This window comes from Ceratotherium simum, chromosome 3 (assembly GCF_057802395.1).
Source record: "Ceratotherium simum simum isolate JZ-2026a chromosome 3, ASM5780239v1, whole genome shotgun sequence".
Taxonomy (NCBI): domain Eukaryota; kingdom Metazoa; phylum Chordata; class Mammalia; order Perissodactyla; family Rhinocerotidae; genus Ceratotherium; species Ceratotherium simum.
The window spans coordinates 24,652,337-24,779,918 of record NC_141902.1 but is presented as its reverse complement, the minus strand read 5'-3'; the positions used below and the strand labels follow the sequence as shown (position 1 = coordinate 24,779,918).

The window sequence follows — 127,582 nt, the reverse complement described above, 5'->3', positions numbered from 1 at the left end:
TGAAGTTAGTTAAACCACAGGAGTTTGTGGTAAAAAGCGCAACAATTATGAAAGTGCTATACGTCTTGTTTGCTAGCATTAATCGCCACACTACCCACGTTCTCTAACAGTAACCAACTTTTAAGATTCAATATTTTCTTTACTCCCACCCTCTGGTGGAAAATCTTATAAGTAATGAATGGCCCAAAAGGCAGATAGAATAAAGAAGGAAAAGCAAAGGGCCCAGTTAATCCACAAACTAGATTCTCAATTCAGCTCCTGAATAACTGAGTCAATACTCGTTTACCATCTCAGAGCCTGGAGGAGAAAAGGCTCCATAAAGATGTACCAAGAGGTTCTCCAATTTAAGCTTGCTACGACAAGCTCTTTATTCAGGAATGTGCTATATTTTATTGCCTCTCCCTCTCTCCACCCACCTTCGTTTTTCAACTCTTTTGGGAACCATAACAAGCAAGGAAGTGGGCAAATGTATGAAATGTTGCCTCCTGCTTTGAGGCTGTATGAAGTCAGTGTCTGGCCTTCCTTGGTGGATTCCAGCGGCAACATCCATCAATATCTAAATTTCACTTTCCTCTCATGCCCAACTCAGCCCCTCCTTTTCCCCAGCAGACTCTGCATGTGTTGTATTTTTAATGCTGAAATTTGGCAACCCTTTCCAAGACCAACCATCAGAATGGAATGAAGCAGATTTTTATCTGTGTCTCACAGTTAGAGTGTGTGGCAAATGCAGAGTGCCTCTGCTTATTGAGCAGGTATTATTTTGCTGTCACCCCTGCAATGCACCTAGGCCTCCTTCTGACTTCTGTCAGGGTTCTGTCACTCTGCCACTAATGGCATTTGTACCTCTCTTAAGGCCCTTTCACATTTTACCTGGTTGTAAGTGTACATTTTTTTCCTACTGGATTGTGAGCTTTTAAAGACAGGTATATCTCTACTATTCATCTCTGTACCCACTGTGTGCTTAATACATGTTTGCCAAATGAATACATGAAAGAATGACAACAGTGTTCTTCCAGTCACAGAGGCTTGAAGCCCTGGCTCACCTTTAACAACTCGCCTTCCTTTCCTCTACAGCCAGTGAGTTGCCAAGTCCTGTTGATTCTCCCTCTACAATCCTTCTCACATTCTTTTTCATTGCAACTAATACCACCTTTGGCTTCTTATCTCCTCACTCTTGAAATATTCTCCTAATTGATTTTCTGGGCCCAGACTGTACTCTGTAATTCATTCTGCACATCACCAGACTGAGTTTCCTAAAACACCATCTTGATCTTGTCACTCACCTGCTCAAAAATGTTCTGTAAGGTCCAGCTCTTCAGCATGGCATTCAAGGCCTTCCATAATCTGTTTCTGATTTACTTTACAATAGTTCTCTGCTCTAAGGTCCCTACACTTGGAGACCTCAAAAAGGAGAAGTACAAATGACGCTGCTGTTGGTGGGAATGTAAATTGGTGCAGCCACTATGGAAAACGGTATGGAGATTACTCAAAAAATTAAAAACAGAACTATCATGTGATTCAGCAATCCCACAATTGAGTATTTATCTCAAGAAAATGACATCACTATCTTGTAGAGATATGTGCACTCCAATGTTCATTGCAGCGTTATTCACAATAGACAAGACATAGAAACAACCTGTGTCCATCAACGGATGAATGGATAAATAAAATGTTATCTATGTGGTGGAATATTATTCAGCCATAAAAAAGAAGGAAATCCTGCCATTTGCAACAACATGAATGAAACTTGAGGGCATTATGCTAAGTGAAATAAGTTAGACAGAGAAAGAAAAATACTGTATGATCTCACTTACGTGTGGAATCTAATAAAGCCGAACTCTTAGAAACAGAAAGTAGATTGGTGGTTGCCAGGGGCTGGGGGTGGAGGAAACAAGGAGGTGTTGGTCAAAGGGCACAAACTTCCAGTTATAAGAGGAATAAGTTCTGGGAATGTAATGTACAGCATGGTGACGATAGTTAACAATACTGTATTGTATACTTGAGAGGCGAAGAGAGTAGATTTTAAATGTTCTCATCATAACAACAACAAAAATGGTAATTATGTGAGGTAGAGGATGTGTTAACTAACCTTGTTGTGGTAAACATTTTCCAATATATATATGTATCAAACATCACATTGTGAACCTTAAACTTATACAATGTTATATGTCAATTATATCTCAATAAAGCTGGGGTGGGTGGGTAGGAATGATAAGTGCTGTAGTTTAGAGGTGGGAGAGGAGGTCACTATAGGTTGGGATGAGGTTGGGGGTCCAGGAAGGCTTTGCCAAGGAGGTCTGGATTCATTTCTCTAAATGCCTCTTGGGTCCCATTGCTCCTCAAACCCACAGTCTCTCCTCTCTCAGCCCATACCTGGAAAGGATTTTCAGAATAGGTGGTAATTAAGCCAGACTTTGAAGAATAGGATTCAAATAGATGAAGGGGAGGTGGGAAATGTGTTAGGAATAGAGTAAAAAGAGGTTGTAGTGGGTGAATTGGGATTGGACCATAGTGGCCTTAAATGCCAGAGGCCTTAAATGCCTGGGGCAGAGAAGGTGGTTCAGATTTGATTTTCTTAGTAGAAGAGGTTTCTTAGTAGAAGAGACAAAGAATTTGAGTGATTCCTTCGGAAAACACATCAGTGTGGAGGATAAGATTAGAGGGGAGACTGCAGGGCAGATCTCCAGATCTGACTGATAATGGCCTCCAGATTTGTCCAGATCTGACTTGATAATGGCCTGACCTAGGGAGGTGGCAATCCAGCGATGTATGAAGTGTCTAAGACAGTCTTTATTTTTTAAATTTTATTTATTTTTATTTTTTATTTTTTTTGTGAGGGAGATCAGCCCTGAGCTAATATCCGTGCTAATCCTCCTCTTTTTGCTGAGGAAGACCGGCTCTGAGCTAACATCTATTGCCAATCCTCCTCCTTTTTTTTTCTTCCCCAAAGCCCCAGTAGATAGTTGTATGTCATAGTTGCACATCCTTCTAGTTGCTATACGTGGGACGCGGCCTCAGCATGGCCGGAGAAGCAGTGCGTTGGTGCGTGCCTGGGGTTCTGAACCTGGGCCGCCAGTAGTGGAGCGTGCGCACTTAACCGCTAAGCCACCAGGCCGGCCCTAAGACAGTCTTTAGAAAGAGGAGACATTCTTATCTTTTCAGTAAGATCCCCATGTGGTCCTACTCAAAGGAAGGGAGGACTGGTTGAACTTGGCTTGACCTCGGCTTGACCTCCTGCTCTCTCCAGTCTTCCCATGACAGGTTTACACTTGCCATTAGACTGAGACGCCAGGAAACTGCCAGAGCCCCACCACCATGGTGTCTGGAGCATGCAGGCTCTTTCCTTTGTGTCTGGGTCTGTTTCTTTGAATAAACCCATTCCCACAACATCCCTTCGAGCTGCAATATTTAGTAAAATATACTCCATATGGTGCTGGAAATAGTTCCAGCTTGTTACTCTGGCCCAATCTACTTTGTCTTTCTGAAGGGCCAGTTGTCAGGGTCCAGCAACCTTACCCCTTGACCCCCCCTGGTTGGTCTAAGACTTAGACTCAGCATTATGGGGTCAAGGTCAGTTGTTTCTCCTGCCTCGGAACTACAAACCAGTTTCTTGCCATTGTGAACTATTGGGCAGAAGGAGGACCAGGAGAGGGAAGGCCACTAGATCCTTTCAGCTACATCCTCAGAACTGGAACAGAAGTCTGAGAAGCTATACTGCCCGAGAACTCTCAGGAATGCCATCTCTGTATGCAGATGGAAGTTCATATTCACGCCCAAAGTGGAGGAGATAGAGCCTCAGGTTCTAATTTCCCTTCACCTTGCACCTTAGTACCCTGACTTTCTGGAAGGTATTTGAGCCCCCCCACCCCACCTCACAGGCTCTCTTGCTGTTTTCTCTTTTGTCCTTGTCTCAGTCCATTTCTCCTTCCTCACCTTGACCATGAGGTGAAAATGTGAGCTGAGGGCCACAGTTCCCTGGCCCCTACCTCTGAAGGGAGAACCCCACGTCAGGGACTCTTGCCTCAGTGGGTCCCTGGCACTCTATTCTGACTACATCTGAGCACTGACTTGTCCTCACCTCCGCCTAGGCTGGGAGCTCTTTCAGGGCGGGGACAGAGCCTTATCGATCTTTGCATGCCCAATGCCCCCCGCAGGAAGAACAAGAGGAACCCTGCCCTGCTCCTTCCACTCACGCCTCCTTTCCTTTGCGGTTACCCAGCCCTCACTCCACTCCAGGTGCTTGGGGGAAGACAGACAGGAGACTCCCTGGGTGACGCTCAGGTATGTGATGGGCAGCGTCTTCCCAGCACTAGAGACTCTGCTGGCCTCATCCTGTCTCCCCTCTGCAGTCCTCTGGGGAGGAGGGGGCTGCTCCATCAGCTTGTCCCAAAGCCTGATTTGGAGTTAGGGAGAAGTGAAACCACGGGTCACATGCCTTCCTCACCTGTTCTGGCTGCAGCCCAGCTTCTCCGTGGCGTCCCTCTTTGCTCAGCTGACCCCAGCCCACAAATCCCTGCCTTGCTCCTTCCAGCCTTCACTCAGTCCCAGGGATGGCTCTGCAGGATGTGTGCAAGTGGCAGGCCCCCGACACCCAGGGACTGTCACCTCACCTGCTTCAGGCTGGTGGCTGGGCTGTGCCCCGGGGCTGTGACCCTCAAACCTTCTTGCAGATCCACGGCCCCAGGCTGGCCCACGGCACCACCACCCTGGCCTTCCGCTTCCGTCACGGAGTCATTGCTGCGGCTGACACGCGTTCCTCCTGTGGCAACTACGTGGCTTGTCCAGCCTCATGCAAGGTCATCCCTGTGCACCAGCACCTCCTGGGCACCACCTCTGGCACCTCCGCTGACTGTGCCACATGGTACCGGGTGCTACAGCGGGAGCTGCGGCTGCGGGCACTGAGGGAAGGGCAGCTGCCCAGTGTGGCCAGTGCTGCCAAACTCTTGTCAGCCATGATGTCCCACTACCGGGGGCTGGATCTGTGTGTGGCCACTGCCCTGTGTGGCTGGGACCGCTCGGGCCCGGCCCTCTTCTATGTGTACAGTGACGGCACCTGCCTGCAGGGGGACATCTTCTCAGTGGGCTCTGGATCTCTCTATGCCTATGGCGTGCTGGACCGCAGCTACCGCTACGACATGACCACCCAGGAAGCCTACGCCCTGGCTCGCCGCGCCGTGGCCCACGCCACGCACCGTGATGCCTACTCAGGGGGTTCTGTAGACCTTTTTCACGTGCGAGAGAGTGGATGGGAGTACGTGTCACGCAGTGATGCCTGGGTGCTGTACTCGGAGCTGCAGAAGCTACCGGAGCCAGAGAAGGAAGAGGAGGAGGAGGCCAGCCAGGCCCATCCTGAGCCTGCCGCCCCGCAAAGAGCTGGTGAACTCTCTGTGGGGGCTGGAACTGGGAGACTACAGGATGCCTGCAGAGACTGAGACGCTGTGAGAAGCGACAGGACTCGGGGTGCTGGCTCAGGGAGTGGGTGGGAGGATGGGGCAGCAGGGGGAGCAGCCTCACAGCTTCTGGCTCCAGCCCTTGTGAGATGCCGGCTTCATCTGTTCCAAGTCTCCATCCCTTTCTGCCTCCCAGAGCTGTTGATGGCTCTGTCCAACACGTTCCTATTGACGCCCAGTAGATTGGTTCAGCCCCTTCTCGGCACTGAGTCTTTCTTTCAGCAAGTACTTACTGTGTGCCTGCTACACGCCAGACACCGTGCTGGGTGCTAGACCTTTTTCTTGCCATCCTCTTCTCTGCTTTTTTCCATCCTATCCTGGTCTCTCTTCTTCCTCCTGTTTCCGTTCTCATCTCAGCTTCAGGGGGTCTGTCACTTTCTCACCTTGGCAAGGTGGGGTGACCAAGAGAGGAACCAGGTGGGGAGAGTAGCCCTGAGGGCGCAGGCTGGGAGGGGCAGGGCCAGTTCAGCATGGACACCGTGGGTGGTGAGGGGCTTCTCACATCTGCTCTCCTCCTCTGCCACCCCCCACCTGCTTGACTCTAATGACTATAATGATTGTGCCTTTACTGAAGGCAGTTCTCATGATAACTCTTTGAAGTAAAAATTATCCTCACTTTACAGAAGAGAAAACAGGTTCAGAGGGTTATGTGACTTGCCCAGGTCACACAGTAAGTGGCAGAGACGAGGCGTGGATCAGGCCTTCCACTCCAGAGCTGTGCCCCATCAACACAGCCTCTCCTCCCAGTCCTCTTCCCTTTCTTTCCTCTCCCCACCACGCAGAGCCCTGCAGGTATCTAGGGAGTGAGGTAGGGGCGAGAGGAGCTGGGCCAAGTCCCTGCCTGGTGGCCAGGGATGAAGGAGCCCAGGGAAGCTGCCCCACCGAGTCTCATCTGGTCCTACCCGCCGGGGCCTGGAGCCATCCCACAGCCCACTGTGCGCTCTGGGCTTCTGGGCCATCGTTGCTGCTGCCAGACTTCTCCTCCCCCTTTCTCTTTCCCCCCTCCCCCTTTCTTCCCTTTGCCTTCTTTCCAGCCTCTCCTTCCTGTAGCTCCCTCTGGGGAGTAAAGGAAAGAGGGAGGTGGCTGTGCCTGTGGGAGCTGCGGGTTAGCACATCCTCTCCTGCCCCTCCTGGCCCCCCTCCCACTCCGCTGTAAGCCTGGCTTGGAGATGTAGGCTGACAGCTCCAGCAGGGACAGCGCCCGGCCCCTCCCCTCCCCAGGCCAAGTGGAGGAGGAAACACACGGTGGGCCAAGAGATGGGACCTGAGGAAGGCTGCTGAACCTTCTTTCTCTCCTACAGCTTCCAGTTCCAAGATTAACAGCCACTCTTCCTCTCTCCTGGACACCCCTCCTCCCAGCCTCCAGCCCAGCCCTGAGCCCCAACCCTGCACCTCAGGCTAAGAGTTCCCCCAGGCAGGAGCTGGCCAGAAGGAGGAGACCTCTAAGCTCTGGTCTTCTGGGGATGACTAGGGAGGAGGGAGGAAAGGTCTTAGGAAGGAGAGCAGTGGGGGCAGAGGGGAGGAAATATGGTGGGGACGGGGAGCTGCAGAAAGGTGCCCGGTGCGGGAGGACTAGCCTTGGAGCCAGGGTCCAGGAATCTGGCTGGTGGCCTCCACAGCAACCCTTCACCCCTCGTCCACTCCTCAGCCTCAGGGGAGGAGGTGCGGGTCTCTGGGAGTGATAACTGGAGGTCAGGGACCGCTGGCCAGCCTGGTCCTGGAGGAGCACAGCAGGAAGGGCAGTATTTGCCCAGGGTTCCAGTGTGTGATTGACTCAGGCAGAGAGGGTGCATCTCCATGTGCAGCGCTGTGTGTGGGTCTGTGTTGTGGTGTCAGGTGATCCAGCATAGGTGTGTGCACGTGAGTGTGGCAGGTGATGCATGCGTGGTTCCTGTGTGCAGAGACTGGAAAGAGACCGGAAGAGAAAGAGCAACACCTGGATGAGGAGAGCGGTGCCGATGGGGGAGAAAGCCAGACTGTCACTTCTTTTGGGAAAACAGTCCAGAGTGTAGAGGAGGTGGGGGCAGGGTGCACCCCACAAGTTCACTACTCCTGCATCCTCCCACTAGCATCCTGAGAAAAGGCAGGGAGGGAGCGGGGGCCTGGAGCCTGGGGTTGCCGCCTGAGCCCAGCCACAGGCTGGCTGAGACCTGCATGCAGCTCACTCCTCTGGGATGCTCTGCGCCACTTCCCCCGCTTCCCATAAACCATAAACCCAGAAAGGAGGATTGAACCCAGTCAGAGAGGGCGGAACAGGAGGGAACCCCTCTTGCATCTCCTTTTCCCATCGCCTCCCCCCTTCTCTTTTCCTTCAGCGGTCCTGCCCCTCTTCACTCCTTTGACAGCTTCTGTCCTTCCAGGTGATGAAGTATTTGAGAGAAGCCTGTTTCCCTGTGCCCTGCTTTTTCCTGGAAGTTTAATGGGTTGGGGAGGACGGGAGGAGGGTGTTAGGGAGGCTGGGAGAGCAGGCGAGGGCCCGTGTCTCACTAGTCCAGTGCACCCCTCACTGCCGAGGAGTGGCCCACGACTCAGGCCCTCCTTTTCTCCACTTGTTCCTGAAAATTTGATGCAGACGTCAGGGGCAGAGATCTTGCCGTCCTGCCCTGAATGGACGACCTTGTCCCTCTGACACCCTGCTTGGGATGCTGCCTCCTTGTCGTCTCCTTCAGGGCGCAGACAGCCTGCTCTCGCACAGGCCTGTGGGCAGTCAGGAGTCCAGGTCCGACCTTCAGCAGAGTAAATGACAACTCCAGCCCTGGATCCGGGGTCCTTGTTCTCCCACCACCTGGCTGCCCTAACCAAGCAGGCGTGGGAGGTGTGAGAGAAGACATCTTCCCGTGGAAGAGTTGGGAGGGTCACAAGGACCTATCCTGACCCACCTACTCGGGTCTCTAGGAGCCCTGCCTGGAGTTAGGAGGCCTGGGTGCTTATGCTGGTTCCTTGGTGGATCCTTTCCCAGCTCAGGGAGTGGACACTGAGAGATGCTGGCCGTCCGCTCAGCTCCTACCCCGGGTGACTTTGACTCAGCCCGTCCACAGCCTGCCTCCCTGGTCCCTCTCTCCCTCCTTTGTTCTCCATGAAGAGTAAGACCATGGACTGGGGAAAATTCAATGTGACTGTGCCATCTCCCCCTGGCTCACCCTCCCCCCAGTGGCACCGCAGGCCCCAGCAGGGACTGGCTTGGCCCCCTGCTGCCCCCACCCACATTTTTTCCTGCGCTGGAACTCCCTTTCCTCTATTAGTCCTTTATCTCTCCTCCTCTCTTCTCAGCTCTCACCCTCTACTTCTCCTTCCCACCCTCCCTTTGGGCCAATCCCCACATCTTCATTTCCTTGGACAGTTTGAGACCAAGAGGGAACCCAGTGTGTTGGCAGTGGGGGTACAAGTCATTATTTCCTTACTCCCTGAATAGAATCAACCCAAACCCTCCTCTATCCTGAGGGACTTGAAGTGGACGGCCCTCAAGGGAAGAAAGAAAATGAGCGGAGGGGACAGGCTTGGGCCTCTTCTCCTGCCCTTTGGCACAGTGAACTCTGTACAGAAACCTGAGCGCAGTAACGGAAGCAGTGCCCCAGCTTTACAAAATAAAGTGTTTGTTTATTATGAAATTAGAGATGGAGGCCCCTCCCCTTCCTCCCTCTTTCCCCTTCCCCAGCTGCCTCCCCCATTCCTTCCCCTCCCTGCACCCTGAGGCCCCTGGGAAGCATAAAAGACAATGGCCAGAACTGGGAGGCCAGGGGCAGGCAGACAGCTGGGCAGAGCTCCAAGGAGGCGGCCACTGGGGCTGGAGCTCTCGCCCTGGGAGGTGGGCTGGCTCCCTCTCTCTGCTGGAGGCCGTGGAGCCAGGATGAGGCCATGAGTGATGGATGGAACCATGCGGGCGGGTCTGTAAAGACAGGAGAGCCCGGTTAGAGGTGGTGAGTGGGGGCGGGCCCTGGGCCACCCCTGTGCCCCACATGGTCTAGGGGCACTGACCTGGGACAGAATATCCCCTGCAGGAGGGTGGGCAGCAGTGGCTGGAAGTTTCTCTTGCTTTTGGGATGGACAACGAAAAAAACCAAAAAGCCAGTCACAGGGACCCAGAGAGAATGCGGGCAGATGTGGGCAGGAGACAGACACAGAGTGTGTGTGTGGGCAAGGGAGACAGGGAGAGCGTGCATGAGAGATTTAGAATTGAGGAGACAAAGACAGAGCCACGGAGAAAGTGGAATCACAGTGAGAACAGACTGAGAGTCGGAGCCACACAGCCCAGACGCGGACAGGGAGAGTGTTACAGACAGACAGAGATCCCTGGAGAGAGACACACAGACGACTCAGGAGGAGGGAGGTAGGAAGGAGGTCGCCCTGGGGAAGCTGGGAGTAGAGGGACACGGGACCGGAGGAGGCCTGGGGGCCCCTGGGCTGCTGCCGCCTGCCTGGACCCCGGGGGGCTCACTCAGAGGGCCTGTGCGGGCTGCCCCACGGCGGCGCTCAGGGGCCCGGGGGCTCCTTGGCCCCGTACAGCTCGGCCAGGGTGCGGAAGAGCGGCCCCCAGTCGTCCAGCGGCTCAGCCGGGCCCGGGGCGCCGCCGGCCTCGCTCCCGGAGCCCAGGGAGCTGAGGGAGCCGCAGGAGGAGCCGCGGCCCTCGTAGCCGTACACCTGCACCGAGTCGTAGGGCGGCATGCTGAGGTCGTCGTCCGCCTCGCGCAGCCGCAGCGCCAGGAGCTGCGCCACGTCGGCGGGGCCGGGGGGCCGGGGCCGGCGCGGCGCCCGGGCGCGGGGCAGCACGTCGCGGCGCGCGGGCGGGCCGGGGGCCGGCGGGGCCGCGCCGTCGGGGTTCTGCAGGGCGCTGATGTCGAAGGCCTCCGTGTCCTCCTCGCCGCCGCCCTCGTCGTCGTAGGTGATGATGTTCTCGCGGACGTCCTCCTCCTCCAGCACCATCAGTGCTTCCTGCTTCTGCCGCCGCAGGGCCACGAAGAGCACTACCAGGGCTGGGGAGAGGCGCACACGGCCGCTGAGCCCGGAGCACGCAGACGGCTTGGGACAGAGCGGGCAGTGAGGCCTAGGGGTGGCAAGCCTCGTTTGAATCCTGACTTCACCCCTTACTTGCTACGTGACCATGGGAAGTTGCTTAACTTCTCTGAACCTTTTTGGCCCTTAGATTGCTTGTAGGGAAAACATATTTAATATTGATCTCTTAGGGTTGTTGGAAGGATGAAATGAAATACCACAGTGATGTGCCCAGTGCCACACGTGGCCCAGAGTCGGGGTCAATAAACAGTTCTTATGGCCTGTTCCTGTCATTACAGACTGGTATGTAGGGATATGAGGCCAAAGCTTTTCTCTTGGATGAATCAGGCAGTGGGAACAGCCAGGCATGAGGGTTCCTTCAAACCCTAGGGTGGTTTCCCTATGTCCAGGGTCCTGGCTCCTCTACATACCCCCTGCAGGCCTGCACCCCACATCTGTGTCCCACTGAGGCCTGACTCACCAAGCAGGGTGCCCACACAGGTGACGATGGCAAGCAGGGCCCCGGTGCTGAGCCCAGTGGGTGAGAGCTGAGCCTCGGGCCGGCAGGATGCCACGGAGCCATCAGGCCGGCAGCGGCACACGCTGACAGTCAAGGTGGCCGTGCTGCTCAGTGCTGGCTGCCCCCAGTCCCACAGCTCTACGGGAACCAGGTAGGGGGCCTGGCGGGGAGGAGCAGGGCGGGAGGGCAGCAGCAGGCTGGCGGAGCCATCTGTGGGAGAGGGAAGGTGTTGGGGGCATTCCTGGGACACTTGCACAGTAGGGTCGGTGCAGCCCATGGAGACAGCTTTCCATGGGGAAGGTTTGCAAAGAGCTAACATGTGCAAATCCACATCTACCTTCTGTTGGGTGGAGGGCCCAGAAAGGTGGGCAGGGCTCAGGCAGGCTGGGGTAGGGGGTAGTGGAGGAGGACAGGAGGATGAGGCAGGCATGGCCATGGTTGCATGAGGCCACCCACCTCGGTTGTCCCGGACAGTGAAGTTGGCATCAGGGCCCAGAGGACCTTGTAGGGAGACACGGCTACTGTTGCCGACTTCATCTCTGTCCAGGGCCCGGATAACCTGAATCAGCTGCGAGGAAGAAGAGAGGCCTTGTATGGAGTGGGCAGCTGGAGGTCTTGAGGTCCCAACTCCTCTGCCTCAGCAGCTCACCTGGCCAGGGGGTGCAGAATCACACACAAAGGTGTCGTAGGGCTCAGCCAGCTGGGGAGCATTGTCATTCTCATCCAGGGTCTGGATGGCCACTTGCACCCGGGAGGCCTGTGCAGAGCTGTCTGAAGCCAGAACACGAACACATACACCCCACACACGCACACACAACAGTTTATACACAACACACATGATGCATGGGTGTGGATGCCACAGGGAGCACAGAGCACACACATGTAACACATGAAACACGCATGCAATATGCAGGTAGCAATGTTGTGAAATGAATGCAACAACACCAAGTGCATGCAACATTCAGGTAGTACCCAAGATGTGTGCAATACACATTATACATTCAACAGAAATGTAGCCCCCATGATATACATATACAATAACCCACATGCAGGGCACATGCAGCATAAACAAAAGGCAGACAGAAGATGCATACAGGACACACACAGACAATAGCCATGAAATATACAAACACATTCATACCATATATTCGATGTACACTCAGCGTTTAAAACAGATGCAACATACATGAAGTGGATATTTGATATATACAGTGAATGCAGTGTCCCACCCCGCCAGGGCCCAGAGAATGCATTTTCATGCACGGCACCAGTGGGATGGACACACACACACGCACACACACGCACGCCCCATCAGAGGTCTGGGAGCTGTGGTATAGCAATGAGTATCACTTAGAGTTGACTTTGGGGAGGGATGCACAGGGTACAAAGCCAGGCCAGCCTGGGTACCACAGCCAGACACAGGCCCCCACGTCACACATCCCTTCATCAGGTGGCTCCCACCATTACCCTGCCTTGCTCCTCACTTGCCATCCAAGAGAGGATGGAAATCGTGTATCCCTGCTCTCTTCTCCTAGGCTGAATCTCCTGGTTCCTCTAGCCTTTCCCCCGGGCGGGGGGAGAGCTGGCTGGCCCTGGTGAGGGGGCTGAGGTCGCAGCCTGGGCAGAGGAGGCTGAGTGGGCTGCCTGGGTAAAGGGTCTGGGATGCCCCAGAGATGGGGTGGGGCTGGGGTCCATTCCTTCACTTCAGTAAGGGTCCAGGGGCTTCCAGTTGATGTTGGGGTTTGGGTGGGGTTGCGGGATTTGACAGGAGGGTGAGAAGACAGTGAGGGACACGCACACACACACACAGGGCTACATATACACAGGCAGCTACAAACATGCTATGTATACACACATATACACACAGGAACATTCATACAGACAGATGTACATGCACTGCCACGCAACACGAAGCTGCATGGACATGAACGTGAACCTATACACCTACAGTTCCACACCCGAGAAGCAGTGTGGTGGAGCGGTGACAGCTCAGACACTGCAGCCTCACTGGTCTGACGGCTCTGCCACTTCATGTCTGGGTGACTTTGGGAAGTTAGTTAGCTTCTCTTTCCCTGAGTTTTCTCATTTTAAAATGAGGAGATAATCATACCTCCCTCATAAAGTTGTGGTGATGATTAAATGGATTAATCCATACTTGGTACTTAGAACAGTGCCTGATACACAATAAGTAATAAGTTAATATTATCTGTCCACGAACAGTCACATACATAAAACAACATATACAGACAGCTACTTGTACCTATCACCGTACACATCCAATTATACATGTGCACAAATAATAGACATATAACTCTACACGCTTAACTATATACACATATATGTTCAGTTACAGACATATACTTACAGATATATGTGTATGTATATGTATTTTTCACACACATGGAATTATATACACAGGTAAGTACATGCCCAGGTGCACATACACATCTAGCCCTTTACTGACATGTACAAACATCTACGCACTCAGCGACAACTCTCATAGACAGGACACACACAGCAGATGTGGGAAGCCCTGGGCATGAGCAGGGTGATGGGGGAGGTTCATAGAGGGGAGGGAGGTCTCCCTGCCTCCACGGGCCCAGGCTGCCCAGAGGCTGCTGGGGACTGGGGACTGACAGGGGCCCTCCAGTCAGCCCCCAGAGGAGGTGTCCAGCCCTTCCCTGGCCCCCGCCTGCAGCCTGAAGCAGAGAGTGGGCAGGGCAGGATCTGCCAGGGTGCAGGTTTGGGTTCATTAGGGGTTGGGAGCTATTTGAGGTTAGGTTTATTTCCAGGTTGGGGAAAGTCAGGTATGGGAGTGAATTTAAGGTCAGGCAGACCCGCTGTGCCCAGCCCAGCTCAGCCTAGACCAGGAGGCCTGCCTGTTGGTGATGGTCCAGGCTGGGGACCCAGTGGCTGTAACCACCCGTCCCCACCCCCACGCTCAGGGACAGCCCCTCTGCCAGGAGGCTGCTGCTTCTCCCAGGCCTCCTAGTGGGCCCAGGACTCCTCACCGAGCTCTGTGGCCAGCACTGTGATGTTGTGCCAGACATGAGCCTCGCGGTCCAGGGGCACTGCCGTGTGGATGGTGCCGTCTTCGGGCTCGATGGAGAAGCAGAGTTCTGGATCCGAGTGGGGGAGGATGGAGTATCTGGGGAAGGTGGAGCCAAGCTGGGGGCTGATCTGGGGGCAGGGCCAGAGCTTGCTGCCACCCCTCCCTCCTCTCTGTTCCCCTTGCTGGGCCTCATGGCTCATCTGGGCAGAGGGCCGGAGCTTGTTGGGCAGAGCCTGCCCCACCCATGCACCCAGAGCCATAATTCACATGAGGGTCCCCTTAAAAGAGGAATATCCTGAGAAGTCATCAATATGAAGCACCTGTCCTAAGATTCAGGGGAACTGGGTTTCCTGGGTGAGGGGAGAGAGAGAGACAGAGGTGGAAGGGGGTAAACTCTGCCTGTCTTTCAGATGTCTGGGCCTGTTCTGGGGGCCCAGGGACCTGTGTTCTAGCCCTCCCTGCTCTGCCTCAGACCAACTGTGTGACCTTGGGCAAATCATTTAACCTGTTTACTCAACTACCGAATGGGAATGACACCAGCTCCTCCTTCAGTGCTGTGACAGGGATGCTGGCGGGGGTGGAAAGAGCGGCTCCTCTCCAGGCCCACAAGTCCGGATTTGAATCCCAGCTCTGCGACCTACTGACTGTGTGGCCTTGGGCAGGTTACTTAACCTGAGAGGTCAGGGCCTGGCCTCTCAAACAACTGGTGATGACAAAGCCTACCTCATAGGGCAGTTGCGAGAATTAAATGTTACCACGTGGGTAAAATAAACTGTGAAGTGCTGAGGGAGTGATCAATAGTGACAGCCATCAATCGGTCAATCGCACTTATCAGATGAGGTAACATCTGATTGCACTGCCACTGGGAGGTGCCACTCTTATCTGCCCAGAGGGACGGGGTAGAGTGGGGAGTGGTTAGCCAGGTCCTTTAGCACGCCCGTGGCCCCCAGACCCGCAGCCAGGGAGACCACTGCCAGGAGCTGAGTGTGATTTGCGGTAAGAGGGGCACGTCCTTGGATGGAAACAGCCTGTCCTGGGCTCCTTCCCTGAGGCCCGGCCCTGCCCCGGCCCACCCCCGAGCTCACCTGATTGGGCTGGCCGGGGAGTCCAGGTCAGTGGCTGAGACCTGGCCCACCAGCGTCCCGGGAGCCTTGTTCTCGGGCACTGCCAGGTGGTAGGCAGCCTGGGTGAAGGCAGGTGGCTCTGGGGCATCCTGTACAGCCACACGCACCGAGGCCACGTCCTTGAAGGGCCCTCGCCGCAGGTAGGCTGGGTCAATGAGCGTGTTGGTGGCCTCCACCCGGAAGGAGTAGGAGTGACGGGTCTCGAAGTCTAGGGGCTGTAGTAAGCAGAGATGAGTGGCTGAGGCGTGTGGAAACCAGGGCAGGCCCAGGCTCCTGGAAGGTGAGGAGTCCCTTCCCCACATGCATCAAATGCCCAGCCCTCCTGAGAGGAGAGGTGGGCAACAGGGGGGCAGTGCCTGGGTAGTCAGGGTGGGGGCAGATTAGTCAGTAGCTCTAGGTCTGCCCCCAGCTCCATCATAGACTTGCTACAGGAAAGTCTTGAGCCAGTCACTCAGTCCCCCTTTCTGGGCCCCAGGCCCTCATTTGAAAGATGAGGAGATGACCATGATCTCTGAGCTCCAGTATAGGGGTCCTGAGTGAGTGTGTTCTAGACCAGTTAGAAGTGTGTCCCGTGGGGCAGGAGGAAGGTATGAGTCTGCAAGCGTTAGCAGACAGGAGGCTAACCTTGCGGACAGTGAGGAGCCCGTCTCGACCTTGGGAGTCTGTGCTGATGCTGAAGGCCTCGGAGCCCTCCCCATCCAGGATGCTGTATGCCATGAGGGCGTTGTCTCCCAGGTCTGGGTCCTGGGCCCGCAGCCGGCCCACCAGGGTGCCTGGCCCAGCTGTCTCCACCACAGAGAACTGGTACAGGCCTTGAGGGTGGATGGAGGGAGACACTCTTAGAGAGGTCCCCAGCCCTCCTCCCTCTCCCAGCACTTCCTTTTCCCCGGGGCCTGGATAGGGGAGCGGTGGGGAGGAACGGTTTCTCCAGAGGCTGATAGGGTGCGGTGGTCAAAGGATGGCTCAGGCTGAGCCCTGGCCCCTTACTCTGAGGGAACTTGGGGGGGTTGTCGTTGACATCGCTGAGGGTGACCGTCACCGTAGTGCTGCCCGACAGCCCCCCCATGTGGCCGCCCATGTCCTTGGCCTGAATCACCACCAAGAACTCCTCCTGCGTCTCCCGGTCCATGTTGGGGATGGCGGTACGCACCACTCCTAGGGAGAGATGCTGGGTCAGGTGGTGCCGGTTACCATGGCTGCCCCATCAGGCCCCCGACCTCCATCCTCACCAGTCTGGGGGTCCACAGAGAAGAAAGGCAGTCCGTCCAGCACGGTGTACACCAGCTTGGCGCTGTTCCCATAGCTGGGGTCATCGGCGTCGTGAGCAGTCACCTGGATCACTGACGTCCCTGTGGGGGATCCCGGCACCTCGCTCAGCAGGGGCAGGGCCGGGTGGGGAAGACCAGCAGATGAGGGGGACCCAGACATGAGTGAGGCCGAAGGAGGTGGGTTCTGGGGCAGAAAGCACTGGGGGAAGGAGAGGTGAGGGCGCTCCAGGAGACAGGCTCTGGGACATTTGGAGTTGGGGTGCTCACCGACGTTGGACATCTCAGGCACTGTGGCGTGGTAGGGCCCGAGGGGAAAGATGGGTGGATTGTCGTTGATGTCTTGCACCTTGATGATGAACTCTGATGGGGGCTCCAGGGGCCGGTTGGAGGCTCGGTCCACGGCTTGGGCCAGTAGCACATACTGTGCCTTCTCCTCCCGGTCCAGGCTCTTGGTGACATGAATATTGCCTGTGGCCTCGTCAATCACAAATACGGTGCCTGCCCCCTCCCCCGTCAGCAGGTACTTGGTGCGACCCTCGCCCCTGTCCACATCCGAGTGCAGCTGTAGGGGTCAGGGAAAAATGGCACTGGGTTCCAAGCATAGGGACAGAAGGTTAAAGAGTCCAAGTCTAGGACTGGGGGAGTGTTGGGAGTCCTGAGGGACCAAGGTCACTGCAGAGTGATGAAGGTGCAGGGCAGGGCCTAAGGGCCTCGAGAGTCAGGGCAGACATGGAGGGGTTGATCCTTACCTTGCCAATAAGGACAGGCTCTGGACCGGCATATTCCTCAATGACAAAGAACTGGTTCCACACCCAGCTCCTTCGGGTCCGCAGCAGTGTGGGTCCTGGGCCCCCCCGGGACCCTGCCCAGGCCTGGGCTGGGGCTGCCAGGCGCCCCATGCAGCACCAGCCACCCAGCCAGGCCAGCAGGAGCCTCACCAGGCCCCACATGTTTGGGTTCCAGCCAGGGCTCTGTTCACTGCCCCTGGGTGCTGAGGCATGAGCTGGCTGGGCAGAGGAGCAGAGGCGTTGGGGCTACCCCATGGATCCACACCTGTGGGACAGGTAGCTGTTCAGGGTCAAGGAAACCCTTAACCCTCTCCCCCAACCAAAGTTAGATGCTGAAGATGCAGACCTCCAAGGAACCAGACACCCCACTGCCCACCCAGACTAAGACAGAGCAGACAGTCTGGTCCTTCCCTCCACCCAGGCTCGCCTGTATTCACCTCCAGCCCTCCAAGCTGATAAATCTCCAGCCAGTCAACTATGAGTAGAGAAGCTGGGGAAGAAAACAGGAGAGGGGGTGCTGGGAGCGCTGGGAACCCCAAATCTGGCCCCTGTCCTCCCAGGTTGGGCATGCAGCCAGGGGGCTGGAGGAGATGGGGGCTAACAGGGAAAGGACTTAAAATCCAGGGGTTGGGATCCATGGAGGTGTGGCCTCAGGGTGTCTAGGATCAGGCAGAGAGATGACAAGGAGTGCAGCCTAAGACAGGCCTGTGAAAGTCGCTCCTCCACAGGGAACCACACCTCTCCAGAACCTGCCCCCAGCCCACCCTGCCAGCTGAAGACCTTGATGGGGCACCCGGTTCATGAGGCAGATTGGAGGGCCAGAGCTGAAAGAAGAGGGGGTAGAGTTGGGGGCAGGGCCAGGAGACTGGGGTGGGGGAGCAGAGGCAGACCCAGAGGCTAGAGACACAGCGTGATTGAGGGTGAGACCAAGACTCAGGGACTGTCTGGCAGAGACAGAGACAGAATGGCAGCAAGAGACAGAAGGAAAAAGACCAAAGGAGGCAGCTGGGCATCTGAAAGGCAGAGAGGAGTCATAGGTACCAGAGTTGGGAGTGTGTGTGTGTGTGTGTGTGTGTGTGTGGAGCGGTGGAGGGCAGGGGGGCTCTCATCCTGTGTGGTGGGCGGGCAGGGGCAGCCCCCAGCTGCAGGGGTCAGACCAGGCCGCCAGAACTTCATTCTGGGAGAGAGGGCAGCCAGGAGGGGCTGTGAGGGAGAGGACCCTTCCCAGTGTGTCTCCTTCCTCTCTTCCTGGGAGGACCCCTCAGGTAGCTGTGGTTGGGTCCCTCCTCCCCCAGAGAAGACACACACTTGACAGTCATTTCCCTCCCTGGGGAAGAGGGAAGCCGGAGGGAAGCTGGGGGACCAGGGAGGGAGGCGGGATGAGGAGAGAAGGAAAGGGATAGAGGAGTGGGAAACAGGATAGAAGGAAAGGGAAGAGGAGAGAAGAGGAGGGGACAAGGGATGGAAAGGAGAGCGGGAAAAGGAAAGAAAGATAGAGGCAGAAAAAGGCAAAGAGGAAGAGGCGATGGAGAAAGACCGGGCAAGAGAGAGAGAGAAGGGTTGGGGAGACAGAAGGAAGGGGCAGAGAAGACAAACGGGCAGAGAGAAGGCAGGCGAAGAAAAATCGAGGGAGAGGAAAATGGGAAAAAGAGGGAGAGAGGTGCGAGGCAAGAAGGGAAAGAGGTAGAGCGCGGGAGAAGGGAGCCGGCAGTGGCTCCCAGCCGCGGAGCGCACCGCTCGGAAGACACCCGCAGCTGCGGGCCCCCTGCAGCCCCTCCGCGGATTCCCGACCCCGGGCTCCGGGGCAGTCGCCCTTACCTGGCAGCACCGAGGGGCCCAGGCCCGGCAGGGAGCGCCCCCGCCCGCCGCCGTCGCCGGGTCCGGGGGCGCAGCCCCGAGCCGATCGGAGCGGGCGCCGCGGCTCCGCTGCAGGTCTGAGCGGCCCCGGCGAGAACAAGGGAGCGAGACGGAGGGGGCGGGGGAAGGAGGCTCCGCCTGCGGAGGAGCGAGGCGGCTCCGCGCCGCGCGGGAGAGGAGAGCCCAGCCTCCGACCCTCCCCGGCCAGCCCGGGCTGCGCGGCGGGGGCGGGGGCGGTGCCTGGCTCCCGCCCCCTCGGCGCTGCCGGGCCGCCGGGCGCATACAGATGCGACTTCCCTCCAGGGCCGGCCCGCAGCGCCCGGCGGGGCACTCGGGCGGGAGGACGGCCAGGCCGTTTCCGAAGAGCTGGCGGGGAGGGCGCACCCGGAGGCGCGAAGCGGCCCGGACGCCCCCGGCAGCGCGGCCCCCGTGCAGGGCGAGCGCGCGGTGAGGCAGGGAATTAGGGGTCCACTGCGGAGAGGCCCGGCTCCCCGCTCCCGGACCGGCCTTTGGGGCTGGTGTGGACCCTTGCCGCACGGCGGCGGCGTTTTGGGAGCCCGAGCAGGGAGGGCACGGTAGCTGGTCGGTTGGGGTGCGCTTAAGGACGGCAGAAGGGTCCAGAGAGTCCGCGGGCTGGGCCCAGGGAACAGGGACGGAGGCACGACATCGGCGGGAGGGGACGGAGGTGGGGAGTGGAGCGTTTTGGGGAAGCTCCTTTACAGGCGCCCACTGAGCGAGCGGCTGCCGCCCCCTGGCGGCAATTGTGGGAGGCACCTTGAAGGTGGTGAACAGGTGACCAAATGCCTCTAGCACAGGACCTGAACAGGGAACAGGACCCTCCTCTTCCCAGGGGGTCTTCCCCTCTACCCTCCAGTGAGAAAGACAGTTGTGGTGTGGTTAGAGCCAAGGCCGGGATGGAGAAGGGTGGGCAGTCCCTGCTCCAGGAAGCAGCAGCCTAAGTAAGTGTATGGAAAGGAAGTGATGCTGGCTCCATGCTACAGCCATCCTCTTCAATTGGGTTTGGCTCTCACCTGGGCCCTGCCCAAAGAAAGCCACTCACACACTAGTTAAAACTAAGTCAGATTTTTATTATTTTCCATAGACCACATCATTTAATAATAAAAAAAATAAAAATAAAAATTGAACGAAAGGAAAAAGGTGGATATAAAGTGGAACCGGTGGGCAGGAGGCAAAGGCTGCAGGACAGAGACTGGGAACTGCAGGGGCCCTGGGACTCAGGAGGAGATGCTGATTCAGCTCATAGGTGACCCAGTCCTGGCCCCGGCTGTTCCCAAGAGGGGGTTGTGAGTGCCCAAAGGAGGTGGTGAGCAGGATGGAGGAAAAGTGAGAGGTTTGGGGCTCCTAGCTGTTCCCCACCTCTAGGCCATCTCGCTTCCCTAACCTAGCTCTTCCCCCCTCACAGACTTAACAACGGGGAATGAGAGGGAGGAGAGGGCCAAGTCCTAAGAGACAGGCTATGGGGTGGGGGGAGATGGCCACTGCTCCATTTGGTATGTGGGGACAGGTGGCAGCCATACTTCAGCATTGGGCAGATGGTGTGAAAGAGCCCTGGTTCCAGGGTGGTGGAGATTGTACCTATCCCTTGTGGCCTTGAACCCCCGGGGGCAGATGGCTGGTGCCTGCAGCTCTCCCTAGTGTTCTCCCAGCTAGCGGCGCCCACCCCGGTCCCGCACAGGTGTGCTCCGACTCCGGCTCCTGCTGTGGCGCTTGGTGTCTCTGCGGTCCCTCTCCCTGCCTCGCTCCCGGTCCCTTTCCCTATCCCGATCTCGATCCCCCCTGTCCCGCTCCCTGTCCCTCTCTCTCTCCCTGTCCCTCTCTCGGCTGTGCTCTCGCCGCTTCTCCCGCTCCAGCTGTCGGGTCCGCTCCCGCTCCGCTTCCTTCTCCCGCTCCTTCTGCTCCTCTTCTTCTTGCTCCTTTCGCCGCTTCTCACGCTCCTTGGCCCGTTCAGCCCGCTCGGCTTCCTTCTGAACAATCTGTTGCAGGCAGGAAAGGCAGAGAACAGGCACCTGAGCTCTGCGCGCAGCATTCCCGGCTGGTCTATGTGCCCCTGGACCCCACACTCCTAGCTCAGGGTCACTGTCAGCTTTGCTGTTAAGCAGGAAGTGAGGGCCGCCCTTTGCTGGGGGCGGGGGGGTTCAGCAATCACATCTGTCCTTGCCCCAGAGCCCCAGTCGCTCCCTTTTATACCCATGGCAAGTAGTGGCACCATCCATGCCTGGCCTCTGGTATTTCCCTAGCTACTTAGGGACAAATCTCTTCTCTCTTTAGTTGAGTAGCCTAAGCATAAAACTCCCAAAAGGCCCATCACAAAGAAACTTAAATTTAAAAAGCAGAGAAATGGATGAGTTTACCAAATACAGATTGCTCAGCTAACTAAAACCAATTTCCACAAAGCGAAGCTGGCTCAGCCACCTACCTAGGACGCACACAGTTCCTGTCTTGGCATCTCCCTTCACCCTCTGAGGTTTGGCTTCTCTACGACAGACTCATCAGCTGGTTCTTAAAACTGCCTCCTTGATGCTTAGTTCCTTCCCTCATTATCCTAACCTGGGCCCACTAACTCTTGCAGGCTGGTGACTCCCCCCTTGCTCTGCCCCGCTTCCCTGATGCAGCTCTGAGCAGGGCAGGAGGCGGGCACTCACCTGGCTGTCAGTCAGCGGGAGCCAATAGATGCAGGGAGCTGCTTTGGTCTTCCGGAAAAGGTCATCCAGCAGCTTGGCAGGTGGTTCCTCCTGAGCTTTCTCTGAGGTGGAAGAAAGCGAATCAGACTTGATGCCTATGACCCTGTGCCCATCCCACCTACCACTGAGTATGGGTGCCCCAAGGCTAAGCACCTTTCTTCTCACTCTTCTTTTCTTTAGACTTTGCACGTTCCTTGCGGCGGCGGTCACGGGACCGTGATCGGGAACGGGGCCCTTCTCGAACTTTGTCCCGATCCCATTCGCGCTCTGATCGAGTTCGCTCTCGCCGCTCCATTTCCCGTTCCCGCTCTGCCCACTGTTCTCGCACCGCCCGCTCCTGTTCCCGCTGCTCTGCCCGGGGATGCTGTGGTGGCTGGGCTGGGGGTGGGGGCGGAGGGTGCAGAGGCCGTGGAACTCCCTGCTCCTCTGTCTTAGTTTCAGAGGGACGGTCCACCAAGAGGCCCCGATGATAATCCAGCTGTGGGCAGAGGAACAAGGACAGTCAGGAGGGAGATGACATCACTCCCACTGAAGCAGCTCAGGACCCAGGGCACAGAGACTTCAGAGCCCCATGGTTCAACTAAAGGAACCAAAGGGGAGGGAGAAGGAATCCCATTGACTGCAGGTTTGGCCAGGATCTTGGCTGGAATCTAGCAGATACTGGCCTCCCTTGCCCCTCCCCTCCCTCCTTTCCCCAGGTTTCTTACCTCATCTTGCTCAGCATAGTCAGCACAAAGGAATTTGGGATTGGACTGGGGCCATTTGACCCCATGTAGAGCGGTACGGGTAGCAACTGCTTCCTCTACTGTTGAGTACTGGGGGAGGAAGGGAGAGGGCAGAGGGTCACGACAGGCCTTCAATCCCTCTCACTGGCCACAACGCCCTCAAACCTGCCCACACTGGTCACAAAAGGAAGTATATGCCACAACCTGGAGAATCAGCTTCTTGCCCTCACCGTTACAAAGCAGTGGGATTTGATCTTGTCAATCCAGAAGGCCTCTTCCACCAGAGTTCCCGTACGTCCCAGCAATTCCTTCAGTTGGCCTAAAGTGAAGGGACGAACCTGCCAACGAAAATGGAGTTTCAGGGTCTTGAAGAAGGCAAGAACAATGCACATCTCACTGGTCTCAAGATTTCCCAAGCCGCTGTCACAGAAGTACAGCTTCAAAGTCTGGATGAGGGCAGAGGTTAGGAACCCTCTAGTAGGAAGGAGAGAAGAGTGGTAACACTAACTGAGACATTATGTGCCAGGCTCGCTGCAAACCCTCAAGACAACCCTGCAGGCTGATGCTTTTTTCAGATGAGGAGACAGGTGTGAGATGAAGCAACTCGCTCAGAGTCGATGAGTGAGTAAGCTGGCAGGTCTAGGTGCTGAACCTAAGAAGCATGAGTCCAAAGCTCCAACTCTTAACCACTAAACAAGGCTGCACCGTGGAAAACGACTTACCAAATTGGAGATGTGGACGATGTTACTGATCTTGCCCCGGGGCGGGGAGGGCACCTGAGCAGTTCGGACTGGGTCATCAATTGTAATGGAAACTCCAGACTTCTGCTGGCTAATGGAACGGCGAGTTAAAGTATCTCCTAAAGTCACTATCGAATAGAGCACACGAATGGTTTCAGTAGGGAGCACTGATGGCTCTTTCACCTCCAATATGACTTTCTTTTATTCCCTACCAAGCAGTCACTCTTCTGTCTAAATGTGCTGAGCACCTCTAAAGAGCAAGGTACTGTCTAGGCTAATCTCCTGACTATGGAGATTCAAAGATTAAACAGATTCGAACCCAGCCCTCACGTAGTTTAATAACTAGAAGGGGGAGATAAGACAAATATGTAAAACACTAATACAAGGCAGAAAACATGAAATGCTGAGAGAGGTCCAAATAAAGACCTCTGGGAATTCAGGGAGCTGCATTACTTTCCACTCAACGCTTCACCCACCTTTCTTTACTTCGTGCTCCACAGGTGGGGGCAAGGCCACCTCTACTGAAACCTGGGGAGGTATAGGGGGTTCTGCTTCAGGCTCCTTCTCTTCTTCCTCCTCTTCCCTCTGCCCATTCTCCTGGCCCTCTGCAGGCACTACCTGTAAGGTATCAGATAAAGTAGAGGTTCTTAAACTCCAAACTGGCACATTCTTTTCAGCCCCTGGCTTCCTGGTGAGAGAGGGTGGTACACTCAACCTAGCATGTTCCTTCCACTGGGGGAAAGATTTCATTATTAAGTTCACCTCCGCCAGACCCTGGGATTGTTAATGCCTCAACTCTGCCATGAGGAAAACTAAGGCAGGAGTCGGCATTTTTCACATTTTTTCTGTATAGGGCAAGATGGTAAATTATTTTAGGCTTTGTGAGCCATACAGTTTCTGTTGCAACTGTTCAACTCTGACATTATGGCACTCAAGCAGCCACAGACAAGAGTAAATGAACTGGTGTGGCTGTGTTCTAATAAAACTCGATTACAGGCAGCAAGCTGGACGTGGCAGCCTGCTGACCCCGAGAAGGGCCAATCAGCCCCACCCTCTGCACAGACAGGCGACTTCTCTTCTAGGACTCCATCTTAGCTCCTCAGCTCCGCGTCCGCTGCCCCCTCCCCCGACACTAGGGTGCAGGAGCCTTACCTGAGTGACGGTCCGGCATATTTTCAGCCCCTTGTCATGGGTCCCATCGTCACCATTACGCTCTGTTTCATCCTCAGAGATTCGGGAGTCATCAGCATGAAGATCCACAACAGCCTCCTGCCCCGCCAGGGGTTTGATGTCGGGGATGAGGCTCTGGGACACAGATACCCCCCACCCCGTTACACTGGGCCCATGTCTACTCCCATCTCAACATGTCTCGTCCTCCCTTCCCCGGCTCCTCCCACCTCACCTTAAGTGATTCAGTGGTGATACTGATGGAGGGTTTCTTCTGTGTGGTGGCTGTGCTGGCTCCCCAACGCCGCTTCCGACCAGGCTGGCCCCCCTCTGTGTCACTGTTTCCAGCTGGAACCCCCTTGGAAGCTGCTGTCCCCAAGAAATAGGACCCAACAGTTAGATGGTCTCAGGCCCTCTGCTGGTTCACACCACAACACCCACAGATAGCCTTCGACTCAAGTTTTAGTAAAAGGTAAACCTAAGGAAATGATATTTGGGGGCTGGGGAAACCGTGCTTCAGAGTGAACAACAGAAGGACTGGAGCCACTGCCTGACAGACGGAAACTACTGATCTTGAAGGCAATGTGGTCGGGGTAACTAGACTGGTGAGCAGTTGAAACTTTTAGTGGTAGAAATATCTGAAGTGCTGGAGAAGACAGACTCAGAACAAGGGAATGCAGAAAAAACAAGACTACGTGATACTAAAATCTAAGTCAAGTTAATTTAAGATCATGATGTGATCTATAAAGATCTCTTATACTTTTCTCAATTCAGAGTTCCTCATTGGGAAAATGTTAAAAATGTCACTGTTTGAGGGGTAGAACCCTCTCATTTTCTCAGATGCTCTTTTAGAATAAAGCATAGACTCGTAAGCATTATATAGGAGCCCCTCAAAGTCACTCCTGGTTCTGCGGGTTCAGATATCTGAAAGAATAAATGCATGTAGGACTGGACAGGAAACAGTGAGACACCTCAGTTTATCTCACTAGAGTTAAGACAGAAATATGGCTGCGAAAAATGACAGGGATTGTCTGAAGTTTTGAATTTCAAAATGGAACCCTACATATGCCAAGAAGGTTGACTGGCTGGGTGGAGGTGGTGGGGTGGGAGGGGGTGACCCAAGAATCCCACTGAGAGCGAACAGGAATCTATTCCTCTATGAACTCGGATTTTCCTGGTATTCTTGACCTTGATCAGGGATGTGGGGCTGGACTTACAGACAACGGAGATCTTCCTCTTGAATGATTTGGGCAGCGAGCTCTGTATAGAGAAGAGAAAGGGAAAAAAGAGAAAGAGACACACCCCACAGAGAGGGGGGAAAGAGGTTAGATGGGGCAGTCTCAGCATAGGCTCCAAAGACACAGAGAGAGAGAGACACAGAGACAGACAGAGACCAAAACAGAAGCGGCAAACGGCAAAAACGAAGCAGAATCAATGCAAGTTAGAGAAAAAAATAAAACCAAACATCACAGCAGGGAAAAGTCATCTAGTCCATATCACACCTGTGTATTAGCTTAACCAGAAATAAGCTGGAAGAGGAATTCAGCAGTCTCACAGCCCTTTAAAGGCGTTGGTCACGCCCTCTTCCACTGTCTCTACAGGGCGAGAGGATGCCAGCCCAAGAAGCCGTGCCCAGAACTGGGTCATCTAGTCCTCCGAGGTCTTCCTTGCTACCTCGAGGAAAACACGAGGAAACAAGGAAAACCCACTCTGGGATGGCAACTTCAACAAAGTAACCCTCCTCCTTTTCTCAATGTCCAGCCTGACATCCACCGACAGTGGCTGTGAGTCACTCAGACAGCGACTGTCAGGACTGCCCAGACCCCCGGCAGCACCAGACCCAGGGGAGACGAGACTCCTGCGCCCAGTGGCCGCAGAAAGAATTGAAAGGTGTCTGTGCTAAAGGAAGGTTTTTACAAAGGCAGACTGTCCCCAGGGGAAGTCTCAGACTTCCCAACCACTGTATAGAGCTCTACGCGGAGCCTGAATGTGTCCTCTGTGGCCAGGGTTTAAGCCTTAGTGGCTCTGCCAAGGACCAGAAACTTCCAAACTTTCTTTCCAGCAAGTTTCTGCCCCAAACATTCAGTAGGGAAAGACTATGGACAGAGCAAAAAGAGGAAGAGAGAGAGAAAAGGGGAATAGAGCATTTTTAGATTTAAATGCTTATTTCTGGAAAAACTAAGACCTACCACCCTTCTAAAGGGTAGGGCAGGACCCTCTTGATAAAATCCCTTTTCCCCATCCACCCCTCAGCCCCGTTTGTGTCGTCTAACCAAGTCTCCTTGGTCTCCGTTAAGGGCCAGCCTGACCCCTAGCCGGGCCGCTCTCGATGGGTAAGTTAGTGAGAAAAAAAAAGGTCTTAATTAAAACAGGAAAACATGAACCAAATAAATAAATAAATCCAATAAAGAAATCAGAAAAATAAAGATAAAGAAAAAAATTAAAATAAAAGATTTTAAAAAAAGAAGAAGAAGAAAATAAAGAAGAAAATAAACTAGGAATATGACAAATGTTCCAGGTACCATCTCACACCTGGGATCTTCAGTTCAGCCAATCGCACCTCACTGTGTACTGTATCTAGTCAACCGCCGGTCCAATCAGAATGAGCCCTCCCTGCTAGGCGCTGTGCAATTGGTGGGGGGTTGGGTTGGCAAAAAAGGTGGGCGCACGGCGTGGTGGTCAGCACGGCACTGCCAGAGTCCTCCCAGGGGCGCAGGGGGGGCGGGAGGGAAACGTGTAGGGGGACGCTGCCCAGTTTCCATGATGTCAAGACAGTTCACTGGTGGTGGCCAGGCTCAGCGAGGGGTACAGGGGGAAAAGGGGCAGAGACATCAGTCCCAGCCCTGTAGGGGCATCATCTTGCAGTCCCTGATGAGATGGCCTGTGAGTAGCAGGAATGGTCCTGGCCTTTCATCGTGAGAGGCAGGCAGGACCCTATGTCCACCAGTGGCAGGCTGCAGCAACACCACCACCCAATACTTGGAATCCAGGTGATGACTCCAGAGTCCCTTTCTCCTCTGCCTGTAACTGGGGAGGGGGTCCTCTCACCGAGTGGGATCATGGAGCCTCTGATGAAGGCAGCCTGGGGGTAGTAGTGGATAGCCCCAGGACCCGGCACACATTCAGCAGCAAGGTCAGAATACTTTTCTTCTGAGTTGTGTGTGGCATCTCCTCAGGGACTCCAGCTGAGACAGTGGTTCCAGTCAGGTGGATGGATGAGCCCCTGCCTCCAGGGATGGAGGAGAAGTTGGAGCAACCAACATGCTGCCCTTCACCATGGACAACAGGGACCAAAGGGAAGTCCATCTGATGAGCAAGTGGTGATACATGGCTGGGCTGTCATCAGCATTAAATCCCTGGGCTCAGACCCTAGACATCTCTGCAGGGTTCCTAGTCGTCACAGCTTAAGCAGAGAGCCCCACTCGGTATTTTACAGCACGGCACTGTGATCACAAACATTGACTCTTTAGGAGGTCTTGGTGCCCTAGATGGGAATCCCAACAGTCTGTAGCAAACAAGGCAACCCACAGTCCTCAAAAGGGCAAGGGCATGTGGGCAGGCGCCCCAGCAATGATACAAGCTCTTCTTGGGGTGTCCCAAATAGGGAGATGATGCAAGTCCACCCCTTTCCAAATGACTTTTGCTTTCTCAATAGAAGTCTCTCCAGAACAGTGCTCTTCTTGGCCCCCTGATGTAAGCAAGGCAGGGAGGCAAAAGGGGGCCCATCACAGGATCCCATACACATGCCCCCCTCTGGCCAAGACACCTGGATAGCAGACTCGGCTCTGACTGGGCAGCTCAGTAGCAGCGGGTGGGTCCAGAGGAAGAGGCGGCATCAGCGATTGGCCAGTTGGGCAGGGTTATATTTTACGGGCGGATTATCGTACATGAGGTACTTGGACAAAGTTTTACGGGGAAGAAGGACCTTGTAATAAATAATATTCTGCACATCAAATCACTTTCACCGGCCCCCACCCCCGCAACACACACCAAAGAAAGGCTACACACACAACACTCCCTCCCACCCGTTTACCCCACTCCCAAACCCAGCTAATTCTTTCTCCAATACTTTAAGAGCCAAGAAGACTTCGCTGGCTCTGATGGGGGGAGCCCCCTGAATTGGGTGCAGGACATAAGATAATATATATGCCAAAAAAAGAGGTAGAGGGGTCAGAGAAATGGAGACGGGGCCTTCAGGATCATGCCAGGTGCTGGCTTCCAAGTGGCTACATCTCTGCAAAGAGACCACTGGGGGGCAGATGAGGAACAAAAATTCCTCAGCATGGCTGGTCAGCTGAGAAACACCAAAGCCCACTAGGTGGCGTTGAGCTCCAACAGGCTTTTAAAAAGGAGGGAAAGCTAAAGTAGTTAGTTACCTCAGGGAGAAGCTTGAGAAGGTAGCAGGGAAAGCTGAGCTCGAGTCTTAGATAATCTAAGGGCCATTAACTGACTTTCCCGTTAGTTACAAACTTCCAAGAGACTGCACTGCACTACCTCCCCAACCAGGGAAGGGGAACGAATGAGCCCTGTCTCCATCACAAGGGGTCTCCCTTGCTAAACCAGCGAATTCTCCCTTGGCCCTATCCTGATCCAAGTCTCCATCTAGCCCCTTCTTTAATCTATCCCACTGTGTAAGAGGGATCACCAGAGTGTCTACTCTTTCCCCTAGGTCCACTCCTGCCCACCCACCCCAACAGGTGGCTTGGATATTTACCTCTTTCTTCTCCTCATCTTCGGCACTGCCTTCTGGGCGGTCATCATTGCTGACTTGGTCTGCACTAGGCATGGGGGGCTCGGGAACCTCATTTTCAGGTCTGTTTTCACTTGTGTCCATGGTCACTTCCTCCTTCTCCTCACTGACAGTATGGGGGGAGGATGGGAGGGAAGGGCAGGAAAGAACCAAGGGGAAGAGAGAGCAAGACTTTAGGTTTTGGGTCAGGAAACCCCCATGCCTCATCACTTGGGTGGGAAGAGGAGGGCTGCTTTTCAGATCAAACTAGAGAGCTTGCCCCCACAGGAAGAGTGGGAAACCGTTTTTCTTGGGGAAAGAGCATAGATCACAGCAACCACATCCACCCACTGCCCAGATGGGATAAAGCTGTGTCGTGTGGGGTCAGGACTCCAACTGTTTGTTCTTAGGTAATTCACCAGAGTAATTCACCAGAGTACTCCTGTATGAAGAGGAGAAACACCCTCTCTGGAAACAATCCCTCAAAAGTGACTGTGATTTGCGCACAACCCTGTGGCCTCCCTATCCCCTGGCACCTTTATTTAACAAAACTGCATGAGAAACTAAGGGAAGGCTGATTCCTTAAAAAGACGAGACAGAATGGCCATGGTTGTGGCAAATGGTCCCAACCTTGTGTTTAATCAACTGCTTAATAGGTAAAGGCCTACCGACCCAGAGGCTCTGGAGACACCAGGAATGGAGAAATGGTGGGGGTGGGGCTGCAGAGAAAGGAGGGCTGGTGAGGGTTCAAGCTTCAACAAGGACCCTCCCTCTTCCAGAAGGGAAGACTATAACTGCTGGAGGGTATGAAAGCTCAGAGAAGAATCAGGCCACTTTTACCTGCTCAGAGGTGTAGGAATTGTTCTTATATTCAGCTTTCGCCCAGTTTCTCCCACTCCCTCATTCCAACTTCCAAGAGATAAAGAGAGCAGGCCTCCCAGTCAGGACACGCCCTCCCCCACACCATGCATCCCCCCCCAACACTGAACCCACTCCCCCACTGAATCACACAAGTTAGCTCCCATTTCAGGCAATGAATCCCAGAGATTCACTTCAGATAAACTATCTTCCCATTTTCTTTTTCTGCCTTCATCTCTAACGTCTATCTCTAATCTCACCCCCACTACCACCCAAACACTGGGGAAAAAATATCAAATCAAGATGATCAGAGGCCTAAGTTTCATGAGAGGGGAAAGCAAGCCTCCCCAGGCTGATAACCACCACCAAAAAACTCAGCATTCCTGACAGGCTGCCTGACACCCAGAGGTCAGAACAGCCTCCCCAGAGCAGGCAGGGAGGGATGCACGGGAAGGGGGAGGGGAAAATCGGAACTGTGCCCCCAGCTAACAGGCCCCCACAGAAACACGCGCTTCAACTGCTGAAATCTAAAGAAAAAGCTTATCCAAAAAATACCTATTTCCCACATAGAAAGGGCAAGTGGGGCCAATTAGAAATCGGGCAGGAAGGACAAAGGGGGAAAGCAGAATGACTGAAAACAAACCAAAACGAAAGACGGAGTGAAAGCCATGGGGAAGAGAAGGAAGATGAGGTGGGCTAAGCGGTGGGGAAAAGGGATACATGGAAACTTGAAGCTCTCACCCTTCTTTGCTTTCTGATAACATGATTTTTTTTCTCCCCCTGGAAGTGCTGTTTATCCCTTTCTGGAATGGAAGAAATAACAAAAACCAAACAAAAAAAAATCCTAAAAAAATTTTTAAAAAAACAAACACCTTCCTTGTCCCAAGATCCCACCACCTCCTCCCCAGCCACCCGATCCAGAGAGAGAAAATCAAGATGCAGCAACTGGGGATCCAAAAAATGGTAAATGGAAGGGGAGGTGGTGGTGGTGGTGAGGGGAGGCTAAAAGAGATCTGGCTTTTAAGAGATAAGCGTTAGGTCCTCACGGCAAACCCCGAGTTCAGCTGGATTGGTCTCTCTGGAGAAGGAGGAGGAAGCGGGCCAGGCTGCTGGTAGTAGCTGGCTCTATTGTATTGGCGGAGCGGCGGCGATCAGCCGGAGACATGCAGGGGAGCCATCTTGCCACTTACCCAGCAGCCCGTGTGTGCGGATGGGGGAGGGCCCTGCTGCAGCAGGGGAGGGGAAAGAAAAGAGGGAGGGCGCTGAGTGAGCAAGGTTCTTATCCTCTGGCAGGCCACAGGGAGCTCACTGCTGGCTCAATAGGCCTGGCCTTTTTCCTTCTTTTCTCAGGTTACAACAGCTACCGAGGCCTAGCCCCACAGGGAGAGGGTGCTCTCTCCTTGTCTTCCCAGGGGGCGGGGAGGGGGCTGGGTGGAGAGGACACACAAAGTTACAGCTGCTTGCTTGGAAGATTCCAGAGAAGAAGAAAGGAAACAGCAGAGCTGGGAGTGAAACATGATTAAAGGAGGAAGATAACAAAGCCAAAGTTGAAAGAGACACAGAATGGAGGAGTATGAACAATTTTTTATGTGCCCACCTCCCTCTCTCCAAGAAGCCACTCGTGGAACACTGAAACCAACTCAGCCAGTTAGCTGTTCAAGGTGGGGAGGTGGGATGAGAATTGGCACTATCCAATCACTACAGTAAGTGGCTGCTCACCCCAGCAATGACCACATGTTACTACTCCAACCTGCCCTCTCGCCAGGGATGGTGAAAGGAGTGGATAAGCAGAGAGTTCCTTTCTGAATTCCCTGTAGAGGGGGGAGAGGTGTCTCTGAAGAGATGACAGACAACTTTGTTTCACAAAGTCTTTAATAAGGTCACCCTGCCCCAGGGTCCACTGGAGCCAGAAAGGAAAAGGATAAACAGCACAAGGGGACCTTGGTTGGCTGAAGCCTGAAGGCCACTTGAAGCAAGGGCTCCAAGGTGAGGGCTGTGAAGTAGATAAGGGTGGGGGTGATCCGCTGGGCAGAAAGTGACTGGGAACTAAACGGAAATTATTAATCATGGGCATCTTCACCAGACTAAATGTGAAACAGGAAGCTGACTCTTAACCATTCAAAAAAAACACTTGAGTAGATGTTCAAAATGCTCATTTGTTGACTGCAAAGGTGCTCCTTTTGTATCCTAGTGGCAGTAGAGGTTTAGCACTAAGACAAGCTTCTGGGTACTTAACCAGGAATAAAATTTCCTCCCTGCTGCTTAAAATCTTAAACTTACACGCCAACTGCATGCTAAAGCACTCATGCTTATACACTACTCTAAGAGTTCCTTTTCACTGGGTAGTCTCGGTCTGCTCAATGAGATTGAGAGTTCTAGAGTCAAACTGGCTAGGGCCCAATCTTGGCCGTGGCCCCACCCCCATATAAGTGATGTGATACTGGGCAAGTCCCTTATTCTGTGCATCTATTTCTTAACCTGTGAAGTGGAGATAACAACAATACCTATCTCACGGAACAGCATGATAAGGGTTCACTCTTAAGAGTCTGGTTTGGACGACACCCCAGGTCAAGGTAAGGATGTGCATAAACACATATACATTTAATAGACCATTATTTCATTTGATGCCACCTACGGAGTTTTGGAGTTTCCTCAAACAGTAGACTGCTCTTTCTCGGATGCAAAGGCATTCAGTAACTGGCTTGACAGATTTTCGGTAATGCCCTCATCGCTGTATAATAACCGCTGGTTTACTTGCCCCTCACCTCCACTCTGCAGAGTTCCTCAAGGTCGGAGACTGCATCCCTTGGCCCCTAGCCCAGGGCCTAACACAAAGAAATTCTCAGTAAATATTTCTGAATTAGGTTGTCATTGTGGGTACCAAGTGGACACTTTAATAAATGCTTGCTGAACTAAAAGTATTCTTCTTAAAAATTTTTTTCAGATTCAATTTCTACAGAGAACATTATCCTCAAACACCCTCAAATAAATGTTCTCTGTCCATCAATTGTCCTAAAATACCTTCAGCTGCCAATATGCCTCTCCAGAAGTAGCTTCCTTGGAGGAAGAATTTTCTTTTATTGGAAATTCTATCTCGTTTTTTCAAGAATAAGAATGTTACCACGTTATCTTTGGCCTTCTTAAGACACAGCGAGTTTGTGCCGCCTATTTCCCCGTGATCAATTCTGTGGGATCCAAGAATTCCCAAGACTTTATTTTCATAAGAAAAAGAGGAATTCTTGAAATTGCCCCAAAAGGGGACTTGATCTACTTGTAGGACCAGTCCCAAAGCCTTGTCAGCTATGTGTCAGAGCTCCACGCAGCTTTTCTGTGTAGTCTCTTTGAGACAAAAGGCATCTCCCTTCCCACTTATTTAAGTTCTTGCACAAATGTTTCTGATATCTTTGAAAAATATGTGAAATTGCATGGGGGTTGGGGGTGGGGGATATCTATCCACAATTAAATAGCACACAAAGCATTTGTAGCCCCGAAGAAAAGGAGAGAACTACTTGGAGGCTAGTAACATCACATTACAGTTCATATCTGATTATGAATGAGATTCAGAGAAGCTAATGGAAAAGGAAATTTCTGTAAGCATATATGTTTGAATTTTAGTTATTGTACAAAATTCATGAGCAGCTAAGAACCTGATGTGAAATTTAATAAGAAATAGTGGGATTTGACTACCCTCAGGCAGTGAGATTTAAATATAGAATACCCTCAGGAGCATGCTAGTTCCAAGATAATCAAGGACAGTATGATTTTGGTGGTGTGTGTTCTTAGATACCAATTTCTTAGTGATCAAACTCTACCGATGACAATAAATTCTACTTTTTAAAAATATGGGTCATTTGCTATATTGGCATTGTAGGTCCCCTGGGGAGTATCAATTACACTGTCATATTGGCTTAAAGGGCCATTTCCTTCCTCCTGCTCAGGCAAAAAGACAAATAAGCATAGTGCCAAGAACCCAAAGCTGCTATTGCCTGCAAGGTTTGTGTACACAGGAAGTTTGTACTCAGAAAAATTCAGGTTTGAATTAACTACTGCTAGATGATACAGCTGCCCATACAAAGTTCTTTTTTTTCTCTCTTTTTTTTTTTAACGTAAAAAGAGAGTACCATTATTTTCTGCTGTATGAGGACCTTTTGGTTATACGCGTAGCAGGCAAAAGACTGGATTCTGGAACACGGCTCAACTGAAATAGGACTGAGGGCTCATAAATTCCTGCTCCAAGCAATGAAAAAGACACCTTACCTCATAAATCTAGAATTCCTTAGGCCACAATCAGAATCAGAATGTATTTAACCAAGCACAGCAAAAAAGTTAGGCAATGTCTTCCAAGTGGTGAGAGGTCCTTGAAGTAAAGCTTAATTTTTTTTCTTAACATGTTATTGAATCAATAGGCCCTAGCTCTGTTTTTTAAAGTCATGTGACTTCTTGTTGAGACAGACAGGAAAACCAAGGTTAAGCCACAAATGGTCTTTTCCATTTAGTACTGTTGATGCCATTTCTAAAATTGGCCAGGACTCCAGAGGTCACCAGGCTGAACACTAGGACTCTAGAGGGGTGAAAGACCAGGAGGAGTGTTGTGAATCAGTTGTAGGGCCTCCAGAAATGTAGGCAAACTTCTCAAAGATTCATTTACCAAATCCATTGCCAGAATAGCCCATGGGTTTAGGCCTTTGGGCATGTCTTTTGGATAGGCTGCTGAATAGACCATCTGGAAAGCAGGCAGAAGGAAAGCAGGTAAGAGGGATGCATGTGAGATACTCCTGAGCTCACACTGCATTTCTAATCTATAGGCTGCTCCACTGAAGCCTGCCTAGGCAACAATGGACAACCTCTGTATTTGCCCAAGGGGCCACTTGTCTATCACCTTGCCAGGATCAATGTGACTAGATTACCTCAGTCATAAAATGAAGATCAAAGCCACCCTTACCTGGGGAGAAAAACCCTGTATATGACTCCAAACTTCATCTGTCCTGGACTTGCATGCAAAAGTCCAGAAATAAAGATGCTTCAAAACAGCATAAAGTGCCATTCTACTGCCAGGATGTCATAGAACTTTAGGGCAAGAAAAGAGCTTTTCAGAAAATTACTTGTTCTCAAGGTGCATAGGAGGCAGTTGCTCAGGCCCAATTAGTAGCAGGCTGTCAACACCTACTTCGAAACTGCCATTATACAAACGACACGCGGTACCCCCTTGGGATGGAGGAGGGGAGGGCAGCTATTATCTCTGGTTGATGGATATGGAAGGGAAGGTGTCACCCCATCTCCTCATCGATGGTGTAGCTGGGGAATCCTGAACACCTTCCAGAGAATCCGCTGGATTTTCACTTTATGGTCCTAGAAGAAAAACTCTTTTCCAAAGGATAATGTACCCATCCCAAAAGGGAAAAATAAAAACTTTTCAAAGGAAGTAGAGTGAAGTTTTGGCTTTCAAACCAAAAATGTAATGGCCACAAGATGGCAGCAGAGGCAAAAATATTAGAAGGGACAGTAGCAAGGGTATATCCCAAGGCAAAAGATACACAGTAAGGAGCACAAAACTATCATTAAAGTCATAAGGAAATGAGATAATAAATCACGTCACCTGCCCACCACCCTCCAAAATCACAGGCAAAAGACAGTCTGAAGCTCTCAGAAGAATGTAAATCATTAGTCTTTTACATAAGGGGGAAAAATCATACTGATGGTATTAGTGTTAAAATGACATAAAAACAATCATGGAACAACTTTAGGCCAACTGTCTATACAGGACATTCCCCAAAGCAGTACAGGATTCCTAAAGTCTAAAAGCTAAGCCATCTTATTTCCACAATGCTTTTCTTGTTCATTTCCCAGGAGACTTTGAAGTCAGGCATTTTGTTTCAATGGCTTCTTAATTTATAACATCTAGCTCAGAATAACGAAGGACATACCTGTTCAATTTCAAATTTTAAACTGATATAAGAGATTTTTCTAGGACTAAATATAAGGAATAAAAAACCCACATTATTTGTATAAATGATAAAATCAAGGGTCTTAGGGGCCCAGGAATAAGCTTCTGACTTGATATGGACTTTACTTTTTGCTGTACTGTATGCTGTTAAGAGCTAACTAAGATAGACTGTGCTTAATAAATTTAATGACAGATAATAACCAGGGAAAATACAGACACTAAAAACCAGCACCCTCTTGTGCTTTTCTTTGTAGACCCTCAGTATCCTTTATTAAACTGTTCCTAGGCTCAGTTGGAGCTGATAAACGTGAGCTACAGATTGAGTTAAGATGCCCTGAGTCAATTTCCTTACACCATCTTTAGTTTGGGAACAGAAACCTCTGCTGACTGCTCCTTAAAGGAATTATTTTGGTTAGATGATTCCAGATATGGGTTTCCTTACGCTCTCACCGCTACTTTCCAGACTACTTTAAGAGTTCTGGTGGCAGCTGCCAACACAGTAACTGAAGTCTAGCCTTTGTCCAGATAAAGCTCTGCCTACATGTTTTAAAAGGAAACTAGACAGCTTCGTCAAAGAACTCCAGGGAGCAAAGAACTATGACACACTTCTCGGTCCCTGTTACACCCCAGGTGAGATATATCACTTACACTGTGAGATGACTCCTTTCTGATTCCAGTAGGTGAGAAGTCTGAGTCTCTGAGGTTTGGGGCTGTGTGGCAGCTGGTGGCTCTGCCTCTTCAGCTTCACACTTCTTTGGGCTCCCCTGTCAGGACAAACATAGCAAAACAAACATAGCAACGTACTTAAATCTGCTTGGTTTCTTTTCTTTAACGTGGAGCTGGTAAAAGGCAGAGCAGGACACAGTACTAGCTCCACACACAGCCCTATATATCTTCGTTATTTCATTTTAGAAAGTGGAATGGAATACTGCTTAAAGAACTTCTACTCCAGCAATCATTTTATTAGAATTCTTTTTCGAGGGCTGGCCCCATGGCTTAGCAGTTAAGTGCGCGTGCTACACTACTGGCAGCCCGGGTTTGGATCCCAGGCGTGCACCGACGCACCGCTTCTCCGGCCATGCTGAGGCCACGTCCCACATACAGCAACTAGAAGGATGTGCAACTATGACATATAATTATCTACTGTGGCTTTGGGGGAAAAAAAGGAGGAGGATTGACAATAGATGTTAGCTCAGAGCCAGTCTTCCTCAGCAAAAAGAGGAGGATTAGCACGGATGTTAGCTCAGGGCTGATCTTCCTCACAAAAAAAAAAAAAAGAATTCTTTTTCGAGAGAACTGAGAAAAGGCTTCCTTTGGGGCAGAAAAAAGACTTTCTGAGGAAGAACGACCTTGAGAGCCTCGGAGATGAGAACTCTGCTGCTTGGCCTCATGTAGAGCTTCCATGAACCCAGGAGTTAGAAATGAGTTAAGCGGAATCTAACAGGTATCCCAAACTCCTTCATTTCTGTTGAACCCTGTCCATACTGACCTTTCAGTTTTATAGTTAACACAACAAGGAAAATCACGCCTAATCTTCCATCTCCCTCTAGGGAGGGGGCATGATAGCCTACCCGGTCAGGCTGTAACCTCTGGGTCACATGCTTTTCGGCTGGCTCAGGTTGGCTCATACGCCTCACTTGGATAGAGGATGATGTGGAAGTCTCCTTTGGCTCAAGGACCTGCAGTTGTGGCACTGGTGGAGTTACAACCTCCTGACCAGAAGAGGGATCTTTGGTTTCAGTGTAGCTGGTGCTGCTGTCCCTGGAGACTCCAGGGCTCAGAGACTGAAGAAATGAAACACATAAGACAAATTATTTTATATAGTATATATTCAGTAGATCACTGAGTTTTCCAACTTACATTGACCCAATTTAATACTTTGGATCTTTCTGTCCCTATGTTTATTGCTGTTTGAGTTACTGATCTCCCTAACTTCCTAGACTACTCAACAAATTATTTATTAAGTCCCAACTAGGTGCTGGGTACTGGGATACACACATAAAAAGGCATGGCCATACCTTCAAGAAGTTGATAGTCTAATGGAGGAGATGGGTAAGTGGATTCAACATTCTTTGGAATCAAAGGGATTCAAAATGAAAAAGGATCCTATTTAGGGATCAATTAATTGAAAATTTAACTCTGAAATGAGGGGAAAGTAATCACTGAACTGGGACTAAAGGAAGCTTTTCCTATTCCTGCCAGAAATCATGATAGGTTCTCCCGGGGTTGAAAAACACTGGAGTACAGAAAGAACATCAACGCAACCAGGATTTTCCCACACTTACTTTTCTGCTGCTGCTTGATGCTGAACGGGAACGAGAATGGGAACGTGACCTGGACTCTGATGTTGATCTAGAGCCCATCTTGGATCTACCACAAGGGTTGGTGTGAGTACGTGCCCGAGATACACCTCTCTGCTTGGATCTTGGAGGTGAGTGAGACTGAGAGCCTGAGCTGTCAGGAGAGCGAGATCTTGATCTAGAACTGGAGGATGAAGATGAGGAGGACCGGCTAGAGGATGAGCCAGCTGATTGTTTTACTCTGTGGCTTGAGAGAAGGGTATGAGAAGCCCTTCTGTCTTCCTTCTGTTCCAAAGAAGGCTGTTTCAGAGACTGCTCAGTGACCCCTTTGGCCGGTGCTAATTCCTCGATTTTTAGAGAGAGCGGTTGAGCAGATTTTTCTGATTCAGTTTCAAGACTCTTCTGGGTTGAGGATTCAGCTAGTGTGCTTTTCTGAACTGGAGGCAGGACATTTTCCTTGGGCACTTTCTCTGCTGGAGATTCCGCTTTGGTGTCTGCAGGACTTGACAAAGGAGACAGGCCTCCCACCGACTGGACAATATGCTGAGATATTAATAGCTCCCTGGCCTTAGCATCTGTATTAGGAGGAGATAACTGAATGAGGACAGGAGGGGCTGGGCCTTCCATGGGCTCTATTTCTTCTTCACTTTGGAGTTGTGTATTAGGTGGTGAAGATGCTTCCTTGGTAAGTAAAGGTGGGGGAGTCTCCTCCTCACTGGCAGTCTGCTCTGGCTGCAGCACAAGAGGGGCCTTCTCCAGATCTTCAGTCAATCGAGGAGGGGAAGGGGACTTTGATTTTTCCTCCAAGCCTTTTGAAGATTTTATTTCTCTTTCTTCTTCCTCAAGGGGAGAAGTTGTTTTCACCTCTTTTTCCTGCTGATGTCTGGCCAGATGACTTCTTCTAGCCTCTTCCTGGGACCTTGTAACTCTCCCTCCTCTCTCTAACCCCTCCTGTTCCTGGAATCTTATGGTTTGGGGTCTCTCATCCATCACCTCCTCTGGTTTTGCAATGGGTATCTCTTCTCCCTCTTCTTTCTTAAACTGTTTCAGGACTGGTGCATCCCTAGATTTTTGTCCCTCATCTTCTTCTTCCTCCTCTCCCTCCTCTTCTTCCTCTTCCTCTTCCTCCTCTTCTTCCTCTGTTTTCAAATTTCGATCTGCTCTGACCCTCAGGTTTCTGGAAGGTGTTTCTTGATCCTCTTCCTCCTCAACAGCCTGGCTGCACTCAGAGAGTTTAGCTGCTCTTGCCTGAAAGAAAAGATATACAATGGTTCCAAGTGTATTTGCTCACTATCAAGAGAGGAGAAAAAAGTATCTCACGAGACACACACAGGAAGGAGAAACTCAATGATATACACTTTCAGCAACCAGAAATAAGTGTGACAGTAGACAAACATGACTAACATACGCTCTTACAGGACTTAAAATAGAGTGACCAAGAGGAATAGAATAATGAAACTGCTAGTAGTTCATTTTTTAGCTTCAAGCTTTAAAAATAAATATAAACTGAATATCTAGAAAGTGTGTGGGGGGACTGACCTATTATCACTTAATGTGATTATTTTTTATCATTTTGGTATATTTAATTTTCTTCTCATCATTTATTTTCCACAGTCATAATTACAGTACACATATACTTTTGTATTCTGCTCACTTAACATCGTATCATATAGCTTTAAGGTTTTAATTGAATAATTATCTCTTTTCTAATAATGTGCTTTAGGAATATAGACCAAGCCTAACTTTTACAAGTTACTTTTATTTTCTATATATTCACTTAAAAATCTAAAGGCCAGAGCAGATCTAAATTAAAAAAAAAAAAAATGATGGGCCGGCCCCATGGCGTAGCAGTTAAATGCATGTGCTCCGCTGCTGGTGGCCCGGGTTCGGATCCCGGGTGCGCACCACCACACTGCTAGTCAGGCCATGCTGTGGTGGCGTCCCACATAAAGCAGACGAAGCTCGGCACGGATATTAGCTCAGGGCCAGTCTTCCTCAGCAGAAACAGGAGGATTGGCATGGATGTTAGCTCAGGGCTGATCTTCCTCACACACACACAAAAAAGAGAAAAAGATGATAAAGAGGAGAAAGATGACTGTATAGAAATCTAGAGAAACACCCATTCTGTAAGAGTCTGAGGAGGAAGAGGAGGAGGAGCTGTCCAAAGCACTACCCAAAGAGGTGATAGAAGCTTTAGGAGGTGTCTGGTTACCTGTCTGACCCTGGATGATCGTCTTTCTCCTTTCCTTGGTTTCTCATCATCAGATTCACCTTTCTCTTCAGAAACAGAGGAGCTTTTTCCTATCAAATGAAAGAAAATCAAGTCACACTCATAACGTGAATGTTCATTCAAGGCTGCCTTCTAAAATTCAATCATAGCATATGAGCTGGTCTATACATTATCTATATCAATTTTTTGACTTCTATGCAGAAGAAAAGACTACACACAGCCCTAAGGGTCAGGGTCTTATTGATAATTCCTGCTGTGCATGTCTGGAATATTTTTAATATCCCAAAGGCAATTCACATATTACAAATAACTCAAATAAATGTAAAATAATTACCAGTGGCTTCAAATTGTCTAGCAGGGATGTACAAATACAAAGTGCTGTTATTTCTATAAAATGTTTTGTCACTCTGAATCAAAGCTCAAGACTTCACTATGTTTAGTGTCCATTTTTTTGGACTGCCTATCGCTACCACTAGTTTTGACCAAAATATTATGACTAATATACCAGTTGTAAAACAACAATCTCACAAAATAAGTACTTAGATGAATGGTTTTCAGGGCCCTAAAGTTCCTAGAAATTATTTCAAGCCAACTGGACAGGGCCTCAGAAATGGGCCCTCTCAATTATGTTTTATATATGGAGCTCAAGGTGAGATTTTTTTTAAGGAAAAATAAGTTCTATTAAAAGAAAGCTTGAAAACCACTAATCTAGGTCATTCCAAAGAATAACTCCGTGTAAAACTGTAAAAAAATTTCACTCACATTCCATGAAGGAAGGTAACTGTGGGTAAATCAATTAAATAATTTGGGTCTCAATGTCTTGACTGAGAAAGAGGGGATGGACTGGAAGATTTCTAAGTTTCCTACCAGTATTGAACTATTACACAGAGTAGCAATGCAAATATTGATAAGAACCAGTTTAGAAAAGGGCCTAAAGATAATTATCTTCTAGACACTTACTCAGCTAGATTGGGGTCAGTTTTAATACAGTGCAAAGGGTGTAAATGATTCACAAAACCATGTTCTACACGAATAGTATTTAAACTAGTGCAGATAAGGCAGACAGTGTGAGCTCTAACCCAACGTCTTCGCTCATTTCTGTATCCCAACAATCTAAAATGAACTAGATCTTTGCTTTTGTAACTAAAAGAAGAAACTTCACTTGATTAACAGGATCTCTGAATATATACTATCTCATATCTGGGTTAGTGAATAAAAACTTGCATTATGAGTGTGTGTACAGGATCTGTGGTTAAGATATATAGTGACAGGCCAGATTCTTTAGCAAATATCTGAAGAATAATCTGTAAGAGATTAATAAATAATGTAGTGGCTGTAATAATCAATGATTTCATAACTAAATGACCTGAATAGGTTAAATTACAAAATGAGTAAAACCAAAACAAAAGACATTATTATTCATGAATTTTAGGCCAAGCTCCTTTGCAAGTATAAGGAGAAGAAACTTATTATAGTTTAACAAAAAAGGAAAAAAAGGCAGGGGGGTGTGATGAATAGGCAGAGCAGAGGATTTTTAGGGCAGTGCAAATACTCTGGATGATACTATAAGGATAGATACATGTCATTATACATTTGTCCAAACCCACAGAATGTACAACATCAAGAGTGAACTCTAAGGTATCTATGAACTTTGGGTGATTACGATGTGTGAAGGTAGGTTCACCAATTTTACGAAGTGTACCACTCTGGCGAGGGATAATGGGAGATTATAGGAGAGGCTATACACATGTGGGGGCACAGTGCATATGGGAAATCTCCATATCTTCCTCTGAATTTTGCTGTGAACCTAAAACTGCTCTAAAAAGTAACGTCATAAAAAAAAATCATTATTCAGATGCTCAAGAATTAAAAAGAAAAAAAGTAGGGGCCAGCCCGGCGGCATAATGGTTGGGTGTGCGTGCTCTGCTTTGGCAGCCCGGGGTTCACAGGTTCGGATCCGGGGCACAGACCTACGTACCACTTATCAAGCCATGCTGTGGCAGGCATCCCACATGTAAAGGAGAGGGGGATGGGCACGGATGTTAGCCCAGGGCCAATCTTCCTCAGCAACACCAGGAGGATTGGCAAGAGATGTTAGCTCAAGGCTAATCTTCCTCACCAAAAAAAAAAAAAAAAAAAGAAAAGAAAAAGAAAGAAAAAAAAAATATACACCAAAATATCAATTGTGGTTATTTTAGTTTGTAGGACTACTGGATAATCTAAAAATTTGTTTTTTCTAGTTTTGCAAATTTTCTTTAACGAATATACTACTTTTTGTAATAAGAAAACAAACATTTTTAAAAGGTTAAAAGCCTACACTCTGGAGGGAAAACCTATAGAAGAGATTCTCAGATACTTCTCAAATACTATAAACAGCTAAATTCATAGGCCTAGCCATCCCAAGTACTCGCTTTTATCACTGCAAGTTTTATATAAGAAACATTCTCTTGGTTGTTTTCTTTTCAATTTAAATACAAGAGTGATAAGCATATATTTAAAGTCATATGAAAGATGCTTTGTGGTAAATAACAGGCTTTCAATATGCACATATACGCTCTGAATAAATAAATGTGATTTTAGGGAAGGAAAAAAGGCATGTACAAAGTTGGCCACAGATAAATGTGTTAAACAGATCAAATGAGAGCTTTAGAGTTGCGGTTTTAAAATTAGATATGTACAAGCAAATAGCCTCTTTCTCCACCTATTACAAGCTGTACGCTATTCTATTAGATCATAATGTTATTTTGATATTGTAAAATGGCAGCGATAGGATTCTAGATGATTATTCCTCTGGAAGCATCTGAGTAATAAGTCATCGAAGAGGTGGGAAAAATGGACAGGGCTCTTCAGAAAGTTTTGGTCCTCACTGTTTTGCAAAAAAAGTGATAATTGGAGGGGACCCTCAGACATGAAATAAGCACTTGGTAAGCAATACAAAATATAAGGAAGAGATGAGGAATCTCGTTCTAGCTCCTTGTAAGGAGCTGATGTGATGCAGACAAGGTTCTGGGAAAAGTGACATCTATTATGAGCACATGGCCAATGAGTGTCTGAAAGCCAGATGTTAATACGTGTAGAAACTGAGCACCTTTAACAAAGAGTAGAGGTAACACGTTAACAAATGTATTTCAGGAGTTGAAAAGCAAGTCAGGATGAATGTAAGATTTCTAAGATTCCGAAGCCAGAAGCCTTCAGGAGAAAGGAAAAGGTGGCTGCTAGACAGTGTAGAGTGTATTAAAGTGAACAATGTTTAAGGGCCATATAGGAAAATAGTTTCTTCATCCTAGAAAATAAATCTCTAGGCAGAGTTTGCAGGACCCAAATAAGGTAGCTGGAGATCACAGCAAAGCCTGTGGCCAAAAGGTAGCCTTGAATATGAATAAGAAGCAGGAATTAAGAGAATGGAGACCTGGCAATGATGCCCAACCTAAATGTGACTCATGTTAGCTGTATAAGTAACTCATCCAGCATTTCTCGAGAATCTCAGCATCCAGATTTAACGTGAGAAAAAGGAATGAGGGCTACATGCCAAAGATCCTGGCTAAGATCCCACGGGGCTATACCTTTCTTAAAGAATCTGTATTCTGAATATCCATTTTTAAATGTTGTTGTATTTTTCCTCCTAAATTTCCTAGATTGAGCTCTTTTTGAAAAAATTAACTGAAGGCAACAAGGACTTTTGTATACTCAGTCATGGTTTAGAAGGGAATCCAGACAACTTCTGAGTATGGAGGGTGGATACTGACTCCCAACACTTTAGAAAAATCTGAAGAAAATGGTGGAGAGATAAGAAGTCGAGGAGAAGAATCCCACGGAGGACTTTATAAACCAATTCTTCCTTCCTGTTTGGGATTTTGTCTATAGAACATAAATGGGAGGTTGCTGGAATATAAGCCAAGGATCTTGATTAAAAATAATACTGAAAAACTATTCCTTCAGTTAGTCATTCATAAATTGAGTTGATCAACAGAACTACCAGGGGACTTAAAAAATGTAGAGTTCCAGGACTCACATTCTCTGAGATTCTTGGGGTCAGGCCCAGGAATCCACATTCTTAAAAACAGTAATGCTAAAAAAAAAAAAAAAAAAAAAATCCTCAGGTGCTACTACTGATTGGCAAAATATGTTACTAGGAACCTTCCTTTAATCAAAATCTTATTAAAGAGAGAACCCCAAAACATCCAAAGCCACAAATAAGCTGGCATCCCAATAGTTTACTGGCTTATGGTGGACTAAGACGACACACCTGAAAGAATCTAATTTCTGGGTAAACTCCAGGTATTACCACTGATCTAACTAAGCACTGCCACAACTCCAAACTACCACTCCATTTAGGACCTTGACCAAATTCTGTACCACATCTATAACGAAATTCATATTCTAGCCAAGATCAGATGTAGGAAAGTTTATGACAGAGAGTACACTGAAGAGCACATATGGCAATTATCAGCTTACTCTACAATTTACTACATTCTTCTAATTTATTTTTCACCCCTCTCTTTCCTTTTCTTTTACCTGTTATTTTCCCTCCATCAATTATAGCCATAGGCAGAGTCCTGCTGATGGCATAAAGCACTGAAGAGACTGGCTACGCTCACTCTAAACCTTTATTTGCTTTTGAAACTTTATTTCTATTTCAGGATCCATTCCTCAGTTTCATTTCAAGTTACATTTAGAACTGAGAGAGGCTTCCTTTTCTAAGAAAGAGTTCTTTTTTTTTTTTTTTTTTTTTTCAAGATTTTATTTATTTTATTTTTTCCCCCCAAAGCCCCAGTGGATAGTTGTATGTCGTAGCTGCACATCCTTCTAGTTGCTGTATGTGGGACTCGGCCCCAGGATGAACGGAGAAGTGGTGCCTCGATGCGCACCCGGGATCCGAACCCGGGCCACCAGCATCGCAGCGCGCGCACTTAACCACCAAGCCACAGGGCCGGCCTCTAAGAAAGAGTTCTTTATCAAATCATGTTCCTATCAATAATTTTCAATGGTTCCCCCATCACCTTTAGAATAAAAAAGCTCATATTCATTGGCTTGATATTCAAAGCCTTCCGCAATATTATCCCCATCTACCTTTTTAATTGTTTCTCTGACTCTTCTTGAATATGAAAGAATACTTGATGCTGGCTAGATTCGTTTACTACTTCTCCTTTAAAAATATCACCTTTGGGCCGGCTCCGTGGCTTAGCGGTTAAGTGCGCGCGCTCTGATGCTGGCGGCCCGGGTTCGGATCCCGGGAGCGCCCCGAGGCACCACTTCTCCATCCAACGCGAGGCCGAGTCCCACGTACAGCAACTAGAAGGATGTGAACCTATGACATACAACTATCTACTGGGGCTTTGGGGGGAAAAAACTGAATAAATAAAAAAAAATCTTTAAAAAAAATAAAAAATAAAAAATAAAAAAAAAATAAAAATAAAAATATCACCTTGACTCCTAGCTCTATGCCTTTGTACCTTCCAAAAAACCCTCGTCTCCTCTGTGCCAATTCAAATCCTACCTATTTGTAAGGCTCAGTTCAAGTCCTATACCTTCATGAGGCTCTTTCTAATCACTCCAGTGCTCAGAGAGCTTTTACTCTTCTGAATTCCTTTGGTACATGTGTCTGTACTATTTATATGTCACCTAAAAACATACTATCTTCTATTGTTAGTTTTACGTACAATTGTCTTCTTTCTAATAGATTTTACAATGTGCTAATTCCCCATGTATTCTAGCATGGAGATATGTATATAGAAGGAATTCAATAAATACTTTTTTTTTTTTTTTGGTGAGGAAGATCAGCCCTGAGCTAACATCCACGCCAATTCTCCTCTTTTTGCTGAGGAAGGCTAGCCCTGGGCTAACATCTGTGCCCATCTTCCTCCACTTTATATGGGATGCCACCACAGCATGGCCTGACAAGCGGGGCATCGGTGCGCGCCCAGGATCCGAACCCGGGCCGCCAGCAGCGAAGCATGCACACTTAACTGCTACACCCCGGGGCCGGCCCCAATAAATATTTTTTGACTGATTTTTATTTGAGAAGAAACACTAACAACTCATTTATAAAAGAGTTTTCCCCTTCCTCCTGGCTTTTTATAATCAGGGAAAAAAAGAGTGCTAAGGGCAAAATCCATCAATTGAGGGTCTGCTACTTTTATATTTGAGGAGAAAAGAGATCTTTAAATAAAACTTGTTTCTCTCCCACCATTAAATATCTCCTAAAAATCTATCTTCAGGAAGGAATTCTGTATTAATCAGAAGAGCTAGCAATTTTCATACATTCTAAAAATACAAAGTATGGAGTGATCACCTTCCCCATGACCACTAACATTAATAATGATTCAAAATACTTGTTAATGTACACATTGGTTTAATATAGCTACCTACCATCCACATGCCTTATATACATGTTCTCCTAAAAGTATACTGTCTTAGGTAGTTCTTAGAAGACAAAGGCTGCATTTACAGACTTTTTCTTGAGATATTATGCAAAACTGGGTGCTTAATATTTTTTATAACATGAAAAAATTAATCTTGCCTGAACCAACTCCACACACTGGGTTAGAGCTTCCTGTAATATGCTCACATAATACTCCACGCACTGCCTCGCATAGCACATAGCACACCTGTAATCAATTATGTGATAATCTGCTTAACGTCCATCTCCTCACTAGATTGTATGTTTCATTAGGGCAGAAACTTGTCTTTTTCTCTACTACACTCCTCGTGCCTAGCACATGCCTAGCATACAACAGGCACTCAATAAAAATTTGTTGAATTAATAAACTGCAGCAGATGCCCACTTGGAAGGATGATTGGATGTGCCACACGTAATATATACAATTGGTAAAGCGATGAAAAAGAGTTGAGACTGTTGCTAAATTCAGAGGGAGAAGAGGTTAAAGAAGTACAGATGAGAAGAAAAATCATACTGCCTTAAAAAACATTCAGAGGTTAACACAACATAGAGGTGAAAGCAGACTTCAAAAGGACATAATTTCCACGAAAAACAGATGTCAAATATCATTGTCACAGAATTTCCCTGGGACTTTAATGGAGGCTTACTACCTCCCCCCACCAACTACGCAGGATTGACAAAACAGCGCAGTGGGGAGGGAGATACGTACTGGGCGAATGTCTGCTGAGCTCCAGCTCTGGTCTCTCCAGGCTGCTCTGAAAGTCAGGAGGCAGCAGGGAAGCCACTCCCTCAGGATGGATCATCTCGTCCTCCGACTCAGCTGAAGCTTCTGCAAAGCACAGATTGGGTCGGGGCAGGGAGGGAGTGAAGGGCTCAGCATGTGGGAACATGTAGAGGAGTGAAGGAGGTCAGGCAAAGTCACAGATACAGAGTATATACTAAAAAGAGCATTGTACATAGAGAAAAACTCCCTAGGATTAAGCTCTACCTCATCTCAAGGGTAGCTTAATTTACTTATAACTCTTCCTGTTGGCAGGAATCCTCTTCTAACGAGATAGTCCAATTAAGTGTCTTCTTCCCTGACAAAAGGGAAATAGTAACTTACTCGGTTCCATAAACTACCAAAGCAAATAAGTAGCAATCTCAGCCTGACTTATTCCTGAAACTGCCTAGTTAAACAGGCCCATCTACACAGTGACAGGAATAAGAATGAAGAACTCCTTGTAAGAAGAGAAAGTCTGGGGTTACCTTCAAGTTCTGCAGCTTCTCGAGCTTCACGTTCCAGACGCTGCCTAAGTAGCTCCTGCTGCTTTTCCAGATACTGCTTTATGAAACTGTTCTGGCTCATTTCCTCGCCAATCTGTGCAGAGGACATGGGAAAAGAAAGACTAAGAAAGCAAACCAGGAAAATACAAGGGAGAAAATTCCATGGAGCAAAGGTCTACCCTTTATATTTGGACCTAAGAAAGATAATCAAAACGTTGGTAGGCCCTTTTCTAAGCTACTCCTATACTGAGGATCAAAATAAATAGTGCTATGATTCATAAAAGATGGCAAAGAGAGAGACTGCACATAATTTTTTACTTTAAATAATCAGTTCCCAACCAAAGAGTGATGCACTAATAACTTAAAAAGAAATCAAAATTCCTATAAAGTTATGCCTTTTTATCTAAATTTTCAGATAATCTAAAATATTATCTTGGGCCGGCCCCATGGCTTAGCGGTTAAGTGCATGCGCTCTGCTACTGGCGGCCCCAGTTCGGATTCCGGGCACGCACCAACGCACCGCTTCTGCAGCCATGCTGAGGCCGCGTCCCACATACAGCAACTAGAAGGATGTGCAACTATGACATACAAATATCTACTGGGGCTTTGGGGAAGAAAAAAAAAAAAAGGAGGAGGATTGGCAATAGATGTTAGCTCAGAGCCGGTCTTCCTCAGCAAAAAGAGGAGGATTAGCACGGTTGTTAGCTCAGGGCTGATCTCCCTCACCAAAAAAAAAAAAAAAAAAAAATTATCTAAAGATAATCTAAATTTTCCTTTAGTTAAATCTTTTAGTAATATCAAAAAATGAAAGGAAACATACTAGTTCATCTTTTGTTGATAGAAAAGATCAATCTTCAACTATCCAGGAAACATTCTGTCAAACATCTCCAAAACTCAAGTTCAGTACTTAAAAGCATGAAAGCAAGAAAACAAGAAAAGGGATGTCCATTCAGCATTTAGAGAGAGTTCTAATTCCATTTTCTTTGGATGAGAAGAAATCCTTGGTAACAATATTTAAAATCCAGGAGCTTAATCCCTTTTCCCATTTTTGTCTGAAACAGACTCTCATGTCACTTTTTCCCCTTCAGCTTTCTCTTACAAGTCTTCCCCCTGAGAACCTTCTTGCTTAGCAAGTCCTATCAGAGCTTCAGAAAAAGAAAAAAAATCTGAATAAATACTTTCTATGTTATGAGTCATCTTTCCTAAGCATGGTAAATGTTTATTTTCACCTAAAGTAGAGATGAGTCTCTTGGTACTCAATGGACATTGATGAAGTGTGGGCTGCTTGTATTAGAGAATATATGTATTTGTTGCAAAAATCCTATGTTAATAAAAGCAAAGCTTCAAAGACTAAAATGCAATGGACAAAAGGAATATAACCATAAACTGTTTAACTTTTGCAGTTTCTTATGCTTGTTAAAGTATTTCACTAAACCTCTGTAAACTGGCTAGATTATGACACTTACAGCTTAATGAGGTGATAACAAGGGAGTAGGAAGGCCCTCTTGCCACAGTATCTTGGGACTTCATCTAGGACTAGAGATGCACACCATTGCACACACAAAGATCTGGACTTTTCCTTTAAGTGCATGACACACTATAATGAGGGGATTTTAAAAGCTGAAAAGAATCTGAAGAGATCACGCAATCTAAGAATTTTAATTTTTTTAAACCGTGGAATGACTTCTTCTAAAAAAAATCTTGCACAAACTCAATATACAAAGCAGATAAAAGTAGATCCAATCTAGTTTAAGAGGAGAGTGTGAACTCCTGCTCACTTGAGAAGGCATCTTCCCTAGGAAGCCCCCAAAAGCAGCTCCACAAAACCCTGACAGAGCAGTTACAAAACTACAGATGTAGTCCAACCTTTTCTCATATTACTTACAGGGAAACTGAGGAAACCAAGGCCTCCAAAGGTTAAGTTTCTTGCCCTAAGTAACAGAGCAATTAATGATATTTAGGAGTAACAGCATAGTTAGTATTAACACTAGTAATGATAGATATTTCCAAAGGATTGAATTCTTGGAAAATCTATGTCAACACAAGAGTTCCTGATCAGCAATTATTTTCCTATACTGCTCTACTGATTGTCTACTTCATATCTTCATTCAAAGACATCAACTACTTTTCCAGAATCAATGGCAAATAAATGACTTCAGATTCCTGTACTACACTTAACTGGAGCCACATCTTTCTGCACACACCATTTCAAGTATCAGAAATTAACTAAAAGCTCCTCTGATTCTGTTCTTGAATTCCTTATTAGAATTAAACTGTCCTGGGGGCTGGCCCTGTGGCATAGTGGTTAAGTTTGTGCGCTCTGCTTTGGGGGCCCAGGGTTTGTAGGTTCGGATCCCAGGTGCAGACCTACACACCACTCATCAAGCCATGCTGTCAGGGTCCCACATGCAAAACAGAGGAAGATTGGCACAGATGTTAGCACAGGGCCAATCTCCCTCACCAAAAAAATAAAATAATTCAACTGTCCTGGCATGAGAACATCTCCAACCCAGGGAATTGAGGAAAATATTGGTGAGGAATTAAGCATCAAACATACAACATCATGTCCTTCCACGTGTCTGTGCACAGAGCCCACCCTATCTAATGAACCTTCTTTCTTACCTGGGAATTTGGCTGGAATGCAGCATGGGGTGTTGAGTGTTTCTGTAAATTTTCTAGCATTAGAGCCTGGTATAGAAAAGGGCAAAAGTCAGAAACAAAGGAAAAAAACCCCACCCCTCCCCCAATCTCTTCATTAAATGCAATGACTAACCATACACACTTAAACTGTACTCCTTTTCCAGGGATCTAAAAGCCCTTTACTAGTACTGTTCTCATTCATCTTCAGAAGACCCTTAAAGGTAGCCATGGTTACTGCTCCCAAGTGTACAGATATAAAATGCAGGCACATAGAGAAAATCAGTGACCTGACTATGTAATAAAATCAGTGACAGTGACAGAACCAGTACTACAATCCCTATTATCTTCTGCCCTTCTGACTAGTGCCCCCTTCTCAATCTGGCCATGCAGGTAAAATCACTTCAAATAGTCAAATCAGCTTCAAATACATGAAACCAACATGGGGCTGCTGATTCTGGCCTGACTGAATTACTTGGTCAGTTACCCAAGACTAGATCTACCTGAGTGAACGCCTATCGTTTCCAACGGAGTGGCACCTAGATTTATCAAATTTATGAAAATTTCAAAGATGAGGCTACAGAACAAAATGACCACAGACTCTATAAACTGTGGTCTGACCCAAACCTCACACACACAAGAAACCATCAGCTTCTGTATAGGCAACGGTCTGCCAACTTAACCCTTGAGCTAACCCAGCCCTAATCTTAACTATGCACCACGTATCCTAATTAACCCTAATTAAAACCAAGATACCATCATCTTCCCTCCGTCTACACCAAACCTATAGAGACACACAAATCCACCCGCCTACCTCAAGATAATCCCACCCTAATCTACTCAAACCGATTCAAACCCCCCAACGTATATCAACCTGCCTCACCTCTCTCACCAATATTCACCAAACTCTTATCCACCCAAATTGCTTCTGGACGCCCTATAAATTATACACCCCTCTAACCAAGTCCCTTCACATCAAGGCTTCTCTTCATCTCACCTCCTAATCTAACCAAGCATTTTCCCCAACCCCAATCCTATGCTTCCGGATACCAACACCAACCCCATCAACCCCTCAGCCCAACCATACCCCTAACTCCGACCCAACCCAACTCGCCCCTCTCAGGCCAGCAACGCCGGTGGTTGTAGTGGGATTTAACTCCTTCTGCAGCGCATGCGCCGAAACCACAGACACAAACAAGGAGCGGGTGGGGGAAGGAGGAAGGAGCTTAAGACACTCCGGGAGAGTAGCGCGCACCCTCCCATTTTGGGCTCGCGCCGCTGCCGTTAAGGCGGGAACCGGCGCTATCTCTATTCCAGCGCGAGCCTCCTCAACCACCGTGCGCGCGGATCCGGAGGCTCGCGCTGGCGGCCTGAGCAAGCTCGCGCTGAGCCCGGACACTGCGCCTGCGCCGCGGCAGAGACTCGTCTCTACCGGGTCCGCTCCCCTCCGACACCCCAGCAACGCCGTCTCCTCACCCCTTTGAGCCGCTTGACCAGGGCACTCTTTTGCCCGCTCTTGGCTAGGCCTCGCTGCTCCAGGGCGGCCTTCAGGTCGGTCACCCGCAGCGCCTGAAGAGGCTTCCCGTCCAGAGTCACCTCCTCCAGCTCCGCCATCTTGCGTGAGGTACTCGGGTCCGTCCCGACGGCTTCGGGCATCTTCGGTAATTTCCGCCAACGCCCTTCGAACGTACTGAGCTGACCCCGCCCACTGCCATAGTCAACCCGTCGATTACCACTCAAAACTCCCCGGGTTCCTCCGGAACTGCTCGGGTGTTTCCGTCTCCACATCGGCACCAATCGGTTCTTTCCATCCTCCCAGCCGCTCCCCCTCCCTCGCCTTGCTTTCAGAGCTCGGTTATCTTCGTCTCACCGAGACTTTGAATCGAATCTATTCGGAAACCCTCGACTCTGGCATAACCATAATCGGAGTTATTCGGCTATCTCCGGACCTAAAGCTGAGGCGCTAAGGCGCTTGGGTGTTTGGGGCTGGCCCGGGGCCGGAAGTGCGTGGGCTGCTCGGCTGGCCCTGCTTAGAGTTGTCAGGAAACATGGAAGCGGCGGCGATAGTTGGAGTCTAAGCACTGTTGTGACGGTGTGCGGGTGCCCTGTGAGAGGAAAGGGGAGGTAAGCGGGGTAGAAGTCCGTCCCTGGGCCGGGTCAGCCTCGGTGTTTCCGGGTTACTCTAGTAAGGCAATCCTCCTGCTGCCCTGCGGAAACAGCTGCCACCTCCCATGCTCTGAATCCCCGCCACTCCCATCTAAGGCTGCTCTTTGCGACCTCCGAATGCCAGGCTCCGTGGCCTCTAAAGGGACAAGTGGCAGCGCCGTGTCTTTGGACCTAGATTGTAAACTAGTTCGTAATCATTGAACTTGAGTTTGCGTGGAAGCCATGTCGCAAGACTCGGGAAAAGTTCTCCCTTTCCCCCGAATAAGAGAATCAAGTTCCTTCAGGAGGAATTGCTTTTTGTAGGGCCACTGTGAAAAAGGCAACCTCCCTGGACTGTTTTGGTACTGAACTGATGTTAATTGCTGGAGGTTCCTTTCTTTGTCGCTACAAATAGTCCAACTTGCAGCAGAAGAAACACAAACAGTAAAATAGCCATAGACAGTAGTTTCAGGTTTTCATTGTTAAAAATTCAAGTTGTGGGACTCGAAAACTATTCAGGTTGGCTGACGGCCCAATTGCATTAGTGATGCAAATCAATGTCAGAGCATCGATAGGTATCATAGTAAACATTAAGGAAAATTGTTCAAAGATATGAATTAGTCATACATCTACAGCAGTATAACACTTGTTAGTCCCTAAGCCACCGAACCAACTAGACTGTTTTTTCAGTCTTGAATCAACACGTGGCTTCTGCTGTTTTTCTTACTGTGTTATCTTATTTTGGGCAAGGCACCCTCACTTACTCTGCTCTTTAATTTTTCCTGCTGCTTTACAGGAAATAATAGGGAAGTAATGGATGTTATGAAGTTCTTGGCGTATTTCAGAGGCTCTTTGCGCATTGCAGAGAAGGCTCTTTCATCATATATGAGGTTTTTTCTTTTTTCCCCCCACTGTTGATAGCTCTGGAATGATTAGCATCTAGGCCCTGACCAGCTGTGTGTACTAGATTTAAACATGTGTACCTTTGTTCATTTTAGGGAAGAGGTGATGGACCAACATTAATCACGGTTTTTTTCTTTACTCAACCTGGAACATAGAAGTGGGCGGGAAAGAATAAGCAAGAAATGTGTTGGTTATTTTTAGATTCTTTATAAGAATGATGGAGGGAAGCAGTGGTTGGGGCGGGTTTGAAAAAGAGAGAGGAAGGTTGGCATATATGAAATAAAGTTATTCTTGGGTGACTTCTCTAAGGTAGTTGGATAATAGTCTAAAGAAGGACCCTGCTGCTTTCCTGTAAGTCAAATTGGTGAAAAGTAATTTTCTCTGTAAATGCTGATTGAGTGTGATAAGATTCTTTGTTGTTGGGAAGTTGTATTTTGGTTGCTCTATTTAGAGAGTACATAACAGTGCTTTTATGTTTCAGGATGTCACTGGAATCATCCTCCTCTTCGATGCCGCTATCCTTTCCTTCTCCCTTGCCCTCGGTACCAGACGGTATTACTAACTCTTCCCCTCCGCCAATGTCTTACATCACTTCCCAGGAGATGAAGTGTATTCTTCACTGGTTTGCCAGTTGGTCAGGCCCCCAGCGTGAACGTTTCCTACAGGACCTGGTAGCTAAGGCAGTGCCAGGAAAACTACAGCCACTGCTGGAAGGTCTGGAGCAGCTTAGTGTGTCTGGAGCAAACCGACCACCTTGTATCTTTGAGTGCCAGCTGCGTCTTTGGGATCAGTGGTTTCGAGGTTGGGCTGAGCAGGAGCGCAATGAATTTGTCAGGCAGCTGGAGGTCAGTGAGCCAGACTTCGTGGCAAAGTTTTACCAAGCAGTGGCTGCTACAGCTGGTAAAGACTGATAGGCATTAAAATCAAAGAAGATAACCATAGCTGGCGGAGCGGAGGCCACAGCTTTACAGTGAGAACTTCAAATGTGTCACTTAAAGGTCTGGGGATGGTATCCCGATCAGCTGACTGAACTCACTGACCAGTACCAGGCCTGGTTATTTCAATGTTAACAGCATATCAACTGGACTTCTAGTGTAAATGTTTTTCATCTAAGCAAATCGAGATCAGCAGTCTGCCTCCTAGCTTGCTTCTTTCCAAGCGATGTCAAACCCTCAAGAATTTAATGGCTTCTTTTGTAATTGTAACCAAAAGGAACCTACACATGATAACTCAAGCCTACTGCTGAACCCATGGGGGTGTAAAGGAAAACCCTCCTCCTCCAGAAACAGGAGAGAAGAGTAATAAAAAGCTGTGTTTTTATAGTTTAGCTGGATTCAGATTGCTGGTTTCACCACCCTTACCAGATTCTGACTTAATTATGTGACATTCAAACCACTAGCTTTCCTAGTGATGATTCAGTAAAATTATGGAAAAATCAGGAGAGGGAGATAATTGGTTACTCCACACTTTCTCCATACTGATGTTTGTTTGAATCCAAATAGCAACGACTTTTTTCTAAAGCATATACAATGTCTTTGGAGCTGGTAGCAGATGTTCCTATTCTGTAAGTTTGCTCTACAACAACATGAAAACAAGTGACACTCTTTACAGGTTAAAGGGTTTATTTTTTGTATCAAAATAAAGAATGAATCTTCAAAACCATAAGTCTCTACCTCTTTTTCATTGCAAGGCTAGTATAAAGTGGATATCCAGAGAAGGGCACTCTGTGAAAAGTAGAACTTAAGTGTAGACAATAGATCAACTTTCCATCCACTTGTCCCCCAAGCAGTAATCTCTACCCTACCCCCGTCACGCTCTGGGTAACATCACACCTCCCTTATTCCTCCAACTGGGCCCCTTGTGCCTTGGAGCTCTGGTGAATGGTAAGGGGCAGATGGTCCCACCTGAAGAGTAGCTCGTTTCTGATAGGCCACTGTTCCCAGTGCACCCACCAGGATAAGCAGCATTAGGCAGAGTCCCATGGACAGACCTAGATGGGTCATGGAGGGATTATGGTCCGAGGTAACCAGAAACCTAGGAACATAGAGATAATATTGGGCCTGGAATAATGCCCAGGCTTAGGAGGTAAAGGGCTTTACCTTTACTATAATACACAGAACTCATGACACCCTGCTGCATTCCAACAGCTAAACAGGAAATTAATAAGAGGGAATATAGAATCTGAAAGTAGGAATAAGACCAAGATGCAAGTCTTCCAGCAACTTAAGTTGTTGGAAGGAGACCTAACTTGGCAGTGAGGGAAGTGGCTTAAGGGAAGAGTTAGACTGTGGTGTTGAGGTCACTGGACATGATGCCTGGGTAGTCCTTAAGAAAGGAAGGGGGCTAGGATCCCTATGGCCTAGCCATGGGGGAACTCCATTATTGTGGGAGGGAGAGGTGGCCCAGAGTGATAGGCTTGAGGTGGTCTTGTTAGTCAGGGATCCTCGTTTTCTGAAATAATAACCCTGTCTAGGACAGTATACATATGGGTGAGTGCTTAATAAATGTAATTTCAAACATCTAGACTCCAGGAATTTGGAAGAAGTCTACCTGGAATATTATCTTACTTGCTGTATTCTGTGGTAAAGCTGGCTCCTCCATAATATACTTCTAGAGGCTGCTTCTGGAGAGTCAGGGTCAGGGTCCTGTGCAGCATACCAACCGAAGGCCCTTGGCAGCCAGGAGACTTCCACATATGCACAGTGAACACCAGGCTAGTGGTAATCGAGGGGCCGTGGAAGTAGCACCTAAGAGGACATTTGGATCTCTTAGTGGAGGGATAGTCCCAGAAGAGTCTACCTCATGAGACAGGCGCAGGCTTAGGTGTGGGATGAACACAAGTCTTCCGAGGACAGTTATGAAGTAAAGAACTTAAGCGTTCTCCCTGGCCCGTTGCATAAATCCTCAGCCTGCCCCATCCCTTTACCTGCCAGTGCCTCCTCTGCTCACCAGAGCCTTTAGGACTGCTTCAGTCAACTCGTCTCGCTCTTCCTTCCCCAGGGAGTGGGCTGGGGGCCCAGCTGATCCTAAAGCCAGCTGGAATACCAGGTCTTGGGTTGAAGGACTCAAAGGTGGGGAAGTAGCAGCATTGGTACCTTCATTAGTCTGACACAGCCGACCCCGAGGACAGAAGAGAAGACCGTGGTACCCAGGTATCTGCAAGGAAACACGGAGCAGGGTATAGTTATAGCCTCAATTGCTTGCTCAAGCCCTCCTAAAGAAACTGTACAATCTAGATCAGAGTCATGGACTCAGTGGGTACTTGGTAAAAAAAATGAGCGTTGAAACAGGGTGGATAGTACCACCGTACGAGCATTTCCACACTTCTCCTTGCCTGCATGGCATGGCTGTTTCACATGTGACACCCACCTGAATAGCCTTTCCTGGAAAGCAGGAGGCCCAGGGTGATCCCTCCACCTGCACTTTGTATGCTCCCCTCTCTGTGCATTGATGTAAGTAGCAGCGGCCAGTGAGCTCTGCTTCCTTTAGGTGTGGGATCTGAGAGGGATGCCTGATCTGGTCCCCTGGGAGCAATTGTGAAGTGAGGTTGGCAAGGAAGCAACGACTCTGGGAATGGTAGATCTCCCCGTGGGGATTCTCTGCCCCAGGTGGGACTCCATTTTCCTTCTTCCAGCATTCACTCTGAAGGGCAGGGCAGAAGGCAGAAGAGTGTTTGTCCAGATGCCGTAGAAGTTGACTCCTCTCCAGGCCCACTCAGTTTCATGCTCTGTTCTCCAGTCTACTCACCCCGTTGGCCAAGGGCTTGAACATGCGGCAGCCTTCCAGCGTGGGGTCTGAGGAGCAGCTTCCCTTGTCCAGGTGCAGGTAGTGGCAGCCCGGCCCACTGTGTGGAAGGGATGTGTGTGTGTGTGGTGTGACACGAGGATCACCGACAGCTGGACAGCCCCTCAACCACTCAGTGCACACACCTGCCAGTACAGAAGAAGTCTGAGGAGCCGGTCCCACAGGTGCTCACCAGGCCAAATTCCAGGCCAGATCCTGCTTGAGAGATAGGAAAAGAGAGAAAGAGCCCTCAGAACAAATGGAGCCCCAACCTCAGCGTCAGCTATGCTTACAGCTTCAGTTACACCTGAGCAGCAGACAATCCTCTCCAACCTCTCTCACTTCCCCCAAGCTGACCTGGGTCCTGAGGGCCCCTCTGCAGTTCCCCCTGATTTCTCACCCTGGCCCCACAACAGCTCCTCGGCAGCGCTGTGGTTGACTTGGTACCAGCCTGAGTCTTCGAAGGCAGCCAGGGTGATTGGGTCGAGTCGAGTGCGCTGGGCACCATCGAAGGTGGCAGTCATCACAGAGCCCTGGAGCAGCCGGGCCTCCCAGTGTGAAGACAACAGGCCCTGCTGGAGGAGGTGGCTGGCTGCCACCCGCTACTCCCTCCTCCTTCCACCCCCCCCCCGAGGTGTTCTCATTCTCACCTCTTCTTCCAAGGGGACGCCCAGTGAGACCCCTAGTACTCCCAAGTGTTTGGCCAGGCTGTGGCTAACAGTTGGAGTGGTGAGAAGCAGCTGTCCCCACTCGTCTCGCCTTGTCACTTGTTGCCTTGTAGAACAGTTCTCTCTGACTGACTCCAGCAAGGAGAGAAGGCAATACGAGGAGAGGAAAACTTAGGAAGGGTGAGGTAGAATCGGAAGGAAGGAGTTCATGAGACAGTAGTGATCCCCTCTGGTTGACCTGGTAGGAAGACCTCTCCCTCATTCTGTCCTTTACCGCTGGGTCCTGAGGGGCAATCCCGCCACTTCTTGAAGAGCTGTCCAGAGAAACCCAGGGCATGGAGCAATTCATGTAGCGTAGCCTAAGGGCAAATGGCGCAGTGAGGGGGACTGGATTTGCAGCGGGACTGACCAGCCCCTCTGCCCAATCAGCTCTTCTTAGAGCTCAAGGCACCTTCTATTCCATCCTAGGTTTTTCCACTTCATGGGAAGCTGGGTGACCTGCCCCCCTGCCCAACCTGTTTGCTTCTTCCCATTCATCATGCAGCAGTCACCATGACGATGTCACTGTGGCTGAGGCTGGGGCTGGTGAGATGCTGGGCACAGTAGACAACGGTACCAGCAAGGGGCCTGTCTTCTGAGTCCAGCTGGCAGCAGGCAGCATAGGCTATGATAGAGGGCTGAGGATGGGCCAGGACAAGGTGGGGGCGGAAAGGAGGGAAGAGAGGTAACACGGAAGAAATCTTCCTGAAAGAAGAGGCCCAGGGAACTCAGCAGGGGTGGGACCGAGGGATGGCTTGGGGGGTTTTTAGCCCTGACCCAAACTTCATCAGCATGCCTCAAGTTACCCCAAATAAGCACAATTTAATAAAAACTGCTTTTTTGCTCCCTACCCCTTCCCGTGATATTTAAGGTCAAGAGAGGCAGAGCAGGGCAAAGGGATCCCATTTGAACCTCACCTCTCGGTGGCACTTGGAAGTGTGGGCAACCCGCACATACAGGAGGAAATCAGTGTTTGGGACCCCAGGCCCATCTGGTTGGACCAGTTGTGGGGGACCCTGCTCTGGCCACAAGGCATAACCATGGAGATGGGCATCAGGGATCTGGCGGGGAGTGAAATGTAGCATCTAGCTTAGCAGACGGGCTGGGAGATAGGGCAAAAGGACACTGGGTACGAGGAGTGAGGGCAGAGAGTCTCTATCTTTAATCTGCCTTAGTCTCATCTAGGCAGCTGGCTGGAATAAGGGGTCCTCCCCCAACCCAAGTCTCTGATTTAATAAATTGCCAGGGGGAGAGGGGGTTTAGGAATCTGCTTTATCAGGAAGCACGTTAAGTAACTCAGATGCTGGTGGTCGTGGAGAGGTCTAGGCAGCCTCCCCAAGAGGATCCCCAAATCTGAGTAGTTTCTCTCACCTTCGCCCCTAGGCAACTCTCTCCTTTGTACCCGGGGTTCAAGAGGCTGCACCTGCCAAGAACGAATATCTGTGGGTGAGCTGGAGACATTTCTGGGGACCCCTGAAGAGGGACTGTACACATTCCCAATGACATGAACTCACCTGCGGTAGTTTGGGGTATCTGGGTCTCCCCAGACAGCGTGGCAGTACTGTGCAGGGTCTCGACTCAGAAGCAGAGGGCCTCGCACTGGAGGGACTTAACGAGACCAGAAGTCAGTTTCACCTCAACGTCTTAGAGTTCCCGTTCCCCTTCTGTGGTGTCTTCCTCCCTGGCCCTCTGCTCCTCAGCCCTCCCTAACTCCTGTTCCCCCACTCACCTGCTAGGACACCCTGGAGGCGCTGAGCAGCCTCTCTCACTGCGGCCAGGGCTCGGGATCGCCCTCTCATCCCGTCTCCCTCAGGATCCCAAGCTCCATCTGATACAGGATCTCCTATATAGCAGATTTGGATTCGGAGGGGTTGAGGATCCAGGGAGCCAGGGAGGGTGAGGGAGGAAGAGCGGAAGTTTGGGGGAAGTTGGGAGAAAGAGGGCCTGAGAAGGCTGACAGACTTCTGTGTCTCATCATGTAGACATCTGCTCGTGGCAGCCCCCAGGAGCAGCAGCAGCAGCAACATTTTCCTTCCAGGGTCTCTCCAGAGCCTGCCCTGGATCCTTCTTCGGCTCCCTTCACCTTGCCTTCTTACTTCTGCCTTTCCTCCTTACCACCTCTCTCTATATCCCTCCAACACTCGTGCTTTTGTTTTCAAGATTTGAGTGTTGTTGACTAAATCTACAGTTCCTGCCAGGAGGTCGGATGTGAACCACAAGGGCCAAAGCTTTCTCCCTGGGGGGCAGAGATGGGGAGCTGGGGGAGGGGCAGTATTATTCCCGAGGCCTCAACTGACCTTCCCCAAGAGGAGCCTGCCCTGTCCACGGAGGAACTCTCCTAACCCTCTTCCATCTCTCATCTTCACCCCCATGCTGTTGTGAGTGGACAACCTTGGAACCTTCCCAGAACTAAAATATTGGTGTTCACATAATGGTGTGTGTGTGGGGGGCATTCCTTACTTTATAGGTGCCTGGAGGTGAGCAAACAGGGCTTCTGCACTTCACTAGCCTCGTATCGGCGCTGGGTGGACTCTGAACTGCCAGAGGCATCTCCAGCATCTGGGTTGGGCACTTCTTAGGTGCGCAACAAACACTTGTTGGTTGACTGACACTTCTGTGAGAGGCTGTTGTGTTAGCTCTGTGAGGCTTCACAGAAGCCACTTACAGCCTTGCTGTGGAAGGAAAGCAAACTCTTAAAATGGACACTAATAGAAGATGCTCAAAGACGTTCTCACTGAACTCTTGGAACTCCCTTTGTCTTCTTTGCTCACGCCGTGCTTTCGCATCCTGTTTCCCTGCCTGGAAACCCCTCCTTCCCTGCCGGCCTCTCGCTAACTCCTACCTTCCCTGTGATTACTCTGGGAAGCCTTTTTTAACACCTCCTGCCCACATTCCACACCTGCCTGTGCGGAGGGGCCTCTCCCGCTCCTAACACAACACTTATCGTCCTCTATTGTAGTTGTTGGCTTAGTGGCTCTCCCTCCACATCCTGAACTCCTCCAGGGTGAGCTGCTTCCTGGCTGGCTGTGTCCACAGCACTAGGCACAGCCCAGCAGGCCAGTTTGGGGATGAAGGGAGAGAACCCAACCCCATCACTGAACTTTGGAAGAGGCAGGTCAGGGGTGAAGTGACGTAAGGGGGCGATAAAGCCAATTAGTGACAGACAAGGACTAGAGCCTAGAGACGGGCTGCTGACTTCCTAGGAGGGTGGATTTTATACTTTTACCTTCCAGAGCTGTGGCTGGAACTACTGATTACAAGGAAGACATCCAAATTGGGGCCAAACCAACCCTGCTGCTTTCTATCTATGTCACTTTGGCCAAGTGCCTCAGTTTTCCCATTTGCAAAATGGAGATGATTGTACTTACCTGACAGGGTTGTTATGAGGAGCAAGTGAATATCTGTGAAGTGCCAGGAACAGTGTGGTTCATGGTACATACTAGGTAGAGAGGACACATTCTACAGACACTTGAACTCAGTGGAGAGCTAGTCTGTTCTTATCAACATGTGCACAAATCTTCAGGGGACTCTTGTTCTTTTTCTAAGACAAACCCAGTCATTTTCTCCACGCGTCGGCAGCCTTTTTTCCTCCTGGCTTGGCCCGCCCACTGTGGGAACAAAACGTCCTGGTCAGGATTCGTGTGATGGATTCCAGTCTGTCTCTCTCCAGGTTTTCTGGCCGGTGCCTGCAGCCGCTCCTGATGCTTTGCTGCCCCCTTGTGGCCATACTGAGCTAGGGCGAGCCCCTGCTGGGGGAGGGGCTCATTCTAATTTCACACATGCGCGCGGAACTTCGTACCTTGTGTTTCTCGTATGCCAATACCTCTCTCCCGCCTTTGCCTAGCAAATTCTACCTCATCTTTCAAGATCCAGCTGAGGGGTTATCTGCCTGCTGAGACTTTTCTTTACTTAAGTTTGCGCGCTTAAGTTTGCATATCCTCTGTTCTCTAGCAGCGTTTCTTTCACATCTTTGAAGTAGCATTTATTATACTCTCCTGACTTTTGTTTTTGTGCTGGTTTCCCTGCTAGACTGTGGGCAGGGGCTGAGCCTGGGGCTGAGTCGGTGAGTATTTTCATCTCTGCCTCTTTATGTTTTTGTTTTCGGTGAGAAGATTGGCCCTGAGCTAATATCTGTGCCATTCCTCCTCTATTTGTATATGGGCCGCCATCACAGCATGGCTTGATGAGTGGTGTGTTATGTGATCCGAACCCGTGATCGGGCGGAACCTGTGAACCCTGGAGCGCGCAAACTTAACCACTGTGCCACTGGGCTGGCCCCCATCTCTGCCTCTTTAAAGAGGTATGAAGTAGGTACCAGGGACGATGGAGGTAGAAGATGAAAGTGAGGAAAAAGAAGGGACTTAGGGAGAGAGGGTGAGACTAGCAGTCATTTTATTGGCACTTCCTTTGTGCCCAGACATTGTGCCCAGCGCTTTAGACTCATGTGATCCTTTTGGCAACCTTAGGAGGTAGGTATTATTATTGTCCCAATTCTACAACCGAGGCACAGCAAAACCAGGCAGCGTGGGCAGGTGGTAGATGTGGGATTTGAACTCATGTAGTTAGGCTCCGGGGCTTTAACCCACCACACAGTGGTGCTTCTCAAGTGCACTGCATGGAGGAACAAGAAAGTTGTGATGAGAGGAACATGGTGGGAAAGATGAGGGGAGGATGAAGGCGACAAGAGAGGATGGGGTTAGAGAGGAGAATGGAGGTTAGAGAGGATGGGGGTGGAAGTGAGAAAGGGCCTGGAGGCAGGACGTGAGATAGGGATAAGGAGAGAGGAGGCTGTGAGGAAGGGGTGGAGATGAACGAGAGGGTGTGGGACGTGGGATGTGGAGAGAGGACGAGGCTGACCAGAGCAGTCCTCCTAGGTGGTGTCATCATCTGTGTGGGCACTCCATCCAGCCTGATGACTTCTCAGTTCCTTCCCCTCTCATCTCGAACATTCTTCTCCATTCCACCTTAGCAAGCCACTCCCAGGGTCATACGGGAGCCTTATCATCACCAGAAACTGCAGCACCTATGAAATAACTGAATCAAACATCCCGCTCTCTGATATGATCTCCTTTCCTTATGGTTTGTTTGCTCAAGTCGCCTCGCTGCAGCTGTTCTGCGAGTTCATTGAAGAACCACTGGCCCTTCTTGTCTTTTCATCTCTCCTTACCGGCCTGAGGTTCCAGGCTCACCACTAAACCCCTCCTTTGCAAGTGCCTTCAACTCCCCTTCCCAGTCTATCCTGCCCATCCCACCTCCCTGGGGAAGCCTCAAGCCCAGATGAACCCAACATTTGTCTCCTTTACACTTGCTCCCGAGCAGCTAGGGGCCTGCTGAAGGAAATCACCCGGGAGGACAGACTGTTGTCACTCTGAACTGTCATCATCGACTTCAAATGGGCACCCCAAGTCAAAAATCTGAGCAATCAGCTCTTGCACTCGCAGCAACCAAGATTTTACTGAGAGACCCTCAAGCCGCCTCCTCAGAGCCTCCTGCCCAGTCACTGCAGTCACTTCTTCCACGGTGAAGGGAGAAGCCAGCCTCACCCACTACCAACCTGTCTGCGTGTGAAGGGAGAAGCCAGCCTCACCCACTACCAACCTGTCTGCGTTTGTGTCTGTGTCGGCTGCCCTCCCTCCCTCCCTCTCTCCCTCTCTCTCTTTCTCTCTCTCTCTCATTAGGAGAGGACACGTCCTCCTTTGGAAAGTGTTCTTCCCACTGATGCTCTAGATCCCATCGGGCAAGATCTGGCCTCAGCCCCTCTCTGACCTGAGCTCTGCCCCTTGGTCTAGTCTGCCCCGCACCCCAGCCTCTGTCAGTGACCAGGAAGGACCTGCCTGGGGCCTTTGCAAACACTTCTCTCTCTGCTGGGAACCTCCGCTTTTTGACAGACTGACTCCGACTCACCTTTTAGATCTGCTTATATGTTCCTTCCTCAAAGAAGCCCTTCCTGACCCTCACACTTGAATCAGGTGCCCTTGTTACTCTCTGTTGGTCACCCCTGTCCTTTTGCCACACAGCACTGCCCAAAATTTAGAATTATGTATTTGTCTGTGGTATTACGTTTGTCTGTCCCCCGCGTGAATCAGTAAGCCCCGCAAGGGTAGGGACTGTCCTCCTCCTTTATCCTGTAGCTCCCATAACGAGCAAAGTGTCTGGCCTGGAGTAGGTATTATTAAGTATTTTTTTTTAGCAAATGAATGAATGAATGAGTGTGGTGAGAAGGCAGGAGGGAGGGGAGGGAGGAGGAAGGGTGAGGACGGGAGATGGAAGGCGAGGAGAATGGATGGTTAGTGAGGGGAGAGGATGGTAATGAGCACAGTGTGCAAACGTGAGGTGAGGGATGGAGGGGAGAAGCGGTGAGGGGAGGATCGGGCAGCAGGGGTCTTTGCGCTGGGCCTGAGTAAGGCTTCCAGACCCGAGTGGGCTTCCCAGGAGCGCTGTCTCCTGGCCACGCCAGCCAGCGAGGTTTGAAGGCAGAGCCGGTGGGCGGGGCTAGACTTTATCTTGGGGCGCAGCCCTAACCTCAGATGGTGACAGAGCTCAGCCAGCAGGGGTTTTGCAAACCGTCCCGATTGCAGCAGGATGGCTGTCTCACTCGGGATGGCGGGTGGGGCCTGGGCTTATCTCCCGAGGACAGTCCTGACCTCAGATAGTGACAAGGCGGGCGCTCGCGGGCGTTTTGCAAACCGTCCCGATTGCAGCAGGGTTGGATGGCCTGGCCAGGGGTGACAGTGCTAGCACTGTCCTGGGGGACCACAGGGGTTTGGAGAATTTGGGGCGTCGGGGTGAAGCTTGGCTCGTGGGGCTTGTGGGATTCATTCTATGTACGGCTCGCCTCTACCTACCTCAGATCTCTGTTTCTAAGAGGAGGGAGGCTGCACTCTGCCGGCGGGTCCCTCCCTGCTAGGAAGCCTTCCTTTTCCCAAGTCCCAGGACCCTTCCGCTGCTCCCTAAAGTCAGAATGAATGGCCAGTTGCAGCCTTTTCCTCTGAAAATACCCACAGGGTAGCCTCGGGGATTTCTCATGCACCATGAAAGCTTATCTGAGGCCAGGCCAGGTTGGACCATTCCCACTTTGGAGTAGCCCAGGCTGAGTCCTGAGAGGAGAGGTCTGTCTGCTGGGAGCTAGCAAGGGTGCCGGGAAGTGACTGGCCTGTTGAGGAGGAGGTACAGGGCCCTTAGCCAGCCCTGGCTATTGTTGCTTCAGCATCTCCTATGCAGCCCCCTCCACCCCATAGTCCCCTCATTGGCTTGGGGCAGGGTAGGGGATGGAGGTGAAGAGGCCCCTTTCCACCCCCACAACCCCAACCGGGATCTTGCAACACTGGGATGGGGGCCCTGGGGGCCCAAGAGTGTGGCAATCATTGGGGGCGGGGGGGAGGTGTGCACGGAGTGGGGGACCGGCTTTCACAAGCGGCCACCGTGCCGACTGACCTTGGCAAACTCACCTTGGGCGGCTTCCTCCCTTCCGTGGTGTCTCCAAACAGCCTTCCTTCTTGTCTGCTTCCCTGGGGCCCAAGATCCTGTCTCTCAGCTCAGGACTCTTGTGCTGGTCCCCAGTTTTGCTCATGAAGGAAAAGTGGGCCCGAGCTGTGGATTCTAGAACACTAGGAATGCATGTGTGCTGTTTGGACCTTGACTTGCTGGTTTTCCAAAGTGATGGTGTCCCCAGGCCTGGCGCCTTTCCCCAGGCAGGGGTGGGGCTACTTCCCTGCGTGGGGCTCCTTCCCTCTGCCATCTCCTCTCCCTGCAGTGCAGCGCACTGGGAGGAGGGGTTGTGGTGGGAAGACTGCTCTCCCTCCCACCCCAGCTTCCTAGGGCCCGGCCCCCGACAGAGGGAATGAGAAGAGTCCTTTGCCACTGTTCTGGAGGAGGGAGGTGTTTGTCATGCTTATTCTTCTCCTCCTCCTCTCCATCCAGACAGCCTCATCTGGCTTCCTTTCTTTTTGTTGATCCCCCAGACTCCTTAGGGCTCTGCATTGCTCCCCCCTCGGCTCACCCTTGCCCCCAGTTTGGCACATCTGCCGCCTCCTCGAAATTTTGTAGGTTTCAACCTCCTCAGAGAGGACTTCCTTGACATCCCCAGCTAAAATACCCTCCCTTCCTGCTTGTTTATTCGGTTTCCCTGATGGGTGGATTCAAGTGGGGTAACTGGTGACTTTAATGAAGGTGCTTTATAGAGTTGGGAAGGAACAGGATTAAGGGAAAGTGGCAGGGAGTGGTGAAGTGGGGCAGGTGGCCATCACCATCCCGGGCCTTAAGGGCAGGAATCCCGTGAGAGGAGAGTACCTGTCCTGTCCAGGACGGGTTGGGGGATAAGCACCCAGCTTCACTCCCCTACTGCCTTCCCCTGGAACACGGCAGGATGACCAATGGTAGAGGGGATCTGGAGGGGCAGAGGAAGACCCCAGTGTGCTTGCTTGTTGCCTTTTTCTTCCTACCCCTTCAGCTAAGAGCTGGGTTTGTCTCGGTCACCACAGTGTTCTCAGCACCTCGCAAGGGCCTGGCGGAAGCAAGATGCTCAACAGATACTTGTTGAATATGTTGCTTTGGCCCAAACCACTTAAGGTCGGGTTAAAAGCCTCATCCAGAAAATGTGACCTCTGGCTACCTGTCGCCTCCCTGGGATGTGATCTGCCACAGAGGATAGGGGTGTGCTCGCCACCCTGCGTCATGGGGGACCAAGCATGCTCTTCTGGAACAGTGGGGCCGTGGCTCTTCTCCAGACCTGGAGCTGGGCACCTGCCCGAGGAGCCTGCGGGGAGGTGGGGGCTGGCAGGAGACACAGTTCAGAGCTGTGGGAAAGAAGCTTGAAAATAAGTCAAGGGGCAGTGGTCTTGAGCTGAGAGGAGGAAATCCGGAGGTTGAGTCACTTACCATGTTCTGTACAAACCCCCCTTATGCAACCCATCCCCTGGGCTGAAAGGAAGGTGTGGGATTCTCCCAGGCATCCACAGACTGGCACCTCCCCCTTCCAAACTCTGGCAGCCCAGGCAGGTGAGGGAATAAACCATCTAGTGAGGTTCAGATCTGTCTGCCCAAACCAGACCTGGGGCAGGGGGATCCAGGGCACAGATGTAGGAGAGATGACGCCTGAGAGACATGGAGGCAGAGGCAGGCAGGCATGGTGCACACGGATGCCCAAGATGTGGGAAGGCTGTGACACTGGGGATGTGGAGACAGGAGAGGGAGAGAGAGGCCTGGGAGGATCCAGACCCCAGTCTCTCTCCCTCTCAGAAAGTTATTCCTTGAAGTCTTTCCCAGCGTTGGCCCACAAGTCATTGGTGGCCTAGGAGAGACTCTAACCAGCCCGTATGGTGTACTATGTCTCTGACTCTGTTGGCAATTCCTGATTATTTATTGAACAAGATTCGTGTGCACCCGCCTGCCTCTGAGGGGGGGGTGTGAGCACCGAGTTGAGAGACAGGTGCCGGGTGTGAGACAGCAAAGGGCCTGAGTGAGCTTCAGGAGAATGTCTCACCGGCTCTGGCCCTCCAGGGCTTTATCTATCAAATGTGGCTCACACTATCTTGCTCGTCTGAGGGCGAGCCCACTAGATGATCTCTTGAGGTCGCTTTCAGCCCCTCTTGACATCTGTGATTTTAGGGAGCTAATTTTGGTCCTGCCTCAAACCAATCGCGTCCCTCCCCCTCTCTGAGGCCTCAGTTTCCTCACTTGCCAAACGAGAAGTTTAGATGAGATCTCTGAGGTCTTTTCAGCCCTCTAAAATTGGAATAACAACAACTATGCCTGCTTACACAGGCCGGGCCCTGTTTACCTATGAACATAACAGCACTGTGAGGCAGGTGCTCTTTCGCCTCCCATTTTGCAGATGAGGAACCTGAGGCACGGAGAGGAGTAACTGGCCCGAGGTCACACAGCTAGTACATAGCAGAGGGAGAGTCAAACCGAAGCTCTCAAGCACTGAACTCTGGTGTCCCTCAGACTAGAGTTCTATGGAAAGGTCAGTGCTTTGAACGTGGGGGTTCACTGGCACAGGTGGTTGTCATCCTCCTCATGATCAGTTTTCTCATTCCCCAGCCCCAGGGGATGAGGGACAAAGATGGGGGCGAGTGCGTGGGAGCCATGGGGGGATATCAGTCTGGTGGACTAAAGCTGAGGAACTGGAGAGAAGGGATCGAGTCCTGGATCAAGAGCTAAGGGACCATAAATATGGCAGAGCCATCTAGAATTTTCCCTTGGTCACCTGGGGCAGGAGCTCCCAGACTTATACCTCAAGGTAAGAGAGCAGGGCTAGGGTCAGCAGGCCTGGCATAGAGGACTGGGTGGTGCTGGGGTCTCCCTGCAAGCCACAGAGCTCCGTCAGGAGAGTATCTAGAGGCCACTCCAGGTCCTGTGGGAGGTGGGGGTGGGGTTGCCTTCAGTGTCCAGAAGGACAGAGTGGGCCGGGGAAGAGGGGAAGAGGGGGAGAGAAGAGCAGAGTGACAGACACCAGCCTGGCCATGTGGTGTGTTGGTGGAGAGCTGTGGGCAGCATGTCTGCTGAATATTTGGGAATATTCCTGAATACTCATTTGGGCATGGAATCAATAAGTATGCACACCTAGCCACATGCATTCCCCACCCTTGGAGTCCCCCATGCCACACATGCAAACACACACACACACACACACACACACACACACACACACACAGGCCCAGTGTACAGCCCCAGCACTGAGTCATGGTGCAATTTTATTCAGCCACAGAACCATCACGCTGGGGCCTGCCCTCCTCCCTTGCCACCCGCTGCCGTTTGTCCATGTCTGTGTCTCAGGCTCGGCCTGTGAGGGGCTCTAGGACCCCAGCAGGGTGGGAGTTCCCACGGTCAAACTGGGCCACGGGGCTGGTGCCCACAGTCTGCCAGCCGGGCTTAGCTGCAGCCCCCAACGCCCTTGATGAGGTTGGCGGCCTCAGGGATCTGGCGGAAGAGGTTGCGAAGGGTGTCCAGCTCCTGGGTCAGCTGTTCCACGCGGCTGCGGAGCCGCTCATTCTCTGCCATGTACTCCAGCACCTTCTGCTGCGTCTCCAGAATGCGCCTCTTGGCCTTGTCCCGGCTCTTGCGCACAGCGATGTTGTTCCGCTCCCGCCGCAGCCGGTACTCCAGGCTGTCCTTGTTCACCGCCTTCTTGCCCTTGTGCGAGGGGCCGGCTGGGGAGGGCGCTTTGAGGAGGGGGCTGCAGGGCGGCGCAGCAGCGGCCAAAGGGGCCTGGAAAGGAAGACACAGAGGGAAGAGGTGACAGCTGGGCGGCAAGCAGAGTGGAGGCAGGGCGGGAGTCCCAGCAGCCGGAGCACTCTTGGGCATCAAAGGGATATGGGGTTCAGAGCAGGCTCCTGGCTCCCAGTCAGGACAGCCAGTGCCCTGCCAGATGCAGAGGGTCCTCTGCTCTGACTCAAACTCCTGTCATGTTCCCACACTCTCTGAGGACACTTTCTTTCAATCTATCTTGAGTCTCCAGTTCTACGATCAGCAGGCATTTCTTCTTCTAGAAGCAGGAGGCAGAGAAACAAGAGGAGTGCAGCAAGCTGGTGGGGGGCCAGAGGTCAGGGCAGGTCAGCTGGCCACAAGGGCTGCAGACATGTTGGGTTCCAGCCACATGGTGAGGTTTGGGGTGGGAGTGAATTCACAGAGAAGCAAAGAGGGGTCGTGGTTCGGTGGTGAGCACGGAGGGCTGTGGGGAGGGTAATTTCGCTGAGCAACACCAAACACAGACCCGTTAGGTAAGCAGGGAGCTCAGAGATTCCCCACCCAGAGGGGCATCTCTGCAGCCCCGGGCTGGCAGGAGGAGAATTGACCTGTTCTTACCTTGAGGACACGCAGGGGCTGGCTGGGTGCCGCCAGGGCCGGGGGCAGGTGCATGGCCGTCTGCCCACAGTGCGCCACTTGGTACTGCAGAGGATTGTAGCCGCCGCGGCTGGCCCCTCGACTGCCCTCTGGCCCCCGAGGCTCCTCCTTCACGGCCACAGCCCTGGGGTCGTAGTTCCCTGGGCTGCTGTAGATGCCAGGCCCCAGCGCCTTCCTGTCAGGGCCGAAGGTATGTGGGGGGTAGGCGAAGGGCCGCGGGTCAGGCGGCAGGTAGTGGGGGAAGGCAGGGGTTCCGGAGCCCTTAAGGCCTCGGGCCTCAGGTGCAGGCTTCACAGCGAAGAGGTCGGAGAGGAGCTGCTCCTCCCCAGACTCGATGTAGGCGGAGAGGTCGATGGAGGCCTCATGCTCACACATGTCCCCCAGCTCCCCAGGCCCTGCTCGGCCCCCTGAGAACTCGAGTGGCTGCTGGCCAGCCCGGGGCTCACACTCGTAGTAGGTCCCGTGGGACATGCCGGCCCGCCCCCTGGGCTCCCCGCCCCCGCCGCTGTGCTCTTGGGGCACGCTTTGGGATGCTCGGCCTGCCCTGTCTCGATCTCCCCCTGCCCTAGATCTGCTCTAGATCTGCCCTCTCCGATCTCCTCTGTCACCCACTCCTGTGTGGCCTCTCTCCTCCCTCCTCTGCTGTTTCCTTTTCCTTCCTCTGTAGTCAATGCTTCTTTTCTCTTCCCTTTTTTCCCCTCTCTCCCTGGGCTGACTCAGGGAGGGGCAGGGTGTACCCCGGAGGAAGGGATGCAGGCCTTAGAGCAATGGGGCCCCGGGCCTATTTAGCAGTTGGGGGCACTCTGTGGTCAGGGTCCCAGCCCGGGTTCTGAGATGCCCAGGAGCTGATGCTTCTGGGAATGCCTCCCCCTCCCGTTGAGTCCAGGGGATTCCAGAGTCCTCGCTGAGGGCAACACCTCACTCTGAGTGTCCTCCTCCCTCTGACTTCCAGAAAGTTCTGTGCAGAATGAGGTGCCAAGTCAGAATGAACAGAGAACACCCTCTTCCAGTGCCGACCCCCAGCCTGATCTGAGCTCCTCCTTTGACACGCCTCCCTCTGGGTCCCCCGCAGTGCGGGGCTCCACCTACCCCCAGGGGCAGCGAGTTCCTTTTGTAGCCCCACCTCCAAGGGCATTCTCCTGGGTGCAGGCCAGGGATGTTGTTTGGGGGGTTTAGGAAGCAGTGAAGGTTCTGGGACCAAGCTCTACAAGGGGGCCTGTACCATGGTGCAGAGCATGCTCATTTGCTCAGTTTTTGCACAGGGCCTGTGCAATAGCCCAAACCCTCACATGTTTCCAGCCCTGGCCAGCTCTAGCAGTCTGGCACTGTCCCTGACTGCCTGGGCCTGGCTGGGGTGCCTGGTCAGGTCTTGGGCCCTGTGCCCCAGGCCCGGGAAGCCTGCTGCCCCAGGAACCGACAGCTGCACTCCTCTGGTGGCCCCAGTGCCTCCCTCTTCCAGCTGCCCTGCACTGCTAGAGCCTCAGGCTGGCACTCTGCCCTGCTCTGGTCCTGAGGCTCTGCCCCATTTCCTGTGCCCTGGGCCGCAGGGCTCAGGCGCTCTGCAGCTTGGTTTGCTGTCTTTCCTTCTGCACGGCCGTTCTCTGACCTCGATGCGTGTCTCTTGGTCCACTTCCCCTTGTGAGGCTTGAGAAGCCTTCTCTTTTGTCATCATCTCTTCCTGAGGCTTTGTTTCAGGGTCTCCAGGAGAAGCCCAGGGTTCACTCTGTACTTTTGCTCTCCTGCTGGGCCCCCTCCCTCCTTCCCTTTTCTTTTTCCTCTGGGAAGCCCCACTCCCTCCTGCCAGAGGCACCAGCTGTGGCTCTGATTTCACCTGTTGAATTTCATTTACAAAAGGAACTCGAGGTCCAGTGTAAAGGACAGGACACATAGAAATGTGTCGTTGGCTCTTTTATCACCAGCAAATGCTGTGAGGGCCCTGCGGAGGCCAGAATGTTTTATAAGTCGGGTACGCCAAGGCCAGGCCCCAGCCGGGCAGATGCAGAGGGGATATGTGCGGCGTTGAACGCTAAAATAAAGTCTGCAAGCGTAGACAGGGCCGCCTACAAGTCAGACTAGTTAGCATCCTCCTTCCTCCCTTCCTTCCCACCCCTACACCTACCCCAAGAGCTCTCTTCGCGGGGCTTGAGCTACTTTCTCTGAAAGCCCTGACGTGACGTGGGGACATCTGCGTGCATGCCTGAGACGGGTCTCAGGAACCAGATGGGGAGATTTCTACCTTCTCCTCATTTCGAAGGACCCTGTGGCAAACAGGTACCAGAGCTGAGCTACTTGTGTGGCGGCAGTGCCTCTTTTGACCACCAGGTGGCAATATTGGTCCAAAATTCAGGCCCTGAGGGGCTGCCATGGTCAGGAATCAGGTGGACGGCAGAGGGCAGCCTCCCACAGCCCTGGCCCGGGCAAGGCAAGGCTGGGCCTCCATGGAGGAGGAAGAAGAAACATGGCCAGCATGGGGGCTTGCGGTGCAGTTACACGGAGAGTGGGCAGGTTGAGAGCACTGGGGCCAGGGCCTTGTCTCAGTGAGGAGAAATTTTATCCCCTCCTCAACTTTGAAATAGTGATGATGGTTAAGGCCTGGCATTTTCTGGTGTTATGCTTCTCCAATCATTGAAACATACTTTTCCATGCTGACCATTTCCCTGTGCGTTAAATTGGAAGGTAAGCAAAAGAGACGGTATTTTTACCCCTACCTTATACACGAGGAAACCAGGCTGAGCTGCCCAAGGTCATACAAGGATGCGTTGATCTTGGGGAAAAGGGCAGTGCCCTAGTTCTTGAAACCTCCAGGCAAGAGGGGCTAGGGAGAGGGGGAGCTGTGTGACTCAGAGAGCCTTCTGTGCCCTCAGTCACCCCCCCAACCCCCCCGCGGGGGACGGGGAGACTGCGTGGACAGTGATGCGGCGCTGGAGGAAGCAGGGAGGTGTGCAAATAGAGCCGGCAGGAAATGAGAAAGCTCGGCCATGGAGATAAGGGATCTCGGTCCCTCATCTCCAGGCTGGTGGCTGACGTTGCTGGCGCACTGACATCAGTGTTTCCCAGTAACCGAGGAGTGGAGAGTGTGGCTGGGCCAGCGGCGGGGCTCTGGATGTCGGGGGCAGGAGAGGAGGGGGCACTGGACAGGAAGCGGGTGGGGAGGGCAGTGCCAGTCCAGGGCTGGGGGAGTGTTGGGGATTCAGGAGCGGAAAGAAGCCCTCCCTGGTCAGCAGGATCCTCTTCTCCAGGCCACTGCTGTTGCTACTGTTTGCATGAACTGGAACAATGCCTGCGTATTATCTTAGTGACTTTGGGACAGGCCTCAGTTCAAACACCACCTCCTTCACCAAGACTTTCCAACAGGGAGGGGGTGAGCATGGTGGTGAAGTATCAGAACTGGGGTCAAATCCCGCCTCTGTCACTTACCTGCTGGGTGACCTTGGGCAAGTTACTTAATCTTACATGTAAAATGGCGGTAGTAATGCCTACTTTGTCCTGTCGTTGAATTAAACTTTGAATAAGATAATGTATGGAAAGCAATTGGTCTCAGTAAATGTTCAGTCTCCTTCCGCCCTTCCTCTAACCGCCCCTTGTGGTTTATCTGTGTCTCCTACACAGAAACACTCTCTGCAGCCTCTTCTGAGGCCTCCATTTGACAAGCGTTTTTTTTCATACATGTATTTTTGACTTTTTTGTGTGTGTGTCAGGAAGATTGGCCCTGAGCTAACATCTGTTGTGAGTCTTCCTCTTTTTTCTTTTTTGGTGAGGAAGATTGGCCCTGAGTGAACATCTGTGCCAATCTTCCTCTATTTTGTTTGTGGGTCACTGCCACAGCATGGCTTGATGAGAAGTGTTGGTCCGTGCTGGGAATCCAAACCTGTGAACCTGGGCGGCTGAAACGGAGTGTGCCAAACTTAACCACTATGCCACCAGGCTGGCCTTGACAAGCGTTTTTGAGCACGTAGGTACCAGGCACTGGGCAGGCTCTGGAGATCAGGCAGTTCAGCCCCACCTGCAGCAGCTCACAGCCCAGCTGGAGTGGATGGTCAGTGATGCTGTGAAGTGCACACTTATTTACCACAGGCCTTCTTGCCGTCTTTCCCCCGTAAACTACTCCCTCCCTGAAGGTAGGGTCAGATACATTTTTTGGACCTCTTCAGCTATGGTCACCATGTTGCCTGAATTAAAATTAAGGACAGGTGGATTGATACAAATGAGTATGCTTATGGAGACAATGGCACAAAATATTTGGAGTCTGTGATGATTTGGAAAATTCAGGGATAAGTTTGCTATTCTTACAGCATATAGCAAAATCCTTGGACACGTGGTTATAAAAAGATGTGTTGTGTGACTTTATTAATAAATGAATGCTTAAGCAGCTATGATTTCAGCCTCCAAAAGGCTCCCAAATTCCCTAAGTTCTGAGCATCTGAATTCCTAGCATTAAAGTGACTGACAGGGTTAAGTCAGGGTAAAGGCCCAGGTTAAAAATAAATGCATGTTGCCCAGGAGGAAACCCATATTTGCCCATTTGACCAGGTTGAAAAGATCAGCAAGTGTCACCTTACAGAGAGAGGGAGGGGCCCCAGGGACAAGTGTCTCCAGGGAGTGAGAGGGGAATGGGGAGAGAGGGCTGGACTTGCCGGAATGAGGCCACATGGAGGAGACCTCAGGCAGCCCAGGGATAGGAAAGTGTGTGTTGGGGGAGAGGGGTCCCAAACTGTGGACGTGGGGTAGAGAAGGGCCTCCTGCACAGGACTAGCTCTGCCCAGTTCTGCCCTTGCTGTTTTGGGACAACCTTGGATTGGGGGATTGAGGAACACTTTGAGATTAGGTTCAACTCTTCTTTTTTTCTCTCTAAAAGTGCTAAATAGATGAAGTGACTTGCCCAAGGACACACAGCTGTTCAGTGGCTGACCTGGGACTCAGAGTCAAGTGTCTGTTCCCCTGTGAATGGCGAGCCTCCAGCCTTGGTCTAGAAGAACGCCCGTCACAAAGCAAGAGGGTTGGGGCCGGGCCAGGACGGGACTGGAGGCATCTTGCCTGCCTGTGTCCTCACAGTGTCCCAGTTGGTGGAGGGTGATGTCTTAACACCCCTTCTGTCATGTCTGTCAGCGGTGCTGGCTCTGGAATGATGCCGTCCCAGGACAGGCGGCCCGGAGGGCTGCCCACACAGGAGGGACTCCAAGCAAGGCCTGGGGCTAATCCCTTCAACTTCCTCCAGCGATTACCCCAAAGCACCAGGCCAGACTTGTCCCTCCCTTAACTACTTCCTCCTTTGTCCTCCTAGTCTTCCACCTAGAGATCTTCCTCCTGAAGGCTCTGTACAGCTGTGTGGATCCCCCTGCCTCCCCTCCCTGGCCCTCCCATCAAGCCGTGTCGACCCAGCTTGGCACTCTCCTAAGTCCCCTTCTGGGTCTTTCCACAGACTCAGCCCCTCCCTTCCTTTCTCATTCAGCTGTGGCTGTCCTGGTGCCAGCAGCCTTTGCTGATGGGCCTTGGGGACCACCTCTGCCTCCACCTCCCTCCACTCAGCTTGATGCTGCCTCCTGGTTGCCTAGGTCCCCACCTTGGGGAGTGACGAGTTTTCTGCTTCCCAGCTAGTTTGCAGGCTCTCAGCACAGAGCGGGAACTCACTAACACTTCGTGACTTCACAGAAGAAATGAGAGCAAGTTTTTGGTTCAAAACAAAAGGGAGCTGTTTGAAGTGCTATCACTGGGTCCCTGGGACAGAGGGAGGGCCCTGAGGAATGCCATCCTGGAAGGAACCTGGCAACCAAAGACCTCCTGAGGGCGACCGGAAATGCCTGGCAACTCTGTCTCAGGTCATTGAATTATCAACACCACCAACTTCATTTCCATTTTAAATTTTATTACATTAAAAGAAAAAAACAAAAGCCCTCCACAAAACAAACTAAAAAACCCCCCTAAATCCTAAACCAAAGACAGAGATTATTATCCAGGTAGAACTAACCCCCTCCCCCCCAAAACAACCGTACATTAAAAAAATCCAAAAGAAATAGAAACGCCAGCTTCAAAAATATTTATCCAAAAAGTAAGGCATTCACTTTACTAAAAAACAATAATGGAAGGAAGGAATGAGTTTGGAGGAATGAGAAGAGGGAACAAGTGGATGGTCCCCTGAGCCTTCAGGGGCCAGCCCCAGCTTGCCTGGAGTCCACTCTGAAGGGACCATAAGGTAGACCAAACCAGCATCTCACCAGCGCGGGATCAGGTGTCGGGGCCGGAAGCTGGGAGGCCGGAGCTAGCGGTCCTGGAGGGCTCTCTCATTTTCCAGTTTAAGCGGACAGGATGGCTCGGCTTTGGGATAAATTAGTCCTTAGCGCAGCAGGTGAGGCAGGGAGGCTGCAAGGCCCAGGGCAAACACTGGGCCGTCCTCCGGAGCACAGGGAAAGGCAGCCTCTGCCTGTGGGAGGGCCAGAGGTCCACACACGTGAACGACCGAGAGCCTCCAAAGGGGGTGGCTTCTGCTCCTGCCCTGGGGGCTGTCCAAAGACAGGACAGTGGTGGGGCCAGAAAGAGGAGGGGTTATCTGAGGGGGAGGGGGAGGAACTGGCCTTCAGAATACACTTTCTCCCCCAGTAGAACCCGAGGTTATGGGATGGGTGCCTCTGGGGGGTGGGAAAGCTCCCTCCCGGGAAGGCTTTTTATACCATGTTTGTCCTGAGGGTTAGAAATAAGGGAATATTTTTAGGTCCATTTCTTGGATGGGAGGCGACGTCAGGCTGATTTGGCTCTAGTTTCAGGCCTGAAGGGCTGGGGGAGACTTCACACGGGGTGGAGGGTCGAGAGAGGAGGGAAAGGGCAAGAGGGTCTGCCGGCAGTGCTGGCTGCGTGGGGTGTGGTGGGGGCTTAGCTGCAGGGATAACAGGGTGACTGCTCCCTCCGGTGCGGGTGCAGAGGGAGGGGAGCTGAGCTGCTTTGTCATCAGGAGAGAAATGTCCACTACATTGAAAATAAGAAGGTTTTCTGGCTGCAGGAAGCTTGGCACCGAGGTGGGGGCAGGATGCAAGTGGCAGGGGCATAGCTGGGTCTCTGCAGTCTGAGCCGCTCCCCATCTGCTCCACAGGCCCGGCTTGGAGCTAGGAGGAGGGGGCAGTTCTCCTGCTATTGGTCCTTAGCTCAGGGGAGAGGTGGCCTCCTGACAGGAACCTTCCTCTGGACAGGGAGCCCAGGCTGGGGTGGGTGGAAGTATGGCAGGGTGGGGTGGGGAAGAGGGCAGAGGGAAGCATCGCCTCTAATCTCTTGGGTCTCTCCAGCTGACTTTTAATGGTGACAGATTTGCTTGAGTCTGTCCCTCCCCAACCAACTCGCTGTTGCTGCCTCTTCTCTGGAGCTGAGGCTCCCTTGGGCTCAGGAGCGGGGAGGGCAGGCAGTACTGAACTCAGGTTCCTGAGGAGGCAACTGAGGGTGTGGGCCTGGGGGGAGGGCCTGGAGGGCGCCCCTGCAGTTCCACTCTCCTCTAAAGCTCCAGCGTGGGCAGCCCTCTGCACACAGGCCCTGGGGGCGAGAGGCCGGTTCTTTGGGTACAAATGTCAGTGTCTTTGTTTATAGTTTCTCACCACCCACACCCAGGTCCTGCCCCTGCTTGACAGAAGCAGAGGGGTGTGTGTGTGTGTGTGTAGGGGGGACCCAGGCAGGGAAGGAGGGCAGAGAGGGGGATGAAGGAGGGAGGAGGCAGCTGAGAGGGGCTGGTGGTCCTCAGGGCTGGGGCTGCTCCACTGAGTCCTTGCCCTTGGAGGCAGTGGGTTGGCAGATGGGCTGCCGCTGCTCCTCCATGTCCTCTTGTATCTCTTTTGTCCCCGAGCCCCCCTCCGCCTCGGGGTACACAACCACACACAGCTTCTGGCTCACCAGGGTTAGCAAGTCTGTGGGAGGAGGTCACAGAATCCCGGTCAGTGCTGAGCATGCCACCAACCCGGCTGACCAGGCCCTGGCCCTTCCCAGGTCTCCTGCCTGTAGAAGATTCCCTTTCCTGGAGACGCCACCTCCCCTGCCTCCTGGCTCTCAGGGCCTGTTTGCGGGCTGCCCCTTTCCATCAGGGCCCCCGTCTTCCCCCTTCCCCATGCCCACTGACCACCAATGCCAGGCTCTCCCCTGCTCTCCACCCAGCCCAGGCAGCTCCTGCAGGATGGCTCTCAAGTTGCCTGTGCTTGCAGGTCTAAGGTCTGTGTGGAAACGTCAGCCCTTCTCCTCCCCTCAGAGGTCTCTGGCAAGGTGCCTGCCCCTGACTCCTCCAGAGCTCTGTGGACCAGCCTAGGCCTCCTGGTCCTGGTGGGGCTCCCCCGCCAGACTGCTGACCACTCTATCCCAGACCAGGAGGCCCTCTCACCACCCAGAGCCTTCAACTCACCAATGAAGTTGTTGAAACACCTGGGCTTGTGTTGCCAGTAAACACCCAGGAAATACACGGGCACTCCTGTCAGCATGATGGCCAGGCCGATGCCACACACCACGGGCTCCGACCACAGGCTGAAGACCAGCAGGAAGGCCCAGAACAGCAAGTAGATGATGGGGAACAGCAAGTTGATCTGTGGAGCAGAGGCACTGTTAGTTGTGTAGACCCCTTGGCCCTCAGGATCAGGGCATCCTCCCTCTTCTTCACCCATAGGGAAGCATCTTTGAGGGCAAAGGCTGGCCTTCCCTCAGCTCTGTGGCTCCCACACCCTGAGCCCTGATAGGGCAAGGCTATGTCAACAAATGTTGGTGAACTTGGGCAGTTGAACCAGAAGGGGCGGGGGACTAGGGAGAGGGCGACCCTCATTGCCCATCTCCTCCCTCCCGGGCAGGATCAAACAAGGCCTCATCATCCATGCCGTGTGCCTGTGGCAGCCAGAGAAGCCCATGGGGATTGATAAGCTTGCCAGTATGTTGGCATATACCTGCTGAGGTCCCAGGGTGGAGGAGTGGTGGAGAAATGAGTGAGGGGCAAGAAGGAAAGGACCTGGGTCAGTCAGACTCCCTGCACCTTGCCCACTTCTAGGCAGGGCCCTCCTCTGGGCACAACGTGGCGAATATCCATCCCTGTCACAGGGATCAGCCTCAGTTTGTTTCTCTCAAGCAATGTGAGAAGATAATTCTGCCAAGACCTGAGGAATCAGGAAACCTAGCACAGAATAAGGCAGCTCAGGGCCTTGACTCTACTTCAGAAGGAAGCATCAAGGCTATGGGCTTCATCCCTTCTGGTTGACAACAGGTGGGAGTTCCCAGTGGAGTCTTCTTCAAGACTCTCGATTCAGCTGCCTTTCTCCTCCTTGTCCTCTCCTCTCAGAGGGTGTGAACGTGGTGGGGAGATGGGGTTATTCTACCTCCTCTTTCCTCCGGCAGGCTTTCTAAGAGTGGTAGGAAAGTGCCCGTGGAAAACAGAGATTTGGAGAGCCCTCGATTCTTCAGCTGGAAGAATCTTCTAGAAGTATCTACTCTCTTCTGTTTCCAAAATAGGATTATTCAAATAGCTCAGGGCTATACTCTAGTCTTCTAATTTGCAGGAGAACCCATAGCACTCTAGCATATTTTGTTTTGAGCAATCTCATCCATTCCCATCACAGAGTTATTTTTTGTAGCAATCAGTAAGTTGACTGGGTACTCTACTATGTGTAGGGCTACAGGAGTTTGAAAAGGTGGCTCATGGAGGGCTGGAGTGGATTGGGAAGCTTCAAGGAAGAGGCGATGCTTGAGGCCCATGTGGGATAGAATTCGGATAGGTAGATGAGAGGAGGAAGCTTATTCTGGGATGGAGACATAGCACAATGAACCCAGCTCTCTGAGGGACAGGAAGAAGACTGGCCAAACTAGAGGGTCCAGGGAGATGCCAGAGAGATAAGGTAGCTGGAGTTTAAGACAGAGTCTTGGGGCTGGCTCGGTGGCATAGTGGTTAAGTTCACGTGCTCCGCTTCAGCAGCCCGGGGTTCACGGGTTCGGATCCCGGGAGTGGACCTATGCACTGCTTATCAAGGCATGCTGTGGCAGGCGTCCCACGTATAAAGTAGAGGAAGATGGGCACAGATGTTATCCCAGGGCCCATCTTCCTCAGCAAAAAGAGGAGAATTGGCAACAAATGTTAGCTCAGGGCTAATCTTCCTCACCAAAAAAAAAAAAAAAAGACAGAGTCTTATGAAACAAAGGAATGATGTGATGAAAGTATTATTTAATTTAACTTATTCCTCCAGCTGCAATTTGCTCTGGTCCTGTCCCTAGTGGAGAATGGAAGTGACTGCCCCCTTCACACACGGCCCTTGTTGCCCAAAGGGTCTGCTCCCATCATAGAGACGATGACCTCTGGCCAGCAGCTGAGAACAAGGAACTTAAAAATCTGATCTGTACCTAGAACCAGCAGGGGCGGGGGAGGGGACCCTAAGGGAGGTTCTCGCACCTTGATGGGGCGGGGCATGTTGGGCTTCTTCCAGCGAAGCACTATCTGTCCAGCAACTGTGACCCCGTAGAAGAGGTAGTTGATGAAGCCCACGTAGTTGATGAGCGTGTACATGTCGCTGGTGACCAGCATCAGGAGGGTGGAGATGCACTGTGGGGAGGAGAGAAGCTCATCAGCGATCAGAAAGGTATTCAGAGACAGGAGGAGCTGTTCCCAGGCCAGGGAGCTGTTCTCTGGATGTCTCAAAATGGAGACTCCACAGCCTCCCCTGGTAACCCAGGGCGTTGCTAACACCTTCATTGCCAGGAAGTTTTTCTCATTGCAGGGGTGATAATCAAAATATTTGACCACTGGTATGGCATGGGCCATACTGGCTGCAAACACCTGGATTAGTCACACTGGTGGCACCTGGCTCTACGTCAGCCCCACTCTCGTTTGTATTTCTCCCTTGATTGTAGCTCAAGCTAATTTCAGTTTTTGTTTTTTTTTTAATTTAATTTATTTATTTTTTCCCCCAAAGCCCCAGTAGATAGTTGTATGTCATAGCTGCACATCCTTCTAGTTGATGTATGTGGGATGCGGCCTCAGCATGGCCAGAGAAGCGGTATGTTGGTGCACGCCCGGGATCCGAACCCGGGCCGCCAGCAGCGGAGTGCGCGCACTTAACCGCTAAGCCACGGGGCCGGCCCCTAATTTCAGTTTTTATCCCTTAGGGAAGATGGTTAACTGCAGATTAAGGCTTTATTCTTGCCCTCATCCTCTCTCCTGGCTGAGTCATCAAATTTATTTTTCCTCCTTCCTTTTCTTTCTTTTTTTAAAAAATATCATTAACAGTTATATAGCACTTACTAGGTGCCAGGCCCTATTCTTAGCATTCTACAAATACTAACTCACTCAACCCTCCTAACACCCCTGTGACGTTTTCTTGATAGGGTCCACTTTCCAATTTCAAAATCATCTCAGAGGCTCTCGCGGAACGCTTTGCTTCCTCTGCTAATTTGTTAAGGCCAATAGAAGGTTCAGTTCTCCTGTGAGATCTGATGTGAAAATAATCAAGGCGATTTTAAGGGATGAATAAGCCAGATTCTTACTGTACTTGCCTTGCAGTCATAGTACTGCACAAATGGCTCAAGCTGAAAAGAAGTTTGTGGCCCACTAGGAGTACTGAGTCTTCTTCAGTCGCCTTCACAACTAACCAATCAAAATGACCTTCATCCTGTATCCGAACGTTCTGAAATTCCTCTAATGTTGTCCAATGAATGCCCTTGACTTCTGAGAGCTCTACCATCCTAGTCTAACTGCTTCTCTGGTGGACCAAAGTCATTTTCTATGTTTTATTCAGGATCTAGAAGGAAAAAAAAAGTGACTCAAAAGACTCAGTGGGGACAGGTCTTTGCTCCTTCTTTTTGCTTTCTCTAAATGATTCTACCCTGGGGTCATTCTACCCCCATCTCATGTTTCTTTTTCTCCATTTTCAGTTTACCAGTCTTCCTTTCTTTATGATTTTCCTTATTTGGCGTGCCCTTAACACTGAATTTGTTTCAGTGTTGTTTCCCAAGAGACTGGCAGAGCCTGCTCAGGCAAGAAGATCCATGGGGATGGGGGGTGGGGTGGGTGTGGTGATCAGCCAGGAGCAGAGTCCTAAAGCTGCAACCCTGGGACAACGGGTGCAGGGAAACCGAGAAAGCATAAGTTTCCTTGTGAGGTTGTAGAACCTTAAGGCAGCCACTTTGGTCTGACCCAAAAGGATGGAAGAATGGAAATGAGCCAGGCTGAGATCCTTAAGGTGTTTCAGGATTCGAGGTCTTTCCTTGCTAAATCTCGATATTAATAAAGCCCATGTACACCACTTGCCAGATTATCTAAGACCCAGTGAAATCTAGGAGCAGAGCAGAAGGGTGACGGGGCACGTGTGGGAAGTGTGAACTCCCAGCTCAGACAAGCACCAAGAGGGAGGAGTGTGCAGGGCTGGCAGAAAGAGAGGCCCTTACTGTGAAGAGCAAGGCTGGGATCGGGGTGCAGCGCTTCACATGGATCATGGCCAATACGCTGGGAAGGTGGCCCTCCCTGGCTCCAGCAAAGAATAGCCTGGCAGAGAGAAAAGCAGGTCAGCCTGGGATGGCCCACCGGCCACCCAAGGAAGCTCCCTCCCAGCCTGGCTCCCTCTTCCACGCCCACCTTCTGCCCACACAGGAGCATCTGCCCTCCACCCAGATACCCGCCTTCTCGTGCACACCTTCCAGCCCACTAGTCACAGGACCCACGTTCACGAGTGCAGGTGCAGGCAGACCAGAGGCAGCCAGTGGAGAAGTGGATGGATCCTGGGTGCCTGGAGACCTTCAGTGTGGTCTGGGTTGTAACCTCAGGTCTGGCCTGGGGTTACTGATGATTGTGCCCCCATTCTGTGGGTCTCTTGCAATGCCTAGAATGTGGCAGAAGCAGCCTCTCTCCTTTGCCTGAGGCCTTAATCCCTTAAAAATGTGCCTCCCCCATCCTCAAGGGATATAGGTTCTTTGAGACACGGGACTGACCTGTACAAGAAAAGCCTTAAAAATACTCATATCCTAGTCAGGAGGTAGTTGCCTCTGCGGAGGTGGACCAGACGGGGACCTGTGGGAACTTGGGGGATGTGTGGAAATGTTCTCTATCATGTTTTGGGTGGTGGTCACATGGTTGTCTCAATTGTCAAAACTCATCAATCTGAACACTTAGGATCTGTGTATTTTATTGTATGTAAATTATATCTAAAAATTTATATCCTCAAGCTACTTATTCTATTTCCAAAAAGCCATCCTAAACAAATGAACGGAGAGTTAGTGAAAGGTGTACATACAAAGATATTCTGATGATACAAAAAGATTGGAAATATCCTAAATGCCTAAAAGTGGCAGACTGATTACATAAACTGTGGTATATCCATGAGATGGAATATTATGCAGCCATAATAATGTCTTTGAAAAAAAATTAATTATATGAGAATATGCTCAAAATATAACATTAAATGAAAAAAGCAAGATAGAAAGCTGTATGAATCCATACAGTATGATTCCAATCAATTTAAAAATTATTTACAGGCATGTAAAAACATACATTAAAATACCAACTGATTATCTCTGGGTAGTGGGATTATGAGTAATTTAAATTTTCTTCCTTAGGCTTTAAAGCAAAATTTTAAAAATTCTAAAATAGACAGAAAATTCATAATCAGAATAAAAATTATTTTTTAATTTAAAAAAATTAAAATTTTTATTTTGAGATAATCGTAGATTCACATGCAGTTGTAAGAAATAATACAGAGCGATCCAGTGTATCCTTTACCCAGTTTCTCACATTGGTAACATATTGCAAAACTGTAGTACAACATCATGAACAGAATATTAATGTTTAAAAGTCACTTTTGAAAAGAGAAATTTTAACATAAAAAGCAGCCCTTCTTCCCCTTTTCTCTCCTGAGAGAAAAGAGAATACTATAAACTGCTAGGAGTCATTTACATATTAGTGTGAATTACATCACTTCTTCTTTTTTCTAGGATTTTGTAGGGAAAGGAGCATGTCAGGGGTAAGAGGAAGGGGATAGTGTAATGGGGACAGGAAGGCACTTACTTTGTAATCTGTGAATGGGGAAGAGTGGAGCTAACAGCGGCAGCTCATCAGAAGGGTGGGAGTCGATTATGGCCCCAAGTACCCATGAGCACCACCACCAGTTGGCATCATCAACTACCTAGGCGAGTGTCTCTAGTTTCATGCAGCCACATGGCATCCTCTACAGTGCAGCCTCATGCATCCAACTGAGCCCCAGGTGCTCTGTGGGCCTCATCATGCACATAGCCAGGGTCCCGCATTCACATCCCTTCTCCACATGCAGCCAGGACCAAGTGTAATTGTCCAGGCCCAACAGCATTTGCAAGTGTCAAATTCACAAGAGACAATTCTTGCGCGGATAGCCAACAACGAAAGAGACAACGACATTAAGCATGACACACATCCACACATACTCCTACTCCTCATAAGGATCATCCTCTCCATAACCCAAAATGCAAAAAAGTGAGAGAGAGAAAGAGAGAAGGAGGGAAGAAGGTGGAAGAAAGGAAGGAACTGGAAGATGAGCAGAGGAGGCCTGGTGGGTGAACTGTGTCTCTGAATCAGAGGCTGAACACACCATGGCCACCATCTCCTGCATGCACACACAGCTATACTGCATGCATGCAGACCACTGCTTGGCCTGCCCAAGGGACAAACCCCACTCTAAAGTGACTCTAGCCAGTCACTGTCCTCCAATAGATCCCAGAGAGCCTCATGGGTCACTGCTCTTCCACTGCTCGCCCTCGGCTGGGGCCTCCAGGTGGCCACTGCTCCTGTGTAACACGCACATAAGGTTGCTGTGGGTGAGTGTTGTAGGGTCCTGGGATACAGAGGACACCCACTCCCTCTTTCCTGCCCTGGGTCCTGAAAACATGGCACTTCTTTGTCATTTCACAGGAACTCCTTCCTGATGTAATGGTGGCTTTGGAAGCAGCTAAACTCAGAGACTCACTTCTTTTGCTGTATCTTTCAAGTGCCCTGGGGGCAGGAGGACTTTCTAAGAACCCTGGGAGGACCCCTTGAAACACATCAATGGAAATCACCCAATATCTGCTGGCCTCAACAGCCCATTCTGGAGACAGCAAGAAGGGTCACCAGGGAGGGGCCAGATTCCTGGATGTGTGGAGGCAGGAGGAGACTTCTGGGCCCACTCATGCTTCTGGTTTCCCTGAGAGTTTTGGGTGTGGGACGTGGCTTTGGACAAATGCTTTCCTTCCGCTCCTGCCCCCCTCTCTCACATCACATCCTCCACTCAAGTCTCATGAGTGGCCCCTGGAAGACCTCCCACAGCTGCCTGTCTATTGAGCAGGGAGGAGCCCGCTCCTGTAGGGTGCTCAGAGATGATGCTGTTCCACCTGCAGTCTGCTCCCAGAACTTTTATGGGAGGCCAGTCAGAGGCCCCAGGCACAAGTCCCTCCTGTCCCTTTCAGAGGGGTTCCTTTCTAGCCAGCACAGTCTGTTTCCAGGCAAATGGAAAAGGGGCTTTGGGGCTGCAGCTGAGACTGCCCTGCTGCCAACCAGCCCGGGACCTGGGAATGCGTCAGGCAACCTGGGGCCTCCTCAGCTCTCTGCTCCTATGGAAATGAAGTGGGACGGGGCTTCTCGCCACTACATGTGAAGCCACACACATCGTAGGTAACCACGTGAGCAGCACACACCCCTCTGTGTCCACACCGACACATGCACGCCCTCACATGAGCACTCACCTCCTGCGAGGTCACCACCCAGATGCCCACACAGACCCCGGCTGACGGAGACAAGCCCCCCACATATACACAGAGCAGTATGCACAGCAGAGTGGGCCCTGGCCAGGGAAGGGCACAGACAGCACTCACCGGGAGGAGGTGAAAAGAGACCCATTGACTCCTCCAAATGTGGACAGGGCAACGGAAATGGGCATGATCCAGGCCATGACCCCTAGGAGCTTCTCTCCGAAAGTCTGGGAGATAAAACAAGGGGGTGAGCGGAAAAGGAGAGGTTACGACTCCCCACCTGCACGTCCCTGCTGGGAATGTTCCCTCCCATCCCCAAACTTGCTGTGTCTCTCTGGCCAAGCTCCTGGAGAGGACGGATGGCTACTGGCCCCTCCTGCACCACAACCGCCCACAGTGATGACTACACAGTGGGGATTCAGAAAGTGTTTTGTGCTAATTAACCAAAGGAGACAGTGTAGGGGGTAATAATAATAATAATAATGAACTAACATTTGTTATCCTTGATTTATGGATGAGGAAATTGAGGCACGAAGCGATTAAGTAGCTTGCCTAAGATCACACACCCAGGAAGTGGAGGGCCAGGGCTGGAAGCCAGCTGTGGGAGTCGAGGTCTCATGTGCATTGTACCCTTTCCCTGCACAGTGAGGGGCACAGGCTGCTGAGCCAGGCAGGTTGGGGCTCAAATCTTAGCCCAACATTTGGAGTTTTGAGACCCTGAGCCAGGTTCTTAATTTTTGACCCTCAGTTTTCCCATCTCTAAAATAGACATAAATGCTAATTCATAGGGTGAGAATTTCTAAATTCATAGAAACAGATAATATTAGGGGGAAAATGATAAGAACAAGCCACCATGTAGGCTGAGAAAGAAAACATGGTGAAGCTCTAGACTAGTCTTCATGTACTGAAGGAATATAAAAGTCAGGGGCCAGTCTTTTCCATATACTCTGGGCCAAGTACACACTCAGTTTATAGCCCATTACAGGGGAGAGGGTGTTTAGAATAGCCATCCTGCTGGGGAAGGCTGGTGGTCATGGGAATAGGCTGCCAGGGGACTCTGGAGCCTGTTTCTTTACAGTCTTCAGAGGTAAGACAAGTGATGACACTGTTTGGCAGGGTGACATCCTGGCCCAGTTGAAGCCAGGTGAGGGAGCAGCTTAGCTCCCAGGTCTCTCCCAGATGTCAAGGACCCCCGTGCCTTGGACCTGCATGATCTCCTTCCCCAAAGGGCACATACCACTCCTACTTCCCAATCGCTCACTGGCACACACTTTTCCCTGATGAGGGAAGGAGCCAGATTGGTGATTTCCAGAGGAGGAAATGGAGGTAGAGAGAAATGATGCGTCTTGTGCAATATTATGCCTTTCTGAGGAGGAGCCTGTCTCCTTTACATGATCATCGCATTTGAAGTGTTCTAGATTAGGAGTCAGCAAAGCTTTTCTGTAAAGGGTCAGACAGTAAATATTTCGGCTTTGTGGGCCATGCGGTCTCTGTGGTAATGATCAGTCCTGCCGTTGTAGCTGTTCTAGGTGCCACCCAGCTGCCAGTTTGCTCCTGGGCACCTGAAGGTGTGGTTTCCACCCTGAGGACTTGGGAGGACTTCCGATCCCACAAATCCATGGATCAGGGAAAAGTGAGTGGGGCTAAGCAGGCAGGTCTAGGTCAACATTCCTGGTTTGAGGGACTGCGGGTGGATTTCTTACCACAGCGACTGCGTTTGATGCCAGCAGCTCCTGGGGGGACATTGCGGTGACATAAGCGACATTGGCAAAGACATACACAAATGTGACCAGTGGGATGGAGATGAAGATGGCTCTGGGAAGGTTCCTGTAGAGGGAGAGGAGGTGAGAGAGGGAAGGCCTGGCACCGGGGACCACCAGCCTGGTCGTGAGGTCCAGGGAGGGCCTTCTGTCTTTCTGCACAAAGCTGACCTTGCAGCTTTCCGTGGTGCTCCCTCTCTGGGGGGATGGATTTTGTCTCACTATGGGCAGGATAATTTAAAGGAAATGAAACAGCTCAGATGGGAAATATGCTCCACATCTGTTGATCCTTCCTGAACAGACTCTCCACAATGCGCCCTGCCCCCTGTCTCAAACACAGACTGGCCTGTCCCAAACAGGTGAGTAAGATGCCCGGAAACCTCTCAGGCCGCATTTCATGCTCTAAGGCAGGGCTGTTATCTCAGCACCATTTCCAGCTTTTAACCTGCTTCGGGACAATCACTGGATCATTTTTCTCCTCCTGGCAGGGTGGGTGGCAAATGGTCTAATTTCCTGGGAAGTGAACTATTTCTTCAGGATAAACCAAGTCATGGTCAGAATGGGGGCAGGGGGAGAAGTGGCCAGTGGACACCAGGCTCCCTCTCTCTTGTAGCAAGTGCTGTGGCCTTTCAAGGGATAGAGGAAGAGCTGGGCTATTTCAACTCACTTGTAGGGATCAACAAGTTCCTCAGTCACGTAATTAAGAAAGTTCCAGCCTCCGTAGGCAAAGGAGCCCTGAAGGAAAGCCAGTGCGATGAGGCCGATGTTGGGTTCTCGGAAATTTGCAAATGCGTTCTTTGGCTCCAGCCAGAAGTATTCTCCTGTGGACACAGGGGCAGGAGGCTGCTCAGAGAGACGAGGCAGAGGCCCGGCAGCCGCTGGCCTGCCTGGTCCCGTCTCTGCCCCTCCCTGCAGCAAGGACCCAGCTCTTTGTCTTGTCTCCAGTGAACCCCATGTATTGGAGAAGTAGGACCAAAAGGAACAGGGAAATACAGGTCCAGGACCTCCCCAAACCTGGTAACCTTGAGTCCAAATGGGGGTTCAGGTTCAAGGCACAGTCTGAATGTTCCTCTTTTAAAAGGCAACATTACTTAGAAGGAAAGGCCTGGGGGGGCACGGGACAGGGCAGGGTAAGTTGGAGCTGGCTTGCTGAGATTTGGAGACACAGGGTTAGGGCCACTGGCAGGCTCCTGACCACCTTCCCGAATATCTAAGTTTGTACATTTTCACGAAGAAAGCATCAAGAACAAACGCTCAAACATAAGCTTCCATAATGCTGTTTTTGTTCAAGCTTGTTCTGCTTTCTTTGTCAGTATCCTCCTGTCTCTTTCTAAGGTGTGTGTATGGTCTCCCTTTTCATGGTGTCGATTATCTGTGAACAAAGAGCTTTTAGACTGCCTTCCCAGCCCTGAGCACAGTGTCCTGCACACAGTGGGCCCTCAAGAAAGGCTGCTGACTCAGGGAGGTCGTAATGAGATGCAGATTAACTGCCCATACTTTATTTATTCATCTGTAATCCGGCATTTGGACAGGAAATAAGGGCATTAGAGTGATTAGGAGAGAGCACTAGGACCATATCAGGAGGGACTCACTATCTTTGAAAAGATAGCACAGTGATTTCCTTAAGTCTAAATTCCTGAAAAGAATATGACCTGCTAAAGAACTTAATCCAACAGATTAAAATAATCAGGCACATTATATAGCAGAAACTTAATTGTTTCCTGGAGTAAAAATCCAGGCAGTTCACACTGCCTTCAGCGCTTGTGGCCAGGTGGGAGGTCTCCCTGTTTGTCATCTGACTTTCTCCAGGGGGTAGGGACACTGGGCAGAAGCTGGCAGCGCTACGGGTCCCATGGAAACCAAATACAGACCTGGGCTTGGAAAGGATTAAATCCAATGGGGAATGTTGGCAGGGGCCCCAGGAATGTAGAGCTCTTTTTGGTAGAGATTACGAGTAATTTTGAAACGTATAAAATCTCCTCTGTCCCCCATTTTAGACATGGACAAGATACATATAAGATGCAGGGAGTTCTCCTGAGGTTGAGGCAAGAGGGCAATAGGAGTCCAGAGATCTGGAGTCTTCACCTAGATGTGTTAGAGCCATGAGGTCAGCATGGGAGGATTAAAATCTGCAAATTAGGTGGGGCATGCCCTACTTCCTGGGGAAACAGTTTCTCTTCCCCTTTGTCAAGCAAGTGAAGAAGAGAAGTCCTTCAAGGCCAGAATTGGGAAATGTCCGGGTGTGCACTCATCCAAAGGCAGTGTGAGGGTTGTGTACAGCCAAGGGGTGGAAAGTTGGGTGGGGCCCTGTTGTTCCAATGACACTCACCTTTGCAGATCTGTACAACCCCCATGATGATGATCAGGGCCAGGGCCAGGAGCTTCCCAGCTGTGAAAATGTCTTGAACTCGGGTGGCCCACCGCACGCTGGAACAGTTGACCCATGTGAGGAGCACTGAAATGACAGACCCCCAAACATATCCTCAGGGGCCACAATGAGGCTGCAGGACACCTTCTGCAAGAAACAGAACTGCTCCTTGCTCCTGATGATGGGATTGTAACAGGCGAACCCAATATCCTGCAAGCTCAGCCCCCGTATGCAGAAACTTTGGCCAGGTTAATGGGTTACAAATGGGGATTATGTGCCACAAGTTAGAGCTTGGTCAGAACATGCCCAGTCCAGGGCTGGAAGCCAGAAGTAGGCATGGAAGTGTGGGCACCTTCTTTGGGAGAAAAATCAGCATCTGATGAGGGCGTGAGTGTGGGCTTTGTTTTCAAGTCATTGTATGTTCAAAGGGAGACCTGAGCAGCTGGTGGGATCCTGGATGTCATCTTCCTGAGCCTGATTTTGGGGCAACAGAAGTTTAGGGGAACCTTTTGTTACTTAGGCTTATTGGGGTATAATTTACATACAGTAAAATTCATTTCCTTAAATGCACAGTTTGATGAGATTTGACAAATGTATTCAGTTGTTTAATCACTACTTCACTCTCTATGTGGAATATTTCCAACATTCCAAAAAGTTCTTCTGTGCATTGTGTTCCTTTGAGGTCAGTCCCCTTCCTCTACCTCTAGCAACCAGTCACTTGATTTCAGGCCATATAGTTTTGATTTTTCCAGAATGTCACATAAATGGAATCATACAATACATAGCCTTTTGTATCTGGCTTCTTTCACTTAACATGATGTATTTAAGATCCACTCGTGTTGCTGTATGTACGAATAGTTAGCCCTTTTTATTGTCAAGTAATATTCCATTACATGGAGCTATCAGATTGTTTTTCCATTTGCCAGCTCATGGACATTGGGTTCCTCCTAGTTTGGGGCTATTTTAAATAAAGCTGCTATAAACACTTACACAGAAGTCTTTGAGTGGATTGTAGAGGTCTTTGAGCGGGGTTTTCATTTCTTGAGTAAATGAATACCCAGGAGTGGGATTCTGGGTCATATGGTAAACGCATGGTTAACTTCATAAGACACTGCCAAGCTATTTTCCAAAGTGGCTGTATCAGTTTTCATTCCCACCAGCAATGTGTGCGAGTTCCTGTTCCTCATCAATATTTGGCATTGTCAGCTTCAAAAGTCTGGCTATTCTAATAGGTGTGTGGTGGTATTTCACTGTGGTTTTTATTTGCATTTCCCTAGTGACTAATGACATTGAGCATGTTTTCGTGTGCTTATTGGCCACCATCCCTATATCTCCTTTGGTGGCATGGGGCGCTTTTAACTCTGTCTCATTTCCTAGGAGTTACAGGGCTCCCAAAGAGATCCCAACAACGTGGAACCTCCAAGGGCTGGAGGAGAGCTCAGAGGCTGAGCGCTAAGATGGAGGGACCCTCTGTTTTACTACCACACTCCCTAAGCAACCCATGGGAGTCCTGTGCTGTAGGAATGGGACTCTCAATTTCCTGGTGGTTATGAAGTGCTTGAGAATAAAGCGGAAAAAAATTAAAATCCTCTTGCTTCCCCTTCCCTTGAAACGGTGACCAGGACACCCTTCAGTCCTCCGAGGGTACAAGTCATACACGCAAAAGCATGAGACTCTCTCTCCTCAGGCCTCTAAGCAGGCTTCTGACTTCACTTGAGTAGCTGATCAAGTTATATCACTACCTTATCCTGAAACCGTGCTTTTTCTTTCCAAGTATCTTCCAACCTTACTTGTCTCTGAGAACGTGTCGGCAGGGAAAGGACCTGACTTGATTATCCACCTGTAACCTACCTCCCTGCGCCATTTCTACCTGGCCAACTCCTTCTCATCTTTCAAGATCCAGCTCAAATGTCACCTTTTCTGTGAGTCCTCATTAGTTTACTTATTCCTCACAATGTGCCAGCCAGGTAAGATGTATCAGCCGTGCTTCATAGACAAGGAACCAAGTTTGGCCCTCTTCTCTACTCCCAGACCACTTTGTTTATATCTAATTTTGGCACTTATTTCTTTATATTGTAATTATCTCTTTCTTTTTCTCTGTTTCCCTGTGACTTTTCCATGTTTTTAATCCCAGGGCATATCACTGGGGCCTGTAAATAGTAGGTACTCAATATTTAATACTTCAATAAAGAAAATGCCCCAATTCGTGAGCCCCCCAATCTCATCTCAGTCTACACATTCCACACTGCACCAACCTCCCGTGCTCCCCAAGAAGCTCATCCAAAGGAGGCACGACCCCCAGTTAGTTTCACAGAGCGAAAAAGAACAAGAAACTTGACTTCAAGAGTAGCAACTCTTGACTCCTCATGGAGGAGCTGTTATCCAAGACAGTGTCATGTAAGGAGAACCAAAACATGTTGTCAGAGGAAGGATTTTTAGTGCCTGAACAAGGAGAACATTTTGTAAATACTCGAATGTTCCAGATGGACCAAGACGTTCTGATAAATACACACTTGGTTTATCTTACTCAATTCAATAAAGATTTCAGGATCACATGCTGGTGACAATTCAGCCCAAATCACTCTAAGCAACTGGGCCTGTGATCTGGCTTCTCCCCAGCGCCCTGTGGCATGCTAGGTGCGAGGCTGGGCCCCTGGGCCCCAGAGTTCAGGCAGACACAAACAATAATGACTCAAGGGTAAAGGAGATTGATTTATGAAAGGAAAGAAGATTAGAATGCAAAACCCATGTGGCTCAGGGATAGGTAAGGATTACAGAATAAGGAACTGATCTTGATCTCAGAGAAGAAAATTATCCTCCATCAAGGAGAGGAGAGGACAGGGCGGGGAGGTGACAAGAAAGTGCCTGGAGGGAAACAGGGCAGAGCAGGACACCCCAAAGAAAGTCCTCCTCCCTCAAGCAGGAGGAGGAATGTGGCCACCTCCCTGTGTGCTGGGATGGAAAACACAAAAATCATCTCCTTACAAAGGGACTTTGTCAAGGCAGCCAGAAGGACTCCTTCATTTGGTCCGCTCCACAGTAATCCTGAGGTTTGAAGGGACGGACAATTTGTCAAATAAACTTGCTGTGGGTGTTTTCCATCTCGCCTGAGCTTATCTCACAGCTTCACAAGAACCCAGCCCTTGACTAATATTTAACCTTTCACCTTTACAGGGATCTTGGAGAAATAAAAAAGAGAATTCCTGAGAATAAGGCGAGGACACAGGCTGCCCAAGACACTAATCTCCTCAGAACAATGGCTGCCGGCCCCATGTCTGACCCTTTACCCCCGCAGCTGGGTGATCACAGCATGTGACTGAGGGGAAAGAGGGCACTTTCAGTCTCCTGCTACCACAGGACAGCTTCCCTCACAGCAGGCTGAAACCCGAGCCTCCGTCCAGAGAGGAAAGGTCACCGAGTGAAGGCAACAAGCCCAGATGCTTGTGGAGGCCCTGCCCAGCTCCAGCGTTCTACCTCTGCCCGTCTGCTTACCAGTGCCCCTTTCTGTTGCTGACGGCTACGTCCCCTCTCTCTTCTCAGCCAGACCCTGAATTCTGCATGCTTGGGATACAATGACCTCAGGGAAGCCACATGTAGATGGGGACCAGTGGCCACTGCAGCTTGAAATGTGAGGGTTTTCATCCATCATCCATCCATCCATCCATCCAACCATCATCTACAAAGGGCCTACACGTGCTAGGCACTCTGGTAGGTGGGGGAGTTGCAGATAAGACACAAGTCCCTGTCCTCAGGAATTTGACAGCATAAAGCGGGGAGACGGGTGAGCTAAAAGATGATCACAAAACAATGTGGTGACAGCAGAGCCTTCATGGAAGCTAGCGAGCGTCCATGAGGAGCCCCGAACTCAGCCCACGGCAATCAGAGATGTTTCCTACAGGGGGAGACCCTAGCAACAGGAAGAATTTTATAATTTTGGCCCAGCTGGACACAATAAATAAAAAGGCATACGACTGGTTCTTGTCCATTGTAATGTGCCTGGTGGGGGGCGGGGGCAGGGTGGTTGCTGCTTCTCTACAGGCCCCCATTGGAATCCCAGGCTTATCTGTATTTCCTGGGCATTTTCTCATCTCTTTCTCTTCTGTTTATTGGGTAAAAAAAAAAAAAAAAAAGGTGAAAAGACTATCAAGAACAGGAGACTTCAAAAAGATGCTGAAGTCAGGGGTTGGTTACTTAATCTGCCATTTGAAAAGCTTAACGTCAAGGTGATAGGAGGGATACAAAATATGAGGCAGGCAGGGGGAGGGGACTCAAAGCCTAGAGCCCAGGGCCTCTCAACTGCCACGTAGGAGAGGTGGGCTCAGTGCTTCCTGCCGGTGGGAAAGCTGCAGGACTGGCAGAGAGATGCAGAGTCCTTGTCAGATCAATAACAATGCAGATCCTGTTGCTGAGCCGGAATGTGTCCACTGTGGCGGGGGTGGGTAAGCTCCCGCTGCCTGCAGAGAAGGTGCCCCTAGCTTCATCCCAGCCCTGATCCTCAGACTCTGATCCCTGGGGAGTCACAAAGGCCTGTCCTTCACTTCCTCCCTCTGCCAATGACATCAGAACTCCTGGGAGCTGTGGTAGGCAGAATAAAGGCCATCTCAAAAATGTCAACGTCCTAATCTTGTGAATATGTTACCATACACGACAAAAGGAACTTTGCAAATGTGATTAAGTTAAGGATCTTGAGATGGGGAGACTATCGTGGATTATCTGAAAGGGCCCAATGTAATCTCAAGAGTTCTTATAAGAGGGAGGCAGGAGGGTCAGAGTTAGAAAAGGAGATATGATGACGGAAACAGAGAAAGGGAGATATGACGATGCCGTGCTGCTGGCTTTGAAGATGGAAGAGGGGCCATGAGACAAAGAATGTAGGGGGCCTCCAGAAGCTGGAAAAGGCAAGGAAACAATTCTCCCCAGAGCCTCCAGAAGGAACATAGCCTTGCTGACACCTTGAGTTTGGGATTTCTGACCTCCAGAACTGTAAGATAATAAATCTGTGTAGTTTTAAGCCACTAAATTTGTTGTAATTTGTTACAACAGTAACAGGAAACTAATAACAGGGCTAGACACCGTACAGAAAGACCAGAAAGCAGGGGACATGCCCTTAAAGAGAAAAGCTTTGAAAGAGCAACCAAGCAGCACACCCCAGGATCCCAAAGGAGTGCCTGTCCACAGCCTTGCAGGACACCACGTTGAGGGAGGTGGTAGGGCTCGCTAGAAGTGGGCAGCGAATGTGAGGTCACCAATGTGCTAACCTAGTTGGCAAATTTCCACACCACATGACAGTATCCCAACTCTTCCACACCCCTGGGATCCTATAGCTAGAGTGGTACTGCCTCCTCTTCCTCCCTTTGGTAATTTAATATTGCAGTAAACAGGCTTGCCCTATAATAACTCTAGCTGTGCTCTTCCTCTCAGAAAAATTCAGGGCCAAAGATACTCCCTGTACCCCTCCTTCATCTAATCCCAGGTTCTCCCCCAGTCTCCTCCATATTCCATACAACTTCAGGCCCGTATACGCAACCCAGATACACATGCAAACACAGGCCTAAGAGGTAAAAATTTCCTGCAAGGCAAGTGAAGTGCTGGAATGTTCAAAGACGCGATTCCTTTGTTCTCTGCCCTCATGGTTTTGTTGGTGTCCTAATTTTACCAGCCAGAGGCTATAATCAAAGGCCATAAAAGAAGTCAAGATGAAAAGCCAAGAGATGAACTCAAGAGCCCTGAGTCTGAGTTCCTTCCTGGAGTCGGAGGGTGAAGAGTGGCCACACTGTGGGCTATCTCGTAGGGCACAACACCAAACGTGCTTCGGCAGAGCTCCCTGAGACTTTCCTAGGTGGCGTCAACCCAACCTGACGGACCTGAGGTTAAAGGATTACACATTTTGGAAGGGAAGAATAGAAACAAGATTTTGGGGGAAATTTTACCCTAAATTAATACATTATAGACTAGAGGTAAAAGAGGCAATTTAAAATTAATCTCTCTAGTCCATTTTGAAACAGAACACCAGTGAATCATTAGCATAAACAAATAAATCTTCAGTTAGAAAGTTTTAAGGATGGATTCGGGAACTGTGGGGCTGGTTTTAAGTCCCTGCAACCATCACAGAGCCAGGGCTGGGACTTCATCACTCTTCCTTCAGCTCTACCTGGTAATACCTGGTGAGTGAAGGACCATGTGGGTTTCAGAACAAGCAAGTAGAGCTCAGAGTAGCTTGTGTAAGGAGTGAAGTGATAAGAATAGGGTGGGGTTGAGTAGCTTGGAGGGATGGAGGCAGAGATGGCTCCCTCAGAGGGACCTGGCAGCCTGAGCTGAGTCTAAGAATCATAGAACTTTAGAACTTGAAGAACCCAGTGGCCATGGTGCCCTTCCCAGCTCAGTCACTCACTCTCAGGGAGCCTTGATAAGCCACTCAAGCTCTTTGAGCCTCCCTTCCCGCTCTGTAAAATGGACCAGGTGTGGTCCATTTTAATCCCATGAGGATGCTCTGTAACCTGTGTACTGCTATATAAAATGTTAAGGGGTTATTCTTATTGTTCATAAACTAAGAAACAGACCTCAAAAGGAGGGCATGATTAGCTCAGGATAATGCTGACAATTAGAGGTGAGGCAGAGTGGACGGGAAAGGGGATGCTTTTGGAGATGCAACATCACACATCAGGCCATATCTTGCATTGTTGCATAGCTTCTCCCTTATTGCCTCCTCCTCTATCCCTGACCTTGCTCCTCAATTTCTAATCTGTTTCACCTTATTCTCAGGAGGATGCTTGTCCACAAATTACCTGCTCTGGGGTCGTTCAACCCAAGCTCTCCGGAAGTGTGGGGTCACGGGCACGAAGGTGGAGCAGGGGATGTGAGGCTGGTAGGCATAAGGTTAAGGCACTGAATCAGGAGTCCAGATGTTCAAGTATGTCCCTTTGTCTTGGTTTCCACAAATGAAGAAAATTACATCAACCCTTAAAAATCATTGCTAGGAAGGAACGCCCTACAGAAGCCAAGGAGTAGTGTGGCCGCTGCTGCTGCTGCTGCTGCTCTATTCCTCAGGCTCAGGGAAGAATGAAACTTCCCTGTTCTTCCCTCAGCCAGCAGTGCACACACAGCCATAAACAACACCCTGCTGGCCAGTGTGACCTTGAGATCCTGTAACACTGTCTAACACACAGTAGGAACTAACACTTACTGAATAGAGGCTGGATAGATGGATAAATCTATGCAGAAAACATCAGGGAGGGTGCATAGGAGCCATTGTGCTTCTCCAGGGAGTAACTATCAGGGTTTTCTACGTCATGGGCCAGCTCCGTGAAACAGCACAGGCAGGTGCCTGTGATGCCAGACAGAGGTGGGGGGAAGGCACACAATCGTGGCTGCTGCTTCTTCCCCTGAGAGAGCTCACAAAGCACAGATTATCCCCAGAGACCACCAGATGACTGTTTTCAGGTGCCCCCTTGCTTCTGGACACAGGACTCTAGCCTCCTGTTGAGCTGGGTTGGCAAAAGGTCATTTTGTATCTTCATCAGAGGGCCGATGAACACTTTCCCGCATGGATGCCCACACCAGTCTCATTCCTCTTGCCAAGCCAGCTTCTGCTCTACGAACCACACTGTCCTGGTGTGATGGGGTGAAAGTTGGGATAGGCCCATTTGGATAGGAGGCTGGACTGATTGTTGTAAGAACAGGGCTCAGAAGGACAAACTAGTTAGGGCTCTCCTTGTAGATAATTTCTGGTCCTGGAGGGAGATGTTTGAGGCCTGCACCCTACTACCCAGAGGCATGTTTCCAGCCTCGTGGGCAATCAGAGCCAGGAAGGACCCAAGAGACCCAGAACCTCATTTTATATGTGAGTGAAGTAAGACCTCAGCTAATTAGTGCCAAAGACAGGAGAGCCCCCTGCCTCCACCATTCCCAGCCTTTCTTTTGTCACACACACATCACTGTTCTTTCCCTTTGCCCAGTCCCACATCCTCTCTCTCCCCTGCTCCTGTCAGTGGTACCCAATGGTCACTGTTGACAGTGCCACTTGGGGCTCTGAGTCTGTCACCTGCAGATACTGGCTTGGCCCCAACCCAGCTGCTTTCTGGGCAGCAGAAGTAAGACGCCAATATAGATAAAAGGGAAGACTAAGATGGCTACTCCTCAGAAACCAAGAGAGTGTGTCCATCGCCCCCAGGGCTTTAGAAAATTGTTTCCCCAGGCAGACTTGTTTCTCTGCCTTGTGTCCCCTCCCCCTGCACCCCTGGTCAATGTCACCATCACATGTTCCCTAGAACTCCGGAGGGAACTCCATCTGGATTTCTTCGTCTTGCTGGCTCGCACCTTTCTCAGGAGTGGGCTGCAGGAAGCTTGGAAAGGCCTGTTTTCCTCTAGCATTTGCAGCACCAGGCCTCTCCTTGTCTTTTCAGATAAGAGAAAACAGGCAGTAGAAAGGGAAAAAAACGCCCAGACTTGCCAAAGTCCATAAAGACAGATGGCGAAGAAGAGAGGGAAAGAGTGAGCATGAGAAACAACAGGGGGGAGGAAGGAAGCGGAGGAACAATTTACATCATTATGAGTGAGAGAGAGAAAGAGCTTGAGAGGGGAAGAGAGCGAGAGAAGGTCAGGACAGAAAAAAGAAAGATGGAATGTACTAAGCACCCAGCTGCTGTAAAGGGAAGCCAGTGACACCACTTTGTAGAAATTGGAACACCCTGTCCCTCTGCAGAACTTCAAAATAAGCACCTTTCCGGGACAGAGCTCCCCAGCCCTCTGAAACAGCCGTAAATTTCACCTGATCATGGGTTTGCCAGAAGCGGTGGTTTCTTAGTCTCGCCTTTTGCTGGGGCACACACTTCTCTGCCTTCTGCCACGCCCTGGCCAGCTCCCTCTGACTCCCTCCCTCTGGACCTGGAGCAAAAGGGACGAGGGGACGCCCCTCAGACCAGCCCTCCGGGTGCCCACTCTGGAGCAGCGGGTGAGCGCCCAGCCTGCGGGGAGGGGGTGTGGAGACTCTCAGCTCTGTGATAGGCTGGACGGGCTCCTTGACCGCCTCCCCTCGCTTTTGGAAGGAACTGGGCACGTGTTTCTAATTGTGGAAAAGCTGCTTCGGCTTGGCCTGCCTAGCCTCAGCCGTTTCCAGATCTAGGAGGTAACCAGTGCCAGCTGCCAAAGGGCGCTGATAGGCAAGAAAACACTGGAGTCCTGTTTGAGTTCTAACGTAACGCTACGCGAGGCTCTGATAACGTTCCGGTTCTGCCCACGCAGGCCAGCCTGAGCTGTCCTTCCTCCTCAAAGACCTCTGAGAGGCCTGGGGGGAAATTGGGTAGGAGTAAGGAGACACAGAGTTGGCTTCCTAGAACCCTTCCCCACTTGCCCAGGACGGAGACATTTTTCATACGGGGTGAGGAGCGGCATTATAAAGTCTCTGCCTACCTAGAACAAAGGTTGGTGTTATTACGTGTAAATAACTGGACTGATGAAAGACACAAACATCAAAACAAAGCAACAGAAGCAACAAGAAAAAAATCAAAGGAGCCCTCTCCTATAAACTAAGATTTCATCCCAGCTTCTGGATCAAAGGTCCACAATGAGGCTTTGAAATAGATTTTGCCTACCACACTGCAGTAACATTTTGCCCTTCTCCAGCGCTTTTCATCTCAAAGCACTGACAACGTTTTAGAAATCTCAGAAGCCCCTTTAAGGAGAGTAGGTGTGCTGAGCCTTTCCGAAGGTCCACTTTCCTCCAAGGGCAAATAAGCAGAGGAGAAGGGGCGCAGAGACACTATGGAACTTCTGGAGGTCCTCAATCACAGCTTTTCCTGGACACTTCCAGCTAAGCTCCCACCTATGCTGCCCCACCCCCACCCAACTCCCTTCCTGGCTCTCTCTTCCCCTTCCTTCTTATCCTGACCCTCTGTGCCAGTTGCTGAACCTGGAGTTTGTGCTGAATCACCATCCAATACTTAGTTCAGCCAAGAAGCCTGAACACCCAGCTCAGCATTTTCCAAGAGCTGAGTAGTTCTCTCTTCAGCATTAGCTAAACATGGCTCCTGAGCTGGGGAGGGGGAGAAGAGAAAAATAGAAGACACCCAGAAAGCAGGGGAGACAGAAGTACTGTGCCATGCCATCTTGGGGAGCCTCGTTTTAATGCTACTCATTATTTTTCCAGCTCAGGCCTGAAAAATTCCTGTTATCTCATACCCCAATTCTCAGGGCTGATGTCTCCCAGACCCAGAGAAATGGGGATGGGGCAGATTCTGCTGGGTCTGCACAGAGTTCAGAAGGGCCAGCCTGACTCCATCATACTCAGTCTTGGAGGAGAGGGTGTTGGTCCTGGAAGATCCTGTTGGTTCTTGGACTGGAAGGCTTGTGGGCTCTGTTAGTATCACCGAGGTCTATAAACCTAGATCCAGGCTGCAAAGTTCTCAAGACTGGTCAGTTGTAACCCAATTCCAAGGGCAGCTAGTGCTCAAACTTGCTAAACTCTCAAAACAAGTCTTGCTCTCTCTTCTTCCCCCAAAGCTCCATGTATCACTAGATCTCACTCCCATGAGTCTTCTGATTTTATGTTCGTTCTTGAGTATGTGATATAAATTTGGCGTGTCACATTAACCCTTAAAAGTTCACCAGACACAATTAACAGGTGCCTTCATAAACCATAGATACTGGCTCTTCTAGGATAAACAAAGTGATCCTTAAGAGTCAGCAACAGGGCCGGCCCCATGGCGTAGCGGTTAAGTGCTCGCGCTCTGCTGCTGGCGGCCCGGGGTTCAGATCCCAGGTGCTCATCGACGCACCGCTTGTCAGGCCATGCTGTGGCGGCATCCCACATAAAAGTAGAGGAAGAATGGGCACGGATGTTAGCCCAGGGCCAGTCTTCCTCAGCAAAAAGAGGAGGATTGGCATGGATGTTAGCTCAGAGCTGATCTTCCCCACAAAAAAAAAAAAAAAAAAAAAGAGTCAGCAACAAAGGGCCAGAGGAGAATTTAAGCTTCTAGGCTGGTTCAAGAAAGTCAGCAAGTTGTTTTCATACTGGTGGAAGCTGAACTCCAGGAAAACTCCCTGTTTCAGGGAGCCTCAATCCCATTCATTGTTCTGCCAAGCAAGAGTGGACACATTCCCAGGAACAAGCTCCTCAGTCCCCTATTTCCAGAATTAAACTATGTAGACACACCCTTTGAACAGCAGAACTCCAGTCTGAGATTAAAAGCTGGAGAGCAGACAAGACACTACGGGAAGCCAGGAAAGAGGAGGTGATCTGGACCAGGAACTGAAGCATACTGAAACTAAAAAGAAGACCTCGATTTCCCAGGTAGCCAGTGAGGGCAAAGAGCCTGGTCTGTAAACAGACTGGATTTAGACCAATGGACAGAAGTGTCCAGTACCAATGGATCTCTAGGGAAGAAGACCTCCATATAACTCTCAAATTCTCTGTGATATGTGTAATTGCTTACTATGATATATAAACTATAAAGCACTGCACCAATAGTTGTTCTTCTTATTAGAGCTCAAGACTGAGTCACTCTTACGGAAATGTAAGATGGGGATAAAGGAGATACCTTCACAAGAAATACTCCCGAGGCCATATAGGGCAGGGAGGAGGTGAAATGGCACTAAAGAATGGGTGTTTACTCTGCCAAAAGCACAACAGACATCTTCCTCAAGTCCCAGCAACAGATCTTAAATATTGGAGAGTGAATGAGAAGGGTGGCAAAGACAGAGGGGCCAACTCAACCCAGTCTGAACCACACCAATGAGAAGACATTAAAATATGATCCAGTGTTGTCCTCGATTTATTTCACCTGTGTTCCAACAAGAATGTGCCATCCTTGACTCCCTCACCCTTAATCACCAAGTCCTGCTGATTCTACCTTGTAAATTCTCAATACATCTACTTCTCTCCACTCCCACTGCCGCACCCCTGATTCACATCATTGTCATCTCTAACCTGGATTCCTGTAACCACATTGTAACCAGTCTCCTTGCCTCTGATCTAGTCCCCTCTCTGATCCATCTTTTACCCTTATAGCCATGATTTTTCTAAAATACAAATATGATAATGTCAATCCTCTGTTTGAACCCTTGAATGCTTTCCCATTGCTCTTTGGGTAGAGCCCAGTATCTCTAGCATAGCCCATAAGGCCTTTCATGGCCAGGTCTCCATTTCTATCTACATTTCCTACCTTTTAGTCTATGCTGTGGCTATACTGAACTACCCAATGTTTCCCAGGAGGGCCAGGTTCGTTCTTGTCCTCAGACCTTGGCACATGTTAATCCCTCCTGCTAGAACATTCTCCCCATCCCATTCCACCCTCCTCTCCATGCTGGACACTACCTGGCCATCTCCAACTGATCTTTCAGACTTAACTTATATGTTACTTTCTCCAAGATTTTCCTCAGCCCCGGTCACTGCCCCCACTTCTGTTACATCTAGCTGCCTGGATGTTGTCCTCGTGGGGAACTTAGCACATAGAGCTGAAATTCCCTGTGCACTTGTCAGAACGATCCATTGGACTGTGGGTTCCTTAGTACAAGAACTAAGTATCCTCCTGGCTAACACAGTGCCTGGAGCAGAACAAACACTCAAATATTTGATAATGATTGAATGATTCTGTATCCCCTATAGAGGACACACAAGTGGACTCAATAAACACTTGTTGAGAGAATAGGCTTAATTTTCTGCTGCTGCAAATGACAATGAGGGTTTTTTGGTTCTCTGTTGTATCTCCTGTGCCAAAAACAGTATCTAGCACATCATGGGCACTTGATATATGTTTGTTGAATGAACAAAGTCTTAAGACTCTGGTTTATATAATGTTTCTTGAGAGTCCCAACCCTTTCCAAGTTATACTGTTGAAGAGCAGGCTTTTGAGCAGCATCCTGGGGTAACCACCCTGAGGAAAACTTCCAACCAGAGACCTGCTCAGTGCTCCTCAGGGCTTTGTAGAGGACATGGAAGGCAGAAATAGAGAGAACACATTATAATTGCTCATCACAAATGCTGGAGACAGTTAAGTTGAAACATATAGCATTTTGATTTGTAGAAAGACTAGATTTCTCCCTCTTAGTAGTCAGTCAATCAACATGTCCAGCTGAGTCTACTCCTAAATCTTTCTTGTTTTTGTCACCTTGCAACTGTGTTTTTATTTCAGGCCACCACCTCTCTGGCCTGGACAAATGCTTAGCCTGCTAACTCGTCTCCCTGCTTCAAATGTCATGGTCTTTCCTTCTCTCAAATGTGAACATAATCATGTTACTCCTCTGCTCAAAATCCTTCAGCGGTGCCTTGTCTCTTGGATGAAGGCTGCTCTTTTCTGCATGATATATGGGATCCTTCAAGATCTGGCTCCTGCTCACCTGTTCAGCCTCATCTCCTGTCACTTTCCCAGGCTACACACCCCCACAAAAGTACTTGCTTTTCTCCAACAGGTCATTTCTCTCTTGACCCCAAGTCTTGCCTGAGCCTTTCCCTCTACTTAGCTGTTCTATTTTATGCCCATCTGGAGTCTACCTACTTACCTTTCAAGAGTTAACTCAACCTGCGGGTCTTCCCTGACACTCCTCTCCCACCTCTGAAGCACCTTTCTCTCTGTTGTACACACTTTTGTCATTACATGGTATTGTAATTATTTGTTTGTACACCAATCACTTACTAGCCTTTAATCGCTTCCATGACTCTGTATACATAATGCCTATCACCCCTCAGTGTAGGGGCTCAATATGGTGATTAACTGATGGATTTGCAGTTTCTTTATTTTTTCCTAGGAAGTGCACTTCCAGAATAATTTTAGTCTTAATGCATCGTAAAAATGAAAAATGGGATGTTAGGCAAATTGACCACTGAGTAAAAATCAAGAGTTTTTTAATATATTTAGATTTTAAAAGTTGGCTGGTTAGAAGATGTACAGAGGAAAAAGGGGGCTTGGAGATATGGGCATCAAATCTAGGCCAGTCTGTATTTGTCTGGATTCATATACACAAGGCCGACGAGACAGCCAAAGAACTCTCTGGGGACTTGGGAAGGGCAAGCAGGCAGCACTGCCTGGCATCTGAGGCAATAGGTTTAGTGCGTGAGGATGAGAAGTCTGGGGCTAGAGGACACGAAACCTCGAAGGAAAATAAGCTGTGGTTAAGGGACTTAGATGTTGGAAAGACTGCTGAACCCTCTGATGTCAAGGGGTTAATTTGCAAGAGACTTGCGAAACAACACACATGAGTTTCTCTCTCACGGCATCCTGCATCAAGCACTTGAAGCTTTCTGTGGAGCAACTGCTGAGCAACTCAGGGTTAAAAGTCATCCATACAGTGAAGTCCCTTCCCTTCCAAATCACTCAAGGAAGAAGTGGGAGAAATCTGAAGCCCTGGAAAACTAGCTTCTTAGGAATCTTAGTAGAAAGATAGAAAACAAGATAAGAAGCATTTTTTACTTGAGAAATGCATGCAGGGTATTCCTTTCTCAGGGCAAGAAAGGAGAAGGAGCTTCTTTAGTACAAGGCATTCAGGGAGAAGAGGGGGACTTCAATGAGAAGGAAAGATTCTACTTCAGATGCTGGACGTAGAGAGGAAGGCGGCCAGGAGCTGCCTGAGTGAAAGGTGGCCCAGTCCCCAAGAGAGGGGGAAAAACAGATCCCAAAGGAAAACCCAGAGTTAGGCAGCAAGAAGCACAACTGGGCGACCCCAGAACACCTGACACTTCTGTGTCACGGCGACCACTTTGTTTATAACTAGAAAGTCAGGTAATAGCTACAAGATGCAGCTAAATGATAAAAGAGCAAGCCGCAGAAATAACCCATCAATGTGTGTCTCTATATGCCCAGACACGTACATCGATAGATGCATTGTATTTAGAACTGTCGGGACACCCATCCACTGTTGCCACGGCTACTGGGCAGGGGAGAGGGGTGAGGATAAGGGGAAGCATTCACAGTTGACTCTCTTTACAGATTACTTGAATCTTTTACCTAGAGAATATAGTCATTTACTTATGAAATAACTAAAAAAAAAAAAAAAAAGAAGAAGAAGAAAGAAAAGAGAAATACTCAAGTAAATCACAAAAGGCGGCACCCAACCAAGTGTTAACATCTCCTGTTCCCCTTCCTAACTCCCTCTTCCCACTAATATGCTTGCTCTGGAGAAGGGAGAAAGGCTTTCATTTAATTAAAATGTAAAATAGTTTCTTTTTTTGCTGCCTGGTGGCTAGAGTATTCTGCTGACTCAGCAGTGACTAATCAGCTTTGACCTAAATCATAGAATAACTCAGAGTGGCAGCTGCAGTTGCATAAGCGTGATCCAGATCTGCAGTGTCTGCCCTCCCTCCCTCTCCTCACCCCTCCAGGCTCCAGGCAGGAAAGCCAGTTACAGCAGGCTCTCTCTGCCTCACCACCCCCATCTGGCTCTTCGCACCATCATTTCTCATCCAATCTATTCCAAATCGGCCCCACCACCAACCAGACTTAACCTCAATCTCCTTCCTCCCGCAGCAAACCCCAGCCAGGGGCTTTGCCATGCCAGCTCTCCCCGCTGCGCTCCGTACCGCGTCCTCCAGCTCCCTCATCCCACGCACTCCATTACACACCAGCGACCTCTTCACAGAGGGTGGCCTCTCCCTCAAAAACTCTCCTTCCACAGTGGGTCGAGCCAGCCCTGTCACCAGTATGCCAAAATGACACAGCAGAAGGCAGAGCTTCTTATATAAATACATTCAGACCATCCCCAAGCTCTCTGCTGCTTCCCTCAAGAATATGGCTGGACTGGGCCACGCTCGGCTCCACTGCCAAAGAACGGTGGGCCTATTTTACACAGCTGGCTCACCTGGCACCTGCTAAGAGGATGGGGTGCGGCTGGATGATAGTGGGAGGGGTGATGGAATAAAAGATATCAGCATTTAATGAAAGATAGCATCCCCCAAGTCTTTCTGACAGCTTGGTTCCTATTTTACTAGACACTTTGAGAGACGATTTGGGGGACCTGTGAAAGTGAGTCCCCCACAAAAAAGAAAAAAACATTCAACAAACCAGAAAACAAAACCTTTGCACAAAGACTCAAAGCAGCTGGGAGTGTGTGGTGAGGAAGGGTAAGTGTGTGGCTCCGTCCACCGTGCACCCCCACGGGATGGGAGTTGGGGGCTCCACATGGCCCTCACATCTGGGAGGACAGGGGTGGCCTACAGGGTGGGTGAGGAGCTGTTTTCCATTTCCCCCAAGGGAAATAAAGAGGAATGTTTGGATTTAACAAGATTTTTCTGCTTACAAAGGTAGAAAAGTACTTGAACACATATCTCAAGGACATTGAAACATTCCTGTCTCTGGAGGACAAGATTGAATGCTGTTAAGCTAGAGATAATTTCCTTGCAGTTCTTCCTAGGAGGCAGAGGACAGGCCAGATAAGTTTTATTGAACCTTTGATGGCAGGAATTGGGAGAGGGGAGGATCTTGTCATTTTTGTTATCAGAGTTTCTAAATCCCTCCTTGGCTTGGTGCTAGCAGTGTCCAGATGAGGGTGGCCCTGCGGAGGGAACTGTGTACAACCTGTCTTTCTGGAGCTGGGCTACCGGTAGGAGTGATCCTTATCTCCTGGGAGATTCTGGCTTGAGGGGATATCTAGGGGCTACACTACTCCAGAGGGTCTTTGTGCAAGGGGTCACATACCCTTGGTGAGTCTGGGGAATGCAAAGGAAGGTGTGGGGTCTAGCTGCCCAAGGAACTCCACCCCGTGGCCTGGTCTCTCTCCTAGGGGACAAACTGAACAGCCTCAGGGTTCTCGATTTCTAGCTGGAGGGTAAGGATGGCCTCTGTCTGAGACACTTTAGCAGCATCAGCAGGAAAAAGGAAGCCGTGTCTGTGTGCACGAGACGCTGAAATAGCAGGGCCAGCACTTATGTGGTCCCTCTTCCCACCCCCATCAGCTGTCTGATGGCAGAAACAGCAACTTTTCCTGCATTCCCACACCTCCTTCCCCTTCCCCACACCTCCCCCAGCTCTGGATCCAGCTAGCAAGCAAGGACCACGTGACTACCCTCAGTGACCACCCTCCGTGACCACCCAATACGACCAGGCCACGAGGCACCTGACGCTGTGCTAAGAATCTTTGCAAGCATGACCTCCTGCGCAGGCAGGGAGAATCACAACCCCCAACTCACAGTCGGTGGTGGGGAGAGGCAGACTTTGACAAGCACTTGCCACAATAAGAAAGCGGTGCAGCCTCAGGCAACCTGGCTCTGGAGCCCACATTCCTTTGCCTCTAGGCCACGAGCAGGTCTGACCAAGCAAAAAGAATACTCCTCAAACAAGTGTCCTGGCCCCACAGTACCACTTGCCTGGATGGTGGGGGTCTATCCCAGAACTGACACCGCTGCCAAAGAGGGCACACTTGCCAAGGAGACCACTCCTTGGATCCCAGCTGGCTGCCCTGTGAAAGGCTTTGGGATGGGCACCCCCTCTCCATCCCCCTCCCCATCCCCCTAGCATGACTGAAGGAAAGCAGCGTGAAGACCTGGGAAAGGGTGTGGCCGGGTTGGTCACTACCCTCAGCTAAGTGTCTGTGTGTTGGAAGGTGTGGGAAGGCAGGGACCAAGCTAACTCTAGAAGTAGAGTCTCTGAAAAAATCCAAATATTTACTTCAGAAATTAGTTTTTGGTTAAAAGATATAAAATACCCCAATCCGTTTGAGATCCCTGATATCAGAGGCTAAGTGTGGAGACTTCTAGAAACACGGGTGCAGAACTTCTCTGTAAAGCCTCTCAAACCTATTCCTGCTCACAGAGATTATTTCCCCTTCTCCGAATTTTTACTGCAACTGAATCCTAACCACAGATTCTGTTTATATGGCTCTTCTCCCCAGTTAGACAGAAAACTTATCAAGGGTAGGGACCACGGACAATGCATTTATTTTCTTCCTATTCGCACTTTTACACTCTCCTCTCAAAGACTTTTAAGATATAAGCTGGCAGGTTGAGGTAGAGGTGGGTGAGGCCAGAAAAATCTTCCTACGTGCAGCAAGGAGACTTCGGTGGGGTGTGTGTGCTGGAAAGAGAAGGAATCTGGAGACCGGGGCTCCACTCAGGGCCTGCCATCTTGGGTAAGTCACTTGCCTGTCTCTGTTTCCTTATTTGCTCTAGGAAAATGATAATACTGGCCCAGCTTACTCAGGGATTTGTCATGAGGCTCAGATCAGAAAATAGAGGTGAAGGTGCTTTGTGTAGTGTAAAGAACCCTGCCAGTGAAAATGACTGTGCCTCTGAGCAGCTACTTAAGTGTCTTCTTTTTTTAACACCAGATAATTGTATGCAGAATCCATTCATCCAAAACACAGATGTAAGAAATTGAAAGAAAAGTAATGAGGGGAAAAAAAAAAAATAAAGGAAGGAAGGAAAGAAAGAGGGAAAGGAAAGAGAACCAGAGACATGTAGGCCACCAGGAAGGCTGAAAGAAGCCGTCCTGAGAGCAGGGCCCAGATGGCACTTACATAAGCAGATGGCAGCCAGGAGCCGAAGGCCAGAGTCTGGGGGGAGGCAGGTGGGGAAGAGCGGCTGGAGCACGTAGTTGGAGAAGGTGAGGGCGATGACTGCCTGGTTGGTGGGGTAGATCACCAGCACAGCAATCCATAGCCTCAGGAACCTGAAGGGGGATGAGGACGGGACTTGACCCAAGACTGCAGTGGAGACCCTGTCCCCGCCAACAGGCATGGCAGGGATGCCAAAGTCATCAGGGAAAGCCTGGGCAAGTTTCTGGGCCGCGTTAGGAGAGGCAGGTGGGCTAAAGGGGTGCATTTCCTTTTTGTTTTCAGGGATGCTGAGGAGCCCAGCCCTCCCTCCCCTCAAATGAGACGCCCAGCCCTCCCTCCCCTCAAACGAGACACCCAGCCCTCTGCAATGACAATAAAATTGTTGAACGATGCAGAGCTTAGTTTCAACTAGTACTAACACACGTCTTGGCATTCTTTCTCTCACCCCTCTCCTTTCATCACCTCTTCTCTACCACTCTGGCTCCCAGCATCCAGTGGTGGAAAATAAAATTTGCAATCCTGGAATTTTGACTGCCAGGACATGCTAAGGGTGTGGCCACTTAGGCAACTGCCAGGGGAGGCACAGAGTAAGGTTTGAGGGGGAAGTGTCCCACACACCCTTGGGCCCCTTGGGGAGGGCTGAACTCTTCAGTAGCAGGGCTGCAGAAGCTGAGGAAGTACAGTCTGGCTCTAGAGGCCATTATCCTTGGTACTGTGAGAAGAGGGGACCCTGTGTGTGAGGTGATCACCTCATTTGTCAAGATAAAAGGGCTTTGTTTTGGGATGTGCCTTCCATGGGGGTTGTCATATAGTTCTATCTGCTCTCACTCATAGACTCTTGCCCACTAAGATCAACAAAGAGATCAAAACTACAACCAGGTTCTTCTGCCACTCTCAGGAGCATCAAGGGGCACAAGGCTACCCTAGCAACCACACACGGAGGCAGAAGAGGAATCCCATTCTCTAGCTCTCCTCGGCACACTGGAAAACCCCGGTCTCGGCTGCCTAGACCACTCAGGCCTCCACAGAACCTCTTACCCAGCCAGTCCTCCAAAGATGTCCTTGACGTAGGAGTAGTCACCTCCAGATTTGGGGATGGTGACCCCGAGCTCAGCATAGCACAAGGCTCCCACAGCTGTGATGAGACCCGTCACGATCCAGACGATGAGAGCGAGGCCCACAGAGCCGGCATTCTCCAGCACGCCCTTTGGCGAGACGAAGATTCCAGAGCCGATGATGTTTCCTGCACGAGGCACCAAGGGGACAGGGGGAGACAGTGGAGTCAGCACAGCTGGCCGGACCGGCATTGGCAGGGGTAGTCTAATGCCTGATTTGATTCTAAGATGCCTTCAGGATGGGTACATCACTTTCAGGCAGGCGTGTCTAGCACTAATTCTCCTTACAAGTAGGGAAAAGAGGAGCAGATAAGGGGCAGGTACTGCCCAGGGACTTGGTCAGGCACCTTACATGATCCCTGTAATCCTCAGGACGACCCTGTGGAGTCAGATCTCATTTCTCCCATTTTACAGAGGAGGAAACTGAGTGTCAGAGATACCAACTGCATTGCCCAAGTCCATGTAGTAGTAAGTGGTGACACAGGTCTTGAACCTCAGGACCCTCTGCCCGGGCTGTACATGGTCCACTCAAGGTGACAAAGTTCTTACGACTGGCTGGAAACAACAGGTCTGGAAAAACAGGCTGTTCTCAGTGACCAGCTGCCAATTAGAGCACTTCAAAAATGAGCTGAAGAGCAATACCTTTTGGACAGACTGTGATCACTCCCCATGACTGGGGGTTTTCAAGACCCATGAGTGTGGACAGCGCTCCGGGAGGCTGGCCTCTACCTCAGACACGACAGCTCCACCCTTGGTGAGAAACATGAAATAACCCTATAAAAACAGTCCTAGGAGTCTGGAAGTGGTTTGTAGGAGTGCAATACAGACAAAGCCTCCGCACTACAGTCTTCCAAAGGTCGCTCCCCTCCATCATTTCATGTGACCCTCACAACAACCTTGTGGAATTCAGGCAGAAGAGGAAGGGCAGGTGTCTCTCTCTGTCTTACAAACTAAGAGCCTAAGATACAGAGGGGTTAAGTGGCTTTCTCCAAATTCCACAGCTACTGATGGGTAAAATTGGATCTAGAAGTCAGTCTCCTGGTGCTTAATCCGGCACTCTTTCTACTAATCCACTTCCGCTTCTGTGTGCAACAGGCTGGTTTTACCCTGAGAGTGAGGCTGGCAGCAAGGACTGAAGGGTTGGCTGTTGGGTTGTGTCTGTCGGGCAAGGGAGGAGTAGGAGTGTGGGGGCAGCACCCGACATGCTCTTTCCCAAGCTTCCCTTTGTCCACTTCTTGTGATTCAAGGTGGAGATCAGGGTGCATTGGACAGGTATTCGAAAGCTCTCTCTTCGAGCCCCACCCAGCTGCACCACTAAAGGCCGGAGGGAAGAAGCAGAGACTAAATGAATCCAGGGAGAAATGCACAGCTGGAGTTATCATGAGGCTGGTTGGATTTGACAGCGCTCTGAGGACATCTCAAATTCCCACCATCTTTCTTTAGTGGTTTGGAACCAGTTCTGGGTTGAACGAGATGCAGAATATAGGATTTTATGTTCAACTTTCAAAAACTGACTTTCAGAGCTCAGCCATAACTCAACTTCAGTCCATCCTGAAACTTTCACTTCTAAACCAAAATTCAGTTTTTAACCCCAGGCCTCACATCCTGTTATTTCAGTCAAAGGGAAAGAGAAGAGAACATTTATGTATGTTCTAAAAACAATAATATTCTATTCTTCTGGGATGCAGAATATGCCGCCCCTTTTCAAAGTAAAAGATTACAGTGTGAGATGAGTAATGAACGGGAGAGGGAAGGGGTCCAGATGGGCATAAAAGCAGCAATAAGCCATGAGACTGAAATGCGGAGTCAGAGGGCAGGGGCCACAGCTGGATTCAGATGGGAAGGAGGCACATTTCTGTCTCAAACATGCTCTCCTTCTCCTGGCGCTAAGAGTCTATCCCAACAGAATAGGGTTGCATATAGAAATAAAACCAAAAGAAGAAACAACCCCTCATGTTCAAATTTGTGATCTGAACATTAGGCAAAGAGAGAGAGAAAAATGAGGTCTGGGTGCCACCAGTTCTTAAAGGCTTTTCCTTTCCTTGGATGTTGATTGAAAGTCCTATGATAGGGCCGGCCCCGTGGCTTATCCGTTAAGTGCTCGCACTCCGATGCTGGCGGCCCGGGTTTGGATCCCGGGTGTGTACCGACGCACCACTTCTCCGGCCATGCTGAGGCCGCGCCCTACATACAGCAACTAGAAGGATGTGAAACTATGACATACAACTATCTACTGGGGCTTTGGGGGAAAAATAAATAAATAAAAAAATTATAAAAAAAAAAAAAAGAAAGTCCTATGATAGGGTGAGGACATGTTTCAGCCCTCTTCTCTCCTCAACTGGTCCCCATATGTGCTTTGCATGACTGTTGGGTTAGTGGAGACTAAAAGGCCTTCTGGTGGTTAGTATCCCAGGACTCAGGACACGTCACCCTGTCAAGTGACCCTTCACCTGCCAACCTAAACATGCTGCTGTCTCCTGAAAGACACCGAATGCTGGGAGCTGAGAACTGCAGACAAGGTTGTTAAGAGTGCTGAAAGATGATAGCAAATTCCTTGCCTAGCAGGAATTTATCAGGAGGGTGATCTGTAGGGCATTTCAAAGGCAGCCAAGAAGAGAGCATACCAGTAGGATTATAAAGCTAGCTCAAGGGGTTAGAAAAACAATCAATACAGGAGAAAAACAAGGTTTGACTTTGGTCTTTAAGTTGTGTGGCGGGGACACAGCTGGGCGTTTCTCAGATCCAGGAATGGCTGTTTCCAAAGGGAAAGTGGGAGTGGATATTATTGGAAAGATCCCATCTTCTCAGGAACGAAGAATGTCAATGTTTCACTAAGAGTTTTTGGAAAACAAATATTGCGATGGGGACCAGTAAACACTCTTGTTCTCCGGCTTTGACATTTCCAGAGTGTGTGCTCCCTCTCTCGTTCCAGGTAGAGGTGGGACTGGTAGAGCAGATAGCTCTACCTCGGTCCAGGTAGAGCAGCCCTTTGTGTGGTCTGACCACTTCCTGCCTGCACTTATTCTTGGACACCACGTCCATCCATGGAGCTGCCCAGTGATGGTGAGGGTTGTGATAGGTTGGCACTGGGACAAGAGTCCTCATTTTATAAAAATTGGGTTCTCCCCTGCCAACAGTCTTAATTTTGACCCAATTAAAATGACAAAGATAAAAGCTTAAAAAAAATTGAATTATGTTAGCCAAACCTGCGCGCCAGGGAACAGGATGGAGAGGAATGCCTCTCCCTGATTCTAGGAAGCCGCTACCTAGAAAACCAGAATCGGATAACATTTCCTCCACCTTAGTGGCCTCTGGAGCTTCTGCAGGGGGGGGAATGCCACCCGTGGCACAGCTATGTTCTGGAGCTGAAAGAACATTTACTCAAAAGTAATGCCTACTAGCTACAGTCTTGAGTGCGATTATTCGATGAATATTTATCTCCCCCAATACAAGTAAGCTCCATGAGAGCAGGAACTGTATTGCTTCCCCTCGCCTATAAAGTGTCACATAGTAGACATTCCATAAATGTTTCCCGAATGAACCATGTCTGACATCAGTCTAGAACTTAGCTCCACAGAGCAATTTAATATACCTGTTTCTTTGGAACCTCCAAATCCTGTGAAGTATGTCAAGTGTGTATTGTAGGCAAATGAGTAAAGCAACCCACTTATTTCACTGCTGAGGAGAATAGACTGCTGTTTGTTATTACCATCTCCAACTTATAGGGGAAGAAAGTAAGGCAAATATTATTCTTATTTCCCAAATGGGGAAAGTGAGGGAGGTATTATTGTCCTTATTTTATGGATGAAGAATCTGAGACCCAGAGAGGTAGTTATTCGCCTAAATCACAGTGTAGGTTAGTAGTAACTGAATTAGAGCCTAAATCTTCTGTCATAGCCTCAAGCTTTTCCCTGAAAATAGTTTTACATGCTCCACTTTATAGGCAATGAGAATGGTTCACAGAAGGTGCTTATTAAAGAATTGGAGCACAGGTCAGATTCCTGCCTTCTTTTGCAGTACCACCTTCAGTGCTGATTTACAAAACGTCATGTTCATTACCTTGATTCTCATAACTACTTTCTTAAGTGCACAGGGCAGGTATTATCAATCCGATTTACCTTGGCAGAGACTGAAGTTCAGAGAGGTGAGGAGATGATCAAAGTCACATACTGCACAGGGAGCTAGGCCTGGACGAGAGTCCAAGTCCTCGGACTCCCGGCCCAGGGTTTCCTCCACTACTCCACACTGCCTCTCCTGTAGAAATTGCACAACACACACTTTAACTGCAGGGCTTTTAAACATGGACACTGTCCAAATGAGGCTTTTCTGGAGTGGCCTTGAAGAAGAACTGGGAGAAGCCTTTTCTATCTTTTTTCATGAGAGGTTGGAAGAAAGTTGACGACTATGAGGATTGTTTTTCTCCGCTGTTTTACTCTTAGACTCATTGTCTCTAAAGCTATTCAAGAATGAGATTCCCACGCATCTGGCAAAGCCAAGGTACTGGAGGTCAGAGTTCCAATCCTCTTTCATTCACCCCAACTAATAATGTAATTATCTTATCACATAGATCTTCTTTAGTGAAAAATGAGTCCTAAGATGCCTGGACAATGAGGCCCAGCTTGGTTTGTTCTATCAAAGAAAAGCCAGGCAAATCACTTTATTAAAAAGGGGCTAAGTTGTATCAGTGGGCAAGTCTTCACTAGAAAAATTGCCGGAACTGAGAAAATCCACGTTTGCCACGAACAACCACTGACTTCCCCTGTGGGCCCATACCCATGTGACTCCTATTAAGGCCATACTCACATCTAGGCCTGTCCACACTAGAATGCTGTAGCCATCAAAGAATTTCCTGGGCCTGGAATTACAGACTTCTAATGGCCAACAGACCCTTAGATCCAAAGGGCTTTGGCCTTCCTTACTAACTCATGCTAGCCTTGAAATCTAGCCAGAGCTCCTCCTGGAACTTGGAGGTTCTGTCCATTTCCATGATGTCCAGAGAAAGCTGAGGTGAACCTTCTTTGTGCTTCTTCCGTCAAGTGGCTGGGAGGATCTCAGGATTTCCAGGACTGGGGGAACAGCATGCAAGCAGGGTCTGGTATGCTGAGGCCGGGCTTTTGTCCTCACGGCAGGCCTGGAAGCTCACCATGCCTCTCATCCTGTACAGTAGTCTCCCTTTATACGCAGGGGATACATTCCAAGACCCCCAGTGGATGCTTGAAACCGAGGAACATACTGAACCCTATATACACTATGTTTTTTCCTATACATACATATTTGAGGTGAGACAGCAAAACTAGCACAAATTTCTTTTTCCTCTTTCACAATTTCATGGATAGAAGATTCATTCTTCCTGTAGATCTTAGCAACCTCAGCATGCGATTTTTTTTCTTTCCTTAAGTTGAGAACTTTTACCTTTTCACTTAAAGGAAGCACTTGACAGCTTCTCTTTGACATATCCAAGTTGCCAGCATCACTGCTCTTTCTCATTGGGGGCATTACTAGATAAAATAAGGGTTACTTGAACACAAGCACTGAGATATGACGACAGTCAATCTGATGACCAAGTGGGCTACTAAGTGACTAACGGGCGGGTAGCATATACAATGCTGGACAAAGAGATGATTCACGTCCCCAGCAGGATGGAGCAGGGTGGCGCAAGATTTCATCACACTACTCAGAATGGCATGCAATTTAAAATTTACGAATTGTTTATTTCTGGAATTTTCCATTTAATATTTTCAGACCAAGGTTGACCACGGGTAACTAAAACTGTGGAAAGCAAAACCGTGGATAAAAGGGGACTACTGAATACACTTTCCTGTCAGGACTGTACAAATAGCTACCTCAGGGTGACAGCAGGTCAAGACTCTGACACATGCCCTGTGGAGTTGCCATCTCCCACAGAAGAGACGTAGAAGGTGATGTAGGACTCTGCTGTTTTGGATTCCTTACTGAAAAGTGAAAAGGCACTAGACTTAAAGTTGGAGGAGCCATTGAGTCCTTGCTTTGCCACTCACAAGCCGGGTGACCTGAATTTTTCTGAGAGTCCCTTTCTTCATCTGCTGGATGAGAATAATTGTTCCTGCCTGCCTACCTCACAGGGTTGTTGTGGGGATCAAAGGAGATCACATATGTGTGGGAGAACTTTATAATCTGTGAAATCCTAGCAAATGTAAGGAATTGCTAGGATTTATAGCAGTAGGGATAGAGACCATTTCCAGAAGAATCCAATGGGCTTGCTTTGGAAGCTTGGCTCCGAAATAGCACAGCAGAGCCAGGACCATAGGCATTCTCTGAGTCATTTGTCTGCTTGTCTAGGTATAATTTTTAGATGCCTCAGGTGGGTGGCCAGCAGGTAATTGCATCTCAAAAAGTATTTATTAAGCACCCACTCTGTACATGCTTGCTTTAAAACATAATCAGGAAGCACTTGCTCACACATGGACTTATTACGAAATAGATGGCGCCAACCACCACCCACCAGCCACTGAAAGACAGGCATGTTGGCCTGAGGGGCTAAGAATGCTGAGCCCTCAAATATTCCCATTAAGGATTCTCATCCCGCCTCCAGTGTCTCCCTGTCTGGTTGGGGAACCAGGCATTGGCAGTGAGAGGCTTTGTCTACCCTCAGTGGTTCTCTTCCAGGAGCAATTTTGCATCATTCCTCCACCCCTAGGGAACAGTTGGCAATGTCTGGAGACACTTTTGGTTGTCACAACTGGGGGAGGGGGCATTGTACCCAAACATCTAGTGAATAGAGGCCAGGGATGCTGCTAAAAATCCTATAATGCATGGGACAGCCCCCCCACAACAAGGAAGAATCTGATCCAAAATCTAATAGCACCAAGGTTGAGAACCCTGCTCCACCTTCAAGCCTCAATGCCATCATCTGTTTAGTCCCTCAAGTCCCTTTCAGATTTGAATTTAGATGATTTGAGTGTGTGTTTTTTAAGTCAAGCACAAAAATTCATTTTTAAGCTAATAAAATTTTTTTTGTGGTAAAAAACACATAACATTAAATTTACCATCTTAAGCATTTTTCTGTCTTTCTTTCTTTTTTTGGTGAGGAAGATTGGCCCCGAGCTAACATCTGTGGCCAATCATCCTCTTTTTGCTTGAGGAAGACTGTCGCCGAGCTAACATCTGTTGCCAATCTTCCTCTGTTTTGTATGTGGGATGCTGCCACAGCATGGCATGATGAGTGGTGTGTAGGTCTGTGCCTGGGATCCGAGCCCGTGAACCCCAGGGCCACCAAAGCAGAGCATGCAAACTTAACCACCACACCACCAGACTGACCCCTCATCTTAACCGTTTTTAAGTGTACAGTTCAGTACTGTTAAATATATTCACGTTGTTGGGGAACATGTTTCCAATGGATGATTTGTTTTTGACTGACTTCTATTATTCAACAAACACTTTCAAAGCACTTACCAGGCCGAATATGAGGGGATGTGAAAACAAGTAAGACTCAGCCCCTGCCTTTAAGGAACTGTGGGGAGAAGTGAAGACGTGTGTGGACACAGAGCTGACAACAGCAGTAGAGTAGAGGTTGCCTGAGTGCTACTGCAAAATATGACAAGATATTAGGGATGGAAAAGGTCACTGGCCCGGGCTGTTCAGAAAGAGCTTCCTGGAAGAGGGGAAGCAGGAGACAGACACTGATGAGTAATAGACTCAAATCAAAAGAGAGAAGAGGAAAAGCATTGGCTGGTCAATAAGCAGGTTAGACTTGGGTTGAATTGGCCAGTTCTTTTCATTACCCCATCAGTCCAATCTAAACTTCTGAACATAATTAGTGAGTGTGTGTGTTTAGGTTGGGGATGGGACGGGAAATGGGGGTGGTGGAGGATGAGCTCAAGGAGAGAAAGAAACTAATATTTATTGAATATATACCATAGGCTACTGGCTTTATTTTAATACTCCACAAGAAACTTCCATTTTACAGGTAAGTAGACTGATAATTAACTTGTTCCAGGTTACAAAGTTTGTAAATAGGGAAGCAGTTTGCAAACCCAAGACTATCTCCAAAGGCCCTCCCCTTCTACTAGATCATCGCTGATGCTCCCTTTCTACAACATGCTGATGCAAATCATGGAAAAATTCATTATACCCTCTCTGCTTCCAGCATCAGGGCCACTTAACAAATGCCTCCTTATTCCTAGGGCAACCTGACCTGCCTATGTCACCCTATGCAGAATTGTTCCCTAAAGAAGCAGCTAAAGCATTTATGTATTTCATAGATGTACAAACAGCCATCTTGAAAATCCATATGTAGATGAGAAAAGTGCACTAATAATTCTGCAGCCACGGTACTCTCTCTGGGTGATTCGCCTTCACAGCAGGCAGCCCAGTGTGAGTTTGGCCAGAACATCCTCAGGCATATTGTGAAACTCTCTCCCCAGAAGTGACGTCACTGCTAATGCTGAGGATGTTTAAAGCAGGGAGCAAACCAGTGGGAGGACTTGTGACTGTGACAAAGGATGAGGGATGAGATGTGATCGATAAAGCTTTCCAGCTCCAACTTCATTCATTCTATGAATAAAACAGCTTAAAATAGACTCGAGGGATAATTTTGTTTCTTAGAAATAAAATTTATCAGTGCTCAGCACAGGGCCTAGTATTAATGTGCTCAGTGAGTGTTTTTGAATGTTAAAATACGGACCGATCCCGAATCCTATGACCAGCAGCACCCACCCCTGTCCCAGGGAGCAGCCTGCAGTTTGCCATTTCCAGATCTCCAGGGAGAAGGGACTGGGGTGGAGGGGCTCCTCAGTAGGCACATTCTGGGAGGGGAACAAGGAATGTCCTTCTTGCTTTGTATGCTTAGCCAGGAGTTAAAAATTGGAAGGGAATGGTTCCTAGCCCCCTGGGTTCCTGAATAGTTGTTGTTTTCGGTAGTTCAGAATATATTATTTGCTTGTGCCTACTTTTTTCTTTTCTTTTCTTTTCTTTTCTTTTTAGTGAGGAAGATTGGCCCTGAGCTGACATCTGTTGCCAATATTCCTCCTTTTGCTTGAGGAAGATTGTCCCTGAGCTAACATCTGTGTGAATCTTCCTCTATTTTGTACGTGGGATGCCACCACAGTGTGGCTTGATGAGCAGTGCGTAGGTCTACGCCCAGGATCCGAACCCGCAAACCCTGGGCCGCCAAAGCAGAGTGCACGAACTTAACTACTACACCACGGGCCGGCCCCTCATGCCTACTTTTTTGATACCTCCTCCCCACCCTAAACGATAACAACAACAAAGCAACAAGAGCAACCACAGAAATTCCTGAGGCATTTCTTTGTAGGTGTCCAGGCTGCTGGATTAACGCTTAGAGGAAAGCAGGAAACCTTGGTAGCCAGGCAACTTGTGAAGCCCCAACCAGTATGCCCCATACCTCCATGCCACTTCACTAAGCCAACTTAACTCAGAAAAGTTATGTATACAGTGCCGGCCTCTCTGAGAAGGTCATCTGATCTGGGTACAGGGTGTTTTTGTTGTTGTTTTTCTAAATAAAATGGGCTGTTTGGTTCTGTTTCTTGGACACAATTTCTTACCCACTGGGTTCCTATTTTCTTTCTCCAACCCTAAGCATCTCCTGCTAGTCACTCTTTCTGCATAACTCTGCTCTTTGAGAAAATATATTGTAGCCCTGCCAGGAGCAGGCTCAACCAGATTGCTCCTTGATCTCCCTGGTTCCTGGAGGCAGGAAGCATGCAACAGTATCCCCGATCCCAGCCGCCCTGAGCTCCATGCTGTAGCGCACTTTGGTTAAGCCCAGGGGTTTCAGAGTTCAATGACCTAGTGGGAATCCTGGCTCTGCCGTTGCCCAGTTCTTTATTCATTCGAACCCTTCCTTTTTTATAACAGTACTTATTTCATGGGATTAGATGAGCATATTCATAAAGCACTGATCAGGTACCATGTATTTGGTGCATAGTGGTCGATAAATGGAAGCTACGAATTATTATTATTACACTGCTGGGTACAGCCTTTCTCTATTCACCAAGATGTGTTTGTTTTGACAAGCCTCCTAGTTGGCTTCTGTCTCAGAGTTTTCTTTGAGAACAATGAGAATTTTAAACATGTTTTCATCCTGAATGACCAAATCCTAATCCCTCCATGTTTAAAATAAAACAAATTGAAGTACAAACTCAAAAAGCAGTTTTCAGACTCCATCCCTCCGGTTAATAGCCAGTAGACCTTTTGGGAATTAGAAGCTAATACATCATATCAGAGACTAAAATGTAAAATCTTCTAAAGTGGTGTAAGACACATGGGTCTGAAAATCTTTTGGACCTGAAATTTTTCCACATCAGCCCAGTGCCATTTCATTATGGTTACACCTATAGCCACACTTCTTTGTTGACAAATAGACTTAAAAAAAGTTTTTCCCCAAGTTTTTCAGTATCAGACATACATGGTCTTTCCAGACTTTAATCTCAGGGTTATGGTCCCCCATGGCCACCACACAATACACACCAGCCTCCCTCCCTCCTCTCTTGGTTACCAATTAGAAATGGGGAATGGCTAAGAGCTTTGGCTATGGAGTCAGACCTTCTCAGTAGTCAGTCATGTGACCCTGGGCAAATTACCTACCAGCTCTAGAACTTGATTTCGCCATGTTTAAAATAGAGATAGTTATAATACCTACTTCCATAAGATTATGGTCAGGATTAAATAAGGCAATATATTTAAAGAGTTTATGGCACAGGAACTGGCATTTAGTAAGAGCTCAATAAATGCTATTTTTTAAACATCTTGTTAGTTGGGAGAGAGTAGTCTAGTAGCTAGATCTGCATCCAGTATTGCTCTGCAGTAAGTTTCCCCGGAAACATACACTGTGCTAAAAACAAAAAGGTCTGACATATTATGAATATTTTTCTTTAGGCTCCGCAGCCAGCCTGGTCCCTTCAGACCTAGATTCTGGGTATACACCTAAACACATAACTGATATAAATTGACCTAAACAGCCGGGAACTCTGTAGGTGCCTCTACCACAGCTGGGAACAAAGCTGCTCCATAGAGGAAAGGTGTGCACATGAGAGGATTAACGGGAGTGTGGTCTGTGCTGGCCAGATCCTCAGCAGCTGAGCGATGCACCCCAGGCTCCCCCAAAGTCTTCCTGCAATTGTACCAGGAATGTCACCTTCTTCCACTCCCAGCTGATTGCTCAGCTCCCCTTTACACTGGGATGCACCCTCGCCAGGAACACAACACTAACAGCTTCATCTTTAAAAACGAATAGGACCTCTGCCCAGGGTCTAAAGGAAAACACCCCTCTTAGGACATTAAAATAGATGTAGTAGAGAATAATGCTTAAAAGCTTGATTCGGGATTCAGACAAGCTCTAGGTTCGAATCTTGGCTTCAGTACTTTTCAGCTGTGTGACTTTCAATACGTTGCTTATCCCTCTGAGCCTCTATTTCCCTATCTGGGGGCAGGGCTGACAAGTGTCTACCACAAGGGGTTATTGTGGGAGATAAATAAGATAATGTATGTGAGGTAATCAGATGAGTGTCTGGCGTAGAATGTGTGTTTAATAATGATAGCTATTAACAGTAGCTTTGGTATCATTAATAAATGAATTTTGCTGCTCCTTCACACTCTCTTGAGATTTTTGGGGGACTCCACATTCACGGAGAAATCTAAGTTCCTCTGTCGCTAACAGGTTTCCTTAGCCAAGTACATGGAGAGCAATAGCCTGGTGACATTAAGGCAAAGGTGATATTAAAAAATTAAAACAGGCCAACCTAATTGTCCAGACTGATGAAATTATTCCTAGTTTAAAGATTTTCAAGCCAGGTTCCCAACAGCCCTTCAGATAAACACTTACTACTACTGTCTTCAGATTTTTGTCCAGAAGTCAATTAAATTCAAGCATCATTTAAGTAATTATTCCATGTCAGGCGCTCTGCTAAGGACTAAAGATTCAGAGACGTATAAGACACACTTTTTTGCTCAAGGAAATAGTAACCGTTTAGTTGTTGTCCTTTTACCTACAAAATCTCCCAGAATCATCTTCTCTACTCCATCTTTCTCCACATCCTTCAAGATGCTTCTTAATCTAGTTCTGGGTGAGAACTTCTCTCTCTTTGAGCTTTCCACTATTCACCTAACTCCACCCTCCTTCAGCTCTCACACAACTCAACCATATTACTAATTTTCAATGTTCTCTATATAATGCATATGAATCTCATCTCCCCAATCAGATTATAAGTAACTCTAGGGCATGAGTCTTCTATTAGTTCAATTTATATTCATGTAACACCTGCCATTCTGTTATTCTTCCTTTAGATCATCAATGATGTTGGTGAATGAAATTTTTTGAGCTTGTGTGAAACATAGTTTAACTTATCTCTCTAAGTCAACTGGGTATGAGATAGATTCGGGGCAAATTGCTACTTTCCCACACCGTGTCACCTGATTCACTTAGGAAATTTCCTTTCTCTTTTTGCTGTCTAATTCTCCTTCTTCCACAGTGTTGACGTTGAACACTAGATTGCTGATTTCCACATGGAAAATGCCATTCCTATTTTTGCATTTGGTCTTGAAAAAACTCAAATCACTATCATCCACTTGGAAAGCCCTCTAGGGCAGCTGCTCAGCACATTTGCAACTCAACGGTCATGCAAGAGGGGAAGTGGAAAGGATTTTGCCCCCATATCATCCTAAAGGGGAAATGTGCATCTCATCCTAGGTTAAACAGAATTGTGCCTATTAAGTCTACAAGGATTCTCACACTTTAGAAAAATATCCCGATTTCTCTGAAATCACGTATTTGGGATCTCTTTTCACCATAGAACACCAGAGGTATTATTCTTATTACTGTAATGCCAATGGGAGTATTGGGACTATTCTCACATCGAAGTGCCATCCATGGGGCTGTGGACAAATCAGTGGTAACATTCACCCAACTGAAATTGTACTTGTTATGACTGAACACTTTTACTTCTTCATAGTCTTAGAAAAATGTTAAAGAAAGAGACAAAAACAACCTCAGTATATAGGAAAATATCCTCTACCCTTGAATACCTGCCTGTATGTGGGAGTGAGTGAGCAAGGCTGAGGCACAAAGGATGTCTGATTGTGCTTGTGTGCACGTGGGTGTGCACATCTGTGTATGAATCAGAACCTTTCCGAAGGGAGGGAAATGCTTAATCCTATCAGTCAAACTGGTGAAAGAGGTAACCAGCTCTGGGCTATTTATAGACCTTAAATTGGCATGTGCTGTACATATTGAGTACTTTGCTGATCTCATTTTTTAGAGCAATTGAAATAAAGGAGAGGCAAAGAAAAGGTAATGAGAGATTCAGATCATGGCTGTAATTTTTTAAAATAACATTGCCTTTCTTACAACTGTAGATGCCTGGAAAACTTCCCAGGTCAGACAATTAGATAAAGTGGGATTCCATTTTGAAAACAGAGTGGAGATAACATGATCACTGAGGTCTGGGTGTAGAGGTGAAGAGGATTATCTGCACTGATTTTACTTGATTTCAAGGATGTTCTCCAGTGTCACTATTGCTCAGGTGCCAAAATGTCTCTGTGCTACTGCATGAACCCTGGGGTCACCCAGACAAACTGGTTCATGGGCACCAGGACACAATAAGCCTTCAAAAGGAACTCTGGAGAGACAACACAGAAACATATCTGGCCTGACCGCACTGCACCCCTTTCCCTGGGAAGAAAGTAGAGCCCTCCACCAAAGACAGCAGAAGAAACTCACTCTTGGAAGTGAGGACACTAATGAGCCATTGCCCATCCATCTCCAGGGCCTGTCTGGAAAGAGGAGGATGTGTTGTCTAGAGATGGAGCCATATTTGGGACCTCCTGCCCGGTAGAGCATAGTTAGGGGGTTGGAGTGGCCCACACTGGCACTCTCAGGGACACCCACGCTACCCAGCTTCAAGTGGGACACCCAACTCCCAGCTGGGACACATTTTACTGGTCAGTTCTTCCTTGACTTCACATGCTAGGTACTCCCATATCCCTTCAAGAACCTCACAGGGACTTCTGTGCGTGTTAAGAGACAGGTGGACTCCACTAGGCAACTAGAGAAACTGCAAACTATACATTTACAGAAAGGCCCAATCTGTTTCTTCTTTTCTTCTATAATTTATTTCCTCATCTGTAAAATGGGAATAACAGCCCTGTCACATCTACTTCACAAAGTGATAGGGCTGAGTAAGGTGGAAAAACTATAGAAAGGCAAGGCATTATTACTGCCTTTGTAGCTATTTTTATTATTACACATCCCCTAGGTGCATAGTTTCATATAACATAAAACAACAAAATAGCTACTAAATATATCTCAAAAGCCAGTCCACAACCTGCTGAGACGGCTGCATAAAAGCTTGTTAAAAATTCAGGTTTCCAAGCCCCACCTTAAGCCTACTGAATCAGAACCTTCAAGTGTGGAGCCCAGAGACCTATGTTTTCAACAAGCTCCCAGGCAATGTTCCATTGGGAGCAAAGTTCCCCTGTTTGCTCCATTCTATGAACGCTGGACAGAACTGCTCAGCCTGGTTTGGGGGAAGAGATGTAATGACATACACCGCTTCCCATACCTCTCAAACTTGACCAGTAGGGGTAGGTTACAGCAAAGGTAGATGACAGTCCTTTTCTAAGGGAGTAGGATAGTGCTTTAGAGGGGTTAAGGTTCCACAAGAGGACCACCAGACGGGGAGGAGTGGTCGGTGGGAAAAGGAATTGGACTCACCTACAATGATACCACAAGCACTGACCAATCCAATCTGTTTCTTCAGGGCTACTCCGCCCCCTCCGGAACCAGTCTCGGGGCTGGCGTCCGACTGGCTCCCACCCGGGTGGTTCTTTTCAGTGTTGTTTCGGTGCCTGGCTCCTTTTTCCATCTTTCTCAGTGGGATTTCAACCTCCGAAAGGTATCTCTCCTTCTGAATGCGTGTGGGTGTAAATATATTTAGAGAGAGAGCCTTTCAAATTGAAACGTCCTTTTCCGAAATAAGGACCACTCCTACCCTCTTAAAAAAGACCCAGGCGGATAAAAGAGTAAACTGAAAATACTCCTACTCCGTATTGACACTTTCTTGTCATTCGTGCTTACAAGCAAGGAAAGTGTTATTAAAAGGGGGGGAAAAGACATAGATATTTAAATATAAAAATAGAACTGTACCAGCTCCTCTGGCTGGAATTCTCGTGAAAGGGATGTAGATCTTCAGAAACCAGGATGGTTCTGCAATGTGTACCAGGCAATGGCTTATTTCAGACGCTTCAAAGAGACAGTCTGAATTTCCCTCAGCTCTCCCCCTAAGAAAACAGAGATTGTTTTTACCTCCCCTTAGCCTTTTCTTTTATGATGAGGATAAAAGTAGTTTTCATTAACTGAAGGGAAAAAAGAGTAATCCTCCGGTAATTCTCTTCCAGGAAAACGATTGTGGACCCGACCGGTTTGCTCTAGATCTTGTTTCCACCTGCTGTGGGTTTCTTTTTCCCTCCCCGTCTCCTGCCTTCCGCTTTCTCCAGATGTCCCCTTCTGTCTCGCTTGTCTTCTTGTCCTTGGTTTTCTTCTTCCGATCTCCGTCCTCACGGCACAGGCTGCCCCATCTCTCGTGGTTACAGGAGAGTGGCTCTGGCACACACGAACGTGCTTCCCTTTTAGCAAGGGGTTTTATGCGCTGAGCTAGCTCCGCCCCCACCTCCTCGGTTCCTCTCCATCCTCGCTCAGACCGTCTCCTCGCTCCTCTTCAGTTTAAACATTAGCACACAGCCCCTAAAGATCACCGAGAAGATGGATTAAAATATTTCTCTTTGTAATGGTCTCTCTTTCCCCATCCTTCACCTTGTGAGAAGTGGAAGTAAAATCCATCCATGTTAACTGTTCCAGGAGAGTTCATTTAGCTAGTATAGCGTTTATGAGCTTTATAATGGTCATACAGCATTTGTGAGCTTTATAAATAAAGGACTGGTTGTGCAGACACTTTAATGCTATCAGAAATACACTGGCAAATGTATTAAAATATTTATGTCTGGATCATTTGAGGATACAGGAGAGAAGGTTATGGGGACATCATCGTCAAGTTTGTGAAAGTAGGGAATCCACGGGTGGGGGAGGGGAATGGAAAGAAGCGTAATGGAAAAGAGGTTCATTTAGTATAATTGTGAGCTGTGAAGAGTAGAGTGGTAACGAAATCACCAGGAAGAGGTGGTAGCCTCCCGGTTCACAGCTCTTATTTAGTGTTAGCTGAGACAGGAAAAAAATGACTCCCATCCTGGTTTCAGGAAAGAATGACACAAAATCTGACGGAAGGGAGACTTATACAACCTCTAATATTTTTTTTATTTATAAATTATTTGAAAGGCAGACCAACGAGGGGATGGGGAGTTATCAGTACCTCTCTGATCGTGAAACAGATTGTTGATGTTAAGAGATGACTAGCTTATTACCATATTGATATTGTGTCGAGTCCCTGAAGAATTTCACCCAGAAACTGCTGCCTCACAGGCGAGGGCAATGATGTCTATTTATAATTGTAAAATACTTTGAAAAAACAGCAAGAAGCAATATAGCAGACAACACTATAAATCTAAAATAAAATTATTTTGAATGTCGATTAAATACATTATGCAAATGTACTTGATTTTAAAGTGAGTCTATAAAATAAAGTTCCCCAAGCTGACCACTAAGTACAGAAATTTGGTCTCACTTTTTGGAAAATGTTCCCAAAGATTTTAGATTTTAAATAAAATAAATAATTACTTACAATGGGGATGGTTGAACTATTATGTAGCAAAGTCTTTTTCAAATGGGGTAAAGATCAATCAGCAGTCTTTTCCACTTTGCCCCTTGATCACTCAGCAAGTATTAAGAGGTTTCAAAGGTTGGGAGTTCAACCCCTTCTTCTTCTGCCAGTTCAAGATACAGCAAATTGAAAGCCTCAGCAAAAAAAAAAAAAAAAAAGTGGGGGTGGAGATGTATAAAGGATTCTTAACAAAAAGAACAGACAGGGCAGGGAAAATGTAGCACAAAAGTCCACGGGACGGGATGAGTCACGGGAAATTTAAAAATCTTGAAATGCCGCTGGCATTTCCTGACATCAGAAAGCACTAAGGAAAAGTTTGATAAATTCATTTTATTATATTCATTTATTTATTTATTTTGTGAGGAAGATCAGCCCTGAGCTAACATCCACACCAATCCTCCTCTTTTTGCTGAGGAAGACTGGCCCTGGGCTAAGATCCGTGCTCATCTTCCTCTACTTTATATGGGACGCTGTCACAGCATGGCCCGACAAGCGGTGCATTGGTGGGCGCCCTGGATCAGAACCTGGGCTGCCAGCAGCAGAGCGCACGCACTTAACCACTATGCCACAAGGCCGGCCCTGATGGATTAATTTTAAACAAGCCAATTTGAAGACTTCTGCTCACATTTCAACATCAAGGTATAAAACAAATAATCTTTCTGCTTCTCAACAGGAGTTCTTTCAGTAAAGTTTGTATTTCTAATTTAAATTATATAGATTTAATATGAGATAAATCATGAATGTGAATGAATTTGAGGTCTCTTGCCAAAACCAGTACAAACTGACCACAATATGGTAAACTTTAGCCATCTCAGTTTATGAACTAAGCAGCTAAGGGGAGTTATGGGATCAAATACATTCTTGGGATATAGTGGTGCTAAGCATATCAGATTGGAAAGGAAGGGTGGTTGAAGATTAACATTTCTATTTCTTTAGCACTTGAAGATTACAAGGGGCTTATGACTGTCTATAAATGGTACAGTGTAAAAGCTAGGAAAGGACTGTCCCCTCTTCAATGAGACCATTTATTCAGATTATATGGCTCTCTTCAGGTTGGGATCTTTTTGTGAAATAAACCCTAAGTGTGTCAAAATCCCACATGACTAACATTGAACACAGGAGAGAAAGAAGTCTTGGTGTAATATGTTGAGAAAAATCTCTGGAAATGATTAACTGAAGTTTCTTCAATTTTGAGCACTGAATACTTTTTTATTCATAACTCTATTCTACATTTGCCTTTCTGTCTTTTATTCTACTTTAAATAGTGCTTTACAGGCTACGAAGTGTTTT

General features: G+C 49.3%; 7 protein-coding genes across 21 annotated transcripts; 2 read left to right on the top strand and 5 right to left on the bottom strand.

The window, feature by feature from the left end:
* Window positions 1-4,457: 4,457 nt before the first annotated feature.
* Window positions 4,458-5,442, top strand: PSMB11 (proteasome subunit beta 11). Its single transcript, XM_004443984.3, is given in 2 exon segments — window positions 4,458-5,401; window positions 5,403-5,442. Coding segments are annotated over 2 exon segments (891 nt in total). The 5' UTR covers window positions 4,458-4,550.
* A 3,657-nt stretch (window positions 5,443-9,099) lies between these two features.
* CDH24 (cadherin 24) lies at window positions 9,100-19,130 on the bottom strand. 4 transcript variants are annotated; one of them, XM_087423705.1, is made up of 14 exons: window positions 19,010-19,129; window positions 17,629-17,681; window positions 17,153-17,456; window positions 16,671-16,965; window positions 16,365-16,484; window positions 16,123-16,290; window positions 15,760-15,947; window positions 15,097-15,350; window positions 13,971-14,107; window positions 11,609-11,730; window positions 11,416-11,527; window positions 10,921-11,169; window positions 9,426-10,420; window positions 9,100-9,336 (listed from the first exon to the last, which is right to left on the bottom strand). In XM_087423705.1, the coding sequence occupies exons 3-13, from the start codon at window positions 17,351-17,353 to the stop codon at window positions 9,921-9,923; spliced, it is 2,346 nt and encodes a 781-aa protein (XP_087279831.1). In that variant the 5' UTR covers window positions 17,354-17,456; window positions 17,629-17,681; window positions 19,010-19,129; the 3' UTR covers window positions 9,100-9,336; window positions 9,426-9,920. The 4 variants fall into 4 exon arrangements, with proteins under 4 accessions (XP_087279831.1, XP_087279839.1, XP_087279849.1 ...); XM_087423713.1 differs by lacking the exon at window positions 17,629-17,681 and having other exon boundaries at window positions 9,426-10,466; window positions 19,010-19,130; XM_087423723.1 differs by lacking the exon at window positions 17,629-17,681 and having other exon boundaries at window positions 16,671-16,851; window positions 19,010-19,130.
* A 985-nt stretch (window positions 19,131-20,115) lies between these two features.
* ACIN1 (apoptotic chromatin condensation inducer 1) lies at window positions 20,116-52,549 on the bottom strand. 9 transcript variants are annotated; one of them, XM_087423620.1, is made up of 20 exons: window positions 52,223-52,549; window positions 50,732-50,797; window positions 48,092-48,203; window positions 47,553-47,672; window positions 40,426-40,514; window positions 38,199-39,461; window positions 37,485-37,697; window positions 36,562-36,677; window positions 32,735-32,794; window positions 29,097-29,238; window positions 25,600-25,642; window positions 24,618-24,751; window positions 24,368-24,520; window positions 23,692-23,833; window positions 23,198-23,343; window positions 22,706-22,813; window positions 22,458-22,565; window positions 21,904-22,228; window positions 21,712-21,812; window positions 20,116-21,042 (listed from the first exon to the last, which is right to left on the bottom strand). In XM_087423620.1, the coding sequence occupies exons 1-20, from the start codon at window positions 52,532-52,534 to the stop codon at window positions 20,716-20,718; spliced, it is 4,080 nt and encodes a 1,359-aa protein (XP_087279746.1). In that variant the 5' UTR covers window positions 52,535-52,549; the 3' UTR covers window positions 20,116-20,715. The 9 variants fall into 9 exon arrangements, with proteins under 9 accessions (XP_087279746.1, XP_087279752.1, XP_087279750.1 ...); XM_087423626.1 differs by having other exon boundaries at window positions 24,368-24,484; XM_087423624.1 differs by having other exon boundaries at window positions 24,618-24,748.
* On the top strand, window positions 52,438-55,459 carry C3H14orf119 (chromosome 3 C14orf119 homolog). Its single transcript, XM_087423674.1, has 2 exons — window positions 52,438-52,870; window positions 54,276-55,459. The coding sequence occupies exon 2, from the start codon at window positions 54,277-54,279 to the stop codon at window positions 54,703-54,705; it is 429 nt and encodes a 142-aa protein (XP_087279800.1). The 5' UTR covers window positions 52,438-52,870; window position 54,276; the 3' UTR covers window positions 54,706-55,459.
* On the bottom strand, window positions 55,405-60,375 carry CIROP (ciliated left-right organizer metallopeptidase). The gene is given in 14 exon segments (XM_087423685.1): window positions 55,405-55,828; window positions 56,362-56,541; window positions 56,721-56,950; window positions 57,164-57,436; window positions 57,542-57,638; window positions 57,724-57,793; window positions 57,978-58,152; window positions 58,228-58,373; window positions 58,520-58,604; window positions 58,797-58,989; window positions 59,104-59,345; window positions 59,656-59,707; window positions 59,799-59,892; window positions 60,014-60,375. Coding segments are annotated over 14 exon segments (2,343 nt in total). The 5' UTR covers window positions 60,312-60,375; the 3' UTR covers window positions 55,405-55,620.
* Window positions 60,376-68,947: 8,572 nt separating this feature from the next.
* CEBPE (CCAAT enhancer binding protein epsilon) lies at window positions 68,948-71,154 on the bottom strand. Its single transcript, XM_004421233.3, has 2 exons — window positions 70,090-71,154; window positions 68,948-69,492 (listed from the first exon to the last, which is right to left on the bottom strand). Exons 1-2 carry the CDS (start codon window positions 70,597-70,599, stop codon window positions 69,157-69,159), a joined length of 846 nt encoding a protein of 281 aa, XP_004421290.1. The 5' UTR covers window positions 70,600-71,154; the 3' UTR covers window positions 68,948-69,156.
* A 5,008-nt stretch (window positions 71,155-76,162) lies between these two features.
* Window positions 76,163-125,175, bottom strand: SLC7A8 (solute carrier family 7 member 8). Of its 4 annotated transcripts, none has more exons than XM_087423605.1 (12): window positions 124,666-125,174; window positions 124,234-124,426; window positions 109,450-109,654; window positions 108,373-108,524; window positions 89,896-90,021; window positions 88,234-88,387; window positions 87,510-87,633; window positions 85,930-86,033; window positions 82,504-82,600; window positions 80,513-80,662; window positions 78,494-78,671; window positions 76,163-78,008 (listed from the first exon to the last, which is right to left on the bottom strand). In XM_087423605.1, exons 2-12 carry the CDS (start codon window positions 124,382-124,384, stop codon window positions 77,842-77,844), a joined length of 1,608 nt encoding a protein of 535 aa, XP_087279731.1. In that variant the 5' UTR covers window positions 124,385-124,426; window positions 124,666-125,174; the 3' UTR covers window positions 76,163-77,841. The 4 variants fall into 4 exon arrangements, with proteins under 4 accessions (XP_087279731.1, XP_087279734.1, XP_087279738.1 ...); XM_087423608.1 differs by having other exon boundaries at window positions 124,825-125,174; XM_087423612.1 differs by lacking the exon at window positions 80,513-80,662 and having other exon boundaries at window positions 124,234-125,175.
* Between the last annotated feature and the right edge of the window lie 2,407 nt (window positions 125,176-127,582).

What these genes read in the sequence shown, in the direction of transcription:
- CEBPE (XM_004421233.3), bottom strand. Translation starts at nt 70,599, where the DNA reads ATGTCCCACGGGACCTACTACGAGTGTGAGCCCCGGGCTGGCCAGCAG. An exon ending in AGCCCCTGCGTGTCCTCAAG is followed by an intron (nt 69,493 to 70,089) that starts GTAAGAACAGGT and finishes CTTCCTTTCCAG; the next exon opens with GCCCCTTTGGCCGCTGCTGC.
- SLC7A8 (XM_087423605.1), bottom strand. Translation starts at nt 124,384, where the DNA reads ATGGAAAAAGGAGCCAGGCACCGAAACAACACTGAAAAGAACCACCCG. An exon ending in ATCTTTGGAGGACTGGCTGG is followed by an intron (nt 108,525 to 109,449) that starts GTAAGAGGTTCT and finishes ATCCCCCTTCAG; the next exon opens with GTTCCTGAGGCTATGGATTG. An exon ending in CATCAAACGCAGTCGCTGTG is followed by an intron (nt 86,034 to 87,509) that starts GTAAGAAATCCA and finishes TTTATCTCCCAG; the next exon opens with ACTTTCGGAGAGAAGCTCCT.
- ACIN1 (XM_087423620.1), bottom strand. Translation starts at nt 52,534, where the DNA reads ATGTGGAGACGGAAACACCCGAGCAGTTCCGGAGGAACCCGGGGAGTT. An exon ending in AGAGGTTACAGCCTGACCGG is followed by an intron (nt 36,678 to 37,484) that starts GTAGGCTATCAT and finishes TTGTCCTGACAG; the next exon opens with GGGAGCCCAAAGAAGTGTGA. An exon ending in TCACCACTGAATCACTTAAG is followed by an intron (nt 24,521 to 24,617) that starts GTGAGGTGGGAG and finishes TCTGTGTCCCAG; the next exon opens with AGCCTCATCCCCGACATCAA.
- C3H14orf119 (XM_087423674.1), top strand. Translation starts at nt 54,277, where the DNA reads ATGTCACTGGAATCATCCTCCTCTTCGATGCCGCTATCCTTTCCTTCT.
- CDH24 (XM_087423705.1), bottom strand. Translation starts at nt 17,353, where the DNA reads ATGTGGGGCCTGGTGAGGCTCCTGCTGGCCTGGCTGGGTGGCTGGTGC. An exon ending in CTCTGTGGACCCCCAGACTG is followed by an intron (nt 16,291 to 16,364) that starts GTGAGGATGGAG and finishes ATCTCTCCCTAG; the next exon opens with GAGTGGTGCGTACCGCCATC. An exon ending in CACTGTCCGGGACAACCGAG is followed by an intron (nt 11,170 to 11,415) that starts GTGGGTGGCCTC and finishes CCTCTCCCACAG; the next exon opens with ATGGCTCCGCCAGCCTGCTG.